This window comes from Dasypus novemcinctus, chromosome 10, assembly GCF_030445035.2.
Source record: "Dasypus novemcinctus isolate mDasNov1 chromosome 10, mDasNov1.1.hap2, whole genome shotgun sequence".
NCBI lineage: Eukaryota > Metazoa > Chordata > Mammalia > Cingulata > Dasypodidae > Dasypus > Dasypus novemcinctus.
The window spans coordinates 107,502,483-107,644,155 of NC_080682.1; the positions used below are offsets into that span (position 1 = coordinate 107,502,483).

Consider the following 141,673-nt stretch of genomic DNA (forward strand, 5'->3'; position numbering starts at 1 on the left):
TTCCCAGGCATGTGGATGGACATCCAAGCATGCATGATCTTGTGTGCTCACATGTGGATACACCTAGGTCTGTTTATGCGTCAAATTGGCCTCTACATTCACAAGCATGTGTACATGTATAGCCTTGTGCGTGCATCTTCAGACACACGTTCAATCCTAAGTGTGCCAGTTACTGCTCTCGCCTGCCAAAGCCTGGGGAAGCAGTGCTGGGGGTAGGAAAGAGGGAGGGAAGGGAGGGAGACAGCTGGGCACCCCCAGCATCAATAGTCCTGGTCTTTGCCTAAGACACAGGCCACCGCAGGGTCTGCCTCTTCTCCTTAAGTGGTATTGATCGGCCAGTCGATCTGTTAAATATAACCTCAGAGAAGGACTCAACTCAACAACCCTGCCCAATTCAAGAGAAAGAGACTGATTCTGATGGGGGGGGGGGTGGGGGTGGCCTCTATCCCAACCAGCTCTGCTGATATCACCAAAAGGCCTGCAGATCAAGGATCAAGTGTCAGCCTCTTCAGCCTAAATAATTCATGCCAAGGCCAAGAGCGCTCCCTTCTGAGGAGCCTGTCTCTTTAAACCAAGTCTGGAGCTTCCCAGTTCTGGAAAGAAAAAAAAAATCCAGAACAAAACAAACCTATAAACACCTCAGCCCCCACCTCAGCCCTGGCCTGGCCTACCTTGCCACCTCCCCCTCCCCATGCTACAAAATCTGCTCCCGTTCTAACCTTTGGAGTCCGAACCCCTCCCTGCCATTCGCCCTTTACATGGGGGTAGCCTGGAGGGGAGGAGGGCCTAGTGGGGTGCCCAGGAGCTGGGGCGGGGAGGGGAAGAGCAAAAAGCTGAATCACTACACCCACCCGTCCCTGTGCCAAGAAGCGGGCTGGGGAGGAGTCTAGCCTGGTGGAGGAACCCCGTCCTGAGCCCTCCCTACAGAGCAGAGGAGACAGCCACGGAGGGGGGCGGGGCGGCGGGGAGGGGACTGCGCAGGCAGGGGTTGGGATGGGGTAGAGACTTGCAGATACACCTGTGCTCAAGGGAACTGGGGTCGCAGAGGAGGGGGCCGAAACTGGGGATTTCCCAGTCTCTTTCCTTGCCATGCCTTCTCCCTGAGTGGAAAAATTAGGAAGAAGCTAAAAAAGAAATAATTTTCTCAGCCCACCCCTCGACCCCGCTTCGGTCGCAGGGGGAAGAGGGTCTAAAGTTATCCCCGCAAATTCTAACTTGCTGGGGTCTCTAAAGGCCTGCCGGCACATTCTCACTTTCTGGGGCCGATCCACCTGCCTGCTCTCCCCAGCCCGGCCTCGCCCACTCCACACGTGCCAGTGAGGGAAGAGCAAGGAGCAGGCTTAAAAGTGGGGGGCGGGAGGGGGGGGGAGGGAGAGAAAAGGAGGAAGAAGTCCGAGCCTCCGAGAGCGCTAAACTTCTCAGCGGCCCCGGGGATGGAGAAGGGGAAGAAAAAGCGCAAAAGCCGAAAGCGCTGCTTCTCGGGAGCTTCCCACCCCGCCTCCCGCCGCGAGGAGGGCGCGGAGGCTCCGCTGGGGGCGGAGGAGGAGGCCGGGAGGCGGGGAGGGGGGGAGGCAAACCCTGCCCACTCGGCTCCGAGCCCGCAACGGCCAAGGAAGTCGGAGGCCGGTGCGCAGGGCTAGGAGGGCACCGGGGGCGGGGGGCTCTGCTCCCCGCCTGCACCCTCTCGCCCTCAGCCGGGGACGTGAAGGTTCCTCGGACTTTAGAGACAGCCGACGGACAGACCGACCGGGACTGCCAGCCGCTCGGGGTCAAGGACTTGCCCCACCCGTCCCCCCCCCCATCAAAGGCGCTCCCAACTCACTGGTGAGCGCGGAGGCCCGGACGCTGGATGCGGGGGCGGCCGCGATGGCCCCGCCAGCGGGACGGCCGGGGTTCCGGGGGCCGCTGCTCCCGCGGCTGCTGCTCGTGGCCGCCGCGCTGAGCCGGCCCGCCGCGCCCTGTCCCTTCCAGTGCTACTGCTTCGGCGGCCCCACGCTGCTGTTGCGCTGCGCGTCGGGCGCCGAGCTCCGGCAGCCGCCGCGGGACGTGCCGCCCGACGCGCGCAACCTCACCATCGTGGGCGCCAACCTGACCGTGCTGCGCGCGGCCGCCTTCGCCGGCGGGGACGCGGACGGGGAGCCGGAGGCGGGCGTGCGCCTGCCGCTCCTGAGCGCGCTGCGCCTCACGCACAACAACATCGAGGTGGTGGAGGACGGCGCCTTCGACGGGCTGCCCAGCCTGGCGGCGCTCGACCTGAGCCACAACCCGCTGCGCGCCCTGGGCGGCGCCGCCTTCCGCGGGCTGCCCGCGCTGCGCTCGCTGCAGCTCAACCACGCGCTGGCCCGCGGCGGCGTCGCGCTGCTGCCCAGGTTGGACGCCGCGCTCGCCCCGCTGGCCGGCCTGCGCCTCCTGGGCCTGATGGGCAACGCGCTGAGCCGCCTGCCGCCCTCGGCGCTGCGCCTGCCGCGCCTGGAGCAGCTGGACGCGCGCCTCAACGCGCTGGCCGGCCTGGGCGCCGACGAGCTGCGGGCGCTCGAGCGCGATGGCGGCGTCCCCGCGCCGCGCCTCCTGCTCGCCGACAACCCCCTGCGCTGCAGCTGCGCGGCGCGCCCCCTGCTGCTCTGGCTGCGCAACGCCACGGAGCGCGTCCCCGACGCGCGGCGCCTGCGCTGCGCGGCCCCGCGGGCGCTGCACGACCAGCCCTTCGTGGACCTGGACGAGGGGCGGCTGCGCTGCGCCGACGGCGACGCCGACGGGCGCGGGGAAGACGTGGGGCTCGCGGGCCCGGAGCTGGAAGCCTCCTACGTCTTCTTCGGGCTAGTGCTGGCGCTCATCGGCCTCATCTTCCTCATGGTGCTCTATCTAAACCGCCGCGGCATCCAGCGCTGGATGCGCAACTTGCGCGAGGCCTGCCGAGACCAGATGGAGGGCTACCACTACCGCTACGAGCAGGACGCCGACCCGCGCCGCGCGCCCGCGCAGGCCGCGCCCGCCGGCTCCCGCGCCGCTTCTCCGGGCTCTGGCCTCTGATCTTCGCCTGTCGGGGATTGGGGGCTGCCCCTGCCGGCTGATGACCTTACTAGGGCTGCCTGGACGGCCTGTGCCTGGCCTGAAGCCGCGGGTAGGAGACACCCGCGCGCAGCCTCAGGGCCTCGGAGACCTGCCCCTGATGGCCTGAGACCCTTTGGATCTTGGCATACCCCAAGCCCCACCCACGGGCTCCAAGCCCGCCTTCCAGCCTCTGAGAGCTCCCACTACCAAAGACCCGGAGACAACCTCTGTTGATTCCAGAGACCCCACCGCCCATCCCAGACTCGAGCACATCCCTCCTGGACCACGGAAAGACCCCTGCCCGGTTCCAGACTCAGCCAGAGACCCTTCCTGCAAGCTGGAAGCCCCGGGACCACTTCCACCAACTTCTGTTTTGAGCCCCGAACCTCTCCAACCAGAAATAGGAAATCCCAGTATCTAGGCTGCCCCAGCACTGACCCCTCTCCTCCCAGGGCTCAGGGACCCTCACATCTGGTTCTGGTCTCTGAAACAGAGATTCTCCATCAGAAGGTTTTCCTGGACTCTGAACCCTTTGCCCCATCCCAGAGCTCCACCCTGCATGGAGACCTACATCCTGGGGCTCTGAGGGGCAGGGCAGGTCAGGGCACCCTCCCTGAATCTGAGGATGTATGTCATACCCCGCCTTTCTCAGCACCCACCTCCCCAGCTCAGGCCCAGGCCCCTCCCTTCCTTAACCCAGGCTTGAGGCTCAACTCCCATCTGTCTCTCCCATCCCAGGGACAGGCACACCCTGTTGTAGCCTTAGTGTGGAGTGGATCCTCAGCCTTCCCCCGCTGTGGCTCTGCTACCCCAATACTTAGTGCTTATCCCCAATCTCAGACTGTCAGCCGTTCTCCCCAAATTGAGTCGCCTTCCCTTGGCCAAGTCTTCCCCTCCCTCCACTCCCATCACTTGTCTGCCACTCAGTGGGTCAAGATCCCAGGAAGAATCCCCTCGTGGGGTGTGCTCACGCCCCTGGCCTCCCAGATTGAGCTCTCCAGTCCTGCAAGACAGCTAGCAAGCACTCCCACCACGTATTAGCAAATCCTCATGGGGAGGGAGAGAGTCCTGGGGACTGTGATGTGGGTGGCTGGACCTCAGATCCAGGCTCACCCACCCATCCCAGGCTCGGGGTGGCGGCGGGGACTCCGAAGGGCTGGGAGCTGCTGCCAACCCATTTCTCCACCCTCTTTCCCACCGTTGTGGCACTTTTCCATGGGCATCCCCTGCCCCTCCTCTCCGACTTCCGGAAGCAGAAGGGGCTCTTGCCTCCTGTCTTAGGCACAAGCCCTCCTGGTTAGGGTCAGAGGCTCAGTGCCCTGCCTTCTGCATGATCCCAAAGCACAATCGGTGAGTGGGGAGGGGCGTGCCTCTCCCTGACTCCCCACCCCCTAGGTCAGGCAGAATGGCTGGTCTGGGCTGCCTCTGCACACAGGAAGTTGCCCCCCCTTCAGCCTACCGGCTTGAGGCCTGCCTTCCCACCCCCACCCAAGCCCCACACCGTCGATCTCCCTCGGGCAGTTTTCTATAAAGTCTGCAATAATCTCTGAAACTCTCCGCTTGAAGGTGGTGCTGTGTCATTCCTGCTGACCTTGGGGCATTGATGGGAGTGGCAGGGGACACTTGGGAGGGCACTCTGGACCTCCCCAGGGAGAGGAAGCAATCCTTGGTGTCTCCTCTCAACCTGTGGGAGAAGTCTGCTCTGACTTAGGTTAGACATGTGGAGGGACTTCCCGTTGGGATGGCATCACTCTCCCAAATCAGCCGACTTTTCGTTCTCTGAGGTGGGGTTATCCACAGCCAGCCGGGATCCTAAGCTTCCTCTACCTCCTCTTCCTCTTCCATCCCTCATCACTGCAAGGGAGGGGGGTTGAGGAGAGAGGCCAGTAGACTAACAAACACTAAACTCAGACAAGTCAGGGAGGAAATCTGGCTCTGGAGAATCCCACGCACTTGATTCCCCCTGCAGCCAGACAGGAAAGGAGAGGGATCATTTGCTGCTTTGGGCTCATCCCCTCTGATGAATTACCTGATACTCCCTTATGTCTAGTGTCACGCCACCCTCTCCTGGCTGGGAGAAGGGAGAGTAGGAAGGCAGAGGAGGGGAGAACGGCATCTGGGCATGTGAGCGACAGAGAAGCAGCAGCCAGGGGCACGGGGGTGTGGCCCAAGTGGCCCCTTGAGCTGGGTGGCGCGGGACGACGGCTGGGTTCTGGGCCTGCAGGGCCAACACAAGGCTTTTCTCCTGCTTGAAGATCCCCAGGGTCACAGAGCCCTCACCAGGTGGTGCAAGTCTAAAGGCTGGCATTTTAGGACCTTGTAAAAGGTGGAGAGGACCTCAGAGGTGACGCGGGAGCCTCAGCTGCTTCAGCACGGAGCACTCTCGCACACTGGACACCTCCCTCCCTCCGCTCCTAGGAACACCCATTTAAATGCCAGGGGGATCTGCCTGGGGCGCCCTGACCAACCCAGCTTTGCCTAGGGGGCTGGGATCCTCCTCATCAGGACAGCCCTTCAGGAGTGGGAGACCTGCCCGACTCCTTATCTTCTCCCAGCAATTCCCTCCCACCCCTCATTCCTCACTTGCAGCGGTAAATCCTCTTGAAGCATTCCCATCTGTCAGTCATCTTCAAAGGGTGTCCTGCCAACCCCGTAGGGTGAAACGGTGATGATCTCTCTAACACGAGGTCACCTCCCCAGTTCCAAAGACATTCCTTCTAGAAACGTAATCTAAGTCTGCACTAAGTCCTGGCAAATAAAACATGCTATCAGCTGTGGGTTTGCCCATCAGCAAAAATCTTTGAGGCTTTTATATGTGAGCTGCTGCTAAGCTCAGTTAACAATGGCCTTTGGCCTTATGGGACCATCAGCATGTCCCCAGGGGCCCTGAGCCTTGCCCCCTTGGCAAATCTAACCATTCATTCAGCTTTTACTGAACACAGCTCTGCTAGTCTTAGAGAAGCTAATGATCCAGGAGAGAAATCATATTTAATCAAGGTCTAGAGAAAAGAAAAAGGGCCTCTGACCCAGGCTAGGGAGACTTCCTAGAGGAAGTCACATTTGAGCTGGATTTGAAGGATGAGTAGGAGTTTGCTGAGCAAAGATCAGAGGGATCGGCTAGTGCCAAGGCCTGGAGGCAGGACGGTCTTGCTAGTCTCGGGACTGGAGAAGCCCAGCCATGGGGGTGGTCTGGGAGGGGAATGAGCGGGTGAGTAGGACATACCTGCGTTCTCCATCCTCTGCCCTGGGAGGCTATTGAGGAACCTCTGCCATCTGCAGGGAGAGGAGTCGTGGACGTGGATGTGGGAGGCAGGAGGGCTGCACTGTGCCTCTCAGCTGCAGAGCCCAGTTGTCCCGTCCTTCTCCCGGCTGCTGGGGACACAGAGGGGCCAGATTGGTGGGGACAAGGGAAGGGGCCACTCGGGAACACATACGGGACCTTAGAGGGAAAGGTAGGGTGAGGCCCAGCTGGCCCCGCCCCGACCCCCTGGTGCCACCCGCCCACTCCAGAGCCGTTCAGCAGTGCCAAGGCCACCGAAGGGCCAGCTTCTCCCTCCGATCATGTGATGGGATGCTGCTGGAAGTCCGGGGTGGGTCAGGGCCCAGAGACGTGGGGCTGCCGTGGCCGAGCGCCAGGGATATAGAGACTACCTGCAGGATGTCCCTTTAAAGAGCAAGGGTGGTAGAGAGTTGGAGAGAAAGCACAAGGCGTGTAACTGTCAGGGACGTGACAGACAGGAAGCCAGCCACAAACTTGGAGAAACATGTCAGGCTTTCCAGGGCTCTGCGACCCTGTAAAAATGTGAAATTTCCTTTCCTTCTGAATTAGAAACCAAAAACAAAAGAAAGCTATGATGGCCAGCTTGGGAAACCTCTTCCATGACCCCCTTGATCCGGGATGGGAGCCGCGAGGGCTGGCAGGGGGCTGGAGAGCTGAATTGCAGTAGACCTCGGCACTGTGCAGCTGGGTTCTGGGTCGGTCACCGTCAGTGGCGGAGCCTCCACTGTGCGTTGGGTGGCGGGGATTCAGCGGTGACCACCGCAGAGCCAGCTCCTGCCCCCTTGGCCCCAGGCCCCGCCTGTGACCTTGGACAGCTGCCTGCCTCTCTCTGGCTCCAGGTTCCTCCTCAGTCCAGGCTGGGGGCTGGACTTGCAAAAGGCACCGCTCGCGCTGACTGAAGTCTCTCTCCTTCTTCGTTAAGTCTCTGCCTGGCAGACTCGAGGCCCTAACTGATGGGCACCACCCTTCCCGGTCTGGGAGCAGCGACGGGAGCTCCTAATATTCCCGTGGTAATGCGCTGGGCTGCCTTCAGAGGCCCCGCACGCCCCCACGGCCCCTGCCCTCTCCCCTCAGCCCTGCCTCGGGGCAGGTAGGCCAGGAGCTGGCCGGCACCTTGGAGACCACCTCAGCTAACGCTTACGTGTGCTGGAAGGAAACTGAGGCCCGGCGAGCCCGGTTCACGCAGGCCGCGGGAGCAGAGCAGACGCTTCACTGAGCACAGCTCTGCTGGTCCTAGAGATGCTTCAGCACAGCGCTGTGCCCAGTAAAGCCTGGCCCGGCGTGCAGGGCAGGGCCGCCCACCTCCTAACTCCACCCCCGTGGTCCCTGCCTCCTGCACCCAGGCGGCAGCCTGCGGAGCCGGGCTGTACCCCGGAGATGAGAAAAAGAAAGTGGACAAAGAGATTCGGGGGTGGGGGTATCGGGGATTCTTCAGCTGCCTCGGCAGCTTCCAGCAGACCCCAGAGATCCCCGCCCGGCCGCTTGCAGGAGGCAGCCCTGCCGGGGCTCGTTCTCGAGGGAAGGGACACCTCTTACCTCTCCCGGAGACGAGAAAGGGGCTCGTTCATGGGGCTCATTCCTTCTGAGCCTCTACCCCCTGCCAAGCCCCGAGCACCAGCTTCTGCTCCGCCCTCCATAAAGACAGGGACCACTATGTCACGGTGATAATGGGAAGCAGGGCACCCAAGGAGGCCCCTGGCTACGCGACCACTTAATTTATCATCTAAGCTGGGAAATGTGGGAGAGTAAAAGGGGCCATGTTAATAATTACATTGGGACAGGAATACTCTGGGAACAGACCGGGCTGGTCAGTGCTGGACTCCACATAGGCTGGCCAGTGGCTTGTAAAAGAATTTATTGGTACATATTAATAAGCATAAATCTATCTGAAGTGCACAATCAGTGGTATTCGGTATAATCACATGTTATGCAACCTTCATTTCAATCATTTTTTAGAGCATTTTCATTGTTCCAATGATAATAATAATAATAATAAATTGAAATAAACCAGCCAAACAAAACTCATCACCTTTCAATCTCTCTGTGCTTCCCCTGCTGTACATAGCTGCTGTTCTGTTTCCTTCTCTCTAGTATATTTGTGTGTATTAATATATTTTGTAAAAATAGTCTCATATATGCAAGCTCACCCATATTCATATTTCACTTGAGGGTTCGCTATGTTATATAGTCCCAAGTTACATTTTTAAGCTTTCCTTCTGGTAATACAAATGTCCTTAGACTTTCCCTTTGAACCACTGTCATACCCATATATTAGCTCTGCTAGTCACAGACACCATGATGTGCTCTCACCATTTCCATTCATTTCCAACAACCTTTTAACCAATTCTACACAGATTGCCCCTCAGCTTTCCATTCTTTACCCTCCTTCTATTTTCTGGTGACCTATATTCTAATTATTAATTTCATGAGTTTACATAATATATTTAGTTCAAAAGAGCACAATCATACAGCATTTGTCCTTTTGTGTCTGGCTTGCTTCACTCAACATAATGTCCTCCAGGTTCATCCATGTTGTCTTATGCTTCACAACTTCATTTCTTCTTACTGCCGCATAATACTCTATCGTATGTATACACCACAGTTGGTTTATTCATTCCTTGGTTGATGGACACCTGGGTTGTTTCCGGCTTTTGGCAATCATGAATAACGCCCTATGAACGTTGGTGTGCAGATGTCTGTTCGCGTCACTGCTCTCAATTCTAGGTATATACCCAGTAGTGGTATAGCTGGGTCCCATGACAAGTCTATATTCAACTTCCTTAGTAACAGTCCTCCACAGTGGCTGTACCATTCTACATTCCCTCCAAGAGTGAATAAGCATTCCTATCTTTCCACATCCCTCCAACATTTACAGTTCTCCGACTTTTTAATAGTTGGCCAGTGACTTTTGACAAGACCTGAAGGGGAGAGAAAGATGCGCTAGACTGCTAGACTAGCTAGTCTGCCGGCACTATGCAAAGATGCACTCCCCGCCCTTGAACCCCGTTCTCCAGCCATGCGAACCTGCTCAGATTTTAGTAACCATGCCCAGCTCCTCCGTGCCCCCCTGCATTGCTCACACAGTACCCTCTGCCTGAGGCTCCTCCTCCAACCTAGGGAGCATCCAAGATAGCTCCAGGCCCCCCTCTTTCCTGGTCTCCCGAGAAAGGAGTGCTCTCGCCCTCTTTCTCCCACTGCTATATCATCCAGACGTTGACAGGTACTGATGGTTTTTTTGCCCACTGTCTGCACCAGACCAGCAACTCTTCCCAGGACAGAGGTTGGACACAGTGCATGTTTGGGTCTCCAGTTCTGGTGCCCAGGAAAGAGTGGCTCAGCCTGTCACAGGCTTTCGTTCCTGGCCCAGCAAGCTGCAGTGACATCTCCTGGCCAATGTGTTGGAGCCAAGCCAGCTTTTCTTTGCATCTATGCGCCATCTGCTGGCAAGGATGGGAAAGTGCCTTCCCACCTTCCTTCAATAGCTATTCCAGTACAGTATTTATTAAGTGCCCACGGTGTGCCAAGCACAATGCTAGACAGAAGCTAGGAATACAGTGTGAAGAAAACCAGTAAGGCCCCTGGCCTTATACAATTATAATAATAGTGGCAAACACTTAAATAGTGCTGACTATGTGCCAGGGATTATGATGGGCGCTTTAATACACTTTGTCCTGATGAGAACTCTATGCAGTAAGTGATATTATTATCCCTACATTAAAGATGAAGAAACTGAGGCACATAGAGATGAGTCATTTGCTCAGTATCACACAGCTAATAAGGGGCCAAGTCGGGCTTAGAACTTGGGCAGTCTGCTCCAAAGCTCATGTTCCAATTCCACAGTAAGCAATAAATAAACAAGATACTTTTTAGGAGGTAAATACATAGGGAAGTAAGAGTGCTGGGGAGGGGCATCCTTTGAAAATAATAATGAAGGTCTCTCTGAGAAGGCGACCTACCCTGAGGAGCGGGAAGGAACAAGCTATGCACTTTTACTGAACCTGTGGGGGCGCTGGAACTGGTGTATGCCCAGGAGACTTGAATCTCCAGACTGCCCATGGGCCACCTGGGGCCTGAGCCTCAGCAGAGCTGTGACTCCTACTCTCCGGTTTATTGGACTTACCCAGGTCAGCTGACAGGGAGGTGAAGATGGTCAACCACCATACCAGGGAAATGAGAATGTCTACAACTGCAAGCAGGAGAATCGTATCCATCAGCCATGTGGGATCTAAGCCCCCTCTTGATATAGAGGTGGAGTGGACATCATTATCCCAGAGTTCACAGAATGGAGGAATATGATGTCGATTAGAATGGACTTATTGGTATTCTACCATAGAACTATTGTGACTCTAATAATGGAAGAAATTTTATCATTGATTTGGAGACAGTGGCCATGGGAGTTGCTGAGGGTAGGCAGAGGGAAGAAGAGGTGTGATAAGGGAGCATTTTGGGGACTTGGAGTTGTCCTAAGTGGTATTGCAGCAACAGCTGCAGGACATTATATATCCTGCCATAACCCCCTGAATGGACTGGGGGAGAGTGTAAAATATAATCCATGTGGTGCAGCAGAGCTCCAAAATGTACTCACCAAATGCAATGAATGTGCCACACGGATAAAAGAAGTTGTCCATGTGGGAGGAGTGGGGGTGGGGTGGTAAGTGGGGTGTATGGGAACCTCATATATGTATATATTTTTTAAGATTTATTTTTATTTATTTCTCTCACCTTCACTCCCCTCTCCTCCTCCGCCATTGTCTGCTCTCTGTGTCCATTCGCTGTGTGTTCTTCTGTGTCCACTTGCACCCTTGGCAGCACCGGGAAACCGCGTCTCTTTTTTGTTGCGTCATCTTGCTGCGTCAGCTCTCAGTGTGTGCAACGCCACTCCCAGGCAGGCTGCATTTTTCTCACGTGGGGCAGCTCTCTTTGCAGGGCACACTCCTTGCACGTGGGGCACCCCCACGCAGGGGCACCCCTGCATGGCACAGCACTCCTTGCACATGACAGCTCTGTGGGCCAGCTCATCTCACGGGTCAGGAGGCCCTGGGTCTCAAATCCTAGACCCTCACATATGGTAGACGGAAGCTCTATCAATTGAACCACATCCACTTCCCTCTTATGTTTTTTAATGTAACATTTTACCTGATCTATGTATCTTTAAAAAAAAAAAAACAATAAAGAATAAAATAAAAATTAAATTAAATTAAATTTTTAAAAAAAGAACCTAGGAAAGATCAATCCAGGCAGTAGAAACAGTGGGTGCAAAGGACCAAGAATCCGGCCACCCTCCCCCTGCATACCTCTCCAATATATCCCTCTTTTCCATGCTCACCTGGTTCCAGCCTCTATGTGTCTCAGCTGAGCCCTGCCCAATCTCCTCCCTGGTCCCCTGCCTCCAGCTTCCCCTTCCAGTCCATCCTCTGCTCCACAGCCAGCATAGTCCTGAAGGAGCATGAATCTGATGCCTCCCACTGCTCTGCTTAAAACCTGTCCCGCTGCCTTCAGGACAGAAGCTGAGCTCTATTATCTGTAGCACTCTACATTTGGCCATGGTCTGCTCCCATCTCCTGCCAGCTCTCCTGGCTCCCTTCACTCCAGCCACATCACGTCCTTTCGGTTCCTGGATTTTTCCAGGTTGTCTCACCCCATGGGACTACCCGTGTGCTGTCCCTTCTACCTGAAATGTCCACAGCTCCAGCACACCAGCCTAATTCCTTCTCATCCCTCAAAAATTGGTTCTAGCATTTCCTCCTCTAGGAAGCCTGCCTAATCCCCCATCCCACCCACCCCACTGGAGCATGGACAGTCCTTCTTAGTGCCCCCACAGCAAGGTGTATGGGTGGAGCCCCCTCTCCCATATCCCTCAGCTACTATTCCAAACCTTTGTCATCACGAATCCATGAGTTCCTTGAAGGAACAGACTGTCTTATTTATCTTTGTGTCTCCCAGGCTCAGCCCAAGCCCCAGCATGTTGTACATGAAGCTTATGAGCAACAGATTGCTTGGGTTTTTCACTTTCTTTTTTTAATTGGGGTATAATTTACGTATAGTAACATTTACTCCTTTTGTTGTGCCATTCCTATGAGTTTTCACCAAGATACGGAACAGTTCCATCATCCCTCCCCAAAACCTTCCTGCTGCCCCTCTGTGGCCAACCCTCCCTCTAGCCCCACTTGCTGGCAAGTATTGATCTGTTGCCTTTCCCAAGATGTCACATAAATAGAATCATACATATTTGTCCTTTGGTGTCTGGCTTCTTTCACGTAGCGTAATATATTTGTGAATCATTCATGTTGTTATAAATATTGATTGCTTCTTTACTCTTTTTTTAGCTGTTCTTTATTTGCTTTTACTTTTAAACTATTTCTCATGAGTGACCACTTCTGGATCAGCTAGATTCATTTTCTTCTGTTACTTTTTTTTTTTGCATTTCATTTTATGGGCTGTACAACAATTTATCCATTCACTAACGTTGAAGGACATTTAGGTTGTTTCCAGTTTTTGACAATCGCAAATAAAAGCCACTATGAACATTCATGTACAGATTTTTGAAGGAGCCTAACTTCTCATTTCTTTTGGGACTGGAACTGCTGAGTCTTATAGCATGTTTAAATTTATAAGAAACTGCCAAACTCTTCGTTTTGTTTTGTTTTGCATTCTTGCCAGCACTGAAGGAGAATTCCAGTTCCTCCAGATCCTCACCAGCACTATCTGTTGAGAGGATAACAACTGAATACTTCCACACCTCTGTCAAAAATCAGTCATATATGTGCAGGTCTGTCCCCCGATTTCCTATTCCGCATCTTTGATGTAGGCATCTATCCCTTCACCACTACCACAGTCTTAATACTGTAGCTTTACATGTCTTAAGAGAAGGTAGTGGGAATCCTCCAACTGTATTATTTTTGAAAATTGTTGGGCCATTTTAATTCCTTTACTTCTCCATATAATTTTAGAATGAGCTTGTCTCTAGCTACGAAAAGAAGGAGGAGGGAGGGAGGGAGGGAGGGAAGAAAGGAAGGAAGGAAGGAAGGAAGGAAGGAAGGAAGGAAGGAAGGAAGGAAGGAAGGAAGGAAGGAAGGAAGGAAGGAAGGAAGGAAGGAAATGAGGGAGGGAGGGAGAGAGGGAGGAAGGGAGGGAGGGGAAAGGGAGGGAGGGGGGAAGGAAGGAAGGAAAAGAAAGAAAGAGAAGAAGAGAGAAAACAAATCCTGCAGAGATCTTGATTTGGGTTGCATTGAATCTATAGTCAGTTTTAGGAGAAATGACATCATAACAATACTGACTCTTCCACTGACCAGTCCTAGTTTGTCAGAGCTGCTATCACAAATACCACACAACTGGCTGGCGTAACCAAGGGGAATTTATTAGCTTATGCTTTCAGAGGCCAGAAGCACAAAATAAGGCCCTGACTGGCAAGATCATGCTTTCTCCCTGAAAACTAGCATTCTGGTGCTGGCTTGCCACAATCCTTGGGGAGCCGTGGCTTTCATCTCTGCTTCGTGTGCTGTCCATTCCTTCTGCTCTTCAGGTTTCTGCTGATTTCTGGCTTTTGGCTTTTCATAAACTCTCCAGGAATCCAGAGTAAGACCCACCCTCATTCAGCTGGGCCACACGCTAACTCAAAATAGCATCTTCAAGGGTCATAGTCGCAGTGGGCTCACACCTACAGGAACGTGGATTCAGATGAAGACCATGTCTAAATTGAGGCACATCATGCAATCTACCACAAACGCAGCGTGTCTCTCAGTTTATTTAGGTCTACTTTCATCTCTTTCATCAGTAGTTTGTACTTTTCAGCATAGAGATCCTGCACATATTTTGTTAGATTTAAACCTAAGTATTTCAATTTTGGGGGTGCTATTTTAAATACTATTGTCTTTCATTTCAATTTCTAGTCATTATTCTATACATATTTATCTCATATCTTGAAACCTGTCTAAACTCACTTATTAGTTCAAATAGCTTTTTTGTAGATTCCTTGGGATTTTCTAAGCTGCCTCTGAATACAGACAGCTTTGCTTCTTCCTTCACAATCTGTGTGCCTTTGGTAGCTTGTTCTTGCCTTATGGCACTGCTGGGACCTTCAGTGTGATGTTAAATGGGAGTGGTGGGAGTGGCCATCCTTGCCTTACTCCTGATCATCCAAGAAAAGCATTCAAGCTTTCACCATTAAGTATGATGTTAAGGGTTTGATGAGCTTCTTGATTCTGTAATTTTACGTATTTTCACCAAATTTGGAGCCACACTTTCCTCAAATATTTTTCCTGCACCAATCTTCACTCCTTCTGGAAGTCCAAAGACATGAGTCTTACATTGTTCCACAGGCCTCTGAGGCTCTGTTCATCTTTTTTCTACATTTTACTTTCTGTTTTTCAGAATGAAACATTTCTCTTGATCTATCTTCAAGTTTATTCTCTCCTCTGTCATCTCCATGCTGCTATCAAGGCCATTTCATGTTTTTTTTAAATTTCAAATACTGTCTTTTTCAGTTCTAAGCTTTCCATATGATTCTTTTTTTCCTCCCCCCTTCCCCACTCTGCTGTTTTGCTGTCTGTGTCCATTTGCTGCGTGATCTTCTGTATCTATTTCTCTTTTTTGTCTTCTCTTCTCATTTTTCTCCTCTAGGATTCACCGTTATTTGATCCCGGGGACCTCTGATATGGAGGGAGGTTCCCTGTGACTTGTGTCATCTCAGTTCCTGGTTTCTGGTGCGCGTTGCCTTGACTGTCCCCTTCGTCTTTTTTTGCGTCATCATCTTGCTGCGTGACGCACTTGCACAGGCGCTGGCTCACTGCACAAGCCCTTGGCTCATCGCACAGACAGCTTGCCACATGGGCACTGGCTTGCCGCATGGGCACTTGCGTGGGCCCTCAGCTCGCCGCGCAGGCACTCACGCAGGCACTCAGCTCACACAAGCACTTGGCTCGCCACGCGAACACTGGCTTGCCGTGCAGGCACGCTTTTTTTTAACCAGGAGGCCCCAGGGATCAAACCCAGATTCTCCCATATGGTAGGTGGAAGCACAATCTCTTAAACCACATCCAGTTCCCTCCATTTGATTCTTTTTAATAGTTTTTATATCTCTGCTGAGAATGACTATCTCTCCATCCATTTCAGTTATAATTCTGCTTCAAAATCTTTTCTAATCCAATAATTCCAACATCTGTGTTATCTCAGAGTTACGATCTGTCTATTGTATTCTTCCTTGGGAACTGGTCATACTTTTTTGGTTCATTGTATGTTGAGTAATTTTGGATTATCCTGGACATTGTGAATATTTTTGTTATGTATATGCTGGGTCCTATATATGCTGTATCCTCTATAAAATGTTGATTTTGTTGTTATTTCAGGAGGCAATCAACACTTTCAGGCTCATACTCTAGGTTCTATCTCACCTTTTCTGGACAGTGGTTCTACTGCTGGGTCAGAGCCATGAGAGAAAAGATGAGGAAAAGGCAAAATTCACCCCATGTAGCTTGCTTCTCCAAGTTTCGACTCCTATGCACCATCTGCTGCTTTTGATTTTCAGAATCACTAGGTAGCTGTTTTCTGTGTTTTTGCCCAGAGATTTTAGGTGTAATCAGTGAGAAAGACAGGCTGCAGTGGACTTACTCCATCTTGGCCAAAATTTGGACCTCTTGCTAAGTTTCTTTTGATTTGCTGGAGTTTAAAAAAGCTGTGAGCAATTGTATTAGTCTGTCAAAGGGGTGCCAGTGCAAAGTACCAGAAATCTGTTAGATTTTATAGAGGGTCTATTTTTTGGGTAAAAACTTACAGTTACAAGGCCCTAAGGAGTCCAATTCAAAGTTGCTTTCTCACCAAAGTCAGGTGCCACGTGTTGGAGCATGATGGTCGCCGATCTCTGCGAGGGTTCAGCCTTCCCCTTTCCTCTCTCTCAGCTGCAGGCTGGCACGGGGCTTGTGTCTCAGGGCTTCCCCTCTCTCCTGGCATAGGGCTCATTTCTTTCTGGGCTTTCTACATCAGTCTTGGCTCTCTTCCCAAGGTCAGCTGCAAGCTATCAGACAAATGGTCCAACTCTCCCTGGGGCTTTAGCTGTTTGAGCCTTCTCCTTTCTGTCATATAGCAGGGTCAAATGACAAAGTTCCTCTCATCTGGCATGTCTTCTTCAGTGAGTATCGATTCATATGGGCCCGCCAAGGGGGCAGGGACTCAACCTGAGTCACATCTTACTGATGTGGTCTAATCAAAACCCTAATCTTAACAGGTAATTTAATCAAGGGCCCCTCAACTGAATCCCATATAATCAAAGGCTATCACACCTGGACTTGTAGGTTAGTTTACAAACATGATCTTTGTCTTTTGGGGATTCATAAAATAATCTCTAACTATCATAGCAATGAAGCTCCAAAACCAATGAAGACAGTGGCTAGGAGGCAAGAGCAAATAGTGCTCCCATATTTAGAACCCTGTCAAGATGTCAGAGCACTCAAACTAGAAAGAAAGACCAACGTGAACATTTCTATTTGCAAGATGAGAAGACTAAGGAAAAGCTGGTCATTTGCCTATTTGGTCTCAGATCCATTCTCTGCCCTTCTCTTGCTCTGTATTGCAGGGCACTGACAACTGCAAACTACATTTCCCAAGATTCTTTGAGAAATAACTTTTAATTAGAATCTACAAAGAGGAGGTACTAGTATGAAGCTGGAGGAAGAGGAGGAAAAGCCAGAGTATTCTCCTGCTCCCTCTGCTTTAGGCAACACCCCCAGAAATGGCTGCATTTCTTCTGTGGTTCTGGCTTCCTCAGATCTCCCCCCACACCCAGCCCCAGTGCTCCTGCTGGACTGCCCTCAGCCCTGGCAACACCACCTCTCCTCTTTGTCCCTCCACCCGAAGGGTGGCAGTGGTTTCCTGTTATACCTACCCTTCAGGCTATTGCACAGCCTGTTTGCCTTTTCATCTCTTTCAACATTTCATAACCAATTACTCAAATTAAATTCCTGCTGTTGAGGTGATGGCACGGGCTCTGTTTCTTTGGACTCTGATACAGTCTAAGTGGGAGAGCAGCAGAACAGAAGCTCCGAGCCACGTCTCCTGCCTTTAATGCTCACATCTTCCCACTGCCTTACCCTAGCTGAAAGGGACCATCGGAGCAATGAGTGTACCTTCCGGCCAACCAGGAGAGTAGCATTTTGATCTAAGTTACATGTATTTTACAGGAATGCAAATTCTTTTCACATATAATGTATTTTCTATGAAAGTCGTCTTACTTTCATAAGTGTCTTCTTTTGTGTGTCAAATACAGCACAGTATTGATTAGAACTTTGAATCTTCTGCACCCGTCTCCCTGTCCCTCCAAAGGGAACAGGCAGCAGGCGAGTCTTAGAAAATCTGAGCAGAAGATGAGAACTGAACAAGAGCCAGAGTGAGGACACCACCTGATGTGGTCATTGATGCCAAAGATTGAAGATGGCATGGCTTCACCCAAAGAGCACACCAAGTCGTGGAATCCAGTGGTATCTTATGCCAGTGAGAGATTTGACAGCTTTCTCAAGGACATACAGTTAGTAAGTGGCAGGGGTGGGGGGAGGACAAAGGTTTGCAGCAGAAGGAGGTACAAGGACCAATTTGGAGTAGGGGCCATAGACAATGGAAGAAACACTTGATCCAGCCGTGCACCCACCCATCGGTCAGGGCAACAGGGACAGCCTTTCCTGATCTGTGTCCTGCCATGGGCTCATGAGACAGAAGTAGAAGCACAACCAACATCTTGTCACAAAACCTTTAATGGTTTCCTCTTTATGGTTCTTTTGTTCATTTGTCCTGTTACAGTTGAATAAACTATAATAACTTATTTAACATCAGGAAGCCACAGGTATAACAGATAAACCTGGCAGGTAGTCCAGAAATGAGAGTGTCACAAAATAATCACTTAAGAGAAGGGCCACAGACCTGGTACAGGTGGACCTTGGCTGGTCCAGAGACCTGTCCCAGCCACCCCTCGTCCCCCATGCCCAGGACACACGCACAATCCCTGCGCGAGCCTGGGCTCTGGCTTCCATGCAGTAGGAAGAGGAAGGTCTCACACAGCATTTGTGACTTAGACCTTATACTGAGCAGAGATGCCCCAGGGACATGGCGCATCTCCACTTGACCCGACTGCTCTGCTGATCTGACATGCAGGCCGTTACCTCACCCTAAATTAGCGAAGCACCGTGGTCTCCTCGTGCCCATCTCTCGTGTGCTCCTTGCAGTAATCCTTGTGAGGTGGGTCAGCCTGACACCAGCCCCATTTCACACATGGGGAGACTGAGGCCAGAGGTGTTCCCAAGGTCACACTCGGACTCCTGTTGGCCCTCTTCCTCCCATGCCATGTGGCTTGCTGTCTGAATGAGACCCTTACTTTTCACCTAGAATGTCCCAGGTGAGGGAGTCAGGCAGATTCTATGCCAAGGGCTGGCCCAGGCCTCGCCGAAGTGCCCACCCCACAGTCAGTCCTGGTGATGGGTCTGGGCAGACAGGGAGAAAACTGGGGGGGTTGTGGGGAACAGGGCACCAGCTTCTCTTCAGTTATCCTCTGTTGCCCGCCCATTTAATTGTCCACAAGTGTGGGAGTAGAGTCCTGTTAGGATTACTTGAAGGAACATGCTTAGGTCTCTGGGGGGATCCTATCCTCAAAGGAGGAGCTTTGATCACAAAGTCCGCTGTCCATGTGTCTTTTAAGGAAACCTGGATTCTCACCCATCTGGCTAGAAGTGGAGGAGAAGAACCTGACTCTAGTTTCTGCTTCTCCCATTGCACTGCTCCTTCTGTTGTCCCACGGGCCGGGAGCAGGGAAGTGGGGTGTCACCTGGGACTGCAGCCACAAGTGTGGGGTGGAGACTGGGCTGGATTCCCTGCTCTATGGTTTTCCCACCTCGCATGGGCCAGTAGCAGGGTCAAGAGCCATCCTCACCTAATGCCAGGCCCTTACCCAAATCAAACCCCCGCCAGAGCTTCAGGGTGTGTTGGCCAGAAAACCATCAAATGTGTGCAAACATGTGGCATGTGTGTGTGCATGTCTGTGTGTGCATGTGCTTGTATGTGTGCATGTGTGTTTGTGTATGCATAGGTACAAGCAAATGCTTGGGCCTGGCTCTATGACCCAAGTTCCAATACAAAGACTCTTCATCCTGGAATGCTGGAGCCATTCCCACATGGAAACCAAGAATAGAACCTGGGGAATGAGGAATGCTGTGCTTGCTGGTCTAAGATCAAACCTCAGAATGTCGGTTTGAAAAAGTCTTTTCTCAAAAGAAAGTTTGAAGGTGAAATCTTAACAGGCAAGACAGATAAAAGCAGAGGTGTTCCGGGGCAAGAGGGAATGGAGGGAGGGCTGGAGCCCTATCCTTTGCCTCCACGCCATCTTCCCACCTTAGCAGCCCCTGACAGAGCTCTGTGGAACCCCAGGGGTGCCACGGCACCTGGTTTGAAATCCACTGTGTCAGTATCTGTAGACCATGGGCCCTGGGGACCTGTGCTTTGACTCCCCTTTTGGGGTGAAGAGTTGGGAGAGTGATGGGGGGAGGGTACCCCCCTTCAGCGGAGCTTCTCCTGGAAGCCACTGTGCAATGACCTGGCAGGTGAGTGGTCGAGGGCAGGGGCTCTGCCCCCCAAGAGGCCATTTCAGTCCTGGAGGGTGGGCCAAAGCGCTGGTGGTGTCTGGGCCAGCACGGCGGCCACCAGGTCCAGTACAGGCTGTATGCACGGTAGGGGGGGAGGGCATCTGTTTTGGTCCTTGTTCAGTTTAAAAAGAAAACAGATCAGGCAGAGGCCTGTGTCCATGAGACCCTGGGAGAGTTCAAGGTTGGGGTCTAGCCCCGTCCTCCTGGATGGGTGGAGAATGTCCAGTCCCCAGCCCCAGGCAGGAGAAGCTGCCTCTCTGGGCTGCTCGACCCACAGGGCCTCAGCTCTCAGGATAGGAGGCCTGGGCTCTCCCGGGGCGCACATCCATCCCAAGTGTTTCTAGGAAGTGCTGGCGACTCCAGCTGATCCTGGATGGCCTCACATTTTGACAGGAAGGAGCAGGCAATTTCTATTTCACCTCTGCCTTAGATTTCTTTGACGGAGTGGTGGTGGGCTCAGCCTTCCCTGGGCCTGGGGCTGGAGGCTCTCTCCAACCTGGGATCAGAGCCAAGGCTGTGGGGATGGAGAGATGGGAGGTGTGGGTGATGCCAGGCCCGAGAGAGCCCAAGATGCCCCCCCCCCCAGCCACTGGCAATCTCCAGGCCTCTTCTCTCATCTGGGTGCTGGGATGTGGGTGGGGAACTTCTCAATGCTGTTGTCTGGATTGCCCCTGAGCTGGGTCACCAGAGCCAGGCTGGCTGACAGTCACCTAAGCGGGAAGGGGGTCAGGAGATGCAGACTGGCAAGAGGAGGGCTCAGCCCACAGCACACTTCCCGCGTGACCTTAGACAACGCCCCTGCCCGGGCGGGCCCTGCCTGTGCAGCCGTTTGCAGCTTTCCGAGCACTGCCCACTGACTTATCTCACCTGCACCTCCCCACAGCTCCTGAGTCAGGCCGGCGAGAGGTTACTGCCCTGTTTTACAATTAGGGACCCTGAGCCCAGGAGGTGGAGTGACTTGCTGAAGGGCACGCAGCTGGTTGGTGACTGAGGAGTTCTGGGCCAGAGTTGTCATCACAGCACCCTGGGGCAACCGGGGTGACTGGCAATGCTTCCAGTTGGACCAACACCCCAGGTGAGTCCACTCTAACCTGCCTGGGCCAGCGGGGTCCAGCCAAATAATTCTTCCCAGGGCCCGAACTCTTCTCTTGGTTGGGATGCCGAGGAAGTCTCTGCCTTGTGGCTCTTCACCCAGGGTCATGCTCTTCCTTCAAGCCCAGACTGGCAGGTGCATGCCACCCACGTGGCCCGCTGGGAAGTCCCAGCGTGGAGCTGCCGGATCAGCAGAGGCCCCAAATGCTTGGCACAGAAACAGCCCGCACCGTGGGCCGACACCTGGGGCCCAGTGAAGCGCCTCCACCCCCAGTTTCCCTCCAGGGCCTCAGCTGGCCAGGCTGACTCCAGAATGTGGGAGGCCCTGCAGGGGAGCATTCAGTCATGCTGGGCCTGGGGCTGGGGGCGACCAGAAGGCTGGAAAGATGGTCTGCGCCTTCCTCTTCAGAAGAGGCCAGAAGAAACCCTTTGGCCTGCCTGTCCCACTGGGCGGCAGCTTGGCTGTGCAGGGTGCTTTCTGCACAAGGGTGCCCGGCTAGGGCGCAAGTGGGGCCTGGATGCCACTCACGACACTGTGCATTCTAGTAGGGGCTGAATCCACCTGAAGGGCACCGTGTTCTAACTCACAGCAAGGCACTAGGAGGACTAGCAGCAGCCAGCGAGGCCGGGTGCGATGATCTTCTGCAACTCTCCCGTGACCATGACCTTCCTGAGGATGGGGGCTGGGGCTGAGCCGTCGCTGTGTCTCCAGGGAAGCAAAGGATAAGCTGAATTCAACTGAGCTTGACCACTGCCCTTACGCAGACTAGAGCTCAAAGGATAGATAGGGCTTCCCTGCGGCTGGAGAAATTACCTAAATGACCCGGGATAAACTCAAAAGGGTGTGTATAATGCCGACGGGGAGGAAGCTCAAGGAAGCAGCCTGGAAAATCTTTTGTGTGCACTTGTTGGGGGGTGGGGAGGTGGTTTGTAGGGGAGTGATCAACCCCAAATCCTAAGGGGTCCTCTTATACCAGCCCCAAAGATTTCAGAGGAAGACACTGGAGAGCACATTCATGCTATGAGTTGTTCTAGCATTTCATCACCTCTACAGGGGCCCAGGTGGGGTGCCAACGGCCCAGAACAGCCTGGGACATTTGCAGCTGGGACCCAAAAACTGGGGTGTCTGACTGTCCCAAATGAACTTGGTTCTGACTGGGGTAGAGTTCCCAGTGAGTCCCCATGAGACTCAGGGGGGAAGGGTTGGGGTGCAGGGTCAGGCATGTGAACTGGGTAATTTCACCCCAGGAGGGCCTGAACCTTGTATTGTGTAATGAAATGTTGTCTCCCTTTTCAGGCAAATATGGGACAGAGGTGGAAAGGAGCAGGGACTGAGAGATTCTCCTTGCCCTGCCAATAAATATGTTCACTTGATATAAGATGAAGCATCAGGGTGTCGACCTCCACAGGGAACTGTGAGGCCCTGGGGGCCCTGTCACAAGCCCCCCGCCCAAGCCCCTGTGAGTCCAAACTCTGCTCCTCCCAGTAATACACAGAGCCTGAGGCAGAGCAGCTTGTGCTAGCCAAGGCCACAGCTCAGGGGCAGAGTGTGACCTCAAGGGACCCTTCAGGCACCCAAGAAGAGCACTTCCCCGGCTCGGGCGTGGGTGTGGGGTGGGCAAGGCGGTCTCTAGGGCCCACTCTGGGTTTCAATGACCCCCCTCTAGAGGCAGACAGACCAAGTTCAGTGGTTCCTGCCCCACCCTCTAGAAGCTCTCACATTCACAACTCCTCTGGAGGCCAGACGCCTTGTAATCATCCGGCCAAGCGCTGTGGTTTTCCAGGAACTGAGGCCCAGACTGGGGAAGCAACTTGCCCAAGGTCACACAGCAAGTTGGCCTCAAAGGCCAGCAGGATTGGACACCTTTTAACACTCTCTACAAATCACCCCAGGCCCCAGTCTCAGGAACCCCAGCCCAAGAATTCTGGGTACCCACGACACCGGGAACTGCTGGGGGTCACCAACTCTCCAGGGAAACAAGCCGCGTCCTTGCTACCCAGAGCCCTGTTCCCCTTGCGAGAGGCTGGGAAGGGCCGCCTTCCTGTGGACACGGGGCCTCGGGAGCCCTCTCCCGACTGCAGAGGGGAGCAGTGACGCTGGTGGCGCCGGCCCCTCTGGACCTCCAGCCTTGCCTTCTGCCTGAGCACTAAGTCCACAAAGGAAGGGATAGGTGAGACGCCCACCCTCTGGCCCCGTGTCCCCATCTCTGTGAGTCTGCTTTCTCGAAACCTCTTCAGGAGCTTCCGCTCCCTCTGCCACCAGGTGGCGCTTTCCCAAGACCGCCTCACTCCCAGGCTCTGTGCGCACACCTACACAGGTGGGTGGGCAGGTAGGTCCGCACGTGGAAGACACAAGGTAGCCAAGATGCTGCCTCCTGACAATGCTGAACTGTACCTGGGCAAGCTCACACAGCTCACCTCGGGGAAGTAACTGCTGGTAAGAAAGTCCGCTTGCTGTTCTCCACTTCCGCGGCCCACCGGCCTTCACCACTGCCACACGCAGAGGGACATGGGGCAGGATTTGGGGGGGACGGGGGAATGCGTCTGTACAGGGTCCAAACTGCAAAAAGGTATTGCGACTCTATCCATGGGTCTGACCCTCCCAAGCCTGGGCCCCTCCAGAGAACCGTCCGGAAGGGCATGGTCTCCAGGGTGGTCCTTCAGCTGCCAGAGCTGCGCTGACCACGCGGGACCGAGCTCCCATCCCCAGCGCCCCCCGAGCCCCCTGCTTTTCCGCTCCCGGTCTCAAACCAAATTCCAAGGCCAGGGCTGCGGTGGCCTTTCTCGGGGATCAGTGTGAAAAGCAGGAGGGACGTCGGGGTGACCGCAGGGGTGGAGGGTTAAGTAGGCGCGCGGTGGCCCTGGTGGCAGGGGGATGGGGGGCCAGCCCTGAGGCCAGGGCTCCATCACCGCGACGTGGAAGAGCGCCGGAGCCCCCTGCTGGAGACCGGAAGAAGGAAGGGGAGGGGGGTTCAGAAGATGAAGAAGAGGAAGAAGCGTCCTAGTGCGTGCGCGCGGACCTGGCGCTGCGGCGCGGCGGCCCCAGCCTATCTGTCGTTGAGCTGCGGCGAGCTGGTGCCGTCCTCTTCTTCCTCCTTGTCGTCCTTCATGCCTTTCAGTCGCTGGCGGGCAAAGTCCTCAAACACAATGTCGTCATCACTGGTGGGAGACAAGGAAAACGGGGTGTGTTCGCAGGGGCAGCGGGGGTAGGCGCAGCCAGAGGGCCCACCCGCCGAGGGAGCGCAGGGCCCCGGGGGACCCCATTCTCTGAGGTCTCTGGCCTGAGACTGGCCCTGGGCAGAAAGGCTTGCCGGGGGGCACATCCGGACGCCCCTGCCGGGGGTGGGACCGTCACGCCTGGACTCCGGGCAGCTCTGGAAATGCCAGGGGGCAAGAGCCCGTCACGGCTCAAGGCCTAGAAAGCTGAGCTGGTTCTTGAGGAGGTGGGGGGGGGGGGCGTCAAACGGGGGCTCCGTGGCTGGGCTGGGGGGTTCAGAGGAAGAAATGATTCCCACTGTGAGTCCAGACCTCCAGTGGTTTCACAGCATGCTCTGAGACCCCCAAGAACAGGTCCAAGCATAGCCGTCTCCCCTCACCCCCCACACACCCCATCCCCACAAAGAACTGCGCCTGCGCGGAAGGGTCCCAGCTTGTGGACAGGACGGAGTGGGCGTGGCTTAGTGGAAGAGGAAAATCTTAATGAGCAAGTTATTCACATTCTACCCCATCTATCCTGGATGGGGGCTGGGGGGTCAGATCCACAGGGGTGGGTGGGGACAGGGGGTACCTGGGTGCAGGTCAGCCTCTATGACTCCTTCTAAGAACAGAGTTCCCTTCCCCCATGAAACGGGTCCACTTAGACCCTCACAGGGGCCCACCCCCGTTCGGCCAGTTGCATGAGGTCTCCTCTTGGGGTAATTTGAGACCCCACACCCCAGACCGCGCTTGTGGGACAAGGGAAGGGTGGCTTTGCAGCTAGAACAAGAAAACCACTGGGCCCGGGAGGCGTCCACGGGTCCACCCCGGCCTCCCCATCTGGCCATGGTCCAGTGAAGCGATGGCCTGCGGCCGCAGGGGAGCCGCCCTGGTCCTCCGTCCCCAGAACCTTCCCCACTCCACGGCCTGATGTGGGGAGTGGGCAGGGCAGGAGAGCCGGAACCCAGGGCCGAGAGCCAGCCCGTGCGTGCCCGGCAGGCGCTGTGGACGGCCGGCCGGACCGACGTGCAAGGACGAGGGAGGAAGACAGACCAAACCAAGGCAGGAGGAGGAGGAACAGGCACGCAGGGTCCTTCAAGTCACATGCAGGCAAGCGGGCTGCTGAAGAGGCGAGCAGACGTGGCTCTCAGCAGACGGGGTTAGCCCAGCTGCTCTTGGGGGCTAATAAGCAGATACACAAGTGACCCCCCCACCCCGCCCGCCCGAGGCCCCCCCAGGCGGCGGCAGGCAGGGTCCGGCTTACTTTGTGTCAAGTTCTATGAGATTGGTATCTACTGGAGCCTCGTTCTCTGGAACTAAACACAGGGTGGGCGGGACGCCCAGGGGTTAGTGAGTGGGTGGGCATGGGTAGGGCGGGCACAGGTCCAGGCACAGTCAGGCTAAGGTTGGGAGGGCACTGAAGAATGGCAGTGGGGAAGGGGGACCCACTCCTGATCTCGGAAACATCCCAGATCATCCTAAAGACAGGTGGGAGCAGCCAGGGAGACCCCGAGGCCTGCTGCTGCGCCAGAGGAAGAGAAAAACCTCTCAGCCTGGCTCCTTTTGACAAGATCTCCAGCATGACTCGGGTTAATTTCTTGCATACATGACTCTCACTAATTCTCCCTCGCTTTCTCTTTTTTTAAAGGAGGTATCAGGGATTGAACCTGGTACCTTGTACGTGGGAGGCAGGTGCTCAACCACTGGGCTACATCGACCCCCCCCCACTCTTTTTTTAACTCCACTTTTCACACTTTAACATCTCTGAACTTGGGACGTGTTTTACAGTCAATGGCATTTCAAAGTTTAATTGTAGGAGCATTTTTCTTTCTCTCTGTTAAATTATTCTCTTTCTATTGAAAAGTGCCTTAGAGTCAGTGAAATATCAGCCACCTGGAATTACTTGGAAAAATAATGAGACGGTGTGCCCAGAGGCCTTCTAATTCATATAGCTCCTTCCCACGACTTCTAAATAGGACCAAGCTCCATGCCTGGCCGCAGAAGAGGGGCTCAAAGCATGGCCAGTGAGCCTCCCTTTCCCATGGGCTGGGGTGGTGGGAGAAGGGAGGGGAGCAGGGAACAGGAGCTCGGCCTCTCTCTCTCCTGGTGGGGTCAGCTAATAGGGGCTATGGGTCTCGGGAGCTTGGGCAAAGGGGTGACACTGGGCTGAAGGCTAACCCAGGGGGAGGTGGGGTGATGGGTAGCATGGCTGCTGGTGGAGAAGCGGGTCTGCTCTCTGGAAACCCCCACCCCGGTGACCCACAGACCCTGCTCACCTTCCCGATGAAGGGGTTCCTCCTGGGGCTTGGGGTGCATCAAGGTGAAGGGCAGTTCCACAGCCACATCGCTGAAACAGAGACCCCGACCCAGTGAGCCTCAAGCTGACTCGCAGGCTGTGAGACCCAGTGCCCTGTTAGTCTGAGGATGGGAGAGGTGTCCTGGGCAGAGGAGGTGGCTCGGGCTGGCCATCAGAAGCTGGCCCCACACCCCAATTCTGCTGCAATCTGAGCTCAGGTCCTCTAGGAGCTGAGCTGGATCACCTGGTCTCCTGGCTCCAAAAGGACATGGAAGCTTCCTCATTCCCAAGAAGGACCCTGAATTCCCACCAGCTGGGAGGAGGTGTAGGGGTGGGGAAAGGATTGCCCAAGGCAGCGTGTCCTGGTCCCCGGCCTGCAATTGCCACCACCACCCCCAGCCTCCTGACTCTGCCCTTTCCAACCTCCTGGTTGGAACTGCTCCCACCTTCACGCCATCCCCTCTCCCAGCATCTCCAGGAGTGCCCATAAAAATGCCCGGGTGACCCTAGCCCCCTGCCATCTGGAAGATCACTAGGTCAGGGTCATCAAGTGCAAGCTGGCGGGGCTCAGGCCCCGGGGTGGTCCACACTGAGCAGGGAGACTTCAAGCCTTGTGGGGGATGGAGGGTGGGGGCAGTTGGGGAGAACGGGAGAGACACTGCCACCGGCCAGGGCTCTGCCCACACCCGCTCTCCACTTGACCCTGACGGACACAACAACAGCAAGAGCCAATACGTACGCGGAGCCTGCTCTGTGTCAGAAATGATCCTAAGCCCCTGCCTTGGAGGAACTAACTTTATCCTCTAACAACCTTATTATTATCCCCAGTGCACAGACTGGGAAACTGAGGCAAAGGGAGATTAAAGCATCTTGCCCAAGGCCCTACAGCTATTATTGCCTAGTGACAGACCGAGGCTCCAGAATTCACCCCCTTAACCACTAGGTGATAAAGCTCAGGATCGAGGAGGTGGTTCCCCCACGCGCCACTCTCCACTGTCCCGGCAGCCCTGACCGCTCCTCCTCTCCGCTTGCAGCGGTACCTGCAGGGGCCCTTCCAGCTGTAAGCACCTCCAGACCTGGGGGGGGGGGCGTGGAATGGAGTCGTCAGGGCACAAGCTGCGCCTCCAGACAGGCCCGTTCCTCTGCCCCCGCTCCCCAGCAGAGCACTTTACATCTCTGAGTCTCACTGAGCTCATCTGGGAAAGGGGGTAGCAATGCTGACCTTCTAGAATCCCTGGAGCTTCTGAGAGACGACGCAGGTAAACGTCCTGGCTAAACCGGGAAGCTCGTGCCTGGCAGTATCATCACTTCCCCTTGATAGGAACATGGGGCTTGTAGGGCTGTTGAAAATGGCTGTTTTGTGCTCTTTTTCTTTCCAAACAGAATCGCATCTCCTGGTTCACGTGAATGTGTGAAATGTCAGAATGAAAGCTGGTGCAAGAGCGGGTTGGCTAACCTTCACTGAAGCCATACTGGACGGGGGTGGAAGAGTCGCGAGCATTCCCTTCCACCAGACCATGAGCCAACAAGGACAGGGGTTGGTCTGACTCCTCTGTGCCCTGAATTATATTACACTGAAAGGAACTGAATTAATTCCACCTTCAGATTGGACTGATTCCTTGGGATGCGCAATATCGCCATCTTGTGGCAGGCGGAGGCCAAGCCCCTGCACCTGGGGCACACGCAGTTTTTCAAGTAAATGGCTCCCGCGGGCTACAAGGGACCCAGTCTGCAAGAGCAGCCTTCCTGGTCAATTCTCACTCCCATGAAGTGTGAAAGCCAGCAAGTCTGTGTTTCTCCAAAACCTCCTATAATGAAGTCACAGTCATTCAGACGACCCCTGGGCAGCCCCTCCCCAGGTCAGTGAAGTGGGGCTTTGCTGTCAGCAAAGGTCCCTGCCACTGGGGTGGGATGGTAGACCGAGGCAAGGGTTTTCTTTAAGGAAAGACAGCACCTTCCTCGTCCCTCTGGAAAGGTTTCTGGTCCTGGCATCTGCCCGAGCCTGGCAATCTACAGTGACCGCTAAGATTCCTCCCAACCCAGCGCCCTGTGGTTCTAGGTCACTCGTGCCAGTCGCCTCTGAGCCCTCCAGGAAGGGGACTGACAAGGTCAAAGAAGGGGAGGGACTTTACCTGCACGCAAGATCTCCCAGCAGGCTGGGTGGGTCAGAGGAGGCAGGAGAAGTCAGGAGAGAGTTTAGAGGGGAAGAAAACAGAAAGCACATTCATTCATCACCTCTGCTGCCCAGCGCGACAGAGAGGACCCCCAGGACATACTCCCACCTCCCCCTGCGAGGCTCAGGAGTGGGGTTAGCCCTGCCTGGAGGTGGCTCTCTGAGCTCCAGAACCCTCTTCTGGACAGGAGTGTAAAATCTAACCCCTGTGCCGCCAGCCCCGCGGGGGGCTGGAAGACAGAGGCAGGAGGAGGCACTTTGGAATTCACTGAAGGCTGTGGGGAAAACTGGGGGTCCTGCAAACGTCTCAGGACATTGGGTTTGGGATATTGAGATGTCCTATACTACGTGGCCAGCATGGCATACTGACTGCCACCTGCATGAGGGGTTATTCCAAGAGTCAAGGGGACTCAATGTCAAGGTTGTTAAGCTTTGCAATCTTTTCATAGAGAGCCATCAACTAAATTAGAAAACAAGCCCTCTGACAAATCGGAAATCGTAAGTCTAGATTTGTAACAGCATACGGGTTCAATCTATGGGAAAATGTTTTTGTTTGTTTCTCCTGAACCTCCTCCAGACTATGCCCTGGGGCTGGGAATTCAGCTGTCCATTTCCCTGTCCCTGGCACCCTGAGATTAGAGGAGGCAATTTCAGAAAACAATGGTGGAACTGTTTGGACCTCGGTTTCCCTATCTGTAAAAGGGGAAAGTCAGACCAGAATAGCCCGATCCACCCCCGGAATTCTGAGCCCCGCTGGCCGCCCCCGCGGCAGGTCCACCGGGGTCGGGGAGGGTGGCGCTGTGTCCAAGAGGGGTGCCCACTGGCATAGCTCTGAGGAGCTCCCCGCCTCCCCCACCCCCAGCCTGGGTAGGGAGGAGGGAGAAAGGCGGCAGTACAGGGGCTGAGGCCGTCTGAAGGAGGGTGCGGCAGGAGAGGAAGAGGAAAAGGCAGGAGTAAGAGAAGGGACGGGGGTCCTCAGGCCCGGTCCAGCCTCTGAAGGGGGGTGCAGCGACAAGCTCCCGCCAGTGGCAGAGCGGGCGCTCGGTGGCCGGGACCCCGGGCGGCGGGAGCGCTCACCCGCCCCGAGACACGACCAGCTTCACTTTCACTTTGTAGGAGACGATGATTCCCAGGATCTCCCGGTTGGCGCCTTCCCGCAGCCTGCAAGGCGACAGCAGGGGCGCTGGTTAGGGGGGCCGCCGGGTGCCAGGGAGGGGGCGCGGCAGGGGAGGGGCCATCCTGCCCTGCCCATGGACGGGGGCACCATGTCCAAGCAGAGCCAGGCGGGGAAGGCGAGCTCTGCACTCAGGGGGCAGGTGCTGGGAGCCCCGGGGTCCCCGAGCCGGCTGTGAAAGGCACTGGTTGTGCCGCCCTGCTCAGCCGCTTCTCCGCTCCGGGCCTGGGTCCCCGCAGTGTGATGAGGGGCAGGGCTCTTCTGATTCTGCTTCTCTAGCAGGAAGTTTTGTGCTCAGTAACCGGCGAGGCACAAAGGGCCCGACTGGGGCTTCAGAGGGGGAGAGACCTGGGGGGTGGTCAGGGAAGACTTCCTGGAGGAGGAGTTTCAACTAGGCCTTGTGGGTGGATAGGATTTGAACCAGGGTGAAGAGAGCAAAAGCTTGGAGGGCGGTGGGTAGCATGAGCAGGGGGCAGTGAGGACACCGTCTGGCTGCAGCGGTGGGCTACAGAGGCAGGTCAAGGCCTGCCAAGGGGCCAGACCTCAGTGGGCAGGACGAGGTAGGTTTCCTGCAGCCCCGGGGTCTCTGCCAGAGCAGGGTGGCCTCAGAAAGTCAGTGAGGACTGTGGGGCCGGAGACAGCAGGCGGCCTCACAGAGGGCGTGGAGGGACGCCCCCACGTCTGGCCTAGCCCCAGTCCCTGCCCCCCAGCCCCTCCTGACCACCCTGTCCTGCCAGAACCCTTCCGGAAGCCCCTCCTGGCCTCGCTCTGCCTGAGGGACAGGTCCACCTGATTGAAGACACGAGCGATCACAAGCTGCCTCTTGCAGGAAGCCTTTCTGGGTTGCCCTCCCCTTGGCGAACCAGCAGAGCCCAGCACGGGCCACTGCCCGAGTCGAGTGGTCCCCGTTGTTCTCTGGGTCACCCCCGCGGAGGCGGGAAGAGGGGACAAGCCCTGGACAAGGTCTCGTCCTGGTGGGACCACGAGGTGTGCGCCCACGGGGAGGGGCGGGTGCCCGGGGCCTGGGAGCAGGCAGGCGGGCACCGGGGTCGGGGGAGGAGGCGGGCGCTCACAGGGTGCTGGACGCCAGGTTCGTGTCCTCGTGCTTGAGCTTCCCGTCCAGCGCGAGGCCCCGCTTCTCTCGGTTGTTGGCCAGGAAAGGGGTAAGCGTGTAGACCTTGCAGAACGTGGAGCTTGGTGCCACTGTGTCGCTGGCAAGAGGGGAGGCGAGGGGTGGAGACGGCCCCTGACACCCCGGCCCTCACCCCGGCCCCAAGACGTCGAGCCCCGCCCCGCTCCCAGGAGGGCGGCAACAGCCCCTCCCAGTCCCCGCCCCCCAGAGCAGGGACCACTCTGGCAGGGAGACCACTGCCACCTAGAAAAGGCACAGCCGCACTCCACACGCCAGCACGAGGGACCGGCCGACCCTGCAGCTTCGCCCGTGAGCTACTAGCTTCCTTCGTGACCCCATAGCCACAGGCGGCTGCGACTTTGAAAAAACGGAACACACTGTTCTGCCCTGAGTGCTGTTTGAATACGGATACTTTTTTAGTGGCGAGAGGCTGGACTTTGTTTTATTCTCTTTCCCTAACATCTTATTATGAAAATTTTTCAAACCCACCGAAAACCTGAAAGAATTGGGCGGTGATCGGCCATATGCCCGCCCATCTAGACGCGACAATTACAGCTTTCCTTGCCTTATCACCTATCTGCCCATCGACCTGTTTTTGCTCTATTCCCTAACCCCACTTTCCAAAGTGAAGTGGCTGGTGTGCAGCAGAAAGCGCACACGCCTTGGAGCTGGACGGCCTGGGCTGGAGCCCCGGCTCTGCCAGGGCCAGCTCTGGGATGCTGTGTCCTCATTTACATCCTGGGGACAGCAGCAGGCCAACCCCCGAGGGCTGCGTGAGAGCCAGACAAGGCTCAGCGAGGACCCCTGCCCAGCACGGGGGCCCAGTGGGCGTGTGCTAGGACCCTGCGGGCTTGGGGATCCTGGGCTACTCTGCTTCTTGGCTCACTTCATTCAGCCCCCACCCCAGACCTCACTGGGAATCACGGTTTTCACTTTTTAAAAATCCAACCGTTGATACGAGAAATATCCAGCAATGGGAGAATGTCTGACCCAATTATAGCAAGTTCATCTAGAGGTCAACTGAAAGTATTTCAAAGACCACGTAGGAACATTTTAAAAATGTTTTAAGTTGCAAATATACTGACTGAAATTGCATGGAAATAAGCACACACATACATGAGAAAGTGGAACAATACAATTGCCCAAAAAACGATTTACAGGGTCAGAAGAAAAAATGTGTATCTCGCTCCTTACGTTATGGGAAGATGTGTCACCTCAGATCTTCCCTCTCACCTTAGCTGCTAAAATACTTGGGACAGGGGAAACGGACTTGGCCCAGTGGTGAGGGCGTCCGTCTACCACATGGGAGGTCCGCGGTTCAAGCCCCGGGCCTCCTTGACCCGTGTGGAGCTGGCCCATGTGCAGTGCTGATGCGCGCAAGGAGCCGCGCAGGGGTGTCCCCCACGTAGGGGAGCCCCACGCACAAGGAGTGCGCCCCGTAAGGAAAGCCGCCCAGCGCGAAAGAAAGTGCAGAAGAAAGTGCAGCCTTGACGACAACAGAAGCCGACAAAAGAAACAAGATGCAGCAAATAGACACAGAAAACAGACAACCAGGGAAGGGGGGGGGAATTAAATAAATAAATAAATCTTTAAAAAAATAAAAAAAATAAAATAGTTGGGAAAAAGTTCCATTCTCAACTGTCGTAGATATCCTTAGGCCTAGTTGCTTTGTTTTTGTTTTTGTCTCCCACACACCACCCCTTTTCTCCAGTGAACTGGATTTTTCCTTTATCAGACATGAAAAGCTGGGTACCTCATGCCTTTCTCCCTTTGTCTTGGCTGCCAGGGACCTCAGAGTAAAATATCTTCCCGCAACCTAGGCTTCTGATACAGTATAATTATTCTTCTCTTGACAAGCCCAACCCTCTTAGATTCCTGGGCTCTTGTTTTTTGTCTGTCTGTTTTTGATGCTTTTTCCCTTGATGCAGCATGCACTTTCTGGTCGTCGAATCCCGGGGATGGTTTCTAAAGGGCTGGCCTCGTCATCTCTGAGCGGCACGGGAGTCTGAGGCCTGGTCCGCAGCTAGCTGGAGAAGAGCTGCCTGGCCCTGCACCCGGGCCCAGCTGACCCCTCCCCCTCCCACCCCACAGGCCTCGGGCAACGCCCACTCCAAGCCAGGGCTGCGCTCACTTACTCTGCCTCTTCCATGGCCACCGGGCACTTGTACTGGGCCGTGTTGAAAAGGCAGATGTCCGCGTACTGGCGCACTGGGTTGAGAGAGAGAAACACGGAGGCCTGAGCCAGGGTGCGGCTCCCTGAGCAATGGCCCGAATCCTTGGGGGGCTTCTGGGGGAGAACCCCCTCATCCTCCAGCTGAAGAGTGGCCCCACGGCACCCACCCTCTTCCACAACCAAAAGTCCTCCCCACGGGCAGGTCTGCCCAGAGCCCAGGGAAGGCAGGAGAAGGGCAGTGAAGGCATGAGGACGTCCCCGGGCCAGCGAGCAGCCTGCTACAGCCTCCAGCGCCGTGCCCTTTGGCCCGGGACTTGGCCGGGGGCCAGCAGCTATTCACGAGGCTGTCGAAGGGGGACCCTTCAGCCGCCCCAACCCTTGGGAGGATTCCCTCGTGCCGGCGCCCCCTGAGCCGACCCTCTCCCCGGGGTACCCGAGATCTTGATCTTCTTCACTGTCTTATTGGTGTTGTTGGTGACGTGAACGTTGACGCTGATGGGCTCTCCATGGTAATAAATCTGGGCGGCATGAGAAGGGAGAAGGGTTAGCTGGGAGGAGGACCCCAACGTTCTAGACGAGGGGCAGTGGGGAAGACCCCACACAAACCACCTGGGCTGCCCAAGCCTTCGCCCCGAGGTCCCTGGCTACTTCCCTGCCGCTAAGGGGACAGTGGCCCTGCCAGGCATGCTAGATTCAGTTCCCTCGTGGGACCCTTGAAAGAGAATTTAATTAAAAGGTAATATTCCCAGGCTCCGTTTCGTAATCAGCCACAGTTATGAGAATATAGATGACGATGATGACGGCAGTGACGTGATCTCGAAGGGATTATCTAGGCCTCAGTTTCCCCATCTGTGCAATGAAGGGGTAGCACCAGGAGATGTCTCAGGTCTCTGGGCTCTGACTGCCTGGGAGTTTAGACACAGGCAGAGCTAGAAGGGGGCAAGGTGGGAAAGGGCCACGGAGCTCACTGAGCGATGCAGCGCTGCGTCTTCCCTGCAGGGCCTCGGCTCACACCCCGCCCCAGGCGCCTGCCTCCAGCTGCCTCCCCGGGGCAGCTTCCTTCCAGCTCGGGGCTGCGGCAGCGAGTCCACAGGCCGCCCTGGGCCAAGCGGGCGGTCCTCTCAGACCGCTGGGCCGGGGGCTGGGGAGGTGGGGGCCGTCCTCTTCGGAAGTCCCTCGCATCCCTCGGGCTCGTGACCCCTCTGCCGCTCCCAAGAAGCTTGCCCCAAGGCCCCCCGAGGAAGGGCTCGGGTTCCCCGTGCCCTGTGGCCCGAGGGCTGTGGGAAGAAGCTCCTGTGGAGGAGGCCACGGGGCGAGCGCTGGGGTCAGCCCCATCCTCCGCCAAGTCTGCGCTCCTACCTCCTTATCCAGGGAGGCCTCCAGGTGCAAGGGCTTGTCCGACATGAGGAACTGCCGGGTGGTCTCAGCTGTGGGCTGGGGGCCAGGCCTCTCTGGGGCATATTGAACCTTCCGGATGACCAGGCGCACGGAATTCCTAAGGCAGACGGGCAGTGTGGAGGATGACCAGAGTCGCCTGCCTCCATCCCTTTCCCTGCCATCCTCAAGTCCCCTCTGCTCAGGAAGCTGCCGTGGCTCCCCATTGCCGTAGGCTCCAGGCCAAACTGCAGAGGTTGGCTTCGGGGTCTTGTACCCACGGGCCCTGCTCCACCCTCCCCCAGCCTGTCCCCGACCTCCCCATCAATGGTTCCTGTCCCCAGCCACCTCCAGTCCCTCCTCACCCTCCGTGGCTCACCTGGCCTCTGCTCTGACACTTTGCTTACACTGGGTCTCCTATCTAGAATACCATCTTCCCACTTCTACCCAAATTTGCCGCCTTCTTCAAGGCCAAAGGAGCACCTCCTCCTCCAGGAAGCCTTCCTGGACCTGCCCGCCCTGATCTTCTCCTGGACTGAACTCCCTCATCAGCAGCATCAGAGGCCGAGCCCTGTGGCAGCCCTCGATGTGGATCCGTGTCTCAGCACCAGTGGGGGGTAAGAGAGGGACCGTGTCCTCACTTCCTGCAGCCCTTCTGTCAGGTGATACTGTAAGCTCCTGAAGGACAGAAATTTGCGTCTACTTTCCTCACTGCTCTACTCTCAGCACTAGGAGAGTGCCTGGCGGGTAAGAGGTGCCTGTTAAACACATATGGAGTAAGTGTATTTGGAGGGGACAGGGGCTTTAGGGATATGGGGGCTCTGAGAGGGAACATGGTTCAGTAAGGGGGTACAGGCCAGCGAGGAGGAGAGAGACTCGGGGGGAGGGGGGATGGAGGGCCAGAGACGAAGTGGGGCGCAATGGCGGCCACACGGGCTCGGGGAGGAAACGAGGACACAGGATGTGGCGGGGGCGGGCGGTGTGCAGTGCCTGTGCATGCTCGGCGCCCGGCACTCCCGTTTCCCACACAAGCCGCCTTCATCCTCTGGAACCAGACAGCTAGGGCTAAAGTCCTAGCTCCCCCCTGACCCTCAGGGTCATGGGACCTTGAGCAGCGAGCCTCTCTGTGCCTCCATTTCCTCATCTGTAAAATGGCCACAATAGCAGGACCTAACTCTTAGCGTTGCTGCGAGGACAAAATTAGCCCTCGAGAAAGGAGAGCTGCCCTATCATCACTGGCCGTAACTCTGGTATGGACTTAAAATGTGCCATTGGAGGAGTGAAGAGTTGGCTCTCAGCGTGGCCCCCTCTTCCTTGCTCAGGCCCCCTCCCACAGCCCACAACCCACTTCTTTGCACTGGTTGCAGCTCTTCAGAGGAGAAAGGGGCAGGGAAGCAGGGGAGAAAGTCTCCCCATCTCCCCACACGCAAAGGCTCTGCCCAGGTGGAGACGGAGATGCCTGCAATACTCGCTAGAGCCACCAGGTGGCAACTCAGGCCCCTCCCCAAAGACGGCGCTGGCCCCAGAACTGTGCCTGCGAGGGCAGAGGGGGGCGAGTGGGGGCTGAAGCGAGCCAAACCAGAGGGGAGGGCAAGGTTCGACCCCAGGAAGCTAAGGCCTGAGAGTAGGCAGGACACCTGCCTCTGGCCACCAACATGGAGCTGGCTGTGGGCCGCCCCTCTCCAGGAGAGCTCAGCGAGCCAGGGGCCGGCCTCCCCCACTCTCTCCCAAGGGCATTCACTGCCTCACTGCCCGGCTTGTTCAGAAGCCTCCACCAACACATCACCACTGCCTGCTGATCGCCGCCCAGAAGAACCCGGACAAGGGGAGCCAGGGTGAGCAGGAAAGAGCCTGCTCATGGTTTAACTTTTCAATAATGTGAATGTAGTCCACCTTCCCCCTAAAAAAACATTGAAAACGTGTTCTGGAGAGGGTGAGATAAAGCAGGGAGATGCGGAGGAAGCCTGTACCATGGTGCAAAGGTGAAGATGCCGTGGCCCGAGCCAAGGCAGCGGAGGGCACCGCCCCCAGGAAGCCCTCCATGACCTGCCAGCCTTCTAGAGAGCCCTGCTCAGAGCAGCCAAGGCTGGAATGTTGGGCACTCCCCTGCACGCTTCCAGGTATTGTTACTTATCTCTTCGGATGTTGCTCATCCTGAGTCCCTCCCTCTCCTCGCCAGCGGCCCTACTCACCGCTTGTGGATCTTCTCCTCCAGATTCTCCGCGCAAAAGGCTTTGACCTCGTAGTCCACCCCGCAGGCCTGTGGGGAGGGGAAGGCCTGACCGCTGGGCGCAGGGAACACGGAGCACCCACAGCCCGAGCTGGAAGAGCCAGGCCCGGCCTCTCCTGTCTGACCCCGAGGCCCCGCGCTCGGGCCACGCTGCCTCTCTCCGCAGCCGCCTCCCCCATCTGACCTTGCGGCTGAGCTGCTCCCCGCTGCCCTCCCCAGGACATCCTGAGCCACCTCCCCGGAGCTCTGCCCTGGGGACTCCTTGCTTCTGTCCCGGTGGCCACCCTCGTCAAGGCGGGGGCTCAGCAGCCCTGTGTTGGGAGCAGCTACCGGCTGCAGACCCTGCGCTGGGTGTGCTGCTTTAGTGCTGCTCAGCCCCCACCTGGCCCGGAGGCACACCCAGTGTCTCACTGTGGATGAGGGCACTGGCGCCTCCCATCCGGGGCCCGAGTCTGATTCGTAGCTCTGCCACTCACCAGTTACCCCGCCTGGGGAATGGCGAGGACCGGCCCTGCGTACCGGGCGGCTGGCGTGAGGGCCTGTCCTGAGGACACTTTGGGTATGCTGCGGCCAACACCGGGGCCAGGGAGCGGGATTCCAGGAGGCACCCCCTACCCATGACCCCACCCCAAACGAGACGCTCCCCTGGACACACGCAGCCTCCGCAGGGAGCCCAGGCCATGCGCTCGGCACCTCCCGGGGAGGAAGGCAGGGGCCTGGGGACACAGGCGTCCTGGACCCAGGCATACCCCTCCTCCGGGCTGACCCACCTTCCCCGTGTCTTCTGGCCCTGGTTGCAGTGTCACAGAGCATGGGAGATTGGTAGGGATCTGTTAAAGAGAGGACAGAAATGAGCCTGGGTCACATCCGCCACGCCCTCCCCTGACACTGTCACACACGTCCATCAGTCCCAGGGCCTGAGCACGGGCCTGCCCGTCAGACCAGGCCACGTCTCTTCCATCAGACTGTGAGTTCCAGAGGACAGCCTGTGTCTCCCCGCTCAGACCCGTGCCCAGCCACACCCTATGTTGGGCCAGAGGCCCGTGGTTTTGGGGTTTCTTTACCGAAGGTCTTAGCCCAGCCCCGTGCTCACAGATCAGGGGCTGGAAAAGGTCTTTCTGTGACATGGTGGGCAACACGTGGCTCCCACAGGTGTCCACAGCCCACTCCCCGAAACCTGTGGCTATGCCACCTTATGTGGCAAAAGGAGCCCTGCAGGTGTGATTAAAGTGAGGACCTTGAGATGGGGAGATGATCCTGGATTATCCTAGAGGGCCCAGTGCAGTGACAAGGGTCCCTAAAAGTGGGAGTGGGAGGCAGGACCACGTCAGAGTGGCGCAGCAGGAGAAGGGCTCAATCACCCGAGCGGTTCGGCCGGAGGGCCCCGAGCCAAGAACGCTGGGCAAGGCAAGGAGCTTCCAGAGGGCGGCGCAGCCTGCCGGCGCCTCGACTTTAGCCCAGGGGGACCCATTTCACACTTCTCGGAACTGTCAGATAATAAACTGGGGTTGTTTTAAGCCACCGATTTCAGGACAAATTGTTAGGGCTGCGATAGGAAATGACTACGCCTCTCACCACACACAAAGCCCAGGCCCTCCCACCGCCTCCTCGCCTCGGCGGGAGGGGGCTTCACTGACCCACAGATCCCAGAGGCTTAGCCGCGTGAGATTTCAACACCCAGAGGCGCAGGGCGGCGGTGCAGGGAAATCAGTCACCGTTTGTGGGCCAGGTTGAAGCGGAGCAAGCTGGTATTCGGGTGTGGGGGGGTGCCCAGGATGGCCCACGGGGGCAGTGGGGCCAGGAAAAGAGGGGCTGCAGATGGGCCTCGTGCCCCCAGGGGGCTGTGCGGTGGCTACTGCGCAGGCCGCGCTGGCCCTGCCCGCCCCACTCCCCAGGGGCCCCCAGCCATCCACTTAATGCGGTTTATGCGGCCGGACTCCAAGCTGAGCAGACCCGCCTCCCTGCTGCTGCCCACACCCTGGGGTGCACTCAGCCCCTGCACTGGCCTCCCCACGGTGCCCCTCTGGACTGCGGACCCAGGGAACTTCCAGAAGCCCTGCCCCTGCTCAAAGCCCCCCTGGGATCACCAACCCTGGCCCCCTCCCAACCATAGGCCCCCATGCTTAGCACAGGCCCCAAGGGCCCCCCGAGTCTGGATCTAGTGGCCCCTCCTGGGCCCCAAGCCTCGCCCCTGCACACCACCCAGTGGCCAAGCCAGCTGAATCCTATCCGTGGGCGCCTTCCTGACCCCATTCGGCTCCTGCAGCTGCCCTGCTGTCGCCAGTCCCTGGAAGCCACCCAAGCCCCGTGCAGGTGCCCCTCCTGCAGGAGAGCACTCCTGATAGCCCCCACCCCCAAAAAAACATGGTCTCCCTCCTGGGCTCCCCTCTGTGCCCGAGCCCTCATGTCGGTGGCTTATGGCGCTGCCCGGTCGTCACATGCTGCAAGCACCAGCAGTGGAGCCAGCCCGGGGCTCTGCCAGGCCCCGCTGAGGACACAGACCACCTGGGCCCAGCCCTGCCGGCAAAGAGCCCGGCCCCAAGGCGGGGACGGGCACGGAAGCAGCAACCACCTGGAGGGATTCAGGGGGCTGGGAGAGCCCAGGGGGCCAGGAAAGCCCAGCGGGGATCCCTCGCCCAGACTGGAAGGTTAGGGAAATAAAGCCGAATGCTGCAGGTCTTGGAGGGAATCGCATTTCAGCAAAGGAAACGGCAAGCGCAAAGGCTCAGAGGCAGAAGGAAGCCCTGGTCATTCAGGGAGATAGAGGTTCCTTGTGCCCAGAGGCAGCCAAGGGGCTGCTGGGCTGGGACTGGCCGGCCCTGGGAACTCAGGAGTCTGCCTTCCAGGCCAGGCGCTGGGGAGGTGTTAGACAGTGCGAGGATTAGATCTTACTTTAAAGCTACCTCTCCCACTATGCTGGAGGCTGCTGCGGGTATTTGGGCAAACGGCACTGAGGTGCTACTTGATAAATGCTGGGTGCGTTGCATTCAGGTGACGGCAAGGGTCGAGATGTTGAAGAGGACAGGAGCGCTGAGCACCCTGGAGAGAGGGGGACCCACTGGCTTTGCCCAGGAGCCCAAGCCTGGTGGAGGAGACAGCCTTGGAGAGCCTGGAGTAAGAAAGCTTCCTCCTTACTCGGCAGCAATTCCCCTGGCACCATGGCCTGCACTCAGGAGGGCCAGAGGGGTCAGGGTGACGTCCCAGGCCGTGGCCGGAGAAGAGACACTTACGTACCAGGACGTGTAAGTGACAGTGGCCCGGGTCCCGGCGCACACCGGGAAACCGGGGGACGCAGAGCTGCTGCCCCGGGCACCCCCCCGGAGGGCTGGCTAGGGACGGGACCGGGAGCGGTGGCCCCTGACCTCAAAGGTGAACGGGTAGGCGTGCTCGCCCAGCTTCTTGATGAGGCGCTCCTGCAGCCGCGTCAGCGGCTTCCTGTCCTCGGCGGCCGGCGGGAAGGACTGCACGTTGGCCACGAACAGGTCCTTGCGAAACGTCAGGCCCAGGACGTCCAGGTCCTCCCGGCCGTAGCGGAAGGCGCAGGTCAGGGTCACGTAGACTGTGGGGAGCAGGGGGCGCTGAGGAGCCCGGCAGAGCCGCGGACCAACCTGGCCCCCGCCCCCCGCCCCCGCCCCGTGCCAGCTGCCGCCCTGAAGACTGGTCCACCCAAAGCTCCTGCGAAGCGGGCTGTGCCACCTGCGCTGCAGCCCCGGGTAGGAGGTGGGCACCGGCCGCCAGGGCGGCTCTGCCCTCCTCCTCCCCGCATCCAGCCCCAGGGACTTGGGGGGGGGGGGCGGGCAGAGGAAACGGTCCGACTGATCCCGGGGGCTGGAGAGAGCTGGAGGGCAGGGGGCGGGCCCTGGGGAAGGAGCCGTGATGGAGAGGCCAGGCAGGGGCCACAGGCTCTGGGTGGGTCCGCAAGGCATGGGGTCCTGCCCCCGCCCAGCCCTGGCTTCCTGCCGACCTGGGACAATCCCTCTCCTCCCTCCTCCGCTGGTGTGAAAGGCTCTCCCGGGGTGGGGAGCGGGTGGGCAGGGAGAGGCCATAAGTCTGGCAGAAGCCCTGCCCGGGATGTGGGGGGGCGCCCTGGACGGGGGCTGGGGGGGAAGGAGGAGGAGACTGGAGGAAGAGGGGGCTAGGGGGGAGGGAGGAGGAGGAGGCTGGAAGGGGAGGGAGGAGGAGGAGGCTGGAAGGGGAGGGAGGAGGAGGAGGCTGGAAGGGGAGGGAGGAGGAGGCTGGAGAGGGAGGGAGGAAGAGGGGGCTAGGGGAGGGGGAGGGAGAGGGGGCTGGGGGGGAGGCTCACCTCTCCTCTCCTTGAGGTACTCAGGATCCACCAGGACCACGCCATCTGGGGGAGGGCACAGAGTGAGCAGGCCCCCAGCCTGACGCTGACATACCCCAAGCCCTGGCCCCGGCACCAACCCAAACCTAAACCTAATCGTCTGTCTGTCCAAAAGCATCACGGAAGGAGGGGGAAGGGCAGCCCCCAGGACAGACCCGTCCCACGTCATCGCCCCGTCACCACCACGCCCCCACCCGGCTGGCTGTGCAGACCACGGCGATGTCACCCCAGACCCCCATCTTAGGAGCGCAGTGGAGTGCCGGGGTTAGGGGCCTGGACCCTGCGCCAGGAGGTCTGGGTTCAAATCCTGCCTCTGCCACCTCCGGCTGACGACTATGGGCAGGTTACTTAACTTCCCTGTTTCTTTTCTCTTGTCTTTTACTGGGGCTGGGGATTGAACCTGGGACCTCGTAAGTGGGAAGCCAGCATTCAACGACTGAGGCACGCTGGCTCCCCTGAGTTGTGTTTTTCATTTTTTGTTTGCTTGCTGTTTGTTTTTGTTTTGTAGGAGGCACCAGGCCCCAACCTGGGACCTCCTATGTGGGAAGCAGGAGCTCAACTGCTTGAGCCACAGCCGCTCCCCTGTTTCCTCATCTATTAATAAGAAGTAGCCTGAAAGCCCTGGACCCAGGTACACTTCGGGAATTAAAGTTCTGAATTGGAGGAAGCTGCTCTGGGGCATCTTCGGTGCATCCTGTGCTCTGCGGGCTCCGTGCAGGGCCCCAGGATCACGCCCCTCAGCTCCCCTGCCCGGACCCCCGCGGGGCAAACCAGGGCACACACAGCCTCGCCTCAGTTCAGGCTGGATGTGCACCAAACCTGGGGACCATTCTGGACGTTGGCGTTTTGGCTCTGGCCTGTGGGTCTGCGTGTGACCTGCAGCGCCCCCTCACGGGGGCCTGGTGACCCCGCGGGAGGCCGTCCGGCAGGGCCCAGCACGGGGAGCACAGCGGAGACATGGGCTGTGTCACGGGGCCCAGGGCCAGTCTTGGGAGAGCCCAGCTGGACAAGAGGCGTTTGCTCTGCCCGGCATCCAAGGGGGCTGGAAGCGCTGGCTCGGGGACCCTCCCTCCCCGCCTTCCCCATCCATCCCTGGCCAGACCTTCCCCAGCCACAGCCCCTGGACACCAGGCGCCAGGCAGGCCCTCGCCCTCTGCCCACACCCACCCACGGCGGCCCCGCCTGCCTCACCGCTGACCTCCTGGGCAATCTCAGCCGCCCGCCTGGGAGCGAGCGCCCCAGCCCCAGGCCCCACCCGTCCCCATGACCTGCGCGCCCCCTTCCTCTGACGGTGGGTGTCTGCTCCGCGCCGTGTCCTGCACGGGGCACCAGCAGCTCCATGGAGAGGGAGGCCGGGGGGCACCCCACCTAACCAGGGCGGCAGGGACAAGTAAGGGGCGGTGGGAACAGCACAGCAAAGGAAGCCCTGTCGCCTCCTCTGGCCTCACTGTGGTTGTTTATGTCCCTCTTTAAAAAGATCATTGAACTTCCCTGGGCCTCACTACCTGTTTATAAACTAGGGGTAGTTCTCCCCTCCCTCCCTCCAGCAGTGATGGGGGAAAAGGCAGGGAGAACAAGGCTCTTGCCACCAGAGCGGCGCAGGGCGTTTTAAACCGTCACAGGCAGGGCGGGGCCGCTCCTGGGAGCCAGTGGGGGAGGCCAGGTGTGTGCTCAACACCCCACAGCGCGCCGGACAGCCCCCCGCCAGGAATTAACTGTCCAGAGGTCAACAGAGTTTGGTGGACTGAGAAACCCTGAACTAGCAGAAGCCCTGGGCTGGTGCTTCCGTCACACCCCAGACGCCAGTGGGTCCTTGGGACTGGAAAGACAACCCCGAGTCCACCAGCCCTAGAAGGCTTTTCCACTTCTCTTTCCTGGGCTTCCCACGCTTTGCCATCAGGAGGCAGCAGAAGCCAGGGCTTCTGCGGAGAGACACTGCCCGGGCTTGAACCCGCGGCTCTGCCTCCCAGCTCCAGCGCACCGGGAGCTCCTCTCCGCCCTCTGGTCCCCGTCGGCGCTCACAGCGGCTGCCCTCAGTGTCGGGGGCTTAATGAGGTGGTGGCTGCTGTCACCGTCGCCGTGATCATCGTCACCACCAGGACCTCTTCCTCATTTCCAACCTCGCTTCTTCCCACCATTTCCTCTCACCTGGACCTCAGCTGAGTGAGAGAGCAGCCGCTCAGTGAGCGACAGACGCGGGAAGCCGTTCCACTTCCTCCTGGCGCCCCGGTGGCTCCCACGCGCCCAGCTCAGGAAGGGGCCGGCCCCCGCTCCCCCTCTCGCCTCCCTCCCAACCCTCCCGGGACTCACCCACGGGGTCCACGAGGTTGATGTGGTCCACAAAGTCCCGCTTTCCCAGGTAGACGGTGAGCTGGGGGAGGAGAGCACGAGCGAGTCAGCCGGGAGCTGGGAAGGCGCGTCCCCGGGATGCCCCTGGCCCTGGAGGGAGCGGGGGGGATGTGCCCCTAAAGCCCCGGACCCCAGTCCTCATGCTTATCTGAACCTAGCCTGCACCTGGACCCCAGCCCCAGCCCTGACGCTGAGCATAACAAACCCTGGTCAAACTGAAACAGCACTGGCTCATCCCAGAACCACAGCATGACCGGCTATTGCTCCCATTCTACAGCTGAGGACACTGAGGCCTGGAGAGATGAAGGACGAGGGGAGCCGCAGCAAAGGGGCTGTGTGGGTGCTGGGAGCGTCTCCCCGAGGCTCCGGGGGTGCCGGGTGTTCTGAGCACGGGGCTCTGCTCGTCTGCCCTGATTTGTTTTCCGAGGCAGTGAGGAATCGGGGAGCCAGTGCCGCCCCCCCCCGCCCCCCAGCAGCCTGAAGTAGACTTCAGGGAAGAACTCCCAAAACAGGTTCCAGTGGCTCCAGGGCAAAGCCGGCGTGTTAGCCTAGAGCCGTCCCACACCCCCAGTTCCTAGTCCCAACGATCCCACCTCCACCCTACTGCTCAAAGCATCCCCTCAGCCACCGCTGCCCGGACCGCAGCCCCAGCCCTCCAGGCCGTTTCCCCCCCCTTAGGAGGCTGGTCAAATTAAACCACAAATCTGACCACGCTGCTCCCCGTCTGAAAACTCTCTAATGGCTCCTCCGCGTCCAGAGGTAAGGATGACAAATGGGTTTCATTCCAAGTGCCAACTCTGATCGATTGGTAGGGGCTGCCCGGGGTCCCAGGCTGAGAAGGAAAGTGAGGCGGCTGATTGGTGATGTCTGCCGTGGGCGCGGACGGAGATGTGGAAGCACAGCTGAGCTATGTGCCCACCCGGCCAGGAGTCCAGGCTCCTCCGCGTTCCCCCTTACCTGCCTCCCGGCCCCAGCTCCCGCCCTCTTCTGCCTCCCTCTCGGTACTATGACTCCAAGCTGCCTGTCACCCCCTCACACCCCCTAGGGTTTTGTCTTCATGCCTGGGATGCCCCTTTTCACCCTGCCTTGCCTGGAAACGCATCCCCCCTATGGGGACCACCTAGACTGGGTCAGGGCCCTTGCTCTGTGCCCCGGAGGCCCTGGGCCTCCTGTGATTTCACACTTGCCACTGTGCACTGAAATCATTGATTTCTGTGTCTGCCCCGCCCCGTCCCACCCCATTGGCCCCACGTGGCACAGGCTGTGCCTTATTCATCTCGGGCACCCACCCACAGCCCCCACTGGGCTCGGCCCAGACCTGGATGGAGTGAGGTCAGGAAGAGCTATTTGTTTCCCTGAGAGGAACGCGGGCTGGAGCCCGGGGCCTGGGAGAAAAGAGGGCCAGGCCTGGGAGCGCCCTGGATGCCTGGTGACCCCTGGGCTCGGGCACGAGAGGCATCATGGGCTTCCCACGCCAGGGGCACCTGCCCCCGCGCCCCCACCCCTCCCGATCCGCTTGTGCCGTGCTGACTCACGTCCAAGTCTCTCTCTAACAGGCCGTCTGTCCCCACCGGAGCGTGGGCTCCCTGAGGCCCAGTGGGGCTGTCCCTCCCCCTCGACAGGGCTCCCTCCCCCTCGGGCTGAGGGCTCCTCAGGGCAGGGCTGTCCCCCTTGCACCGGGAGCGGCGGGACTCGCACGGTCAGTAGCTCGCAAGAGCAGACAACGAGGGCTTGGGGCCAGGAGAGCTGGGTTCGGCTCTTACGGACTCACCTTGCCATTCGGGCTTGCCTTCTTGAACACCCTGCAGGAAGAAGGAGAGGGAAGGCAGGGTCAGCGTGCTGACCTGGAGCCCGAGGGGCTGCCCGGGGGCCCTCCAGGCAGCGGGGTCCCCCCACCAAGCCACCGCCAGTCTCTCTGGGCTCGGGCAGCAGCCCCGGGCAGTCTCTTCTTGGTGCAGCAGGCAGAGGGAGTTTCAAACTGTTCCTCAGGGCAGCCACTCCCTCGCTCCCAGCTGGCTCAGAGGAAAAGCCCTGAGCCCTCTACCTCCTCTCCAGCCTCGGGGTCCCTCACCCCCCAGGGCGGTTCCTCCGACCTTGGCACCAGCAGCGCCCTCCGCAGGGAGGCTCTTCTCCCAGGGCTCTGCCTGCCCGGCTCCGTCCCCACATAGGACACATCGGCCACACCCGGCATTCCCAGTCCCTCCCGCTTGCTCTCCTGCTTTTCCCCCAGCACTCCTCTGATTCTAAACTGCTGCGCAGCTTGCTCACTCCGGGTGGCTCCTGCCTGCCTGCTGTGCAGGCTTGTCAGCCCTCAAGGGCGGTGTCTTTTTCCTTATTCACTGAAGTGCCTCTCCCCAGCACCTAGGACAGCGCTCCTCGAAGGTGTCAATACCTATTTGTTAGTGAACGGCAGGTAGCCAACACTCAGTAAACACCGGTTAAATGGATGAATTAGTGAAGAAACCCACTGCCTCTTTTGACAGAGAAACTGAGGCCCCGGGAAGCCAGGGCTTGGCTCACAGTCCCGCGGCAGAGCACTGGACTCAGAGTCCAGCAGGGGCGAGTCCCGAGGCCGCAGATGGCTGGCCCTCCGGGGCGCTTCCTGCCCTCTCTCCCCTGCTGGGGCTGGGAGCCTGGGATCTCCCTCTCCCCTCCCCGATTCCCTGGCCCCCAAATTTTTCCAAGTAACTGTTACCAGGAGGGAAGAAAAGTTAGCGAGAAAGACAGAGACCTCGAGATGAGAAATATTGGGGAAGAGAGAGGAGGGGCAAGGGGCGTGGCCCTGGGCGTGTGAACCAACTATGGGAGGAAAACACGCAGAGAGAGCGAGAAGCAGGCCGGGAGGGAGGACAGCAGCCCCGGCTGGCAGGCACCACGCCGCCCAAACCCCGCAGGCCCCGGGAAGGCGAGGCAGGGCGAGGCCCACCACCGTCTCGGGCAGGTTGTCCGGTGAGAGCGGGTGCACCTGCCCGAGCTCCACGCTGCGGCCCTGCCCCCCCCCCCCACTTCTGGGGCCCCGGGGGCCACTGATGCGCTGAGCTCTGTTTGCAGAGATGGCCGGACACAGATTTCCCCCACGTCCCCTAGGAGTCTGAGCTTTCCTCCGCCTCATAAATATTGATCAGAGTTTGGAGTGTAAAGATGCCACAGCCGGCTGGGGTGCGATAATTGCTCAAGTGAGAGAAAATCGAGATCACATGGTTTGGACCAGCAGCTCCTGGCCGGGGCTGGGGCTCAGAGGACACCCAGGGGCTGGCTCAGCTCGCGGGGACCAAAATGCTCCCCAAAGCCACGGTCCAGCCTCGGGAGCCCCAGGTCTAGGGAAAAAGAGAAAGCAGCCTTGGCGTACCTGAGTCCATCATGAAGATCGAGTCAGGGAAAGCCGTTCCAGTGGCCCCTGGGAGGGGCAGGGGTCCCCTGGTCACAGCGCGGGGCTGGGGGCCACGCGTGTGAGAAGCAGTACTCAAGGAGCGAGAGAGATGGGGGAAATTGCATTCATTGAGTGCCTAATAATTTCTCACAACAGCACTGAGGTGCATATTATAACTATTTTATGCATAATTCACTTGAGGCTCAGAGAGATGCAGTAATTTTCCCAGGAACACACAGCAAGCAAGGGGCCTGGTCAGGATTCAGATTCGATTTTATCCATCTGCTTCCAGGAGCTTTCATCCAACTCCACTACCTTCCTAAAGGTGTTTTTATCAATAACAGGGAAGAGGGGAAATGAGCATGGGGGCGGGGGGAGGAGAGGTGGATGAAAGGGCAAGAGAAGGTGATAAGAGGTGGACGCATGGCCAGCAGCGGGGACATCCTGGCACTCACTCACTCGGCGTCGGCATTGGGGCCACCTCCTTCAGGGAGCCGGGGACGCTAACAGTGTCCTCAAACAACACTCCTCTGCGCCTGCCGCATGCCCTGGGAGCAGGTCCTGCCTTAGTCACGGCCCTGGGTATTTTCTCCAGAACAATACTGATTCTTGCAGCAAACCCATTTCAGAGATGAGGAAACTGAGGCTGGAGAGGCAAATTGGGGCCTGCCTGTTTCCAGAGCCCATGTCCTTCCCGCTCCGTCACACAGCCCTCCCGAAGCCACTCCGCTGGCTTCCCCGACCCCGACGCTGTCAGAAAAGAGCCCCCAGTGGGGGAGTTTCCAGTTTAGAGGCACATGAGCAGCGCGGCACAGCGGTTCCCAGGGCTTCTGCCCATCCACTTGAAGAGCAAGAGCAAACTGCGGTCAGAGCCGAACTTCCCCGCCTGGGGAGGGCTGGGGCTGCCTCTTCCCCCAGCCCCATCCGTGCCCCACGAGCCCGACCTCAGAGCCACGCCTGGGTGCTGCCAGGAGGGCCAGGCCTGCTCCAGCCGATGGAGGCTCAGGGGCGACCAGGAGCAGAAACCCACCCGGGCCAGTTCAAGAAAGTGGAAGGCGCACTGTACAGAGACAAAAACCTCACGGGAAGGAGACGCAGGCGGGACGCCGCGGGGCTGGCTGCAGGCACGGGGAAGCCATCAGGCTCTCAGGCGGCAGTGCGCTCCCTCCACCTCTCCCCGTGGGGCGGCATGTTCTCCCGGCGGCGCGGCGCTCCGCGCAGCTGCTGCATCCTCTCTCTCTCTCTGCCGACCAGCTCTCTGCTCACTCAGGGCTGTTCTGCTCCTCCCTCCTCCTGGCTTGCATGTGGCTCTCACTTCCACCCCGTTTCTACTCTGCCTCTCACTCAGTTTCACCCTGTTAACTGGCTGAATGGCCCAATTCCAAATTCCCAGGAGAGGAATTTGATTGGCCAGCTTTGGTCAGGTGACCCATCCATGGGCCAATCAGCTAGGAGTAGGGTGTGTCAGGTGGTCCATGAGGGTTGGGCAGAACAGTGTTTTTCAAACCAGGGTCACAACCTATGAGCCGGTAATGGAATCAACCTAAAGGATTGTGACCAGCACTTTTCTTTTGTTTATTAGTGGGAAGAAATGGAACAGAAAATATATGCTTGTTTTGCAGGTAGCAGGAGTACTGCAGCTATGCCTATATTCCAGGATCCAGTTCCCCTCTAAAGCTGGGCATAGGGGAGGAGCACACATATCCAGTCCGATGAAGTTAGGATGCCCGTATCGTTTGCTCTGGCCCATGGAGGATGAGCACAAGTGCCACGTGTCACTTCCAGGCAGAAGCATGTAAGGGCAGGTGCATGAGTCCCTGTCCCTCTCTATCAGTTTTCTATGGCTGCTGGGACAAATTACCAGATGCTTAGTGGCATAAAGCAACGCAGATTTATTATCTTGCAGTTCTGCAGTCCAGAAGTCAAAAATGAGTCTCAGTGGGCTAAAGTCAAGGTGTCACAAGAGCTGTGTTCCTTTCTGGAGGCTTAAGGGGTGCATTAGTTTGAGCTGCCATAAAAAATTACCATGAAGTAGATGGCTTAAAACAACAGAAATTTATTCTCTCCCAGTTTAGGAAGCCAGAAGTCCAAAATCCAGGAGTCAGCAGGGTTGGCTCCTCTGGGGGCTCTGACAGAGAAATGGCCCATGCCTCTCTACTCATTTCTGGTGGCTGCCACCCATCCCTGGCACTCCCTGGCTTGCAGCTACATCACTGCAATCTGTGCCTCCATCTTCATGTCACTTTCTTCTCTGTGTCTCTGCGTGCCCTTTTCTGTCTCTTATAAGGACACTCTCTTTGGATGCAGGACCCAGCCTAATCCAGTGTGATCTCATCTTGATCTTACCTTAGCTACATCTGCAAAGATCCTATTTTCAAATAAGGTCACATTCTGAGGTTCCAGGTGGACTCTTATTCTGGGGAGACACTATTCAATCCACTCTAAGGGACAAAGCTTGCCCCTTCTGGCTTCTAAAGGTCACCCCCATTCCTTGGTCCTTTTTCTCTATCTTCAAAGCCAGCAACAGCGGGTCGAGTTTGTAATCACATTGCATCACTCTGATTTCTTCTGCTTCCCTCTTCCATTTTTAAAGACCTGTGTGATTTCATTGCACCCACCAAGATCTCCTTATTTTAGGTCAGCTAATGAGCACACTTAAATCCATCTGCAACCTTAAGTCCCCTTTCCACGTAAGGCAACATATTCACAGGTTCCAGGGATTGGGATGTGGACATCTTTGTGGGAGGAGGACCTTCTACTGCCTGCCCACTACAGCCCCTTTCCTCTGCAATCAGCAGTGACCTGGACGGTGGGGCCGCCATCAGCCTGGACCCCAGAGCTCTCCTGCTACACGGCTGATATGCAGCACAAGTGAGAAAGAATGCTCTTGAACCACTAAGATTTTAGGGCTGTTTGTTCCTGCAGCAAAACCTGGCTTCTCCTGGCTGATGCAAAAGAGAAATAATATTTAGTGAAACTTTCGTTTCAGGTAAATGTATATGTACTGACTTACAATGCAAAATGAATTCCATGCCATGAATTTTTAAATATTTAAAAGCCACTGCTCTAGAGGAGCAAGCCTGATATATGCATGTTGGCTGCTGTTTTCTGATGCTGGTCCATCAGGTTGGTGCTGCCAGGTAGAAGGTACGTCAGCTCTCCATTAACCAGAATGTTGGCTTCACCGATGAACCCATTCCCCACATGCAACGTGAGGAACCTACTGATCCACTTTGATGCTAATGTTCTTCAGCTCTTCTGTGAGCCATCGGTTCTTCCACTTCGCATTCGTGCCTGGGCCGGACACCCATCTGTCACAGGAGGCCACAGGAAGAGGCCTACACCACGAGGGACCCAGAATAAAGTGCATTCCAAAGACATTACCCAGCAGCCAAGAGTTTTCCATTCTGTATGATATTGCATATGGTATTGCAATGGGATATTTCTGTTTCATGACTGCTGAAGCAAATACCAAGCAATGGATTGGCTTAAACAACAGGAATTAATTGGCTCACAGTTTTGAGGCTAAGAGAAGTCCCACATTAAGGCATCATCAAGGCACTGCTTCCTCCCACCAAGGCTGGCTGCCAGCAATCCTTGCTCTTTGGCTTTCCGGTCATATGGCAATGCACATGGCGGCCTGTCCTGGCTTCTCTCTTCTCCTCCAGGTTCCGTGGACTTTCAGCTCCTTGCTACTCCCTTTCTCTCTGTCTGACTTTCACTCTGCATATAAAGGCCTTCAGTAACCCGGATTCAAGCCCAACGGATTCATTTGGGCCTTTCCTTGACTGAAGTAAGATCTTGAGGAGATTTTATTTACAGCAGGCCCAAAGGAATGGATTAAGTTTAAAAACAACCACCACAGAACGTTATATAGCATTGAAATTATGCTTGCATCTTTCATAAAAGGGAAATACCTATGACAGAATATTAGGTAGAATAAATTAGGAATCAAAATAGTAGAGTTGGCATGAGCTCAACTTTGTTCTCAGTAGATATCCAAAAGAAAGCATGAGAAGATTTACTGTTGTTCAGATGACAACACTCCCAAATTGACCTATGCTGTCAGTGCAACCCCTATCAAAACCCCAGCTGGCTTCTTTGCAGAAATTGGGAAGCTGATCCTAAAATTCATACAGAAATGCGGGGGACCCAGAATATCCAAAACAGTGTTGAAAGAGGACAAAGTTGGAGGCTTCCCACTTGCTGGTTTCAAAACTTGCTATAAAGCTACAGTACTCTAGACTGGTTGGTACTGGCGTAAGGATACACATATAGACCAATGGAATAGAATTGAGAGTCCACAAATCAACCTATACATTTATGATCATTTCATTTCAACAGGGGTTCCAAGACCATTCAATGGGGAAAGAATAGCCTTTTCAATAAATGCTGCTGGGGCAACTGAATATGCACGTGTAAAAGAACAATGTTGATCCCTAACTCACACCATTCACGAAAATTAACTCAAAATGGATCAAAGGCCTAAATGGAGGGAAGCAGCTGTGGCTGAAGCTATTGAGCTTCCATTTACCATATGGAAGACCCAGGTTCGATCCCCGGGACCTCCTGGTTAAAAAAAAAGAAAAGTTGTCTCAGATCTGCACTGCATGGATAGGGAAGCAACACACCAAAAAGATGAAGCAACCAGATTTTTTTTAAAAAGACCTAAATGTAAGAGCTAAAACTGTAAAACTCTTATAAGAAAACAGTAATACACATATTCATGACCTTGTATCAGGGAATGGTTTCTTAGATATGACAACATAAGCACAAGCAACTAAAGAAAAAATAGAACAATTGGATTTCAAAATTAAAAGCTTTTGTGCTTCAGAGGTCCCTATCAAGAAAGTGAAAAGACAACCCAAGAGTGGAGAAAGTCTTTTCAAATCCTTTATCTGATAAATGTCTAGTATTCAGAACGTAAAAAGAACTATTACAACTCAACAACAGAAAGACAAATAACCCAACTGAGAAATGGGCAAAGGATTTGAATAGACATTTCTCCAAAGCTACACGAATGGCGAATAACCACATGAAAAGATGTTCAACATCATTAGTCATTAGAGAAATGCAAATCAAAACAATAACAAGGTACTTCACACCCATTAGGAGGGCTAGAATCAACAAGTGTTGACAGGGACATAGAGGAACTTTTAGATATTATGCTAATTTAAAGAAGCCACACAGAAAAAGACAAATACTGTATGATTCCTTTTATCTGAAATGTCCAGAATAGATAAATCTACAGAGAGAAAACAGATTAGTGGTTGTCCAGTGCTGGCGGCAGGAGGAAATGCGGAATGACTGCAAATGGGTGCGGAGTTTCTTTTGGGGATGATGAAATGTCCTGGAATTAGATAGTTGTAATAGTTGCATAATTTGGGGACTGTATGACAAACCACATGCTCGTACACTGAAAAGATAAACATTATGGTATGTGAATTATGTTCAATTAAAAAAATAAAACTAATCTCTTTTTTGGTTCAAAGTGTGCTACATGCAAAAGTAAAAATTTAAATCCTCTTCTAGGAAGAATAAATCATTAGTGGGGAGCGGATGTAGCTCAATGGTTGAGCATCTGCTTCCCACATGTGAGGTCATGGGTTCAACCCCCAACGCCTTCTAAAAAAAAAAAAGTAAACCATTAGTAAGAAAAAGTACTCCAATATGAAAAAATAAACTAAAAAATAAAATGAAAAATGAATGAATGAATGAATGAATGAATGAAAGGAAAGGAAATTGTGCCTCAATATTAACAGAGGTTAAGGATGACCCGCACACACACATTTCTTGATATCTCTTATTTTTCCATGTTGTACAATGAGCATAAATTACTTTCTAAAGATGCTGGCACTTCTCTAACAAGATATGTCTCAAGTCTTGGTGAAAGGAGAATTTGGGATAAAAATAAACTGTAGGTGAGAAACTCTGGATCCTTTATGTAAGAATTGCCGGTTCTGTGATTTTACAATCCAGAGACCAGATCTCTGTGATTCCTGAATCCCTCTCCAGGCCTGCAGAGTCAGCTTTTGTTAACTGCTGTGCTGCATCTTATGCCCAGCTCTCTCTTCCTCCAGGAAGTCTTCCCTGATATCTCCTCCCCCACGAAGACCTTATACACAATGTGTCCCCCTCACAACTTTTCTCACGCTTTTGCAATGGCCTGTTTACTCTCCCCTGCCTCACTCATACAGCTTAAATGAGGGTAGAGAGGTTATTTTTGTTATTGACACTAGATCCCTGGGGGATAAGCCTCGCACAAGGGACACACAGTAGGTACTCAATACATAAATAAATACAGGTTGAATGCTGTTGAATGAATAATCTAAAAGAGAATTAGTCATGAGTGAAGGCAAAGTTTAAAAAGATGGTGGCAATGATCATTTTTTTCTGGGTGAGTGGGCTCCAGGATTTTATTCTTCTATCTATACTTCTTTTCACTGTCAAAATCAGTAGTTATAGGGATTAGAAAATGCTTCCTAGGGGCAGAGTCCCAGCCACCGTCAGGCTGAGCCAGGAATGCAACCGATACACCCCAAAGAGGTCTGCTCAGCTTTGACCAGTTATCCCATTTATTCACTCACTCGAGCCCCAAACACTGACACGGCCCCTTCTAGTGCCCCACTCTGGGGGCACGAAGGCGAAAAACTCATGGTCCCTGCTGACCAAAAGACCGTGATGCACTCAAGTTAGACAAACCCGCCAAGAACAACGGCCGCTGTGCATTCGGCTCCCTCCAGGAGCCAGCCACCACGCTAAGCACTTCACACAAGCTATTTTATTATTTTCACTTGTATTATACACATTATATATTATATTTCAGAGGAGAAACCTGAGGTGCAGAAGCCCTAAACTGCTTGCCCCCAATCAAACAGCCAGGATCAGCACAATCACGTGGGAGAGAAGCCCCATGAATGGAGTGCCTGTGAGAAATCATCTAGACACAGCACACGCGTGTGTACACCTGACCCTGGAGAGGCTCTCCGTGAATGCGAGTTCACTATCAGGTAACTGAGAGCGCACGGGTAGCCATTCATTCCTTTGTGAGTGGCAGGAAAGTCACGTTAGAGAAGAACGCTATGAATGCAGTGAGTGTGGGAAGACTTTCAGACACTACCCAATGTGCAGTCAACATCAGAAAAATCATCCAGGATAAAACCAAGTTCCATTTACTCCTCTAGGTGTGTCACAGTCACTGACTCAATTCCTCCTCCAAGAACCCTACAAGGAGGTACGACTCTGATCCCCATTTCTCAGAAGTGGAAACTGAGACACAGCAAGGGTAAGTAATTTGCCCAAGGTAACACAGCTAGTCAGGGGCAAGGCTAGCTCTTGGAACCCAGGCCGTCTGGCTCCAGAGACCGTGGGTCACCGGCTCACGATACTGCCTGGGAGAGACGGGACTGCGTGGTTCTCCTGGGGGTTGGGAAAGGTTTCAAAAGGGAAGCAGCAGCGAATGACGGCATTGCAGGAAACCTGGGTAGGGTGCTTGGGAGGTGGCAGCCTGGGGTGCACCCGGGAGCCTGCGAGGAGCCCCAGGACAAGAGGCTGGACCGGAGAGCCGTCCCCTCACCCCTCGGTAGTCAGGGCCTCTCTGGGCGCACCTGGGCTCGGTGCTAGCAGACGCCGTGATGGGCTCCACGCCAGCCGAAGGGACGTGGACTGTAGCCAGGAGGCGGCCACGGGCGATTGCGGGAGGAAATGACTGGCCAGGACCCCAGTCGCGTGCCAGCCCCCACCCCTGCCCTGCAGGCAGTCATGGCTCAGGGCCGGGGTGGGGACCGTGCGGGAGCGGTTCACCGTCAGGTGCAGCCGCCCTACATTCTGACCCACTTTCCTGGGTGTGAGAACAGCTGCGAGGGAGCAGGGAGGCGTGAGGAGCAGGTGGCTGTGGCGGCACAGAGGTATCTAGGGCCCCGATCGCATCCCCCCGGGCAGCTGAGTTATTTGTGTGCAGGCTCTTCTGCGCTGCCAGAATTAGACACCGCTGCCTGGGTCAGAGCCCTGCCCGCCCGGGGGCCGCCACCAGAGCAGCTGGTTCCCAAGGCAGCCCGGGGGGAGGGCAGGGAGGAAGGCGGGAGGTCCACCCCCCACCCCACGGACGGGGGGGGGGAACTGGAGGAGCCTGGGGACCACAGCACCACCTCCTTCCTCCCCCACCTGGAAAAGCAAACCTCAAGTTAGAGAAGAGCCTGGCACGAGGCCAGGAACCTCAGGGTCAGAGCACCCAGCCCTGTGAGCCCAGGGCCGCACGGCCCCGCAGGGCAGGCCCGGCTGAGAACCAGGCTCCGGGCGCTGCCCCCCGTCCCGCTCACGAGCCCGCTGTGGCTCCCCTGGCCCCTGCGCACGGCGTGGTGTGCGGCAGGCCTGCGGGTGGGAGTGGCGGACGGGGGCTGGCGGCTCAGGCGCGGGGTGCCGGGCTTCCCCGAGGCTTGAGGCCCATGGCAATCCCTCACGCTTCCGGCCGCCCTCCCCGCACCCCTTTTCCTCGCCCTGATCCTTATTCATGGGGTTTCAGGGGGTGCGGCGGGAGAAGGAGGGGAGCCTCCAGGCAGCCCCAGGCAGAGGGCAGGTCTCCTCCAGGAGCTCGGCCCCTGGGGTCCCCCGTGGAACTGGAGATCTGAGACTCAAAGGCAAACCAAGGGGCTGCCGCAGCCCCCCACGGCCCCCCGCCCACCTGCCAGCTCTCCTGGTCCCCGAGCAGAGGAGAGACAGGGCAGGGCCCGGGCCTGAGGCCGGGGCGAGCCGGGGCCTTTCCTTTCCTCTCTGAGGAAGCCGAGTGGCATTCACCCTCCAGGCTGGGGATAGCGACACATTTAAAGACGGCCGGGAATCAGGGCCCGGAACCCGGCAGTCCCTATTACAATTGTCGTTACCGCCCTGACCTGCCAGCTCTTTGCTCCACGCCCCCCCACCCCAGGCTCAGGAGTCAGTTCTTGTCCCTCAGGAGGAAGGGCCTGGGGGGTGGGGAGCGACGGTCATGTGTCCCCCGCCAGAGGCAGGGAAGTCTGTCTTCCTCCCTGCCTCAGGTAGAAAGGAACAGTTTATGGTGTCCTCTTCCCAGTTTAGAGCTCCACGCTCCAGAAGCGTCCAGAGACACACCCTGCGATTCCCTTCTGGACGATTCTTCCTTGCAGTTCTCTGATGGCAATCTTTCCCGAAGCCCCCTCCTCCATGAAGCCTTCCCTGACTGCTCCAGCTTGCCGTGCTCTTCCTCTGGCCCCCTGGCTCTTACTCCTCCTCCTCCTCCTCCCTCCCTCCCTTCCTTCCTTTCACACATCCAGCTTTCCTTCTTTGCACCCTTTTGCGCCTTCCTTTTATTGGATTTTCACACGGCGGGGCCTTGCGCTGTTCCGGCACCCAGGAAGTGTGGCCCGCGGGCCCTGTCCTCAGGACACCCCTGCTCTGGACTGGGGAGACAGGCACTCCACAGAGAAAAGGCCTCCCTAAAAAGCGCGGTGCACAGGTGAAGGGAGGGGTCCCGTGCGCATCCTGCCTCGCCGCCCGCCCGGGAACCGAAATGAATGGTGCCCCGGAGAGCAGGAACTGCGCCCCTAGGTCTTCATTTTCCTCGGTACACAGTAGGTGCTTAATAACTATTCTTTCCAAGAAAAATCGTATCATCTCTTTATTAACAAAGCCAAAGGAAAAAGTCACAAAAGACTAGTTTTAAATTCAATTTCTCAGATTTCATGTGCACAAGGAAATTCTTCATAAAGGATGGCCCAAAAAATAAATTTGGTTTCTATGTATCATTTTTGCAATCAAAAGATTGCTTATTCTAGAAACATATGGTAAAGATGTCCAAATGTTCTTTATTATTTGCTTTATTAAATGACAAGTATTTTGGTTCCAGATGGTACAGATAACACAATATCATCCATCAAAAGTTGTGTGATTCCAAGCACATAAAACTCTTTTGCAATAAAGGCTTTCAAGTGCAAGACCTCTGGAGTTCCTTTCTCTGTGTTATTTCTTTTTCTGCTCTTTCTTTCCTCCTTTTTTTCTCTTTCGGTATTAATGGTAAGGTGAGGCGAAGGTGATGCGAGGTCATGCCCGTGATTTGGTTACAGTACATAGACGTCATTCCTGTGGTGATTTTACCATATAAGACTTCATCTTTTCAGGCTGGAGAGAGATTCTCCTGCTGATCTCAAACAGGTTTTGGGAAGATTCCCACAGTTCCTTTCTTGTGCACTTGCAATAAATCACCTTCTCACCTTCCAACTCTTTTTTTAAGATTTATTTTTATTTATTTAATTCCCCTCCCCTCCCCCGGTTGTCTGTTTTCTGTGTCTTTTTGCTGTGTCTTGTTTCTTTGTCCGCTTCTGTTGTTGTCAGCGGCATGGGAAGTGTGGGCGGCGCCATTCCTGGGCAGGCTGCTCCCTCCTTCGCGCTGGGCGGCTCTCCTTATGGGTGCACTCCTTGCGCGTGGGGCTCCCCTACGCGGGGGACACCCCTGTGAAGCACGGCACTCCTTGGCGCATCTCCTTGCACACGGGTCAAGGAGGCCCGGGGCTTGAACCGCCGACCTCCCATGTGGTAGACGGACGCCCTAACCCCTGGGCCAAAGTCCGTTTCCCCTTCCAACTCTTTTCCAAAGTACCGTTTTACCTTGATATTAGTATTGGATGAACAGAAGGTCAGATGTTGCACCACTCACACACACAGCTTCCAGACGAGCAGAGGAAGAGGTCCCGTCGTGGCTGGTCCCCTGAGATCCTCAGGTCACAGTTGGTGCCTGGCAGCTCCCCGGGCACTGGCGTAGGGCCTGCGTCACTCCAGCCTGGGTGTTTGTACAACCCAGGGACAGGGGTGCTACTATTGAAAGTTCTTCCCTGCCGGGCAGTTGGGGCTGCTGGTTCTCAATAACTATTTTTAAGGAACAGACGAGAGCCACTCCCTGGGCTCAAAGCTGGGGAACAACAGGACAGGAGCCGGCCCCGAGGCAGGGGGTTCCCCAGCATTCGCCTGCTAGGCACGGGTGGCCCCGGGCGCAAAGCAGGCCCCTACTTTCCAGTCCAGACTTTATTTAAAGTTGTTTTTTGTTTATGTTTACCGGCGTGAATGTATGAACTTTTAGAGATAAAGAATAGCATATTAAATTAAAATATTAGTTCAGAGACATTACTGTTTTTCTCGTTCTCACGTTTCATAAAATATCAGAACAGACCAGCATGCCGGCGCCGCTGCGAGCTTGGCGCCCGCCGCGCTGTGGACCAAAGCCCGGGTGCCGAGGCAGCCCTCTGGGGGAGGGACCCTGCGCGGGTGAAGGCTGAGGCCTAAGGGGGGGTTCTCTCTCCTGAGAAAGGATTTTGGGGGAAAAAACCATGCCTTATTTTGTGCCAGACACGGTGCCCGAGGATGCTGGAGGTGGCCTGTCCAGGCTCGGGAGAGCCCACGGCACGTCTGCAGAAATGAGCAGGCTGTCTCACACCGAATCGAGCAGGCTGTCACACACTGTTACCAGCGGCGCAAAGTCAGGAGACATGTGTGGTTGTCCAAGCCAGGGGAAGGGGAGCTACAGGCACTAAGGATTTGAGGTCAGGGACGCTGCTGGCAAAGACACAGGACACCCCACAACAGAGTGATCCAGCCCAAAATGTTAACAGTGGTGAGGCGAGAAATCCTGATATAAACTTACAGCTAAAGAAATTATATTAAAAACAAAGGGAGGAAAGCAGATGTGGCTCAAGTATCTGGATGCCCGCTTACCACACAGGAGGTCCCGGGTTCAGTTCCCAGTGCCTCCTAAGGAAGACCAGCAAGATAGCAAGCTGGCACGGACGGGCTGGCGGGGAGAACTGCTGCAACAAGATGATGCAACAAGGAGACCCACAGAGGAAACACAATGAGAGACACAACAAAACAGGGAGTGGAGGTGGCTCAAGAGATTGAGCATCTCTCTCCCACATGGAAGGTCCCAAGTTCGGTTCCCAGTGCTCCCTAAAGAAAATAAAATAAAGCAGACTCAGGGAGTTCACAACGAATGGACAGAGAGAGCAGACAGCAAGCACAAACAAGGAGCGAGGGAAGGGAATGCATACTCAAAACTCACCACTAATTGTCTTACTACATTTCACTCTTAGGCTCTCAAGGTTACTTATGTCACCTATACCTGTGTGGGGAATAATCCTATCAGTGTCCCAACTCCATGTTCAGTGACGTCACGCTGGTAACGTGAAATCAAGGCGGGAGAATTTACACCACAGAGCTGGGCAAGCTCTCCAGCCCTCCCCCACCTTTTTCCTGGAAGACCTGCTGTCACGCATTTACCAGCACACCAGCCGGTGGAATCCAAAGCAGAGGACGGAAATGCAAGAGCCCGGTGGATCCTTCCTGGTTTCCAGCCCCGGCCAGTGGCTCAGCCCTGACCAGCCACACAGAGGAAGGTGTTCACTCTGTGGTGTTCACATGCACTAACCCTACACACACACACACCACATGCACACCAACACAGCAGCTGCACACACACACACACCACCTATAAACACAGAGACACCGAACAAGCCACACAACAGCCACACGCCCACATCCGCAGGCACCACAAGCAGCCTGCACGGCTCACCCAGCACACACATGAGCCACACACTCACACACCACACCAGACCACAGCGCCTCATCCACCTCACACAACACACACATGCCACAAGCACATACACACACCCCCACAGTAACTGTACACACACCTCGTATCACATCTCCTCCACACACATACATACCCACAGACACCACACACACCACACACTCAGATACCAAACCCCACGTCTGCACACTCACACCACAACCACGACACACCACACACATACACACGAGCCACACGTTCACACACCACACACATTCCTCACGCACCACATACACACATGCACACACACCATACACCCACACCCCCACACCACATAAATGCACATAGTTGTCCTCTAGGCAGCACAGGAGTAAACTGAATAATGAGAAAAATAAACCAAAAAAACGTTGACGTGTCTGGCCGCGTTCTTTGACGCCTGAGCACCTCTCCTTCCCCCTCACCCTCTGGGGTCCACCCCCCCACCCCATCTCCACATCCAGGCTACCCAAGCCAAGCTTTCAACTGTCCCCACAGAGCACCAAATCCAGGGGCCCTATTTCTGCGCCCATTCTCCCTGGCCCTGGAGAGCCTGGCCGAGCGCCCCCCGTCCCTGCCCTGTGCCCACTCTCTGCAGGCTCCTCCGCTGAGCCCAGCCCGCTGCGTCCTCCAGGGCCTGGCCCGTGACAAGCAGTTCCCGGGGCCTCCAGCCCCCCGACCACTCCAGCTGCCACCCAGCGCAGCCAAACCCTCTGTGATCCCCACACCCACCAGCGTACGGATGTCTCTACTCAGTGTCCCCCAACTCCCCAGAGGTCAAGCCCCAAATGGACTCCCTCCCCCACTAGGCTCTGTCCCCACCCAGCCCAGGGGCCAGCACACAGGAAGTGCTCGCTGTAAAACCGATGGATGAGTGAATGAATGAACGAGGTAAAGCCCCTAAAAACCAAACCAACGACAACAACAAAAAACTTGCCCCGAGAGGCAGACAGGAAATCTTACCCCATTTTACAGATGAGCCCTGAGTTTCAGCCAAGTCAAGGGATGAGCCCGGGAGCAGCGGCCAAAGCCGGGGAGTGCGTGGGGTGGAGAGAGGCCCCCGGAGGACCCAGGGCTGGGGGCCCCAGGTGGCAGCAGCCGGCAGGCCCTGCGACCAGCCCGCCGCAGGCCGAATGAGGGGGTTAGCGACAAAGAAGAGGAAAAGGCGTTCCTGATGGCGTCCTGTTTCCTCTCCTGCGGCTTCTCTGGCCGTGGCGGGTGGGCGGATGTCTTTGGGCTGGCGGCACTCGGCCTGTGCGAGGCCAGGCGGGTGGCCAGGGTCTCCCGGACCCCTTCCCGCTCCAGCAGCCTGGCCTGCACGGAGGTTGGGGCACACTGAATGGACCCTCAAGCTCCACGACCCCTTCCCAGTCTGCACCCTTTAACCCCCAGCGGATACTGGTCACAGCCAGGCACCTCTTGCACATGACAGTATCCCATAAAGGCACCTCCCCGAAACAAAAAATTTTAAAAATTAAAAACTACATATATGAAAGAAAGGCACCTCCACCGGGAAGCCTTCCATGCCATCTTCACTTGCTACAGGGGTCCCTCTACAGTCCTTTCTTTTCCCTTCCCCAGCCCCACTGCAGCCAAGTCTGTAATTCTTCCCAGCAATCTCTGGCTACTTCTTGTGAACCACAGGGGGCAGGGTCCCATAGTCAAAGGCCATGAGATGGGACTTTTTTTTTTTTTGAGGTATGTGGGGAGCTGGCGCTCAACCACTGAGCCACACCGGCTCCCCTGAGTCGGCTTTTCATTGTTTGCTTGTTGTTTTTGTTTTTAGGAGGCACCGGGGACTGAACCCAGGCCCTCCCATGTGAGAAGCAGGCGCTCAACCATTTGAGCCACATCTGCTCCCGAGACGGGACTTCTTGAGTGAGAGGACAAGCTGAGCCTCCCCCTTCAGGGGGCCTCCCCAGAGCAGAGGGCACGTCTCCTCCATCACACGGGGGTCTTCCTGAGGGAGGTACCCATGACGACTCCCTCCTCAGCAGACAGGAGGCTCCTCCAGGACAAAGGTTGAGCCTCCATCCTCAGCCAAGGAGCGGAGGACAAGAGGGCTGTGTCCCTCCCTTAGACAGGCAGTCCCAGAGAAAAGGATCCATGTGCCTCCCTCCTGCCTCTCGCCTGGAATGCAGGGCCATGCCTCCTCCATCAGACTAGGGCAGCCTCTCCCTGCTGCCCCCACAGTGTCCCCAGGACAGATTACAGCTCGGCCTAAGATACAGAGAAGGGGTCCCTCTGGGGCAGAACTGGGGGAGCGAGCTCACATCCTCCCTGACACAGGGCTCCGTGGACTTCCCATTCGCCCCTCGGTGGAGCCGACGCTGCTGTGCCTCCTTCAGGAAGCAGCCAGGTGTCTGGGCAGAGGCAGCAGCCACCTGTCCCTGCCAGGGCCATGGGCTTCTGGAGAGACAGAGATGGGAGCAGCTGCGGGGTCCCTGACGAGAGGATGCCCATGACCGGATGTGCCCAGATGCATGCCCTGGAGGGGTCTCTGTTCCAGGCTCTGGAACTCCCTGGGCAAATCTCTTTCTCTAGAGCCTCCTCCTGCCATCCCCCCCACCGCCACCCATCTCCAAATTTCCATCAGCGCGCCCCCCTGGCCGAAGGCATCAGGGCGAGGGGACGGCTGGGCCTTTCCTGGGCCCCACTCAAGGGCAGCACTGGCTCCCCTGGGTGCCCAACCCTGAGCCCAGTCCACGCAGCTGCCACAATCATCTTGCCTGCTCGTGCCAGCTCCAGGGAGCTGCTATTAGTTAGCATCGATCCACAAAGTGCTTTGCTGACACTTTTTATGAGCTCAGCCTCACCCGGGCCCGGGAGCTGGGAGCCAGCAGCAGACACCGAGGCCCGGAAGCACAGGCCACTAAGCGGAAGGAGGGAGCAGCTGAGCCAGCTTTGGAAAGCAGGGCCAAGACCAAAGCCGAACAAGTGAACGAATGAATGAAAAGCAATGGACTGGATTTGGGGAAATTGATCTGGGTATAATTTCAAGTTTTTAAATTAAGAAATCATAGTAACAAGGAGCAGATGTGGCTCGAGCAGTTGAGTGCCTGCTTCCCACATGGGAGGTCCCGGGTTCAGTTTCAGATGCCTTCTAAAGACAAAAAACTAAACTAAACAAACAATAAACAAACAAATGAAGGGACCAATTTGGGGGGGGAATGTGGCTCAGTGGCTGAGTGTCAGCTTCCCACATAAGAGGTCCCAGGCTCAACCCCCAGCCCCAGTACCTCAAATAATAATAACAACAACAACAGTACAGCTAACATTTATTAAGTGCTTAATACAAGCCAGGCCCTGTTCTAAACCCTGTATTAACTACTCATTTCACACTTCCACACTGCCATGAAGTAGACACTCTTTTTATTCCCCCATTTTACATAGGAGGAAACTGAGAAACAAATAGGTTAAGGCATTTGCCCAGTCAGAGCAGGAAAGAAGAAATGCGAGCAGCTCAAATCGGCTTGATAAATCAAGAAGCAAAAACATTATAACAAAGCTTCTGAAGTTCAGAAGAATTAAGTACTTTTGAAAGAGACAATTTATCCTAAAGTGTTCCAAACCAAATACATTAATTATTGGATCTACTGTGGTATATTTTAGGATGTAAGGCACTCTACAAAAGAGCAGTATTAAAATGTAAAACACATGTTTATCTGTTGCCTTAACATCATAATTATCCTTCTTTTGAAACTTGGACCAAACAGTTTCATTAAAATTTAAGAAGCAACAAAAAAGAAAAAAGCATAATTATTTTTAGATTTACCATTTATTTATTTATTAAATGCTAACTATTTTACGTATTTATCGTGGTCAATCTTCAGGACAACCCGAGGGAGGGGAAAGGCATTAGTTCCATTTTACAGGAGTGGAAACTGAGGCCCAGAGGGGTGACATGGCAAGGTTACGGTAAGCCAGCTCGTGGGAGGCAATGCTGGTCTGTGTGCCTCCAAAGCCCGTGCTCCTTCCCCGGCACCGCCCTGCTCCCTGTGCTCTGGGAAGGTGGCCTGGGGAGGCCAGAGGCCTGGCAAAGGGTGCTCAGGCAGCCTGCCTGGTGGGCCCAGCCTGCAACGGAAGACAGCGCTGGAGGAGTGAGCTCAGGGTTCCTGGGACCGCCATGAGCCAGGCACCCTGCTCCAGCACCGCCTCCTCAGGAGCCTCCCTGCACCTCCAGGCTGAGGACGCCCACCTCGGACACCTCCCTCGGCGGGCATGATCCGTGTGGGTGTCTGCCCCCCTGGGGCACGGACCATGCTTGGCACGGAGAAGGGGCCTCATAAAGTCTTCAAGGGCTCAGGCCCAACGTTAAGCAGGCCCGTCGCCTCGCCGCCCCGCGCCTCGACTGTCCCGAGGGTCAGCAGAGGCCCCGGCACATCCCTAGGGCTCTGGGAGTGTGGCTATTCCACCAGCGCCAAAGGAACAGGCTCGCTGGGTGGCCCGGGGCAGGGCCCTGTCCACCTTAGCTGCCACTGGCTCGCTGCAAGCCACGTTACCTCCGACGAGCCTGAGCAGCTGTGAGATGACAGGGATTGGGAGTTCCGGGGAGACAGAGTGCGGGGCAGAGACAAAGGCCTGTTACCAGGACAAGGCTGAATTACGGAGGCTTTAAAGAAACACAGGCTTGCAGATGAGGGGCACAGAAGCCAGCCAAGGGCTGCCGTGAGCGGGGGCGGGAAGCTTTCCGGGGCGCCTCCCACCCTTGCCCAAATCACACCCCCAAGCCCACTCCAAGCCCCCCACGGCTCCCTCCTCTGTCCACGGGGGCTTGTGAGAAGCCTGCCAGGAGGAACGGGGCGGCCCTCCCTCTGCCAGCCAACAGCCTGCTGGAGGGGGCCTCCAGACCCAGCTCCTTCTGCCCGCCCTGCATGCTCGTGCCTCCTGCCCAGCCCCCGGGGGAGCCACGCTGGCGGGGGTGGGGGTGGGAAGAGCAGGCGGGCCCCGGGTCTGGGCCTCTGCCCGGGCACTTACTGGCTGTGTGCGTCTGGACACGGCGCCTCGCCTCCCCAGGCCTCCAGGTGCTCCCCAGATGCTGCGTTAACACGACCTACCTCCAGGGCTCTGACGCCTTGGCACATAACAGGCTTGGCAGGTGACAGGGTTCATGCACTGCCAGGCACGGGGACACCACGGTCAAGGCTATCAACGTTCTGGGGAAAGAAGGCTCCAGTAATCACACACAAGGCCGCACGGGCAGCGGTGGCAGGGCCCCGACCACCACGCCGCACGGCCTCCCAGCATTCCTTGGCGCTCTCTATGTATCTAGCGGCCCCGGGCATTGGGACAAGATCTTCAGGGGGAGCACAGAGTACAGTGCACGAGCCTGCGGAATACTCTTCCCTAAAGCCTGCATACTCTCCTCCAAGCCTCTCCCCTTCTCCTGCCTCAGAGTCCACCCCCCTCGGGAAACCACAGGACCAGCACGGCCCCCTTGGTGCCCTGAGGGTCGGAGGGGCCAGGGCAGTGGGTGCGAGCCTTCCCATCATGGTAAGGGAGGGACTCCTGGACACGGATGAAGCCACCAGCTGTCACCCTGCCTCTAGTGACTCTGACTGATGTGGGTTGTCACGGGGGTCCGCTCGGTGCTAGGGGCTGGGGCTGGACTGCCACGCGGTGACCCTGGTCAGGCCGACCCCCACCCCCGGGAGACCAGCTCCCCAAAGCCACTGCCGACCACAGTGCCCCTGGGAAGCAGGCGGGAGCTGGTGGGAATGCTCTGCCCGCAGACACACAACCAGCAGCTGTCCTACGGAAGGCGCCACGAGAGAGGGCTGGACGGGGGGCACGGCAGCTGCGGGGAGGGGTGTCTTGGTCCTTCCCGGGATGGAGAAAGTCAGGGACAAGGGGTGCCATCTGAGCTGGAACTTGAAGGGTGATTAAGACTGTGCCAGATCAACAAGGTGTGCAAGAGAGAACGTCCAAGGGGCGTGCGTAAGCGTGGAATGGCACATCCCCATAGAGCAGGAGGCACAGTTCTACATCGCTTCAAAATCACCGTCCCATTTGGTTTTCTTAAATTCCGTGACGGTGTTTTTAACCTCCCCTAGCAGTTAAGATAAGTGGGGTCCAGTGAAGGCAGATGAGGAGCCCAAGGGCAAAGGGGAACGATTGCTGGCAGAGGGAGGAGGGCGTGTGGACCCGGCCGAGGTGGCCCTTTTCCGCCGAGCCAGGGGCGTAGTTGGTTTCCTGTCCAGCAGAAACCTCCCATTTCCACCCCTGCTGGCCTGTGGCCCCCTGCTCCCCATTCCCAATGCACAGATACAATCCGGAACGCCGGGGCCTCTGAGTGGGGGCAGACCCGGGGAGGGCGGCAGCTGAGGAAGGAGCGGCTGGGCCAGGCGGAGCAGGGCCTGAGGATTCCGAGGCCCACCCTCTCCCTGCTCGTCCTCAGCCCCTCTCCCGCTGTCAATATCCTCTCCTGGCCTCCAGCTCTCCTCTCTCCTCGGCTGCTGCGCAGGCCTCTCCCTCCGCTCCCTACCGCCTCCCTCCCACCCCACCCCCAGGGAGCGGTGAGCTCAGTCTTTCCCATCAGCAGGCCCCGGGAATGATGGGAAATGCACGGCCAGGCCAGGAGCCGGGAGGAGGCCTGTCCCAGAGAGGGAGAGCAAGAAGGGAGGCTTTTCCAGGGCCGCTGGGGTGTCCTGGGGGAAGGTCCAAGTCTAGTGCTTCCCGTGACGCCCCCTCCCCAGGCAGGCCAAGGGCACCGTCTGCCTGTCAACAGCACTCGCTGTCTGACCGCTGCAGCACAGAAGGGAGGGAGCGGCCCTGAGAGGAGGGAAGGAAGGGGCCTCACGGGACTGACCAGGCACTGTCCGAGCCTTTCCCATTTCTTGTCTCATTTGAGCCTCACAACTACCTTACATGGTAGGTGCGGTAGCCAAAAAATGGCCCCCAAAGATGTCGATACCCTAATCCCCAACCCGGTAAGCAGGTTGCATGACACGGCAAAAGGGACTCCTCAGATGGGATTAAGTTAGGATTTTGAGATGAGAAATTATCCTGGGTTACCTGGGTGGGCCCGATGAGATGAGTCCTTATAAAAGGGAGACAGGAGGGTCAGAGAGAGGAAAGGTGACACGCCAGCAGAAGCAGTGAGACTGGAAGGTATGACCCCGCTGGCTTGGAAGACGTGGGATGGGGCCACAAGCCAAGGAATGCGGGCGGCCTCCAGGCCCTGGGGAAGATTCTTCCCTGGAGACTGCAGGAAGAACACAACCTTGCCAAGCCATTTTAGGAGGCTGACCTGCTGAGCTGTACCAGAAAAAAAACGACTGCTGTTTTGGAGCCACTCAGTCTGTGGTGATTCATAGGAGACCCATACAGTAGGTATATCCACTTCCAAATTGCAGGTGAGGGAACGGAGGCTCAGGGAAGGTATGTGACTTGCCCAGGTCTGGCACGCTCCTCTCCATACCACACCGGCTTCCCGGGAAGCCCCACGGGCTCTGAAGGCCTGGAGCCTTTGGTGGGGGCCAAGGGCCATGGAGGGTCTGTGGAGAAGAGTCTGGCCCTGCAGGAAGCAGGGTCTGAGCCTATAGCCTGAGGCTGAAGGCAGGGAAGGAGTCCGGGAAGGGAAAGCTCTGGGCCTGCCGGGGGTTGTTTAAGGGCTGGGCCCCTCCAGAGCCCATGTCTGAGCCCCGCTCTGCCTCAAACCAGGATGCAGGGAGGGGCATGAGCTGCAGGGAGAGCCCCAGGTTTGCAGCTGGGTTCCCCAGGCCCATGTTTGCAGGATTAACTGAGATGAGATGAAATCCACCCACTATCTCTCTTTGATCCTGATACCATCCCGGGAGGAGGGCCCATCATCCTTCTCCCCTCACTAGTGGTGTGGAAAATGAGTCCCCGGTAGCAGCGATGGGCCTAAGTTCTCACAGCCAGGAAGCTGTGGAATCGGAGATGGGCAGTGATTGGCCTAGTGAAACGCGTCCACCCACAGGACCTGCGTACCTAACACTGTCAGAACTGGCAGGCATGGTCTCAGCCATGCTGGGGGCAAGCCCGACCAAGCCCCTGCTCTGCCCGCAGCCCCTTAAAGCAGCCCACAAGTCCCATAGTTCCTTGCAGCCACCAAGCTCCTTCCCACTTTGAGGTGTTCCACAGAGCGCCAGCCCTGCGCCACATGCACGCATGACGGAGAAGCCACAGGTCCTGGCCACCCCCCTCCCTAGTGGTTAAGGAGAAGGATCAGGGGCCTGGGTTCTGCCATGGACAGCAGGAGGCCTGGGAGGGCAGAGCCTGGAGGAAGCTGACCATTTCTTACATAGTAAAGGCACCAGCCGCCTGGATGGGGCAGGGTGTGGGTGGCACAGTCCTTGGCACAGATGCAGGAAATGCATTTCTCCTGGAAAGGCAGGGCCCAGGACGCCGGAGCTGAGGGCCTCGTGGAACCAGGGCATGCATGGGGATACTGAGGCACATGGTAGGGCAGGACTTGCTCCAGGCCCACAGTGTGTCACTTCGGGAGTCAGTTCAGGGCAGGGGTTAAGGCTTTGAGATCTACTACCCACTAGCTGGCTGACCTTGACCAAGGACCACATCTCTCTGATCCTCATTTCTAAATTGGGAATAACAGGGAAGCAGACGTGGCTCAACTGATAGGGCGTCCGCCTACCACATGGGAGGTCCAGAGTTCAAACCCCGGGCCTCCTGACCCGTGTGGTGAGCTGGCCCACGCGCAGTACTGATGCACGCAAGGAATGCCGTGCCACGCAGGGGCGCCCTGCATGGGGGAGCCCCACACGCAAGGAGTGCACCCCACAAGGACAGCCACCCCACGTGAAAAAAGCGCAGCCTGCCCAGGAGTGGCGCCACACACACGGAGAGCTGACACAGCAAGATGACGCAACAAAAAGAGACAGAGATTCCCAGAGCCTCGCAGGGTGCAAGCAGACACAGAAGAACACACAGTGAGTGGACGTAGAGAACAGACAATGGGGCAGGGGGCGAAGGGGAGAGAAATAAATAAATAAATAACCTTTAAAATAAATAAGTAAAATGGGAATAACAGCAGCACCTTCCTGCTTCAGGCGCCTGCAGCAGTGGTGCAGAACCTGGCATGCAGAGAACCCTCGATGAGGAAAATCACCTTACCATTCCAAGCGGAGCCTGGACCTTTGTGCCTGGGTCATAGGCGGTGCCATTTGCACTACCCCACACCGCCTGGGGGGAGCTTACCCCCTCTCTATGACCCGTAGCTGGGTGGGTCTAGTGTAACCAGCCAGCCCCTAGACATCTCTGGGAGCAAGCCTAGAAGGGTGGGCACTCAGCTGTCTCAGGGACCACTGCTTCTGACCTCACAGCCACTGAGTTGTTTAGCTTGTCTGATGAGCTCTAGGAGAGGAATTCTCAACCTCCGTTCCTTACGTGGAAAGAAAGGAGCCCAGGGAAACGTGGGCTGCAGGGACTCCTGATCCAAAACTGGGACGTCACCGCCAAAGCCATCGAGGAAGAAGGAATAACTATTTACCAAGCACTTCCAAGAGGCCGGCCCGGGGCCGGCGCATCGGTGCAATCATTTCACCTAAACCTCGCCGCAGCCCAGCGAGGCAGGACTGCTGTTCCTATTTCATTGAAGAAGAAGCTGAGGTTCCAAGAGGGGTGAAACAGCTGCTGCCCCAGGAGACCTCCAGGTACGGCGCCCATTCCTATAGCAAAGTGTTGCAGACAGAGGGGTGTGTGTGTGTTTCTAGGAGAATCTCAGACCAGGCGAACGGGGCCCCTGAGGCAGCCCCCTGACCAGCCAGCCCCCCTCCCAGGCTCTCTCACCTTACCACAGCCTCCCCAGAGACCTGGGTTTCTTTGTATCTTTGTTTGATTGTTTTGTGTTTTAGGAGGAACCAGGTATTGAACCCAGGACCTCATACACGGGGAGCAGACATTCAACCACTGAGCTACATCCACTCCCCGAGACGTCACTGACAGCCGTGAGAATGACACATCAGGTGCATTCACGCTCCCGGACTGCACCACACACACGCACGCACACGCACACACGCGCGCACACACACAGGCAGGCCTTGCGCCTGCTCCTTTCTCCGGTGCCTGCTCCCCCCGGCACTTCCCCGGAAAGCCCTACTGACCGCCTCCTGGGCCGGCCCCCCTCTCGCCCTCCTGCCTCAACCATGAGCCCCATGAAGCCTGCGCGGTGCCGGCACGCAGCCTCAGGGCAGGCCCTGCGCCCGGGGTGGCGGCCTCCTGTCACCCTCGCCAGTACTCTCTGCGGACAGTGAGGCTCAGAGAGAGAGAGGGACTTGCCCAGGCTCACCCTGCTACCCTGGAACCTGGCTGGGACCAGCACCCGGGACTGGCCACATCACTTGCAGGGCCCCGTGCAGAAGCAAAACGTGGGGCCTGTTGTTCTCATCTCGAGACGGCGACAGGAAGACAGTACAGCACGCGCGAGGCCCTTCTGAGCGTGCGCCCGGGCAGGCTCCCCGCACCAAGATGCCCTTCATTTTGGACAGGCACCGGTCCCAGCGGCAGGGGTTCTCCCACTCGAGACTCCCCTGGAGGACTTGCTAAAATTCAGACTGCTGGGACCCACCCCTGAGCAGCCTATTCTGCAGGAGTGCAGGGGGCCTGGGAATTTGCATTTCTACCTAGTGGCCCGTGCTGCTGCTCCGGGGGCTCTGAGAACCACGCCCTGGGGAATGACTACTCAACAGGGGCCTTCCCAATCCAGGACCCTGTAGGAGGAGAGATTTGGGGGTGGGCTGCCAGGGCTGGATCCTTCAGCTCATACTCAGGCTTCAGTCCAAAGGGCCACCCCTCCTAAGAAGGCAAGGGGGTGGGGGAGGAAGGGGCGAAGCAGCGGAGGAAAAGGGAAAATTTTACACAAGTTACTGTGTTTTATTATCATAGCAATCTTGTGAGGCAGGTTCTCTTATCCTTATTTTGGAGGAAACTGCAGCACAAAGAGGTCAATGATTTACCCAGGGTTGCTCAGCCAGGAAATTAGGGAGACCAGATTTGCCCCTGTTTTTTTCCTACACAGCCTCACAGAGCCTGCTTCAGCCTCGGCTGGCCCTGACAGGTTCTAATCCCACCTCCCCTCAGCCCAGCGCAGCACAGCCAGAAGCCTCCAGAAGAATTTGCACAGCCCCCAGCCCTGGCAAGCTGTGGCATGCACCCCTCCACCGCCTGCTTACCCTCCCAGTGCAGGCACATGGACCTGCGATCTCTTTCCAGCAATCCGGGTGCCCACCCCACATCGGCGGTTCCTCCCTGCTGGGAATTAAATCAGACAGCCCCCCGTTTCTGTGGGTGTGAAGCCATTTGTCAATAGGGTCTTTGAAAATGTCATTAGTTAGGTGGGCCCCCAACCCAATGTGGCTCAAATCCTCAGAAGCAAAGGGAACTGGAGGGAGAAGCCAGGGGGAGTGGCCAGAAGCTGGAAGCCTGGAAGAACGGAAGATGCCCGCCACGTGCACTGCCATATGATGGGAAAGCCGAGGACCAAGGAGCGCCAGCAGCCACCCGGCACAGCACAGTCTTCAGGAAGAAAGTATCACCTTGCTGGTGTCCCGATTTTGGGCTTCTAGCCTCAAAGCCATGAGCCAATAAATTCCCGTTGCTTAAGCCACCCCAGTGTATGGTATTAGTTCTCGCAGCTGGGAAACCAAACACTCCACAACCAGCCCCTTCTCTCCAGCCTCGCCTCTGGCCGCTTCCTCACACATACTGCAGCCACACTCCTGGACCACGGCGTGTGTTCCAGCCTTCGCACAGGCTGCTCCTTCTGCCTGGAATGCCGTTCCCACCCTGCCTACCTGCCCAGCTCCACCTCTTGTCTGAGCCTGCTTCCAGGTCTGCTCCTCCAACCATTCATTCCACAGACGTTCACTGAGCAGCCGCCCTGCTCCAGGCGCCGTGCAGGGTGTTGAGGCTCGAAGTTTCAGACTGAGCTCCCTCAGGCCAGGTTCATCCCTGCGAACCCACTGCCAGGAGGGACAAACAGAGAGGGAAAGGGAGGGTCCCCTGGGGCTGAAGAGACCTCAGCTGGGGCTACAAAGGCGGGAGGGCGCAGAGAAAGGTCTACCTTCCAGGCCCCTGCCGAGGCTGGCGGGAGCCCTTCCTCAGCTTCTCCCAAGCCTGGAGTAAAGAGGTTTGGCCAAACAACACCCAAAAAAAAAAATACCGCCAAGCGACTACAAGGTGCACCATGTGGCTCTGTGCCAAGGGGTCCTGCTGGCCATGAGGGGGAAGATATGAGCCCAGAGACCTACCCAGAAGAGGAGGCAGCCCAGGAGCGGGTCTCGGCCTCCCCTCCCACGGTCTTGGGGTTTAAACAGCAGAGGAAGGGGGGAGGTAATGTGCACCCCACCCCCCACTGGAGGACGTGCCTGAGGACCCGTCCATGGGGGCAGAAGCCTTTAAGGGCACCCGCGCAAAGCCGCAGCCCCAGGCACGGCGGGACCTCCACTGCCTGCCCGAGGCGGGGAGAGGGCTGGAGCGGAGCCCGGCGGGCGAGGAAACATCTTGAGAGCAAGAGGGAGGCAGGGGGGAGGCCTGCGAGAGGAGGAAAGAGCCAGACACGCAAACACCTCCGCCTCCTCTCTCCAACCAAAACAGAATCCCCAGCAGACTGAGCCGGGAGAAAGGAGGGAGGGAAAGATGCGGGGCCTCGGGGGCGGGCGGGCGGCTGCAGCGGCGGTCCCGGGGCTGGAGCCTCTGGGAGCTTCGGGGCTGGGCAGCCCTGCCAGGCGCAGGGAGGGCCCATCTGTCATCACGGACCGAACAGCTTTGCTCCAGATGTGCTGGCGGCTCAGGGAAGACAGGACGTGGGCTCCACCTGGTACCTCCTACTCCTCCTTCAAGACCCTACTCGGGAATCGACACTTCCTGAAGCCCCCAGACCCTACCCCTGGGCTAGGCTGGACCCCGGCACAGCGGTTAGCGTGAGCTCAGAAAATTGCTGTAGAAGGGAGGAGGCAGCTCAGTGGTTGAGTGCCTGCTTCCCACACATGAGGTCCTGGGTTCAATTTCTGGTACCTCCAAATAAATACGTATATACATACATACAAACATGCATACATAAATGTTGGGGGTTATAATTAAAAGTGAAGAGGAGAGGAGGGGAGGGGAGGAAAGGGGAAAGGAAAGTGCTGTAGAACAAAACTGATCTGTTGGGGGGAGTCAAGGCGTGCCTAACCCTTTGGGGGTTTCCTGGCTGATGGGAGAGTCCAGGTGTAGCCCTTGGAGAGCCAAAGTCTGATGGGAAACCCAAGGTCCCCGAAGGGAGCACTGGCCCAGAGGCAGCTCAGGCCTCCCAGACAACCTGGGGACTGGCACGCACTTCAGATCATCCTCAAAGCCTGAGTGGATGCCTCCCCCTCTGTAGGACCGGGTGCTGGGATGAGGAGAGAGGATGGGACACTGAGGAAGAGGGAGGCATCATGGATGTCCCCAGCACACACTCACCCAGCACCAGGGCTGAGGGGCCTCCAGGGACCTGGGTTCTAGTCCTGGCTCGGTGACTTACACAAACCCCTCAACTTCTCTGAGTCTCTCTGTTCCCTCACCTGTAAAATGGTTTTCCTGTCCTCTCCCCGTCTTCCTCTCTAGGGAGGCATGAGGTAAATGTTGGGTCTCCAAGGAGGTGAGACGCTAAGGCCATGACTTCAGCTCATGGAGGAGAATCCCACCCCCCAATCCTACTCCCAGCCCATCCTGACCCGCAGCACCCTCTTGCCTCAGGTCTCCGTTCTGGTGGAGGGTGCCTGGGAGGCAGGCAGCCAGGCCCGGAGCCCCGGGAGGCAGTGGCCCCGAGGCAATTCCGTGTCCTCTCCAGGGGCCTGTCCTCTCCTCTCTCTGCCCCTACTGAAGGAAGGCCACCCTTACCACATCCGTCCTCACCATTTGAGAGGCTGTATTATGACACTTCTTATCTGTACTTTCCCTCACACCCTCATCCCAGTCACTCTAAGCTGCGGGGATTTAGGGCTCCTGCTTTCGTTCACTTATTTTTTTTAATCCTAGCCGACCAGTGTCTATGCCAACACAAAATCACCAGAAATGGGTTGGCTTTTATAAAGGGCATTTATTTGGGGTAAAAGCTTACAGTTCCACAGCAGCGAAATGCTCAAATCGAGGCATCACCAGAGATGTTTTCTCACCAAAGTCAGCTACTGGTGACCCTGGCGTCCTGCCATGTGGTTAAGCAAGATGGCGGCCAGTGTCTGCTGAGGTTCCTGCCTTCCCCTCGCAGCTCGCCGTCTCCCAGAGCCCAGCCGTGGACAATCAGGCATATGGCTTGGCTCTTCCTGGGCCTCCTCTCTCAGCCTAGGCTGCTCAGGCTTTTCCCTGAGCCCAGCTGTGCACAATCAGGCATATGGCTCATCTCTTCAGCCTTTCCATGGGCCCAGCCTCTTGCCGGCTTCGTGCTTCAGCTTTGGCTGCTAGTGATTTTCAAGTACTCTCTCACACACATGGCAGGGTAAAGAGAGCAGTGGCTCTCTTTTTCTCTTTGTGTGTTTCTCTCACTGTCTCCGTTTAAAAAAAAAGGGTGGAGACCAAACCTGAGTCACACCTTACTGACATAGTTCAATCAAAAGCAATCTAATCAAGTGATCTAATCAAGGTCCTTTAACAGAATCTAATGCAACCAAAGGATCTCATACCCTCAGGAATGAATTAATTTGAAAGCATAATCTCTTTTGGGGATTCACCAAATTCAAACTCATAACAAGTCTGGCTGGTTGAAATCTCCACTAACTAAAGGACTACTAACTACCCCACTAACTACTCCTCACTCAGCCTGTTTCCTCCTCTGTAATGTGGGGATGGCAGCAATGCTTACTCCGTAGGGCTGTTTTAAGAATTAAATAAGCATAGTGCCTGGCACCTAGTAATACATGCTAGCTCTCATTATTAATAATAATATTCAACAAATATTTGTTGAGCTCCTATTATGTGTCAGACACCACTGGCCACCTGGGACAGACTGATGAATAGGGCAGATTCATGCAATGGACCCTGCTTACATGAAGCTTATACACTAGTTAGGACAACAGCAGGGTCCCACACTGCACTACTCCAGGGGGTGCCAGGGCACAAGACCACAGTGGGAATTTTCTCCCCTGGAATTAGGCAATGGAGCCACCCTGCAAGACAGATATCAAAACACAAGTATGAGGTGGTTCTTATGAAAAATCCTTGAGTGCTCCAAAAGCACAGAACGGGTGACCTGATCAGGCTGGAGAAGTCAGGGAAGGCTTCCTGGAGGAAAGGACATCTGAGCTAGGAACTGAAGACCAGTAATAACTCTGAGAAGAGGGCAGGATGGAAATGTTGCATTGAGGCAAAACAGAACAAATCCTGCAGAGGGAAGGCTCTGGAAGATGGACCAGATTCAAGGAAGGTGCTGAAGGAGTTGGGTAGGCAAGGCCAGCAGGGCAGGCAGGAGGGGCCTCCTCGCCAGGAGGCCTTGGTGAGGAGTCTGGATTTGTCTCTCTCACTATGGAAAGACACAGCCTACTTACAGTTTAAAATGCTCACTCTGGTTGCCGGGGGCAGAACGGAAAGGGCAGAGAGGCTAGTGTGGAAACAGGAGGCTGGTCAGGGGACAGACTCAGCCTGGGTTCAAATCCTGGATCTGCCACTTCTTAGCTGAGAACCCTCTCAGAGCCTCAGTTCCCTCTTCTACAAAAACAGATAGAAAAACAGAGACCACAATAGCACCAAGCTCCTTGAGTTGTTGTGAGGAATAAACGAGCGACTTCATGAACGTGAAGAACTTGGAACAAGGCCTGGCCACAGAGAGCGCTGTGCAAGTGTTTGGCCGATGTTATTCATCTGGGTGAGGAGTGAAGGTGATCCAGAGGAGGGGCACAGCAATGAGAAAGAGACATGGGCAGGTTCCAGGGATAACATCAACAGCCTGACAACAGGCCGGTTTTGTGTACATGTGTGATGGGGGGGGGGGTGGAGTCAAGGACACCTCCCAGATCCCCAATCCACAGGGTGGACAGGGATGCCTTTCTCCGATATGGAGAACCCTGAGGAGGAGGGCCTGGTTTTTAGGGAGGAAGATCATTAGTCCATGTTATAAATGAGGAAACTGAGCCTCAGAGAAGTTATGTAATTTGCCCAAGGTCACACAGCTGCAGCAGAGCTCAGCACTTGGACTCCATCTGGGGAGCCCAGACCTGGCTGTGTCCACGGGCTCACCAGGGCAATCAGACGCCACTCACTGAGCACGTTCTATATATTGCTTCACTCACAGACCTTCCCCTGGATCATTCAGGGTCGTGCTGGGAGCGGTCATGGCCCCACCTTCGGGGAGCTTGGAGCGGGGCGAGGCCATACAAGGGCACTCATGTACAGCAGCACCGTGACTCCTCATCAGATCCTGGTCCAAAATGGCCATCTGTGAAAGACGCGGGGGACAACTGGGGAAATGTGAATATGGACTGCGCAGTTGATGAAAACAGAAATGATCTTTAATTTTCTTAAATGAGCTAGCGGTACCAGGGTCATATATGATATTTTTTCCTTATTTCTAAGAGATGCCTGCTCTAGTATCTCTTACTAGACACAAGGGGTGAAGTGTCGTAATGTCTGCAGCTAACTTCCAAATGGTTCAGCAAAAATAAAATGCAAGATGTACGGCAAATATGGCAAATTGTTAGTAACTGTTTTCTCTAGATGGCCCGGATACGTGTTCACTGTGCTATTCCTTCAGCTTTTCTCTATGTATGAAATTGTTCACAGTTTTTCAAAAACTATTTTATTTTTCTAGAAGGACTGTAGTCAAAATGAATGAGTTCTGTATGGGGTCCCACTGGGACACAGGAAGGGCAGGTCCGCTCTACAAGGAGTAGCAGAAGGATATTCAAGAGAGTATCCCCAGAGCCTGGTCTAGAGGGGACAGAGATGCGTGCAGGTTGCTTCGACGTCCAGCATCGCACGGAATCACGCAGCACTCCAGGCAGAGGGTCTGAGACAGAGGAAGCTGGCCCCGAGGGGCCGACCCACCCAGGGTGAGCCCGCAGAGCAGGGCTGACGTCTGGTCTAGGTTCAAAGCACAGGCTCTCCCCACCTCACCCTTTAATTCCAGCTGTGACCCACCCCCGCCTTGGGGCCTGATCCACCCAGTGGCGGATTGTATTTTCCAAAGATGGTGGCAACAGCATCGCCCATCCTACCAGCTCTTCTTGTAAGATGGCTCTGATATTCCTCCCATTGACAGGTGGAGTCCATGGCCCCTACCCCCTGAAACCCGGGCTCGAACTTTTGTGACATTTCCAACCAATGGAGCACAGCAGACAGGACACTATGTGACTTCTGAGCTTAGCACAGCAGACAGGACACTATGTGACTCCTGAGCTTAGCACAGCAGACAGGACACTATGTGACTTCTGAGCTTAGCACAGCAGACAGGACACTATGTGACTTCTGAGTTTAGGTCATAAAAGGCCTTGCAGCTCCCACCTTGCTTGCCGGGACATTTGTGCTTGGAGCCCTGGGCCATGCAAGAAGGCCAGCTCCCTTTAGGCTGCCATGATGTGAGGGAGCCCAAGCTAGTGCACGTGAGGAGACCCCATGGAGGGCCCCAAGACGGCACGAAGAGAGTGGCACGCCAGCCAAGATCCAGCTGCCCGGCCCTGCGCCAGCCCTGCCCAGCCGAGCTCTTCCCAAAGTCGTGATCTACAGAAACCATGAGAGAGTAAAAAGACCGTCGTTGTTTTGAGCCACTAAGTTTTGAGGTGATTTGTTATGTGGTAAAGAGAACTGGAATGACCCACACTGAGGTTTACCTGGAGACTTAGGAGCAAGGAGGGCAAGTGGCTGAGTGTGCCAGAAGGAAAGGTGAGCGAATGGAGAAGGGCCAAAAGCGGAGATGGGACCCCTGTAACCTCCGGGGCTCTGCCCTCAGGAAGCGAACAGGGACCTTCAAAGCTAATGATTCCAGCATTATTTTAAAGCAGAAAAAAAAAAAAAAGCTGGAAAGAATGTCAATGGCAAATAAGGGGAGAGTGAAATAAATTATGGTGCACACCCGCGAGAAACTCTTTGTGGTTATCTACAAGTATGAATTCTACGACGAGCTGGCAGCGTGGGAAATGCTGAAGGGGAAAAAAAGGCAGTATTCAAAATTTTATATACAGTTTAATCATAATTGCATTTGAAAACACAGGCACACGTGAGTGCACACACACACAGCAAGAAGGCCCAACACCAAAACTTTCAACTACATTCTTTCTAAGGAATGGGATTGCTGTCTTCTTGTCCAAAGCTTCTAAAATATGATGAGCTTTTTGTTTTGTCGTTTTGTTTTTAATACTTACTAAAAGACAAATGCTAGTTCTTTCGAATTCCCACTCAGAACTCCGGGTGTGTCCCTCCCAAGCTGACCCCCACCCCGTCCCCCCCACGTCCCGCGGACAGCAGAGCGCTCGAATGCGAGCTCCACAGGGGCAGGGGTCCTCGCCTCCTTTGCTCACTGCTGGAGCCACCACGCCGGCCCAGGGCCTGGCACACAGCAGGCGCTCAGCGAGTGCTTGTGGTGTGGATGAATGGCACTTATCAGTGGTGCTGCACTCGTCTGAAGCCACGGTGGCCTCCCTCACCGGCCGTCGGACAGGTTCGAGGTGTGGTTCACCCGGTGTCCCCGGCAGCCAGCACAGGGCTGGCATCCAGGAGACGGGAGGAAAGGCCCGTGGGCTAGCCAAGGGCCGAATGAATGGCCACTACCCAAAGAGGCCCTCCCTGATCTCGAGGACCGGGTCGTGTCCGGGAGACAGACGAGATACGAAAGAGCGCAAGAAGTGAGTATCTGGGGATTTCTGAGAACCCAGAGACCTCTGTCCGCCGGACTCCTCGGCCGCAGCCCCAGGCTCTCCCCTCTCCGTTGCTACTTGGCCTCCACGCTAGACCACAGGGAGGAGTGCTGGAAGGCCTGGTTGCTGCGGTGGGCACGGGGGAGGGACCAGCCTCCGTGCCAAGCAGCCGGGAGGGAAGCCAGCAGCAGGTGGAGACACGGGCGCTCTGGGAGCTCTGGAATGGGGCGGGGGTGCAGGTGTAAGGAAGACCGTGCTGGAAGGGAGGGGGTTAGGGAGAGAACAGCGGGTGGAAGCGCCGAGGAGGGGCCCTGGGGGCCTTGAAAGGGTGAGCGAATAGGGGGCAGCGGGGAGCCGAGGGCAGGGAGGGGCTGGGGTATGTGAGCATGCTGGAGGGGCAGGTGTGGGGTGTGACCCTGTTGGGGTGAGGGGCCGAGTGTGCAGTGGGGAGGTGTAGACATGGAGGGGCTGCCAGAGTGAGGGGCAGTGGCTAGAATCAGGCCACTTTTGTCCAGGAGCCCTGAGGTCAGACTCCGAGCCTGAACGACTGCTGCAGGGGTGGGGGGTGGGGGCCAGCGGGGGGGTGGGGGGGGACGGGAGGGGCTAGCCCCAGAGGCAGATGCCCGGTCCCCACAGGTTGCAGATCAGGTCAAACACCCAGCCCCACCCCTACCTGGCTTCCCAGAACACCAGCCTGGAAACGGCTGCCTACTTTTTATAAATTACCAACAGACCTGCCACTTCAGGCTCATCCCCACAACAGACTAGTGAACTCACGGCCCCTCCTGGCGACAGGAGCTGGAGCGGCCCCAAAGCCTGTCCCCTAGCCAGGCTGGGCCACTCTTCCAGGGCCTTCGCAGGCACATCCCTGCCTCTCCGTGGGCCTTCGCGGACCCCAGCGTCTGTGCAGGTTCAGAGGCGTTGAGAGCCTTCCAGACCTCGGCCCCAGGGGCTCCCCAGTTTCCCCCTGCTGGCACCCATGCGGCTAAGGCCCCAGGCCCCACACAGGCCTTCCGGCGCAGGTGGCTCTGCAAGGAACCTCAGAGCTCAGCCAGCCGGATGGCCTTGCCTGAGGTCCCTGCAAGCCCAGAACGCGGGTCCCCAAGCCCAGGGTACTTTCAGACAGAGCCCTGGCAGGTCCCCGAGGCGGGTCCCCGGGGAGCCCAGGCCTGCTGAGGCAGCTCTGGGGGAGCAGGAGGTGATTTTCATCAACAGCTGAAGCTGCAGGCGTGGTGAGGGGAGGCGTGTGCTCCGGGATGTGACTCCTACCAGGATGTGCGGCAGCTCCTGGGAGCAGGCTCTGAGTCACGCCTCCAGCTGTGTCCCCAGAATGCAGCCCAGGGCCTGGCTCAGCACGGGGGTTCGGTAAATGAACAAATAAATTAAAATGCGAATGAGCGATAATGACATTAGCTAGCACTTACATAGCACTTACTTCGTGCCAAGCGCTATTCTCAGCACTTTACAAATATTAACTCGTTTCATCTTCATGAAAACTTTCAAAAGTAGGATGTGCTACTATTTCCATTTTACAGATGGAGAACCCGAAGCAGAGAGGACTTAGATAAAGTGCCTGAGACCACACCACCTGGAGCCCGGCAGGCTTGTTCCAGAACCCTTGGTCTAACCACTCCACCAAACTGCCTCCCACTCCACCCCTTTCAGCCGCCACGGCCTCTCACCCTGAGACCGTCCCTTCTCCACTAGCCTCGTCTGGCCCCGCGTCTCATCTCCCTTTCTACCAGACGGTGCCTTTTCATCCTCACATAACCTGCGAGTGAGGGCTACTGCTCTGTCCCCATTTCCCAGAAGACGACACTGAGGTTCGTTGGGGGTAGAGACCTGGACCGGAGCCCGGGCGTTCCCGACCCGTGGCCCTCCCTACGACCTCGTCCCCACCAGCCAGGGGCCAGGCTGCGGGTCGGGGGCTGGTGACACGGTGTGGCCGGCTCCATCCAAGCCCCCCGCTTCACTCGGCCGGAAGCTGCAGGGGTCTGGGCGCCGCCGTGCCACCAGCTCCTCTGAGCCCAGCAGGGGTCAGCTCGAGTCTGCACAGCGAGATGGTGGAGTGGAGTGGGGCAGCAGGTGCCGGAGGGGCCCTCCGGAAGCCCAGAGGGCCTCGGCGTGGGGAGGGGGCGTGGAGCCGGGAGCGCTCTTCCGCACTTCAATTATTTCCCCTCACAAATCACGCACGTACTAGGAAAAGCACTTGAGTGGAGTCCCCGCCATCCCTTCCTGTGAGGTCACCTTGAGACAAGCCTTCTCTGAGTGTCACTGCCCCGAGGCAGGGCCTGGACCGGTTCCAGCTCAAGGATCTAGAATTCCAGAGGCTGGGTTGGGAGGAGTGGGAGGATGGAAAAGGCCGTGTCTTTAAGACCACTTCATTCCACCCCTTCCCGCCCCCACGACCTGCCTCCTGCCACACATCAGCCTGGTAACCGGACCATCCCGGGGGAGTCTGGCATTCAGTGCAGGGGCAAACAGACCTGGGCGGGTCCCCGAAGGCCACCACTGCCTGCTCAGACCCCTGCACGCTGGAAGGCTCTTCTTAGAACATGACAGAGCCTGGCAAATACTTGTAGGATGAATGAAGGAACGAAGGAACAAGCAGTCCCTTGCTGGTTTCCCAGTTTCCAGCCTCTCTTCTCTCGCCCATGTATCTACACAGCTGCCACGTAACTTCCAGATACTGCCACTCCCTTGCAAACGGCGTGACCCTGGGCAAATTGCGCAACCCAGTTGAGCCTAGATTTCCTCATCTGCAAACACAGCTCTACTTCTGGGGTAAAGATGATTAAATGAGAAAGCACAAACACAGCAACTCGAGGGAAACAGGGCAAGCTGTTGAAGGCACGGCTCTCCTTGGGGCCCACCCCATCCCACCCCCACTCCCGCATAACCCCCTAATCCGTCTCTGTTCCAAAGGCTGCAGAGAGGGCCCAGCCCCTGAGCTGGCCTCAGACTGTATGTAAATGTTTATGCCAGGCCCAGCCTCCCAGGAACAAGTTATTTGCTTTGCTCATAATTAATTGCAGAACCCGGCTGGGTAATAAACTCTGCTGGGGAAACATAAACAGTTTGCACAGAACTGCAAATCCATTGTGAGGCCAGGAAAGAGGGTCTGTGAGGAATGGAATGTTCTCCTCAGCCCCCTCCCAGCCAGAGGCGGAGAGGTGGCTGAAGGTCAGAACTGGGAGGACCCCTGGAGAGCATCTGAAATCGAGCCGCTGATATGACTGGGCACTCACCTTGTTCCAGGCCCGGCAGAGCGCTTGATTTATTGGGTTCAACTATTTCCCCCATTTCAAAGATGAGGAGCCTGAAGCTGAAGGGGGCAGGGTGACAGGCCCCAGCTGGCAAGTGCCTGGGCTGGGAGTTGCACCAAGCCTGATTCCAGAGAGAGGCAAGAAAAGGACAGGCCTGCCTTCCGCAGGAATGTGAGTGTGTCCCTGTGGGCCGGGCACCCGGAGCTGGGGACATGGCACTGAAATTCCAGTGGCGGGAGGCAGACCTCAAACGCTCACCAAAGAATGATTTGACTTCAGGGAGTGCTGAGTGCTGAAGGAAGCAAACAAAGTCTCTTGTCTAGGGGGTCAGGGCACCCGTGGTCTTGGGCGGCAGCGCAGGGCAGGGCGGGGCAAGCGAGGTTCTGGCCAGCACTCGGGCTCTTCTGCGGGCAGTGCAGCTTCTGCAGTTCAAGGAGACACGCAGGCCCCAGGCCAGGGCTGCGGGGAGGGGGCGGCCTCTGCCCTCAGACGCACACAGGCCAGACCGGAAAAGGGGGAGGGTGCGTGGCAGAGTTTGATGAGGGTCACAGGGCTGGAGAAGGGGCCGATTGACATTTACTGAGCACCTACTATGTGCCAGGCACTGTGCTAAACCTGACATTCAAGCCTTACCACAGGCACATGGAGGAGGAGGGGGTATTACGCTGTTTTAAAGATAAGGGAACCAAGGTTCAGAAAGATGATGTAACAGTCCCAAGGTCTCCGGCTGAAGGAGCAGTCAAGCAGTTGAGCAGACATGGGAAGACGTGAAGCCCATTCTTTGCTCCCAGCCCCCAACCCAGGCTCCTCCTCCCTGCCCTCCCTGAAGGGGCTGGGGACAGACCCAGGCAGGAAACTTGCAGCCACCAAGCCTCCCTTCTCGGGCTGGAGGCAGCGCACCCTGCCAGCGCCGCTTCTCTTCTGAGCAGTCACGATCCCGCTCGGCCTGCCCTGGAAGCTTCTTTCGGGCACAAAACCAAACGGATGACCCCTGGGAGCAGGAAAGGCCAGCCCAGACTTCTACCCTACCCGCCGCCTCAGAAGGCCCCCGTGAAGTCCACAAGAGCCCCTTCCCAGGCGAGCAGCACGCCCAGGTTCACAAACACTGCCACTGTGTTAGCTCGTCTGACCACCCCTACCCCAGCGGCCTGGATCCCCAGCACCCAGCGCAGGGGAGCTGGCTCCACCCCAGTGGAAGGGACGGGTTCTTCCGAGCCATCTCCATTCCGCCTCCACCAGCATTTACTGAGTGCCCACAACAAACCCAGGGCTGGACCAGGCAGCTTCACCTGCGGCATATTACGCAGGCCTTCCCACAGCCTTCCCAGGGAGAGATTATCTCCATTTTGCAGATGAGGACAATTGAGAGCAGAGAGGCCTCACCGGTCGGCCTGGACCAGAACTGGCTCCCCGGGGGGAAAGGGAGGGTGCTAACCGATGACCAGCTCCACACTGCGGGACAGAGGCCGCCCTGAAGACACGCGGCAGGGGTGGCCCCAACACCTGCACAAAGAGCCACCTGGCCAGAGCCAGGGGCAGGTTCCGGCTTCTGGGGCCTGCAGCTTGGGTCGTTTGGGAGCATTCTTTAAGGAAAAAAAAAAAGTGCAAAAAATATCTTCCTCTGCAAATTTCACAGAAACACCTGAGCACGTGGACATACGGCTAGGCCCTGGAATGGGCCCTGGAGCTTGAAGTGCCCGAAGGCAGAGCTTCCTCAGCCTCGTGGAGAATCCGCCTCTGGGCTGGAGGAAGGGCCCAGAGGCGATCCGAGCACAACCCGCCTTCACAAAGGCCCTGCCTCCAGCCCAGCAGACAGGGGAGGCTCACGGGACAGTCCTTCTTCTCGGCACGGCGCCCGCCGCTACTAAACCCCCTCTTGCCGTCGTTTCGGTCTGTCTCTCTCTTCCTTGGTTTCAGAAGCCCCAGAGCCCATCGAGCAAGGACCTGCCCCCGGGTCTGTGTGCCCACGTGGCTAGCGCCCCTGGCTGCTGCCCTCAGCCTGGGGCACACTCCTGCAGGAGCCCTCCACCCCTGAGACAGCAAGGTCAGCTCCCACCCCGGGCCTGGGTCCCCGGGCAGGCAGGAGCAGCCTGAGGAAGAGCCCATCCCCTCCCATTCGCAGGGCACAGCGAGGCTTGTGAAGCGCTTCCCCATCCCGCATCCCTTTAGGCCCACATGACAGCCCTGGGAGGTGTGCAGGGCAGTCTTTGTTACCCCCATTTCTCAGAAGGGGCCATTCCCGGGGCCGCTGCTATCTACTGGGCACTGCCGAGGGGCTTTCTACAAGTGCCCTCTCCCACAGACCTCCTACTGCACACCTGAACAGGTGGGGAAACTGAGGCCTGCTCTCCCACCTCCCGGCACAGACCTCTCTGTCCAGTCTTGGTCTGGAATGGACGCCTTGGAAGGCCATGAACAGACGTGCCAGAACACAATGAGTGAGAAGCTGCCAGCTCCCAAGGCAGAGAATCAGCCAGGGGCTCCTTCCAAGTCTTCCCGGAAAAATCACGGAACTAAACCATTACCTTCTCTCTGGATGCATCGGAGAAAGAGTGCATGGACCCTGGAAGCCTGGCAAAGCACCGTGGCCCTCCTCAACGGTTAGAGCCCTCCCCATTGAGGCAGGACCTGCAAGGCATCTGGGAGCAGTGCTGGCCAGGCTGAGACCCCGCTCCCTCTTGTCGTGTACATAAGAGACTGAAAGACCTCTCTGCCCTTCATTTTCTTCATCTGTAAATCAGAGTTTGTAAGCAACAGCCCTGTTCACTCGGGGCCTTGCGTCTTCCCCAACCCTGCAAAGCAGCCTAAGGCCCCATCCCCACCGTCCACCGTCCACCTGCTGAACCTTCCAGACTCTTCAGCTACTTCCCTTCTTTCAAAACCAGCCACCCAGTGCTTGCTCTGGCTCGTCCAAGTCCCACCCTGTCCTCTGGTGATGAATTCATCCGTCTATCCATTCAACAACACTTTATGGAGTGCTGCGATTGGGTGACCAACCGTCTCAGTTTGCCCAGGACTGAGGAGCTTCCCAAGATGCAGGACTGAAACGGTCCTGGGAAATCGGGATGGTAAGCCACCCTGGTGTGCTGTGTGCCTGATCCTGAGTGGACAGGAGGCCACACTGATGAACTGGACACGGTCACTGCACTCGAGTAGCTTCCATTCAGAGAATGGCTACTCCTCAAGGAGAAACCATTGTCAAATGCATCCTGCTGGGCGCCTCACACCCTCACACACATCACCAACCACTGCCCAACGAGCAGAGTAGTTTCACCTCCACGGTCTACATAAGAAAACCAAGGCTCAGAAAGGTGACCTGGGAAAGCGGATGTGGCCCAACCAACTGGGCTCCCGTCCACCATATAGGAGGTCCGGGGTTCGATGCCCAGGCCCTCCTGGTGAGGGCAAGCTGGCCCTCGCGGCGAGCCAGCCCACGCGGGAATGTGGTCCTGTGCAGGAGTGCCGCCCTGCGTGGGAATGCCGCCTCACGTGGGAAAGCCACCCCGCGCTGAGTGCCAGCCGGCGCAGACAGCTGGCACAGCAAGATGACGCAACAAGAGACAGAGAGGAGAGAAAATACGAAGATGTAGCACAACAGGGAGCTGAGGGGGCACAAGAGAGTAATCGCCTCTCTCCCACTCTGGAAGGTCCCAGGATCAATTCCCAGAGCCACTTAATGAGAATCCAAGTAGACACAGAAGAACACACAGCGAATGGACACAGCGCAGACAACGGGGGGAAGTGGGGACAAGGGAGGGGAATTAAATAAAATAAATCTTTAAAAAAAACAAAGACCTGCCCAGAGTTACAGAACTAGAAGTGATGCTCCGAGATTTGAACTCAGCTCAGACAAGACATAAGGGAAAGGGCAATTTTCAGCATGAACAACATGAAGAAGATAGAAAAATAAAAAGACACATCTGATTTAATGCATTTTTGTAGCCTGGGGTCAGGAAATGTGTGGAGAATGAATAAAGGAAAGTCTATGCCTTATTTAACCATCCGCGGGCTAAGACAGCCCAACCCTCAGTTCAAAGTGTATACACATCCCCTTTTAGAGTCCGTTTCAGCTGTTTTCTATCAGCATGAGTGGTGGGGAGGAAGTGAGAAGAGGGAAAGAGTGCTTCTCCTTTGGGAGCCAGTTCAGGGCTCACTTCCTCCGCAGTCTTCCCTGACTCACTCTCCCACCCAGTTCTGGCCCCCATTTACTCGAGGCACAACAGCCACACGGTGTGCGTGCCCGCGTGTACTCCTGCTCCAATGTGCCGCGCTGTGAGCCCGCCCTCTCCGGAGCGGGGGTCCCGAGGTGTCAGGCACATGGCTGTCCTCCAGCAGAGGAAAGAGGCAGTCAGCAGCTCCAAGGAGGCCTGCAGAGAGCTGGGGGAGCACGGAGCACGGGCATGAGGTCTGCCTGGGCGGGGCGGGGGTCAACGGCTGCTTCACGCAGGCGGCAGGCCTGGGGCCCACGGCGTTGGCCTGGAGCAAGGTATTCAACTGAACTGCATCAAGGGGACTTCAGCCCTAAAATCTAAGGAAGACGTCATCTGTCAGAGGAGGAAGGGCATTCGCGCAAAAGGACCAGCTGAGCAAATATGCAGAGCGGTGGCACGTTTGAGGCCTGCTGAGGAATACCTAAAAAAGTCAGCTTGGCTGTTGTTGGCTGCGTGGTGAGGAGAGTCACAAGTGTGGGACAGCCCGTAGAAGGGCCTCGAATGCCGCCTGAGCAACGGGGACTTCCCTTTAGGAGACGGGGAGAAAGAAGCCGTGGAAGGGCACAGTCAGGTGTGAATTTCAGAAAGACTAGTCAGGGGATAAAAGGACAGAAGGTGGCACAGAGGGTATGCACTGAGCAAAGGCACATCGTCCAGGAGGCTACTGCACGGTCCAAGCCAGCCATGGGGCTGGAACAGAGCCAAGGGGCAGTGGGAACAAGCAGGAAAGGACTTCGCGACCCGTGTACCCATCACCACTCAGGTTGGATGCCCCGAGCTGGAGCCGCCCAAGGAAGGAGCTGGGTTTCTCTTACCCATGAACCCTGGAGCACACACCCCCCACCCTCCCAGCTCTACACTGCTGAGGAAGCTGAGGCTGGGGAAGCGGGGTCAGTTTGCTGCCTGGGTCAGGGCTCAGTCAGGGCTGGATTATGGTCCTCTGTTTGACAGCTCTTCCTTCCACAACATTTATGCTGATCATACTATTTCTGCAAAATGGTGAGCATCAGAGATTGCTGGATTGTTTCAAGAAGGCACATGCTGCCGCCGAAGAGTCAGCACTCTGATTAATGTGAGAAATGAATATGCGCATATTAACACTTGATTATGATGTGTAATCATTTTCGTCATTTTTAGGATATTAAAAACAATCTGTTGCCCAAAAATAAAAGTTCTCTATTGAGTTTTAAAATGCCTCCAGATTTCTTCCACTGCTCTGGGGCTACACAGACCCATAATAAAATCAACCATTTTGTAAGCCCTGCTAATGTGCTGGGCACTTTCATTAGCACAGATACAGCAGAGAAAGGACGGAAACATTATCCCGGAGGCTGAAAACCTCACCCCCGTCACAAAAGCTCCTGGTAGAAAGGAGGTGCAAGCCTGCGGCCCCTCTCCACCCCGCCAAGCCCCGTGGAAGCACAGGTGCCCCTGCTGTGGGCCCACAGCCCCATTGCCTAGAGCTGCTTCTCATGAGACAGCTTCCTGGTGATCTCACGTCCCTCAGCCTCTCCCATGACAGTCACCAGACCTCCCTGGCATCTCCTGGGCTGGAGGGAAGCCTTTGTGCTCTACCCGAGCCCTGCCCCAGAGATGGAAACTCCCTGTCGGCGTCTCCTCATTCACCTGCCCCAGCCCCTCCGTCCAGGCTCAAAACACTCCCTGCGCCGCCCCACACAGAACGTTTGCCTAGAGCTTTTGTCCTAAGGCAGTCTCATTCCCACGATGTCCCAGACAAACAGCACCCCTGGCTCATTCCAAATTCACCTTCCAAAGCCTGCTCCAGTGTGCCCCCTTCTGGGGAGCTTCCCCTGACCTTCAACCACTCCCTCCTGCCCCCAGTCCCCTCTTCTGACAGCCCACTGTGGTCATCTATTCCCTCATCTGCCTCTCCCCAAAACACTATGCGCACCACCCGCCCGCCGTGAGGAGCCTGTCTGCTTCTTTGCGTCACAGGGCCTGGGGTGCGGCAGATACCCAGAGAAACGTGTGTTCACGGGGACCTCCTCCAGAGGGTGGGGGTGACCCCAGAGAAGGGGTGTAAACCCATTCCGAAAACCCCCGGGCCAGAGGGCCCCAGGAGGATTGGCTCTGGGCACGGTGCCCCTTGCCAGCCCAGAACCCAGCAGGTGTTCTGGGAGAGGGCACTGCGTTAGGTGGCGGAGCTGCGCCTTAACTCACATTCCCACCAGAAGGGAGGGCAGGCCACCGAGGCCCGGGCCTGGCGCACGGCAAGCGCAAGAGAAATGTTTGTGCAAGGGAAGGGAGCCGACTGAAACATGCTGGCCGTCCGCTCCTCTGGCTGCAGAGAGGCCAGCTCCCCTCTGGGGGCAGTTTGCAGGCAAATTATCTCAGGGCACGGCCTGTTTCCTCTAACGAGGCTTCCCCCCTCTGCAGCTCCGCTCCCTGCAGCGTGGGGAGGGGGGGCGCTGCCCGCCTGCTCCAGCGGCCCGCGCCGAGCAAGCACGCGCCGCTCTCCCCGGGCTCGGCGTGGGCCGCGCCGACACCCCTGCCCCGGGCGGGGGGGGGGCGGTCACCGGGACCTCCTGGGCTCAGAAGGCAGCGCCTCCTCCGCAGCCCCTCTGGGGGGAACGGAGGCAGGGAGCGGGAGCCGCGCCGCGTTACGTAACCCGCTTCCTTGGAGTCAGAGGCCCTGCAGTGTCCCAGCCCCGCTGGGCGGGAGCCGGGGGAGGGGTGGCGCCCCCGTCCCCGGCCCTGCGCTGCCAGCCCTCGGCAGACCTCGGCGGCAGCCCCCGCCGCCCCAGCACCCGGGCCCCGCGCAGGCGCTTCCCGCTCGGGCTGGGAACCCGGAAGGGCTGTTGTTTTCCGAGTGTGTGAAACAGTGGTCTGCTGGCTTCCCTGGCGCAACCCCAGGCGCAGGGCGCCCGCGGGGCCTAACGAGAGGGCGCAGGGCCCTCGCCACCCCCGCCCCCAGCTTCCTGCCCCCACGTCTCCCCACTTCCTCCTAGGGAATCTGCCGTGGGCGAGGGGGCACGGGGAGGCCCGCGGCTGCCGCGCCTCCCCGACAATCGCACTTCCCTTTCCTGCCATCTTCTGCCGCTCTCCTCTGGCCCCACGTCGTCCCAGCCCCCAGCCCCACCCGCCTCACCACTCCCTGGACAGGCCTCGAGGGAAGGCAAGTGGGGGAGGGGGAGTGCGGGCGAGAGGGGGGAGGGCCCGAGCCCACCGCCAGCCCTAACCAGCAATGACTTCTTACCCAGCCCTTGCCCTTGCCCAGCCCTGGGCCAAGGCTCCTGCGTCTTCACAACCACCCAGGGACGTGGGTAATATAATTATCCCTATTTCACGAATGAGGACACTGAGGCCAGGGAGTCAGTTTGGGGTTTTTTGGGTGGTTGGTTGGTTTTTTTGGGCTGTTTTTTTTGGGGGGGGTTATTTTTTTGAGACATCAGGGCCAGGGATTGAACCCAGAACCTCATATGTGGGAAACTAGGGCTCGGCCAGGGAGCTACACCGGCTACCTCAAGTTGATTTTTTTGTTTTGGTTTTTGGTTTTCAGGAGGTGCTGCTTTTGAACCCAGGACCTCATACATGGGAAGCAGGTGCTCAACCACCTGAGCGACATCCACTCCCCGAGGCCAGGGAATTTAAGACCCATGCCCAGGGTCACAGAGCTAGTGGACAATTCAGCCGGACCCTCACGCCAGGTCTGTCTGACCCCCAAATCCATCCTGCAAATCCTCTGGCTGTACCCTCAGAGGGCCCTGCCCCCACGTACCCTGGGGTGGCTACTTGGGATGTTCCCGACAGGAGGAAAACATACCATTCAGCCCTGCGAGGAACAAGCCTTCCCTGAGGACACTGGCTCTTAGGAACCACAAGACAGCGAGGAGGACAGGTCAGGGGCAGGCCACGAGTGAGGGCCGAGGACAGGCTGTGCTTGGGGAGGGCAGCTGGCCTGTTTACCCCTGCCAGGGGACAGGGCTGCTAGAGGCCAGCTGTCCACCTAGATGTGCCCGCATCCGACTTCCAGCCCTGCTGGTCAGGCCCTCTGCCCTTCCAGCTGCAGGACAGAGGGGGAAAAAGGCCCACGAGACCTTCTAGGCCAGGGCTTCTTAACCGTTTTTATTCCATGGACACCTTTGCCAGGCAAGTGAAAACCACAGACCCCTTCCTAAGTCCACACTGCACTGTGTATTTTTTGATAAATAGAGCACACCCACGCCAACATGTCCCCACAAGAATGTTTTTTTGAATTTCAGTTCAAGCTTACTGACCCTTTGACACATGGAGAACCTGAGACCCAAAGAGGGGAAGCAGCTTGCCCATGGTATTACAGAGACAGGGAAGAACTGGGGTCCCCATCTCCCCGCTTCGATTCTTCTCCCTTGGGTGCTGTCCCCCGATAGCTCCCATTCTGCACCAGTCTGTCCGTCTCCCTGCTCCTCACCCTCTCGCCCCCCTTCCTGTCCCCTTTCCTTGCTCTGTGCAGAAGACTCCGTCTCTGAGCCCTCCCCACTCCCTCTCCCTCTCCATCTCACATCTCCTCCAAGCCTCCCCACCCCACCTCCCTTCCCTGTACTTTTCCGGGCCAAGGAGCAATTCTTGGGTGGTTTAATTAGCTGGGTATGACCGCAGCCTGCTAGATCCAGTGCCCAGAATTCTGTCCCCTGTAATTAGGTGGGCTCTGAGCACTTGCCCAGTAGGAAACCTCCCGGCCAAGGGAGGGCTCTCCAGCTGCACAAAGAGCTCCTGGATCGCTGGTGGGTGATCGGAAGCCATGGTCGCTTCCTCAGGCCAGGTCAGACCACACAGGACACACAGTAGCCAGACCCGGATGTCCCTGCTCAAGAGGGGAATCCCTCCTCGCCCGGGCCACTGCCCAGGCCCGGAAAGGCTGGGTACTGTTTGAAGATGCGGGAGATGGTCAGAGCCCACCCTCTGCTGGCTCCGTGGCTAGGGCATGTACTCAGAAAGCAGGATTTGGACCAACAGAGCAGAGCTAGGATGGCATTCTAGACTGAAGGAGCAGCGGGAGCCAAGGAAGGGAGGAACGATCTGCCAAACCCCTTGCTAGGCAGCTCTGGTGGTCAGCAAATACAGGGCCCAGCGCGGTGAGGTTGGCTGTCCGGTGACCTCCATCCCTTGGGTCTCAAAGAGTGATCCAATTCTTCCAGTTCTGGACCACTTTTAGATGTTTTCAAATCAGCGATGATATCCCATCATCCTTACCAACCACACTGCCCACCCCACCCACCCCCAAAGATATCTTCTCCCAGCGCAACACCTATATTCAGCTTCCTTTGCTTAACAAATATTTATAGAGCTCAGAACCACGCCAGGTTTGCGCAGGTGCTAGGGACAAGGAGACCAAGGCCAGGTGCCCTTGAGGAGTTCCTGGCTTCATACAGAAGCTACCAGAGTGTGTGGACAAACCAGGACCCAGGCAAGGAGAGACAGGCAAATGCCATGAGAGGGAGAGAAGATGGCAAAAAGGTCACAAAGCACTTAGAGATCAGGGAAGACCTCCTGGAGGAAGGGGCCATGTGTGAGCCAAGCCTTGAAGATGGGAAGGGCACTGAGTGGATTTAAGCTGCCAACCATGCACTGAGAGCCAACAATAAGACAGGTTTTGGGGCCTCAAAAATAAATCAAGGGATGCAGATGCAGCTCAAGTGGTTGAGCACCTGCTTCCCATATGGGAAGTCCCGGGTTCGGTCCCCAGGGCCTTCTAAAAACAAACAACAAGCAAACAAATGGGTAGGAAAAAAACCCAACTCAGGGAAGCTGATGTGGCTCAGTGGTTGGGCATCAGCTTCCCACATGCAAGGTCCAGGGTTCAATCCCCAGCCCTGGTACCTAAACATCAATCATTCAATCAACTAGAGTCCCACCCGGGGAGGGGGAAGCTCACAGCCTGGTGGGGGAGGCAGACCCAGTAGGAGATCATCCTAAGAGCTAACACTCACACTTGACCCTGAGCCAGGGACTAGCCTGCAGGCTCTACCATAGTTTAGCTCATTTAATCTTCCCAACCAGTAGGGCACAGGCACTCTTACTGCCCCATTTTACAGATGAGGGAACTGTAGTGGAGAAAGGGTAGCAAGTGACAGAGCTGGGATTTGAGAAAAGAAATTTCGGGTCCTTCTTGGGTCCAACCCCTGGGCTAATCAACCTCTAAATCACTGCTACCAGAGCGCAGAGGGAAGGAAGCACAGGCGGCTGTGGGAGCCCAGAGGAGAGGCCCCATTCAGCCTGGAGACTCAGGGAAGGCTTCCTGGAGGAGGTGACTCCTGAGCTGAGTTGAGAAAGGAAGACGGGAAGGGTGTCCAGGGGGAGGGATACTATATGCTTCGATGTTCTCCAAGGAGCTCGAGGCAGGAGATGAGGCCCCAGGTGGATTCAGCTGAGGCAAGACCTGATCCCACCGGAGAGCACAACTCCTCTAAGCAGGAGAGGACCCCTTCCTGGTGGCCAACGACGCCCGCCCCCGGACTCAGCTCCCCGGCAGTCTCATTCCTACTGGTCTGTGGTTGCGGCCCGAGCTGCACAGCCCCCCACTTGTGGACCCTCAGGAGCTAGGTCACCCCCAACCCACTAGCAGAACACAGGAAAGGGGAGACTCCGGGAGAAGGGCCTCACACATGCCCAGGGAAGTGTGCCCAAGGTCACACAGCGACGAGGAAGCAGTACAGCATACTTCTGGGACCCTCGTGACACGGACATCCCAGCGGCTCTCTCCCCGCCCCCTGCCCCGGTCATCTGCCAAAACTCGTCCATGCCCACTGATTGTGCAGGCTGGGGGTAGGCGGCGAAGCTCCAGAAGGACCAGCAGGCCCGTCCGTAGGGCCAGAGGCCCAGGCCGGGCGAGGGAGGCAGCTCCTCCTCCATCCGGGCTCCCCCTCGGCCCTGAACATCCTCAGTCTCTGATTCTCCAGGTGCACCCTGGAGGCTGCGGGGCGCGGGGACCTTGCAAGCCCCGCCTCCTGCCGGCCTGACCTCGGCCCGCACCCCACCTTGCTCAGAGTCCCCTGGGGGCGAGCTGTGGCCTCACTTGGTGGCTGGCCTGTCCCAGGCAGAGGGAACGCTGCTCAGTTGCTGTGGTGACCTCAGGCACACAGCACACCAGGGACCCGTGCGCCGGCCTCCTAGAGGCCTTGTCTGGCACCAGGTCTCCTGGAAGGAACAAGCAGTTCCTCTGCAGTGGGACAAAGGATGGGGCCTGTCCCAGGAAGGAGGAGATGTGTCTCCCAAGCGATGACGGGCCAGAGAGGAGAGGAGGGGCTGGGACAGCAGCGCCCTTTGTTCCCCTCTGAGCGGCCTCCCTGCCCTGCCCCCACCCTGCCCAACACGCCCTGCTGAGCCTCCAGCCACCCCTGGGGCAGGAGGGAGGGAGCTCGTGCAGGAACCCTTAGAACCAAACCTTTGCTCTCCCAGGGCTGGTCCAGGAGATGCAGCCCCACGTCAGGAGAGCCCCTTCCCTGAGACCCTCTAGTAGGATGTAGGAGCCAGAGCTCCCGCCTGCAGAAGCCCATCTGATGGAGGAGGCATTGGCCTCACCCTCAGGACCGTCCAGTCTGAGGGAGGAGCAATGACCCCCCCTCTTCGACTGGGTCTGGGGGTGGACACACATCGGCACCCAGCAGCTTCCCACTGAGGAGGGAGCCCTCCCCCATCGGAAGCCTCCGGAGCTGGGGGAGACACAGGCCTCGCCCTCGGGAGCACCGTTCTGACGGGGCCAACATCCACCTCCTTCAGGAGCTCCCACTCTGCTGGGGGAGCCCGACCCCCGCCGCGAGGCACCAGTCTAACAGGGGAAGCAGGTCTCGTCCTCAGGATCCCCACCCCCAGTCTTACGGGAAAGACCCAGTTTCAGCACTTGGGGAGCCCCTGGGCTGACAGCAGAGGAAGAAGGAAGGAAAGGGTTCCGTCCAACTCACCAAGCTCCTGCCAGGCATCTCCTACCAAGGAGACTGGGGGTGGATAACGGAGCAACTAACGGCAAACAGCTCCCAACCACGAGGAGCCCACCCATGGGCGGACGAAGGCACCCGGGGTAGCAGGAAACCAGGAAGAAGGTGCCTGCAACCCCCTACCCAGCACCCAAGGCCTGCTCATGGGCTGCCAGATTCTTCTGCAGCTTCACCCCTCAGCCGCCAGCACCTGCACCCAATCTGTGCCCTTGCAACAACTCTCTCTTCTGTCCAGAATACCCTCGTCTCCTCTCCACTTAGCACTCCTCAGGGCCCAGCTCAGAAGGTCACCTCCTCCAGGAAGCCTCCCCCAAGCCCCCCAAGCCTGGACTAGGTGCCCCTCCTTCCAGAAACCAGCACAGGGCGTGCCTTCCGCTGCGACCAGCTCACACTCCACCAATGGCCCCCACCTCTCAGGGCCCAGCGCAGGGACGTGGTCTTCTGCCGCGGCCTACGAAGATGGGATGACCCCTCCGAGATCTCCACCGCCTCCAGCCCCCGGTGCCCCAAGCCGGGGGCTCCCAGCTCCCCCTAAGAGGCTCACCCCTAGCTGGAGGCACGTAACAAACAGGATCCTCCCCGCCTTCTTCTGCCCCCTGGAGCCCAGCGCTGCCCTCCCCTCTCCACCAAAACCCCTCCCACCAAGGCCGCCTTCTGGCTGAGCCCAAGGGGCCCCCTCCAGGCTCCTCTGTTGGTCCCTCCCTGATTCTGTGGCTCCCAGGACGCGCGGGGACGCTCTCCTCTGCTCCCCGACGGGCCCCGTGGCATCTGCTCCCGGCTCAGGCATCCAGACTCCGCCAGGCCCTGGTGCCACCTGACCGGGCTCTCTTCATACCTTCTCCGTCCCGACACCCAGTCCCAAAACCTCACCTCCCACCCTGGCTCAGGAGACGCAGATCCACGGAGGCAGGAGCCGCCCCTCCTCTTCCCTGAAGCTGACCGCCCCGGCCCTTCTGCCCACTGCCCCCAGGGCACGGCGGGCTGGGGGTGTCGGCACCCTGGCACCAGCGCAGGACGGCCCGGCGGAGGCCGGCGGGCGGCGTGGGGCTTGCTGGCTCCCCGCCTGTTCTCCCCTTCCCACTGCCCCCAGGCGTCAGGGGCCCTGACCGGCCCTGGGAGGGAAGTCCCTCGGGCCCCCTGGCCCCACGCCACCAGCAGGCCTTCACCTCGAGCAAGGAGGCCCAGACCTAGAAAAAAGACAGCCTCGGGGAAGTCCCCAGGAGCCTGGAACCGGGGCTCAGAGACGCGGGCTTGACACGGCCGCTCCCAGCATCCCCAAGAGCAGCTCCAGCCAAAGCCACAGGATTTCCCCATATTCCAGCCAAGATGGGTCACACAGGGCTTAACCACTAAGAGAGACAAAAGCCAAGGCCCACACAGGGCTGGTGATTCTGGTGATTATGTGTCCCCATCACACTTTTCCTGTTCTCCCCCAGGAGAAAAAAAAGAGTTCATAAATGCAGGAAAGGAAATTTCACTCCATCCTCTTGCCTCTCAGGAAGTCCCTCCTCTTGTCTAACTCAGGTCCTTTGTGCTGCCGACTAAGTTGGTGGAAACCACGGGGCCCAGAAGCGATGCACAACTTGAGCTGGTGACTGCTGGGGGAGGCCAGCTGCGAGCCAGACAAGCCTCCCTCCTTCCGGGCGAAAGCGAGGAGCCGCAGACCCTGCCTGGCTGGACAAATGACTGAATCTCTCCTCATCTGTTTCCTCATCTGTAAAGTGGGGAGAGCCACCCTTCCTTTAATAGGATCCCTGGGAGACTGAAACGAGATTAGGCAGGGAGCGCTCCCCACACGCCCGCTCCCCCGCCCAGGCCCGGCCACCAGCCAGGCCGTATTAGTGCTTCTCAAGTCCATGCCCAGCCTTAGCTCAGCTCTCGTCGTCTCTCGGGCTCCCAAAAGTCTGCTCCCCACCCTCCCCAGTCTCGCGCTCCACTCCGAATCACTGCTGACCTCAGGAGAAAATCCCTCTCCTCTGCTTGACATTCCAGGCTGCTGCTGACCCGCCGTGTTTACCTCTCCGGGCTCCGTCACCGCCGGCCCAGCCCCCGGCCACACACAGCTTCACGCCTCCACACCACCCAACGTCCTGCACCCCTGGCGGGAATGGCACCCCCCCTTGGCCTCCCCGTCCTTCCAGAGGAAGCTCAGGAGCTCCTCCCGCGCCCTGCCCCCCGCCGGGGACAGGCTGGGGGCCTCCTCCTTAGGCTTTCCACAGCACAGTGGCCCTGCCCTAGAGTCACCTGCTGTGCCCTCAACTCCCCGGGGGGCGGAGTGGCGTCTTCATTCTGAGCCCGGCCCCGGCACTGGGAAGGCACCCAGTCCGCGTTTGTTGACGGCATGCCTGGCAGCTCCAGGGGCACCTGCATACCACCATCATCCCAACACCTGCCTGGTGTCAGTCTCTCCAGGTGTCGGTCTCGCCCCCTCTCCCCTCTGACCCTGGGAGTCCCTAGAGGCCAGTGACAGTTTCCGATTCATTTTCGTTGTCGTTTTCCCATGGGGGAGGGCAAGTCAAGGAGGAGGGCTGGAGCATCGGCTCCTGAGCCTTCAAGAATTGGATCTTTGCAGTTTCCTCTTCAGAGTCGTAAGTAAAGTGGAATCCCACGGTTTACAGAACAAGGCAGCCCATTATTGATTTTGCTCTTCTCTTCCAAATGGCTCAGGAAACCTGTGTCCGGAACGGGGAAGAGGGACCTCCTGGGGCTGCAGGGGCACCTGCAGGGGGAGGACAGGGCTCCCACGGGCAGTTTGTCCAAGGCCTAGGTGCCACACTGCGGGACGTAAGTCCCCCCCTGCCCCGTGAGCTCAGTCAACCCAGGAGGGCCCTGAGATGGAAGTGCTGATGGCTCCAATATACAGACAGGAAAACTAAGGTTCAGAGGGTGAAGGAAATTGCCCATGTTCCACACAGTGAGTTAAAGGCAGAGCAGGGGGGAGCCTTGGGAAAAGCCCTGGCTCCAGAGACAGGTCTTCCAGCAGATGCTTTTGGGGCCTGGCTGTCCATGGTGTGTGGCCCTATCCTGCTGTCCATGACAAGCCAATGACACTTCTCCCCAAAATGCAGAGAGACAGACCAAGAGGGCTGAGTCACCCTGATTGCAAAGCAGGATGGGAGTAGCCGAGGAGAGGGGCAAGGGCTCCTGGCTCCCCACTAGGCCCTGCAGGAAGCAAAGCCAGCGCTCACCAGACCGGCAGGTCTCTGCTCTGGGAGAAAAGCACATGGTGGAGGACAGACTCTGAGGTCAGAGAGCTGGACCACGGGGCTGGCCAGGTTGGCTGCAATGGGGAGCAACCATCACGCCGAAGGCAGATTCGTGATCTGCAGCCTCCTGCACAAGCCGGGGCCCCCGTGCTCAGAGCAGAGAACCCCAGCCTGGCCCCCAAAGCCGGGCCTGCAAGGGACTCAGCTGTGCCCAAAGTGAGCCACAGAGAAATGGAACGAATGGGTCCAGCCTCTGCCCTGTCTCTGACCCCTCTGAACCTTAAGCAAGTCCCGTGACCTCCCTAATGCTGTGGTTCCTCTTCCAGAAAACAGGAAGAGGAAAATTAACCTCACAGAGCTGTCCAGAGACGGCTGAGAAGCAGTTCCCAAACGTCAAGAGGGTAAGTTGTCTCTGAGCCTCAGTTTCTTCTACTGAGAAACAATCTCTGGAGCACCTTTTGCATGCTGTTGAGAGTCTCAGATGGCAGTAGGTGAGAAAGCGCTTTGACGGTGGTCCCAAAACGACAATGACCACAGCTGTGGTTTCTCTCCAGCCTGTCGGCACACGCAGGGAAGGAACATGTCTGCACAGCAGTCATGCCCACCCTACGCCTCGTACATAGTAGGCTCCTCGGTGGGAGAAAGGAGAGAGACAGGGAGTGGAGAAAGGGAAGGAAGGAGAGCGATGGGAGCCGTGGGATGCAAGGATAGGTGAGGATAAAGAAGAAACCAATGAAAAAGAGGCTTGCAGAAGCCACGGGAGGAGATAGGGAGAGGCCTCTGTCACAACTTCAGGGGTGGGAAGAGTTAAGGCAGAGTCAGGGTGACAAAGGCCCAGACCAGGGCTTGTCTTGGTCCCTCATGGCAGCCCCCAGGGGTGGCCCTGCCCCCACGGCTGCCCCCCTTTGCCCCAGTTTACCCTTTTCAGAGGCAGAGCCACTCCCTTTCCACTCATATACTTTCAGGGCAGGCTCCAAAAAGAGAGGAGCCCCTTCTCCCACTCCTAGCTCAAAACAAATCCCGGCCAGCCGCGCCAGGCCTCAGGAGGTCAGAGGGAAAGGAAACAGAGGCCCTGGATCCTGGTTTTCCCAGGCTCCGGGCAAGGCGCCCACGCGCGGGCCTGCGGGTGTGTTTCCATTTCTCAACATGTGGGGACTGGGGTGAGTGTGTCAGCAGCCCTGGGGGCTGTGAGCTTGTGCCCGGGGGGGGGGGCAGTCTGTGTGTGTCTGCAATGGGTCCGTGTTGGTGTGACCTGCTGTTCCACTGTGTGGGTGAGATACGTGCCAGCACAAGCGTGTGTCAGGGAGTGTGTGTGCCAGCAAGAGTGTTTGCTACAATTAGTGCAACAGTCAGTGTATCTATCGGTGTGTGCCAGCATGTGTGTGCCCGCAAGAGGGTGTGTTAGAGTGTGTACCCGTGGATGCCAACATGACTGTCAGCATGGATGTGTTGCCAGTGAGTGTGTACCAGTGCGCACCAGTGATGTGTGCCAGAGCGTCACTGTATGGGATGAGTGTGTGCTCGTGAATGTCAGTATGTGTGCCAGCACGAGGGTGCCCATGAGTGAGTGGGTCAACCTGCCCCCGTGTCTCTGCGTGTGCCGGCCAGTGCTGGGTGTCTGCGAGGGAGTGTGAGTGTGCCTTGGCGTGGAGCCGCCAGTCGGCTGGGGCGCACCAGTCCCCTTCGCCTCGTACCCTGGCCCACGGCCGCTACCAGGGACCGCCCAGAGACCTCTCGCGGAGGAGAGCGGGGAGCCAGACCTCGGCAGTCCCGGGGTGACCGCGAACGCAGAGCCAGGGCGCGCGCTGGAGGCCCCGCCGGTGCTCTCGCCCAGGCCGGCCCCATGCGCGCCGGGCCGTCGCCCGCACTCACCGTGTCCCTTTGTCGCCCATGGTCCGCGGCGGCCGCAGGGAGGTCCGCGGCGTCAGCGCCCAGTCTGGAAAATCCCCGGCCGGCAGGAGGCGCGCGGGCCAGCCCGCTCCGCGCTCCCCGCTCCGCCTCCTCCGCTCGCCCCGCCGCCGCCCCCGCCCCCGGCCCCCGCCCGCCTCCCCGCCGCGTCGCCGCGCCGCGCCAGGGCAGCGGCCAGAGGCGTGGAGCCTTGCGGGTGGCGTGTGCGCGCGCGCGCGTGTGGCTGGCTGGCTGTGGCTGTCTCTCTGCGTGTGCGCGAAGGCGCGAGCGCAGGGTGGTGGGACGCGTCAAGGCTCCGAGGTCGGCATTGGGGGCTGTACCCCCCCAGATGCCCAGCTGTGTGTCTGTGTGGAGTGCGTGTGTGTCTCTGTGTGCGTCTGTGTGTGTGTACGCGAGGAAGCTCGCTGCTTGGGTATACGTGCACCGGTGGGCACGCGAGGGTGTGTGCGGGGCGGGGGCGTGGGCACGGCGGTGCGCGCGGGCCTATTAGTGAATTTGCGTGGAGGGAGGGGTGTGCACGTCTTTGTGCGGTTGTGCGTGTGTGCGCACGGCCGTGGGTGCGAGCGCGCTCTCCCACGCACGCTGTGGGCAGCCTTCGTGTCTGCAGATCCCCGGGCCGAACCCCTGGGGGCGCCCTGATGGTGGTGGCTGGTTTGGGGGTCGGTGAGCCATTCCAGACGCCTGGCGAGGCCCTGGCTCCACTCACCAGCCCCTCCCTCGCTTCTGGAGCGATAATACCCGACAACCCACCAGGGACAGGAAGACGAGGCGGACGGACAGGAGAAGACGGCGGTGGCGCTGGGCTAACTGATGAGTGTGGGAAGGAGACAGGATGCGAGCAGGGGCTGCGGTGATGGGTGGCCGCCCAGGAAGAGGAAGCTGCTAGAGGAGGAGATAAGAAGTGTGGTAGGAAGGCGAGCGGAGCTGGCCCGGAGAGCACCCCGCCCAGCTCCACCGCCTGTGGTGGGTGACCCTGGACATCCGCCCTCCGGTAAGCAATTCCCAAACCTTAAAGTAGGGGTGCTCAAACCAGCCTGCAGAATAGGTCCCAGGTAGAAAGAACTCTCTCGTGTTTGCTGGGCTCTCCCTGAGTGCCTAGCATACAGGAGGCGCCCAGGAAATGTTAGCCCACTCTCTGCAGGCTTCTTGGTGTCCGGTGAAATGCTGGCTGGGACCCTTCTTTGTCTGAGGTCTCTTCCTGCTCCGCAGGTACTGGAAGAGCGTGAGGTCTTTCCACAGGGCCACTGCTGGGATTTGTCTAATTGGCCCTGATGGGTCCCTAATACTGAGTATTAGTAGGAGGAAAGGAAGTGATCATTTACTCTGACGTGAGTGTGGGTCTGAAAACATCTCCTGTAATTATGCTCAGAAGCAGTTACCTGTGCTGGTGATATATATAGTTGGGTAATGATATCCCAGTATCATTCAATGCAATTACTATATTTATGCCCAGACTGGGGGAGGTAAAGAATGGGCAGGCAGGGTGGGCCAGGGTCGGGGTCAGAGTGAAAGCAATGTTAGGAGCAAAGCGAGAGTGGGTTAGGGCCCAGAACCCTCCCCACTCTGGCTTCTGGGCGCCACCCTCACCTCCACAGGAGGGGGAGAGAAAGTTGCTTGCTGTTTCTGCGGGGGTCAGGGAGCTTGAGAGAATGAGACCAGAGGCCTTCTTGATGACAGGAGGCTCCCCTGGGAACCACAGGGGACCCTCGCCAGGATGGAGAGGCCAGGTGCTGCCCCTCTGCATCAGTTTCTCCTCCTATAAAACGTGCATTCACCCAAACCAGAGGATCCCCAGTGCCTCTTGCCATGATGATGCCCAAATGACACATGCAATTTGGTTAAAAAATTCAGGTAAATTCTTCATTCTACTCAGTGTGTGTGTTTATTTTACTACAAAACAAACTAACAATGCTTTAGATTACTTCCAGGTAAAACGATGAGTCCGAGAAGATGCATCAGATATTTCCCGTTATTCGCTGCACAGCTCTTCCCAAGTTGGGAAGCATGGTGCTAACATGTTAGGGACACTGAACAGATCGGTGGGCTGTGGGCACAGCATTCAAGAGTTCAAGTACAGGGAAACGGACTTTGGCCCAGTGGTTAGGGCGTCCGTCTACCATATGGGAGGTCCGCGGTTCAGACCCCGGGCCTCCTTGACCCGTGTGGAGCTGGCCATGCGCAGCGCTGATGCGCGCAAGGAGTGCCGTGCCACGCAGGGGTGTCCCCCGCGTGGGGGAGCCCCACGCGCAAGGAGTGCGCCCGTGAGGAAAGCCGCCCAGCGTGAAAAGAAAGAGCAGCCTGCCCAGGAATGGCGCCGCCCACACTTCCCGTGCGGCTGACGACAACAGAAGCGGACAAAGAAACAAGACGCAGCAAATAGACACCAAGAACAGACAACCAGCGGAGGGGGGGAAATTAAATAAATAAATAAAATCTTAAAAAAAAAAAAAAAAAAAAAAAAGAGTTCAAGTACATCCCACTAGCCTGGAAAATTCATGAGGGAGGGCATGGTGTGCCTGACCCTACTCACAATTCTGAGATAAATGCTCTTTTCCTTGTTTTATAAAAGAGCACACTGAGTACTTTGCCTGAGTCCACAGCCTCCTGGCCCTTCCCAAAGGGGAGCTAGTTCACAGGAGAGCCAGAATTTGACCCTTAATTCAGTCTTCAGTCAATAACTTTTTAAACTTTTTTAAATTTTTAAATTTTAATTTTTAAGACAGATATGGGTTTACCAAAAAATCATTCAGAAAGCACAGAGTTCCCATATACCACCCTCACTCACATGTTTTCCCTATTACTAATATTTTGCATTAGCATGGTACATCTGTTACAATTGATGAGCCAATATTATAGTTACTTTATTAACTGAAGTCCATAGCTTACATTAGGGTTCACTCTTTGTGATGCTCAGTTCTATGGTTTCCTTGGTATGTATTTATTGTGATAATGTATTTACAACATACCATTTCCCATCTTAACCATTTTCCAACATAAATTGAGTGGTACATTCACAATGTTGTGCTACCATCACCACCATCCATTGCCAAAACTTTTCCATCACCCCAAACAGAAACTCTGTACCCATTAAGCATTACCTCCCCATTCCCCACCCTACCCCTGATACCCTGTCATTATTTCACTCAACATGCTGTATGTCTTCAAGGTTCATCCACGTTGTAGCATGTATTAGAACTTTCTTCCTTTTTACAGCCAAATAATATTCCATTGTACATATATACCACATTTTGTTATCCATTCATCCATTAATGGACACTTGTATGTTAGCTTTCTGGCTGCAAAAAACAAATACCATACAAAGGGTAAGTTTAAATAATGGGGACTTATTGGTTCACGGTTTTGAGGCTAGAAGTCCAAAGCCAAGGCATCAGCAAGGCGATACTTTCTCCCTGAAGACCTGGCGTTCTGGGGCTGGCTGCCGGCGATCCTCGGTACTTGGCTTTTCTGTCACATGGCAATGCACATAGCTGTGTCTTCTCCTTTCTCTTCCAGTTTCTGTTGACTTCCAGCTCCTTGCTTTACCCCGTGGCCTTCTCTTTCTGTGGCCTTCTCTATAAGGCTTCCAGTAATGGGACTAAGACCCATCTACCCTAAGTCATTCGGGCCATACCTTACCGAGGTAACCTCATCCAAGGGTCCTAGTTACAATGGGTCACACCCACAGAAAAATGGATTAAGATTAAGAACATGTTTTTCTGGAGTACGTAACTTCAAGCTCCCACACTTGGGGTGCTTCTAGCTATGTTGAATGTCGCTACAAACTTTGGTGTACAAGTATCTTTTTACATCCTTCCTTTCAATTTTTTCTTTTTTTTAAATTTTCACAATTTTTATTTGAAATGGTAACATACAGGAAACAAAAACTAGGTCATTCATTTTATTGCAGAAGAGTGATACCTTCATTCATCTCTGAATTTGGTTATATACAGGGATATGGCCTCTGTGTAACATACAACTGCAAAATATTGCTTTGTATTACCAGCTTTCCAAACCATTCTAAGAAATTTTATCATTTGCAACAGGGATTTTATATAAATACATACCTTCCCCCATTTTCTACATATGGCTCATCAAGGACACCAATAAAAAATATGGAAAACTTCACATATTTTCATGCCATCCTTGCGCAGGGACCATGCTAATCTTCTTTGTATTGTTCCAGTTTTAGTATATGTGCTGCCAAAGTGAGCACCCTGCTTTCATCTTTGGGTCTATACCTAGGAGTAGAATTTCTGGGTAATATGGTAATTCTAAACTTAACTTTCTGAGGAACCACCAAACCATTTTCTACAGCAAGCGTACCATGTTGCTCTCCCACCAACAGTGCACGAGGGTTCCTATTTCTCCACATCCTCACCAGAGCTTGTTATTTTCTGAATTTTTAATAATAGCCATTAGGGTGGTATGAAGTGGTATCTCATGACGATTTTGATTTGCTTTTCTCTAATGGCTAATGATGTTGAGCATCTTTTCACGTGCTTATTAGCCATTTGTGTTTCTTCTCTGAAGGAATGTCTATTCAAGTCTTAGGCCCATTTTTCAATTGGGTTGTTGGTATTTTTGTGTTGAATTGTAGGAATTCTTTATATATTCTTAATATTAAGTCCTATCAGATATATGATTTCTAAATATTTTCTCCCATTCTGTAGGTTGTCTTTTTACTTTCTGATAATGTCCTTTGATGAACAAAAGGTTTTTTTTTTATTTTTATGAAGTCCAATTTAAATCTATTTTCTTCTTTTGTTGCTCATGCTTTTGGTGTGTCATAGCTAAGAATCCATTGCCTAATACAAAGTTCTAAAGATATTGTTTTATGTTTCTTCTAGGAGCTTCATAGTTTTTGTTTCTTATATTTAGGTTTTTGATCCATTTTTAGTTAATTTTTGCATATGGTATGAAGTAGGCATCCACTTTTGTTCTTTTGTACATGGATATCCAGTTTTCCAGCGTCATTTATTGAAGAGATTATTTTTCCCCATTGAGTGGTCTCTCTTGACATCTGGTCAAAAATTAATTGGCCATAGGTGTGAAGGTTTATTGCTGAACCTCAATTTTATTCCATGGGTCTATATGTCTGTCCTGATGTCCATACTACAATGCTTTGAATGCAGTAGCTTTGTAATTGGCTTTTTTTTATTTTTACTTTTTGTGTAATAGGTTTTGAAATCAGGAAGTGTGAGTGCTCCAACTTTGTTCTTCTTTTTCAAAATGGTTTTGGCTATTTCAGTCCCCTTATTCTTCCATATGAATCTGATGATTGGCTTTTCCATTTCTGTGAAGAAGACTGTTAGAATTTTTATCAGGATTGCACCAAATCTGTAAATCATTTAACAATATTTAGTCTTCCAACCCATGAACATGGAATGTTTTGCAATTTATTTAGGTCTTCCCTAATTTCTTTCAATGATGTTTGGTAGTTTTAAAGTGTGCAAGTCTTTCATCTCCTTGTTTAAACTTATTGCTAAGTATTTTATTTTTTAGATGCTATTATAAATGGAGTTATTTCTTAATTTTCTTTTTTAGGGTGTTCATTGCTGGTATATAAAAACACAACAGATTTTTTGCATGTTGATCTTGTATACTGTAATTTTGCTGAATTCATTTATTAACTTCTAGTAGCTTTCTTGTGGATTCTTTGGGATTTTCGATATATAGGATCATGTCATCTGTGAAGAGAGATAGTTTTACTTTTTCCTTTCTATTTTAGATGCTTTTTCATCTCTTTTTCTTGCCTAATTATTCCGGCTAGAACCTCAAGTATGATGTTGAATAGCAGTGGTAAAAGTGGACATCCTTGTCCCTTGTCTTCTTCCTGATCTTAGGGGGGAAGCTTTCAGTATTTCATTATTGAGTCCAATATTAGCTGTGGGTTTTTTCATATTGAGGGACTCTCCTTCTATTCCTAGTTTTCTGGGTGTTTATCACGAAGGGGTGCTGAAACAACTTTTTCTTAAAGACCCACTATGTGCCAAGCATGGTTCAAGGAGCTTGTGAATCAGTGGTCGACAGGATAAATAGAGCTTTCATTGCAGTGAGGAATCTAGGCTGGGGGAAGAGGAGTTAAGAAGGGTATTTTTGCTTTACCTGTCCAGCTCTATTGACAGTGTACTTATGTATTATTTGTACAATCAAAATTAATAGAAGTTAGAAGTGTAAAAATAGTAATGTTGAGAACTCTATAAATATAAACAATCCATTTCAGATAGTAGTGATTATGAAAGAATTAAAACAATAATGAAATAAAAAGTGGCTGAGGTGAGTGTACTTAAGGAAAGGCTCTTCAGTTTGGGCTGAGCCCTGCAGATATGAAACCAGTGATGTGAAGAGTTAGGGGAAGGAGCAGATGTAGCTCAAGTGGTTAAGCGCCTGCTTTGCATGTGGGAGGTCCCAGGTTTGATCCTTGGTACCTTCTAAAAAAAGAGTTGGAGGAGGGGCTTCAGGCAGAAGGAGCAGCAAGTACAGAAGCTTTCATTATTGAGTCCGATATTAACTGGGGACAGAAGCACAGGAGCAAGGACTAAGTACCTGGATTTTGGTGAACAGGGCAGGAGTGAGAGATGAGCCTCCTAAGAGCCAGATCATTCAGAGCATTGTGGTGGGCGAGAAGAGTTGGGGAGCCAGTGGAGAGTTTAGGTATGTAACAGTATCTGTTTTACTTTTTTTTTTTTAAGGAGATACCAAGGATTAAACCCAGGACCTCATGTACGCAAAGCAGGCGCTCAACTGCTGAACTATGCTGGCTCCCTGTGTTACATTTTTAAAGGTCACTCTGGCTGTTGGCTAGAGACAACTTGGGGTGACATAAGAGGAGAGGCGCGAACCCCTCTATTTGCAGCAGCCAAGACAGAGTGGTTGCTAGTTTGGACCAGGGTGGTGGCAGCAGAAACAGAAGAAGTAAAGGGGCTCAGATGTATCTGGAGGCAGAGCCAGTAGCACCTGCTGAGGAACCACCTGGGGGCAGGAAGACTCAGAGGTTGGGGGCAGGATCTGTTTGCTCCATCCTCCATGCAGGAGTGATGGTTAAGAGGACTGAAGAGCTCCTTCCTTCCTGTCTCAACCCATTTCTTTTTTTTTTTTTTTAACCTAGAGTATAGGTTTTTGTTTTTTTTAAAGATTTATTTTTTATTTATTTCTCTCCACTCGCCCCCCGCCCCCCGCCAGTTGTCTGCTCTCTGTGTCCATTTGCTGTGTGTTCTTCTGTGTCCACTTGTATTCTGTGTCTCTTTTGGTTGCGTCATCTTGCTGCGTCAGCTCTCCGCGTATGTGGTGCCGCTCCTGGGCGGGCTACAGTTTTTTTGCACAGGGCAGCTCTCCTTACAGGGCACACTCCTTGCATGTGGGGTTCCCGTATGTGGAGGACACCCCTGCATGGCACGGCACTCCTTGTGCATATCAGCACTGTGCTTGGGCCAGCTCACCACATGGGTCTGGAGGCCCTGGGGAACGGACCCCGGACCTCCCATGTGGTAGGCGGATGCTCTGTCAGTTGAGCCAAATCCACTTCCTAAAAACCCATTTCTAATACATCTTCCACCTAAACACTAGAGTGATTTTTCTAAAAGGCAGATGGATTCTACTACTGAGACTCATAGGAGATGGTCCTCTCCAATTATATCACAACGTGAGCCAGTTATATGCCTCAAATTTGCTACTCATAATAATAATTCCTTACAAAAAAAGGAAACATTAGTCCTGCTTGACAGATGATAAAGGATTTAAGAGGGAATGTACCTAGGCCAAGAGCATAGCAAATAAAAGGTAGAGTTAAGGCTCAAACCCAAAGCATCTGCTTACCTGGTCAAATAGTTGAATATGAGATTGAAATGTGAGTGCTTAGGAGGGTGGTAGGTAGATGAGCCTTCAGCTCCCTGTTCAAAAGAGGACTTGAGGCTGACTTATGTACTCTCTTGAGATGTTAGAGATTAAGAAACTAAGGCACTTCACTATATCTGCCCCAACCAGAAATCTAGGTGTCATCTTTGACTCTTCTCTTATTCACTTCAAACTATATCAACTCAATCCTGGACTTTCACCTCCATAATATCTCCCACTAAAGCTGAAATGGTAGGCAGGAGCCAGACTATGCAGGGCCTGGGGGGTCATGTTAAGGAATTTGGTCTTTATCCAAAGATTATTGGAAAGGCTTTGAAGGATTTTAAGCTGAGCAGTGACATGATCAGACAGGCGTTTTGAGAAAAAAATCACTCTCGCTGTTGTATGAAGAATGCATTGGCCATCAGCCAGAGGGGATGCAGAAGGAGAGACCAATTAGGAGGCCATGTCAGCAGTTTAGAGGAGAAATGATAACTGCATTCCAGGGAGAGGACATGTAACAGCTGCTAAGCCAGGGAGGAAGGAGAGGGCATGACACTTTGGGAAATTCAGTTCAATCTTTGGCCAAAGTGCAAGTGATGAGGAGGAGGGATCTGGAAGGGAAAATGAAGGCCATATCCAAAGGAAACAGACTTAAAGACTGGGCAGCTCCCCAATAAGGCAAGGGTTGTTTTAGGTTTGTCTAACAAGATCCCCAGTCCCCTTTCCTTATCTGAGAGTACTGGTATTAACATCACTGGGTGGACAATTCAAGGTCTTCAGTTATAATCAACAAAAACCAATTCTGGCTGTCTTCAATATAAAAAAGAATTTATTGACAATAAATTTCAGGTAGCTGCTACTGCTGAACAATGGACACCATGACTCATTCCCCACTACTGCCAGCACCAAATCAAGCCCCACTGCTGACCCAGAAATTAAATTGGCTGCTACCACTTCTGCTACCAGAATGGATTCTTTGGTGGCTCTACATCTTTGAACCGAAGTCCCCAGTGCATCTGATTGGCTGTGCCCTTGTCATGTGTTCATGTCCTACAGCATGTGACCCTGTCTTTGGTGTCAGAGATGCTGAGAAATTGTGTGATTGGCATTTGTGATTTCCATACTGGAAGATGAGCTTCGACTCATTCCTATACTCATAGGATGGAGAATTCCCCAAACATAAAATGGGATTTTGGAGGTAGAGCAATTTTTAAAAAAATGCAAATGTCCACTTCACTGGAAAAGTCAGAAAGGGGAAGAAAAAACATTTGAAGAAATATCTCAAAAGCAGACAGAAAAAAAGACATTGCATACAGATTACATTCAGATTATATACAGGGAAACACTAAGGCAAATGATAACTGACATCTCATCGGGAACACAGAGGTCAAAAGACAGTGGGATGACAACTTTAAAGTGCCAAAAGAAAAAATATATTGCCAGTCTAGAATTCTATATCCAGCAAAACTACCCTTCAAAAAATAAAAATGAAATGAAAACATTTTCAGATAAATGAAAACTGAGAATATCCACCAACAGACCTGCAGTACAGGAAATGTTAAGGGAAGTTTTTCAGACTGAAGGAAAATGGCACCAGAGAGACTTTCAGACTTTTAAAAAATAATGGAGATTCTTCCCAGCCTTCAAGCCTGAGTCTGGCCACCATAACTGAAACTGCTGTGCCCAGGAGACTGCTGGAGGTGCTAGGTCACCCTGGATACAGTGAGAGGATGAAACACTGAGCTGACATTTGTATCTCTGTCCATCAAAGAAGCCTGAGGATGTTAATAAGCAGATAGAGAAGCAACTGAAAGTACTGTCAGTCAAATTGTATCTAGCTCCAAGAAATACAGAGGAAAAAGGCAGTGAATATAAGTAAGTTGGAAAAATATTTCCCTGAGTTCAGACATTGTTTCTCCAGGACAAGGCCTAGAGGAATGGAATTCACTTGAAAAGAGTTGGAAACTTAATTTGGACTTCTTTTATCATGAAGGAACTATATAAGAAAGAAACACTGTGACTACAGTAAGTATATTATAGCTCATTCTCTATTGTGGTAACTCACTTTAAGTGAAATCTACATTAAAAAAGGGTCCAGGGAAGTGGATTTGGTGCAACAGATAGAGCATCCACCTACCACATAGGAGGTCCAGGGTTCAAACCCTGGGCCTTCTGACCCGTGTGATGAGCTGGCCCATACGCAGTGCTGATGCGCACAAGGAGTGCCCTGCCACACAGGGGTGTCCCCCGCGAAGGGGAGCCCCACACACAAGGAGTGCACCCCGTAAGAAGAGCTGCCCAGCACCAGAAAAATGCAGCCTGCCCAGGAGTGGCACCACACACATGGAGAGCTGACGCAACAAGATGACACAACAAAAAGACACAGATTCCCAGTGCCACTGACAAGAATACAAGCGGACACAGAAGAACACACAATGAATGGACACAGAGAGCAGACAACTGGGGGTGGGGGGTAAGGGGAGAGAAATAAATAAATAATAAATCTTTAAAAAAAAAAGGGGGTCCAAAAATAAAACCTCATCAAATATCTGAGAATACACATTAGAGAGAAACCTATGAACTTTGCCAAAGTGGTAATGCTTATATTCACATGCTACATATTATTAGACACTAGAGAAATCATGCAGCAGAGGGACCCTGTACATGTAAGGAATATTAGAAAACCTTCAGCAAGTTATTAAAACTAATTGAATATGAGAAAATTCATACTGTGGAGAAACTCAGTGAATGTAACACGTTTGCACAACCATTTAGCCAAAAGCAAAACCTCATAGAACATGAGAAATGTAAGCCTTTTTTCTTTTTTTTTTTTTAAGATTTATTTTTTATTTATTTATTTCCCCTCCCCCCTACCCACCCAGTTGTCTGCTCTCTGTGTCCATTCACTGTGTGTTCTTCTGTGTCTGCTTGCATTCTTGTCAGTGGCACTGGGAATCTGTGTCTCTTTTTTTGTTGCATCTTCTTGCTACGTCAGCTCTCAGTGTGTGTGGCGCCACTCCTGGACAGGCTGTACTTTTTTTGCATAAGACAGCTCTCCATATGGGGCACACTCCTTGCACATGGGGCTCCCCTACATGGGGGACACCCCTGCATGGCAGGGCACTCCTTGCATGCATCAGCACTGTGCATGGGCCAGCTCACTACACAGGTCAGGAGACTCTGGGTTTGAACCCTGGACCTCCCATGTGGTAGGCAGACGCTCTATCAGTTTAGCCAAATCTGCTTCCCTGTAAGCCTTTGAATATGGAAAATCTTCCATTCAGATGTCAAACTTCATAAGTCACCAGAAAATTTCATATTGAAAAAAAGTTTTATCCATATAAGGAATGTGGGAAAACCTTCCGCCAGAAGCAATACCAGATTAAGCATCATATTGTTCACTCTGGAGAAAACCTTTACAAATATAACAAATGTGGAAAAGCCTTTAGTCAGAACACCTTACTGGAACACCTTTCTAGTATGAAAGAAAATTCATAAAAGAGAGAAACCTTTTGGATGCAACAACTGTAAGAGAGCTTTTATTCAGAAATCAAGCGTCATGCAATACCAGAAAATGCTACTAGAAAAAAAAAACCCTACACATGTAAAGAATGTCGGAAAACCTTCAACAGCAAATCAAACCTCACAAAGCATGAGAAAATTCATAATGGAGAGAAACCCTTTAAATATAATGAATATGGAACAGTCCTTGGCCAGAAGCAATATCTCATTAAACATCATAACATTCATAAAGGAGAGAAATCTTTTGAATGTAGTACATGTGGAAAACCTTTCTCTCAAGTGTCATCATTTATTGTACATGTAAGAATTCATACAAGTGATAAACCTTATGAATATAAGGTATGTGGGAAAGCATTCTCTCAAAGCTCATCTCTTACTGTACATATGAAAAGAAGTCATACAGGTGAGAAACTCTATGGGTATAATTAGTGTGGGAAAGCCTCTTCAATTCTCAACCCTTGCTTTTCATGTGAGAACACACAGGTGAGAAGCCTTATTACATAGAAAATGTGGGAAAGCTTTCAGGGAGAAATCACAACACATTAGGCATCAGAAAATGCATACTGATTAAAAATCATATGAATGCCTCAAAAATACAAGACCTTCCTTCCATAAGAATTAACACTTTCTAGCACATGGGAGAGGAACTGAAAGGCTTATAATTAAGACAATGATTGAATAAAATGCATTATATTTATATAATGGAATAGCATACAATTAAAGAACAATATGATATATATATATGCATACATATTAATATATAAACTAATAGGGGAAAATCTCAAAACCATGATGTTAAGTGAAAATAATAATCAAGGGGGGAAGCAGATTTGGCCCAACAGATAGGGCATCCGCCTACCGCATGGGAGGTCCACGGTTCAAACCCCGGGCCTCCTTGACCCGTGTGGAGCTGGCCCACATGCAGTGCTGATGCTCGCAAGGAGTGCTGTGCCACGCAGGGGTGTCCCCTGTGTAGGAGAGCCCCACATGCAAGAAGTGCACTTGTAAGGAGAGTTACCCAGCACAAAATAAGTGCAGCCTGCCCAGGAGTGGTGCCGCACACATGGAGAGCTGATGCAGCAAGATGACGCAACAAAATGAGACACAGATTTCGAGTACCACTGACAAGAATACAAGTGACACAGAAGAACACACAGTGAATGGACACAGAGAGCAGACAACTCGGGGGGGGAGGGGAGAGAAATAAATAAAAAATAAATCTTAAAAAAAATAATCAAGGGGCAGATGATACACATTATGTAATGACTTCTTTAATTTGAATAAAAACATTAGTGTTGTATTTTGGTTATGAATACAGATTTGTATGTAAAGATATAAAAATGGATTTGGTGACAACCAGCAAGATGGTGGCAGAATTAAGAAGTTCCTAAAGCCAGCTCATGCTACAGGGTAGTTAATAATCACCCAGAGCTATCTAAAGCACCTGTTTGGGGGTTCCAGGAGCCCAGGAGAGCATCCTGCCACATCCTGTTAGGAATGGAAGGAGGAGGCTGCCCATCTGCAGAGAAGACTCGTAAGTAGGCTGCTCCATGCCCCGGAGGCCGGTGCCCATCCTCCACTGGTGGCACAGGCTGACTCCAGAGCTGTTCCGCAGCTGGAATTGGAAGCTCCACTTCCCAAAAACGGAGGAGGAAGAGACAGTTGGGGACCAACTTCAGCTACTGATTAGTAAATTCGGTGGGTTAAAGTATAATCCTAAGAACAGCTAAAATTTGAACCAGTCCAAGTCAGAAAGAGGCCAGGAGCCACCACTTTCACTCTGCCACTGGCACAAGGGGAAGTGGGGTGGACTGAAAAATCACAGTGCTCAAAGGGACAGGCTTCTTTCCATCCAATTCAGATTGCAGCTCTAGCCTAAGCCACAGCCCCATCTCCAACAGGGAGGAAGCTGGGGGGACCTGCACCCTTACAGGCCATGCTGTGCAGGCCAGTGATCACACTACTCTGGTGGCGCAAGTTGTCTCAGGAGCTGTTCTGGGGCTGGAATTGGAAGCTCCATTTCCCAAACACAGGGGAGGAAGAGACAGTTGGCCACCAACTTCAGTTACTGATTAGTAAAATCAAGCTGGCTAAAATGTAACCCTAAGAACAGCTAAAATTTGAACCTGTCCAAGTCAAAAAGAGGCCTATAACCACCATTTTTACTTCACCCCCGGCATGAGGGGAAGTGGGGCCACTGAAAATCACAGTGACAGTAGGGACCAGCTTCTTTACCAAGATCAGCCTGCAGCCCTAGCCTAGGCCTCAGCCCCACCTCTAGCAGGAAGGAAGCTGGCGGGCCCTGCACCAGCCTCTCTGGGTAACTGCAGGTGCATTCAGCTGGCACAGACTGAATATTTGGAATTTTACCAGGGCTACTGCAGTCATTTTGGACCTGCATGGCATAGATTGCTGCCCACACCTGCAGCTCCATCTCCACCCCAAGCAAGGGAGAAAAGGGTGTGAAGCTTCATCAGTCTTTCTTGGCAACAACAATCTAGTCCTGCATGACTTGGATTATTACACACAGCTGTGGCTCTGTCCCTACCCCTGGCAAAAGAGAAAATTGGGAGACGCTTCATCGGTCCCTGGGGCAATGAGGGCAGCTTGAACCTCCACAGCTTACAGCACCAACTACATCCTTGGTGCCTATTACACAACCAGCAAGAGAGAAAGGTCAAGAAAGCCCTAAACTAAAGAGAGAAACTGCACCCAGAATAAATACTCTAGTAAGCCAGATGCCAAGACACCAAAAAAATTACAATCCACACCAAGAAATAGGAAAGTATGGCCCAGTTAAAGGAAAACAATAACCCTCCAGATGACATAAAGGAGTTGAGACAACTAAGCATAGATGTTCAAACAAATCTCCTTAATAAATTCAATGAGATGGCTAAAGAGATTAAGGATTATTAAGAAGACATTGGATTAGCACAAAGAAGAATTTGAAAACCTACATAGAAAAATAGCAGATATTATGGAAATGAAAGATCAATAAATGAAATAAAAAATCCATTGGAATCATAATAACAGATTTGATGAGGCAGAAGAAAGAATTGGTGGGCTTGAAGAAATGGCCTCTAAAAGCAAACATACAAAAGAACAGATGAAGAAAATAATGGAAAAATTGAACAAGGTCTCAGGGAACTAAATGACAGCAAGAAACATGCAAACATGTGTATCATGAGTGTCCCAGAAGGAGAAGAGAAAGGAAAAAGGGCAGAAGGAATATTCAAAGAAATAGTGGCAGAAAATTTCCCAACCCTACTGAAGGATATAGATAGGGTTCCAAGAAGCACAATGTACTCCCATCCAAATAAATCTGAATAGGCCAACTCTGAGACACGTACTAATCAGAATGTCAAATGCCAAAGACAAAGAGAGAATTCTGAGAATAGCAAGAGTAGAGCAGTGCATAACATGTAAGGAATACTCAATAAGATTAAGTGCTGTTTTCTCATCAGAAATCCTGGGGGGGCAGTGCTCGCTTTGGCAGCACATATACTAAAATTGGAATGATACAGAGAAGATTAGCATGGCCCCTGCACAGGATGACACGCAAATTCATGAAATGTTCCATATTTTTCCATTGAATAAAAACTTGTCAGCATGGAGGAAAAAAAAAGAAATCCTGGGGGCAAGATGACAGTGGTATGATATATATGAGATACTGCAAGAGAAAAACTTCCAGCCAAGAATCTTATATCTGACAAGACTGTCTTTCAAAAATGAGGGTGAGTTTAGAATATTCACAGATAAAAAGAACCTGAGAGAGTCTGTAACCAAAGACCAGCTTTGCAGGATATACTAAAGGGTGTGCTACAGTCCGAGAAGAAAAGACAGGGAAAGGCTTGGAAGAGAGTCTAAAATTGAAGATTTTACCAGTAAAAATAACTAAAACTGTCAAAAAAGTGGTGAAAATAAAATATGACAGATAAAACCCAAAGGTCAAAATGAATGAAATAACTGTCTTTACAGTAATAATATTGAATGTTAATGGATTAAACTCCCCAATCAAAAGACACAGACTGGCAGAATGGATAAGAAAATATGAGCCACCTATATGGTATCTGCAAAAGACTCACCTTGCATAACGTAGATACCAATAGATTGAAAGTAAAAGGCTGGAAAAAGATATTCCACACATACAGTAACAACAACAACAAAAATAGTAGCTATACTTATATCAGATGAAATAGGCTTTACAAGGCACTAGTAATGTGCAATTTGAGGAGGAAGTCGGGGGGGCGGGAATTCCATTTACAATAGTGACTAAAAGAATCTAATATTTAGGAATAAACTTAGCAAACTATGTAAAGCACTGGTATTCCCAAAACTACAACTCATTGTTAAAAGAAATGTAAAGAAGACCTAAATAACTGGAAGAACATTCATGCTCACAGATTGAAAGACTAAATATCACTAAGATGTCAATTCTACCCAAATTGATATACAGATTCAATGCTATCCTGATAAAAAATTCATCAACATTTAAAAAAAATAAATGGAAAACAGGATTATCAAATTTATTTGGAAGGGTAAGGGGTCCCGAAGAGCCAGAGACATCTTAAAAAGGAAAAGTGAATTTGTAGGAGGCTCACTTCTGGATTTTAAATCATATTACCTAGCTACAGTGAATAAAACAGCATGGTACTGGTATAAAGACAGACATATAGACCAATGGAACCGAACTGATAGTTCAGAAACAGACCCTCACGTCTATGGTTGTGATTTTTGATAAGCCTGTCAAAGCCACCTAGCTGGGGCAGAACAGTCTATTCAACAAATGGTGCTGGGAGAACTGGATTTCCATAGCCAAAAGAAGGAAAGAGGACCCTTATCTCAAATCTTATACAAAAATTGACTCAAAATGGATCAAAAACCTAAATTAAAAAGCAATAACCATAAAACTTCTAGAAGAAAATGTAGGAAAATATTTTCAAGATCTGGTGGTAAGTGGTAGATTCTTAAAGGACATAAGAGGAGGACTGAGATGGACTACTGATGTTTAATGTATGTAAAAGTTTTCATTAACTTTACTGTAAAAGTGAGGAAATGTATAGAATTGATGTTAACACATTATAGTAACAGCTGGTTTATAAATGGGAATGTGGCTGAAAAGGGTAGTCTAGGTATGTAAATGCCAACTGAAAGAAAGGTCGAGAATAATCTAGGGACAGTAAATCCAGAGATGGATGAGAATTGTAGTTGATAGTAGAGATGCAAGAGTGTCCTTTGTGAGCTAGAGCAGATGTACATCATTATTGCAGAGTGGTGGGAATGTGGAAAAGCATGGGAAAAATACAACTGGAGTGACTTATGGACTGTGGTTAACAGTAATGTAATATTCATGCATCTACCAAAGATGTACTGTGTTGATAAAGGGGGAGTAGGGAAAAAGTGTGCCAAATGTATCCTATGGACCTGATAATAGTCTGATGATATTATCTTATAATCTGTAACAAATGTTCTCTGTTGATAGAGGGTTATTATATGGGAATTCTGCAGATGTGCATAACTGTTTTGTAAGTTTACAACTTCTGTCATAAATATATATTTCAAAAATAATAATAGGGTAGGTTGGGGGGGAAATATACCAAATGTAAGATAAGGACTATAGTTAGTAAGATTTTAACAATATTCTTTCATAATTTGTAAAAAATGTCTTACGACAATGCAAAATGTTGGTGGTGGGGTGACGTATGGGACCCTGTATATTATGCATGTTTGTTTTGTAAATTCACAACTTTTACTACACACTTAATGTTTATGTGTGTTTGTGTATGAGTGATATACTTCAATAAATTTTTTAAAAATGGATTTGGACATTTGTATGCCAAGTTGATGACAGTGATTACCTTTCCGGACAAGGGAAGAGGGAGGAAAATGGGATGAAGGTGATTAAAGAAAAATTTGTTTTCACATCTAAATATTCATGTATTATTTTAAAATTATAAGGAAACAAAATATTAGTCGCTTCTCAAAGGTGATTATATACGTTTATCTTATTATTTTTTGTTTGTAAAATTCCTCATAGTTAAAAAGGTGGATTTATGTTACCTATAGAAATAATGTAACAGTAGTTTCCATTCCCATCAGATGCTAAAGTTTTTTTCTAAATAAAAAGTATTTCCGATAAAAAAGGAATGAAGAGTTCCAGAAATGGTAAATATGTGGGAAAATATAAAAGACCGTCTTTGTTTAAGTTCTTTATAAGACATTTAACCAAAAAAAAAAAAAAACAAAATGATAATATTTTATTGTGGGATCTTTAATGCATGTAGAAGTAAAATATATGACAGCATAGTATAAAGGAAGGGAGTAAATGGAATTATATTGCTGCAAAGTTTCTATATTTTATTCTCAGTAGACTGTGATAAGTAATGGACACATATTGTAATCCCTAAAACAATGACTTAGAAATGCAATTGGGTATAGGTAAAAAGCCAATAGATAATTAAATGAGCACTAAAAATATTTGATTAACCCAAAGAAGATGGGAAGTGGGAGAGGAATAAAAAAACAGAAGGTTAAAAAAAAAAACAAATAGCAAAATGGTAAACCTAAATCCTACCATATAAATAATGACATTAAATATAAATGGACTAAGCATTCATTTAAAAGGATAAAAATATAAGCCCCAACTATAGGCCTTCAAGAGATGTGCTTTAAACATAAAGATATGGATAGATAGGAAATAAGGAATAGACAAAGATATACCATGAAGACTCTGAGCACAGGAAAGCTGGTATACTTATATTAGTATCAGAGAAAGTAGAGTTAAAGCAAGAATCGTTAATTGAGATAAAGTAGTACATTTCATGATGACAAAAGTTCAGTTCAATAGGAAGACAGCAGCCATAAATGGGTATGCATCTAATAATAGAGCTTCAAAATACATGAAGAAAAAACCGACAGAATTAAAGGAGGAAATAGAGAAATTCACAATCATATTAGAGATTTTAACCTCCCTCTCTCAGTATGTATAGAACATCTAGACAAACATAAGTAAATAAGTAAAATTATAAAAGATTTGAACAATACTGTCAAACATCTTGACCTAATTGACATTTATATAGCACTACAACCAACAATTGCAGAATACACACTCTTTTCAGGTACACATAGATCATTTACCACAATAAACCATAGGTTGGGGAATAAAAAAAAAAAACCCTCAATACATTTCCAAAGACTGAAATATTACACAGTATTTTTCCAAAAACAACAGAATTAAATTAGAAATCAACAAAATTAAGATATCTGATGTCTCTCAAATATTTGGAAATTAATTATCACACTTCTAAATAGCCCATGGGTCAAAGAAGAGATCACAAGAAAAAAATAGAAATTTTTTCACACTGAATAATAATAAAAATTCAGCATATCAAAATCTGTTGTTAAGTACAAGTTAAAGTAGTGTTTAGTGGGAAATATACAGCTTTAAGTACTTGTATTAGGAAAGAATAAAGGTTTAAGATCCAATGATTAAATTTCTACCTTAAGAATCAAGAAAGCAAAGAGCAAATTAAATCCAAAATAACTGAAGAAAGGAAATAATAAATATGGGAGGATGGGAAGCGGACTTGGCCCAGTGGATAGGGCATCCACCTACCACATAGGAGGTTTGTGGTTCAAACCCTGGGCCTCTTTGACCCATGTGGAGCTGGCCCATGTGCAGTGCTGATGTGCACAAGGAGTGCTGTGCCACGCAGGGGTGTCCCCCGCGTAGGGGAGCCCCATGCACAAGGAGTGTGCCCCATAAGGAGAGCCACCCGGTGCAAAAGAAAGTTCAGCCTGCCCAGGGATGGCACTGCACACACGGAGAGCTGACGCAGCAAGATGGTGCAACAAAAAAGAGACAGATTCCCGAGCTACTGACAACAACAGAAGTGGACAGAGAAGAACACACAGCAAATGGACACAGAGAACAGACAACTGGGGGGAACGGAGAGAAATTTATAAATAAAATAATAATAATAATGAAAAATTTTAAAAAATGAAACAATGAACAAACAGTGGATAAAATCAACAAAGCCATAAATGGATTCTGTGAAAAACAAAATAATAAAATTATTAAATCCCTATAACACTGATTTAAAAAAGAGAAAGAAAACATAAATTACTGATACCAAGAATGAAAGAGGAAATATTGCAGATCCAGAGCTATTAAATAAATAATAAGAGAAGTTATGAACAACTTTATGCCAATAAATCCAACAATGTCGATGAAATAAAGCCATTGAAAGACACAAGACACCAAAACGGACACACACAAAAATAGAAAATCTGAATTCATAATCAAATCAGAATTCATTATCAAAAACCTTCCCACAAAGAAATTCCAGTTCTGGAGGATTTCAGTCACAAATTCTATCAAACATTTAAGAAAGAAATAGTAAAAACTTGTTCAGACACTTAGGAGGAAGGAACACTTCTTAAATTGTTTTATGAAGCCAGGATAATCTGATACCAAAAACTAAAAAATACATTGCAGGAAAAAATATATAGCTAAATATTACTTATGAACCTAGATGCGAAAAAAAAAATCCTGAACAAAATACTAACAAATGGGATCTAGTCATTGATAAAAAATATAATATACCATGACCAAGTGAGATTTATCCCAGAAATGGAAGGTTGACTTAACATTCTAAAATCAATCAATGTAATTTATAACATTAACTGACAAAAGGAAAAAAAATCAACAACATATGATCATCTCAATAGATGCAGAAAAAAAAATTTGACAAAATGTAAGCCCTTTCATGGATAAAAATTCACACTCAGCAAATTAACAACAGGAGGGAACTTCCTCAAACAAGAGGAAAACTGAAAACCTACAGCTGGCATAGGGCGGAGGGTGGGGACTCTCTTTGCTTTCTGTGCAATTTTTCTATAAGCCTAAAACTGTTCTAAAAAAAAAACAAAGTCTAACATGATACTTAAAGCTGAAATATTGAACACTTTTCTCTTAAGATCAGTAATAAATGAGGATAGCAGTCCTCATATTCCTATTTAACATATCAGAGATCCTAGCCATTGCAATAAGGAATAAATAAAAGGCACAAAAATTGGAAATAAAGGTGTAAATCTGTCTTTATTTGCAGATAGGATTGTTTACATAGAAAATACTGAGGAATATACAACAAACTACTAGAATAAATGAAGCCAATATACAGAAATCGATTGCATTTCTGTATACGAGCCAGAAAGAACTGAAGATGAAATTAAAAATCTATTTACAACACCATCAAAAAACAAAACAAGGCTTACTTGTTATTAGGAATCAGCAAGACCTCTACCTTTACACTAAATATTATAAAACACTGCTGAGAGAAATTATAGAAAATCTAAATAAATGGAGAAATATACCATGGTCATGGTTTGGAAGACTCAATAAAGTTGTTACTCTCCCCAAATTGATCTAGAAACTTAACGTCATTGCAATTTAAAAACCCCAACAAGTTTTCTTGTAAATATTTATATGGAAATAGCCAAATCAGTTTTTTAAAGAAAGGAAAAAGTTGAAGTACCCATTTAAACTGATTTTCAGAACTTACTATCAAGGTATAATAATGGGGAAGAAGATGTGTCTCAAGTGGTTGGATCCTATCTACTATATAGGAAGTCCAGGGTTCGATTCCTGGGGCCTCCTGGTGAAGGCAAGCTGGCCTGTGTGGCGAGGTGGCCAGAGTGGAGAGCCGGTCTGCAGGGAAAGCTGGTGCAGAAGATGGTACACCAAAAAGAGACACAGAGGAGAGACAATAAGAGATGCAGCAGACCAGGGAGCTGAGGTGGTGCAAGAGATTGAGCACCTCTCTCCCACTCTGGAAGGTCCCAGGATTGGTTCCCAGTGCCACCTAAGGAGAAGACAAGCAGATACAGAAAAGCACACAGTGAATGGACACAGAAAGTAGACAGCGAGCTCAAAAACGAGGGGTGGGAGGGGAGAATAAATAAATATATCTTTAAAAAGAAAACAAAAAACAAAGCTACTATAATGAAGACAGCATGGTACTGGTGTAAAGATAGACAAATAGATCAATGAAACAGAAATAGCACACACATAAGTGGTCAATTGTCAACATTCCTTTCTGGATTGTAAACCCTATATCTGTATCTGATTCTGTATCTGTTTCTGACTTTCTCTGTATCTGTATCTGCATCTCTATCTGTGTCTGTGTCTGTATCTGTATCTATCGGTGTGATGGTTAGGCTATTGTGTCAACTTGTCCAGGTAATTGTGCCCAGTTGTTTGGTCAAGCAGGCACTGGGCTAACTGTAATACAAGGGCATTATGGACTTTAGTCACCATTGACTTTACTGCAGTGGTAAATCATTGATAGCTGATTATAATTAAAAGAGAGAGGTTGCCATCAGCAATGAGTGACACTTAACCCAATCAGTTGAATGCCTTGAAAGGAGAAGCCCATTCCAGCATTGAGAGAGAATTTCCCAGCTCATCTTTGGACAACCAACATCTCCCAGAACTCGTTAGGAACCTTCATTGGACTTTCATTGCAGCCCCTGGTTGCAGCCTGCCTGCGGAACTTGGACTTGTACATTCCCACGGCTACGAGAGACTCCTATAGAATTGCATACTATTGACAGATATCCCTTGTTGATTCTGCCTAATACAATGTGTATCGGTATCTGTATCTGCATCTGCATCTGCATCTGCATCTGTCTAGTTCCCTGCTGCACCCCCAGCGCCTAGAACAGAGCCTTGCACAGAGTAAAACCAAGTGTAATATAATTTCATAATCAGTACACAGTAAATACTCAATAAATATTGATTGAAAGAATGCACTTTAAGGAATGGATATAATAATCTGATCCCCTCCCATGTCCCCCAGACATGCTACTTCTGGGGGCAGGGAAACCACCCCACCTTATTCTACTCTATCCCACCTCAGCCAGGCCCCTTCCTTGGTCCCCTCTCTTCCCTTCACCTCAGTCAGAGATTAGCATCACCAGCTCCCCGATCTGCCCCCCACTCTCACTCCCATCCCCACTTCTGCAGATCTTCCAAAAAGAAAGAAGAGCGGTGACAGCCACACGCAGTGGGTTTGCTGGCTCCTCCAGCAGGACAAAGCCCCTGGAGGAGACAGAGGCTGGGCTGGAGTTTCACTTCCATGGGGTGGCCAACGGCCCCGGGCTGCCTGGGACCGGGGGTTTCCTGAGACACAGGACTTTCCATTTAACAGCGAGACAGTCTCGGGCACACAGGGTGGCTGCTCAGCGCCCCTCCGGGAGTCCCCTCCCAACACGCTGCGTCCTGACAGGGAGAGCGGGAGAGGAGGTGGGTGAGGCTGGCCGGCTCCTCGTACTGATTGGTTTACGTGTGGCGATGGCAGGGGCTCTGAGGCTCAGAGGGCTCCGTAACCTACTGGAGAACAAGCATGCCGAGCGAGGGGGAAAGGGACCTCTACCCCTACCCGAGGTGAGGCTGTTTTCTGAAGCCACACCCCTTCTCCCTTCCCACGCGTCACCTCACCGAGGAAGCCACATTTCCCACCTCATCTAGCCCTGTCCTTATCCCTTCCCACCCTCATGTTATATCAAGCACCAGCAGGTGTCTGCATTCAACATTTAAATGCACTTCATTTTTATAAAATATTTCTTCTATTAAATTATTCTTATAAAAATGATACCTTTTAAAAAATGTTTCAATACCGAAGGCTACTAAAGGAAAAGCCAAAGTTTTGTTCCTCCCCATCCCACCCTGCCCTATGCCCACTCTCTAAAGGAAACCACTTTTAACCTTTTCTGCTTTTGGTTGTGGTGGCTTTCACCACAAATTTGATTAATATGCATATCCTCATTTCTTCACATATCCACTTAATTAACACTTCCTTTATGGAAAGTGAAGAAGCCTCACATACACTACTGCTCGTCTTCCAACCCCTTCCGAATCGCGTTAGTTATTTTTCTATTGATTACCTCTATAAGCCTCACGATCCGTCTTAGTTTGCCACGGCTGCCATGACAAATACCACCAAATGGGTTGGTCTACCTAACAGGAGGTTCTTACCGCACCCTTTCGAGGCTGAAGTCCAACAGCAGCTCTTGGCAGGGCTCGCTCTCTCCAGAGTCTGTAGGCTTCCCCGCAGTCCTCCGGTACATGGTGTGCTCTCCCTCCCCGTGTCGGCTCCCCTGGCTTTCACTGACTTCCGCTTCCTCCGACTCACCACACTCAACGCCCTCTGCCTTCGAAGGACTCCAGTCGTATGGATTAAGGCCCATTTGATTCAAGGGGCCTCACCTAAAGAGGGTCTTTGAAGATCCCATTCTCAAATGAGTTACACCTTAGCTAATAGAGCATTGTCGAAGGATCCTATGTACAAACGGGTTCACACCTGGGGTGGGGTGGAGTGGGTCTTCTGTGGGGGACATGATTCAACCCCCAACAATTCTTCAAACCTTCATGTCCAATTCCATCCACTGTTGACAGCATCTCTTGATTTCTACTTTGTAAAAAAAAGAAATTAGCCCTTGTACACTCTTTGACCTCTGACTTCTGCAGTTACACTCTGACTTTTACGTTGCCAAGATTTATAATATTCCCATATGTTCTGTAACCGTAATTAAGTCCTCCATGCTTTGCCTGGAGAGTATATCTGATCATTTAAATCCAAGTACCAGCATTTACAATATTATGATTAAGGGGAAAAATCTAATTTGAAATTATATCAGATTCATACAACAAGAAAGGGCTGCTAATAGCACAGCTCAATCAGAAAACATGAAGCAGTCCCAGAAAGTTAAAAATATGATTGCCAAAACAAAATACACAATTACAAAGTCTCGCAGCTAGTACCAGAAAGTGAAGAAGTGCACCAAAAATAGAGGGACAGAGACAAGTCTAAGGGACACAGGAGCTAACCTCATGGTGCCTGCAATTACTAAACCTGAAACGATCTGAGCCACAAAATAAATAACATTATGCACTCACATTTATATATTTATGTAACAGCTATGCATGAGTCCAGACTAATTTAAATACATGAGTGAATAAATAAATACATGGGGGAGAAGGGGCAAATCTTCCTTCCAGAAAAATTCCAAATAATTTATGTAGCTTCTCTGCCCTCCAGAAGAGGCGGCTTAATCACCCCTGCCCCCTTGAATACGGGCTGGACTGGTGACTGGGTCACAAAGAACTGAGTATGGAAAGGGAAAATAGGGTAATTTTCCAGCGGAGAAACCTGACAAACACTACTTCAATCAGGTGGTCAAGGTCTCTATCACTCGTGATGAAAGGGCACTTCACCTCTGTGGTATTCTTCCCCAAAATACCTAACCCCGGTTTAATCATGAGAAAAAAATCAAAGGAGGGACACTCTGACTAGTACTCTTGGAAACCGTCAGGGTGATTAAAAAAAAAAACAAGGGAAGACTGAGAAACTGTCGCAGACTAGCGGAGACTAAACACAAAGAGGGATCCTGGATTGGATCCTGGAACGGAAAAGGACGTAAGTGGAAAAACTGTTGAAACATGAATAAAGCCAAGCGTGTAACAGTAATGCACCAAGGTGAATTTCTTAATTTGGATGTACTGTGTGTAAGGTGTCAACATTAGAGGAAACTGGATGAAGGATGTATGACTCTCTGTACTGTCATTGCAACTTTTCTATAAATCGAGGATTACTCCAAAATAAAAACTTTATTTTTAAAAAATCTAGAAGCAAAAGTCAAGGGATTCTCCAAGAATACAGAGAAGAACAGATTTTTTAAATATGAGGAAAAATTGTCATAAAGAATCAAGCGAAACAGATGTGGCTCAACCAGTTGGGCTCCCATCTACCATATAGGAGGTCCAGGGTTCGATCCCCAGGGCCTCCGTGAAGGCAAGCTGGCCCACGTGGAGTGCCGCCCCATGTGGGAATTCTGCCCCCCGCAGGAGTGCCGGCCAGTGCAGAGAGCTGGTGCAGCAAGCTGATGCAACAAGAGACACAGAGGAGAGAAAATGAGAAGACGTAGCAGAACAGGGAGCTGAGGTGGCGCAAGAGAGTAATCACCTCTCTTCCACTCCGGAAGGTCCCAGGATCAGTTCCCGGAGCCGCCTAATGAGAATACAAGCAGACATAGAAGAACACACAGCAAATGGACAAAGAGAGCAGACAATGGGGGGGGGGGAGAGAAATAAATAAATCTTAAAAAAAGAAAAGTATCAATATGAGGGAATGGATGTGGTTTATGAGGTTGAGTACTTGCTTCCCAAATGGGAGGTCCTGGGTTCAGTACCGTGCCACCTAAAAACAAAACAAAACAAAAAACAAACAACAAGCAAACAAATGAAAAAACCAACTCAGGGGAGCCAATGTGGCTCAGTGGTTGAGCGCCAGCTTCCCACATATGAGGTCGTGGGTTCAATTCCCAGCCTCGGTACCTTAAAAAAAAAGCACCAATGCAAGAGGCCTGATAACTGTCTAATGAGAATTTCAGAGAGAATAGAGAAAATAGAGGCAAGGAAGTAATCTGAGAAATGACAAAAGAAAAACTCCCAGAGCAGCCAAAAAAGCATGAATCTTTAGATTTAAAGTGCTCATTTGAAAGCTAAGCATAGGGAAACAGACTTTGGCCCAGTGGTTAGGGTGTCCGTCTACCATATGGGAGGTCCGCGGTTCAAACCCCGGGCCTCCTTGACCCGTGTGGAGCTGGCCCATGCGCAGCGCTGATGCGCGCAAGGACTGCCCTGCCACGCAAGGGTGTCCCGCGCGGGGGAGCCCCACGCGCAAGGAGTGCGCCCATGAGGAGAGCTGCCCAGCGAGAAAAGAAAGTGCAGCCTGCCCAGGAATGGCGCCGCCCACACTTCAAGTGCCGCTGACGACAACAGAAGTGGACAAAGAAACAAGATGCAGCAAATAGACACCAAGAACAGACAACCAGGAGAAGGGGGGAAATTAAATAAATAAATAAATCTTTTAAAAAAATAAAATAAATAAAATAAAAAAAGAAAGCTAAGCATAATTTTTTTCAAAAATTGCATACTTCTCATGTGGTTTCAAAAAAACCTAACAACTTCTGGAAATTAAAGACAAGCAAACCAACAAATAGGTTATCTATAATTGATCTATAATTGATAAAGATCGAGTTAGGGAAGCAAATTTGGCCCAATGGATAGGGTGTCCACCTACCATATGGGAGGTCCAGGGTTCAAACCCAGGGCCTCCTGACCCATGTGGTAAGCTGGCCCATGTGCAGTGCTGATGTGCGCAAGGAGTGCCGTGCCACACAGGGGTGTCCCCCGCATAGGGGAGCCCCATGCGCAAGGAGTGCGCCCTGTAAGGAGAGCCACCCAGCACGGAAAAAGCGCAGCCTGCCCAGGAATGGTACCGTACACTCAGTGAGCTGATGCAGCAAGATAACGCAACAAAAAGAGATCCAGATTCTGGGTGCCACTGACAAGAATACAAGTGGACACAGAAGAACACACAGCAAATGGACTCACAGAGCAGACAACAGGGGGGAAGGGGAGATAAATAAATAAATAATAAATCTTTAAAAAAAAAAAAAGATCAGGTTAGCACCTGGCTTCTCTGGAACTAGAAGCTATGAAACAATGGCCTGCAAAATTCTGAGAGGACAAGTTTTTAAACAGCTGAACTAGCAAATAAGTATAAGGGCAAAATAAAGATGGTGAAAACTAATAAAACTTATGTCCCTTGTATTCTTGCTGAAAAACAAAATGACTTGAGATGGTACTCCTGAGAAAAACAAAAAGGGAAGATATGATGTAGTGCTTTGGTTCTCAAAGTATAATCCCAAGAGCAGCATCTGAGCCACACCCCTAACCTATAGACTCAGAAACTCTGCTTGGGACCCAGCAAATCTGTATCTTAACAAGCCTTCCCGGCCATTCTTTATTCTTTAGGAGGTACCGGGGATTGAACCCAGGACCTCATATATGGGAAGCAGGTGCTTAACCACTGAGCTACATCTGTTCCCCAATTAGAGTGGTTTTTTTCATTTGTTTGTCCATAGATGGTACCAGGGACAGAACCTGGGACCTCATACATGGGAAGCAGGAGTTCAACCCCTTGAGTTACATTTGCTCCCCGCAGGTGATTCTGGTACACACTCAGGCATCAGAACCCTTGCTGGTGGCCTGTTCAAATCCCTTCACTGGCCTGGTGCGCCCATCACCCAGCTGCGGTGAGTGTTGTCTGTGCACTATGCCCCCGGCCTCAGGGCGGAACAGTCTCCCCAGCTCCCTGTGCGGCCAGGCTGCAGTTGAGCCCCGGCCCGGGATCCCTCCTTGCTTAGCTGTCCTCCCCTCCCCTGCGCCCTCCCTCCCTTCCGAGACCGCCCTCAGTTGACCACTTGGACACAGCATCCCATCTCAGGCCCTGCTGCTAGGAAACCTGACCCAAGACGCATGGAATCCGAGAAACAAGGCAACTAACTGGGACACACACTGAAAAGAAACTCTAGGGTGAGGACTGTTTGCTTAGAAGTATTTGCTTTAAATTAGAGCAGGAAAACAGAAGGCTCCAATAACAATGTCTTAAAATTATAGTCAAGGAGAAAGTGAATTCCTATCAACAGAGAGTAGTACAAGGAATGAGCCAGGCCCTCTTAGCCATATGGGAAAGAAGGCTCATGGTTGTTCTCTCAAGAAGGACCAGGAGGAAGCGACTGAGCTCCCATTTGAGGACTCAGGTTCGACCCCCAGGACCTCCTGGTGAACCTGGTGAAAAAAAAAAAAATAGGAAAGGTGCCAAGAAACTCCAGAAATAACACAGAGCTGCACCAGAAAATTGTCATTCAAATATCAAGCAAACTAAAGTGCGGCTTGATTTTGAGCAATCGATCTGTAAGGAAAGAGGAACATCTGAAACAGTCCTTTTTTTTTTTTTTTTTGGTTTATTTTATTTTTATTATGTTTATGTGTTATTTATATTTATTTTATTCTAGCATACTGAATATAGAAGTAGAAAGAATAGCAAAATGACCTCTATGTATCCATCAGTCAGCTTCAACAACTGTTGAGACCTGGTCAATCTCAAATATCTAGTCCATTTTCCCATTTCCTGAATGTCTCACGCTTTGTGTCTGTTTGCTTTGCAGTTGGCTTGTCCGAGTCAGGTTGATGCACTGCATTTGGTTGATGGGTGTCTCAAGTCTCTCCCAGTCTGCAGTGGAGCCCTCCATTTGGACAGCAGTGGTTTAGGGATTTGGGATTTCATGGCCTTCTCTGCTGGTCCAGTCGCAATTTGTCAACTGTCTACCGGGATTGTTTTGACTCTGCTTGAAGGCCAGTCCCTTGCCTTAATCCCTGCTGTCTCCTGAAACAACCGTTAGATAGCCTTTCAGTTCAGCCTGCCCCTGCCTCTTTCAAACCTTCAGTCTCTTTAGAGTCAGGAGTTTCCAGTGTCCTTTGGTCTTAAAAGGTCTTTTCTTGGTAGTTCAGAGAATCCAGATATTTGGGACTCCCCCCACCCCACCCTGCCCAGTGTAAACACGGAGGCAGGTGCCTAGTGTCTAGAAACCTTGCATGCTGTCCTGTTTAGCGAGGTTTATTAAGAGCTCCCTGGCTTACACAGGCTGCGGGTAGCTGAGTGCCCCTGGGATTAGAGATATCCACACAATGTTCTGAGGCCTATCAGGAACTCTCAGAAAATCCAGCAAGTTCAGATTAGGGGCCAAAAGGTATTTGGAGCCACAGCGACACCAAAGATCCTCAGAACTCCTCTGCAGTCAGCGATTCAGGTGGCGCTCAGGCCCACTGGCCTGTGCAGATGAAGCTGGTGACCGGCCCTGGCCCAGGAGACGGCCACCATGGGATTTCCACAAGTACCTTCCGCCTCTCGTGCAGCCCTGGTCACAGCTCTGGACTTTAAGCTGCCCTTCCCTTTCTCTGAGCAGTTGTTACAGGGGGGTGGAAGGGCAGGTGGGGTTCAAGCACAAGGTGGAGGGAGCTTTAGTCTCACCTGCCCAAGATCTCACAGCTACTTACGTTGTCCTGCCAGGATCTGGAACCGTATCCGAATGCCTTTCTCCTTCCTCCCCTCTCCCGTGGGAGCCGGAGCCGAGGGAGAAGCCCTAGGCTGACCTGGGTGTCCACCGAGGGCCTCAGCGGGGAACCGGGAATCAGAAGGCCCAGCTTCCTGCGGTGAGCGTTGACTCAGACGAAAACACGCCCAGCAACATGAGGCCAAAAGTCAACCAACACCTGGCAAAAGCCGTCCTCTGGACAGGAGATGCAGAAAGAGAATTGTTCACTCCACCTCTTCGCAGCCGTGCTGGGCGCCGGGGAACTCAAACATTAACCAGATGTGTTTTTGGGGGGAAGGACGTGCACCCCGTGGACTCCCACCACTGGCCAGGCCCCCTGACTGCGCTGTGCTACCTGCCGTCCTGAGCAGGCACCTGGTGGGCCTCTCGGCTGATGCCGCCCCTGCACCCAGCACAGTGCCTGGCACCCAGTGAGCATTCAGCAAATAAACTCTCTCAAACGACTGCACGGTCCCGTCCACTGACTCCAGCTTCTATTTTTTTTTTTATCTTTATTTTTTATAATTTAATTATCAAGACACTAGAGGTGCCAGATATATATTTTTTTTAAAGATTTTTTATTTTTATTTATTTAATTCCCCTCCCCTCCCCGGTTGTCTGTTTTCTGTGTCTTTTTGCTGCGTCTTGTTTCTTTGTCCGCTTCTGTTGTCGTCAGCGGCACGGGAAGTGTGGGCGGCGCCATTCCTCAGCAGGCTGCTCCCTCCTTCGCGCTGGGCAGCTCTCCTGATGGGTGCACTCCTTGCGCGTGGGGCTCCCCTACGCGGGGGACACCCCTGTGTGGCACTGCACTCCTTGCGCGCATCAGCACTGCGCATGGGCCAGCTCCACACGGGTCAAGGAGGCCCGGGGCTTGAACCACGGACCTCCCATGTGGTAGACGGACGCCCTAACCACTGGGCCAAAGTCCGTTTCCCTGACTCCAGCTTCTAAATCCACTCTCCTCTCCTGCTGATGCCCGGGCCCGATGGCCCCTCCCCCAGGTCCACAAACATCCCAGCGCCCTGGCTGTCCCGTGTGGGAGAGGCCACGAGTCTGTCCCTGCAGCTCTCCCAGGCTCAGGGGTGGGCATCCTGCAAGAGATTCAGACGCCAGGAGGCCCAGCCCTTCACACCTGTCCTCAGGGGCCTCAGTGTGTAGGGGCAGATGCGTTCCTTTGCATTAAGGTGACTGTCATCTGAGGGGGCATGGGACAGAGTTGAGAGCGGAGTGGGCAAAGGAGCCAGAGCAGAACCAGGGGGTGAGGGGCCCGTTCCTGCCGGACACCTAAGGATGCTTGGTGGCTGGGTGGTCCCCCTCCGCACAGCATCCTATTTTGTTTGTTTCCCACAAGTAGATCGTGAGCCCCTCAGAGCAAGGATGATCTCTGTCTTTGCCTTTGTGCCTGGTACCCTGTGGCAGTGGTTCTTAAAGGCTGGGTCCCTGGGAGGGTCCCTCCCCACCCCATCCCACTCCTCCCCATAGGGTCACCAGATAAAATACAGGGTGCCCAGTTAAATCGGGATTGCAGATAAACAACAAAAAATTGTTTAGCGTAAGTATGTCCCTTATTTAATTAAACAGGTATTCATTGTTTTTCTGAAATTCAAATTTGAACTCAGGTTTTACTGCTCAGCCTGCATTTTTAGGAGCTAAATCGGGTGACTCTACCCCCAGAGGCCACATCCACTTCCCCCCACTAACTTTTTGTTTTAAGATTTATTTTTATTTATTTCTCTCCTCTTTTCCCTCCTCTCCACCCCCCAGTTGTCTGCTCTCTGTGTCCACTCGCTGTGTGTTCTTCTGTGACCGCTTCTATCCTTATCAGCGGCACCGGGAATTTGTGTTTCTTTTTGTTGCGTCATCTTGTGTGTCAGCTCTCTGCGTGTGCGGTGCCATTCCTGGGCAGGCTGCACTTTCTTTGGCACTGGGTGGCTCTCCTTATGGGGCGCACTCCTTGCGCATGGGACTCCCCGATGCAGGGGGCACCCCTGCATGGCAGGGCACTCCTTGCGCACATCAGCACTGCGCGTGGGCCAGCACCACACAGGTCAAGGAGGCCCGGGGTTTGAACCGCGGACCTCCCATGTGGTAGATGGACACCCTAACCACTGGGCCAAGTCCGCTTCCCCCCCACTAACTTTTAATGACACAAGTAATATATGAATACATTTCCCTTGCATTAAAAGAAAATTGCAAAGGACAACAAAAGCCAGTCTCCTTTGACAACCACTGCCAACCTGACCCCCAAGCCAGTCCTCAGCCCCACCCAGGGATAAGTGCTGCTGCAGGGTTGATGCCAAATTACAATAATCCACAAAGGTTAAAAGACCTTCAGGGGAGTGCAGGGTTCCCATTCTGGGAGCTCTGCCACATTCCCCAATGAAACAGCAACAATCTCCCAAGTACAAGGACAAAGACCAGTGAAGAAGGATGGTCCAATGAAAGGCCCATGATACTGATGACTATGCTTATGAGCTTGTGTGCTTGAAGTTTCAACTAGGCCTAGAGCTGCAGGGTGCCTATGAGTTACTTCCTGAGAGCCCCATGTTGCTCAAATGTGGCCACTCTCTAAGACAAACTCTGCATGTAAATACATTACCTTCCCCCCAGTGTGGGACATGACTCCCAGGGATGAGCCTCCTTAGCACCAAGGGATTACTACTGTCACCAGCCAGTGATGCAACTAGAAAAAGCCCTTGAATAAAAGGGGAAAATGGTAAAGACAAATGAGTTTATATGGCTACGAGACTTCAAAATGAGTCAGAAGGTCATCAGAGGGGTCGTGCTTATGCACATCTCAGCAGGATCCCAGAGACAGCCAAAGTAGATTCTACCCCAGGTACTGGTGTTCCTGAGGCTACGGAGACACACAGCTTCTATGGTCATGACACATGGCTCTGGAGTTCTGCCTTGCCAGTAGGCCCTACTTTGGAATTTGTGCTCCTGATTGCAATGGAGTTGGACTCAGATGCGACCTCTCTACACATGCCTCTTCTGTCACTTTTATTGAACCTGTGATTGGCACTAGGGTTTGTTTATGCTCAGGAGACTTGAATCTTTAGACTGTCCATGTGCCAGCTGGGCCCTGAGCCTCAGCAGAGTTGCAACACCTACTCTCCAGTTTGTTGGATGTATCAGGTCAGCTGACAGGGAGGTGAGAATGGTCAACCACCACACCAGGGAACCGAGAGTGTCTACAACTGCAAGCAGGAGAATCACATCCATCAGTCATGTGGATCCAAGCCCCCTCTCAATTTAGAAGTAGAGTGGACATCGCCATCCCAGGGTCCACAAGATGGAGGAATATAATATGGATTGGCGTGGACTTGCTGGTATTCTACTATAGAACTGTTGTGATTCTAGCAATGGAAGAAATTGTGTCACTGATGTGGAGACAGTGGCCATGGAAGTTACTGAGGGCAGTTTCAGGACCTGGAGTTGTCCTGAGTGATACTGCAGGGACAGATGCAAGACATTGTTTATCCTGTCATAACCCACTGGATGGACTGGGGGATAGTGTGAACTACAATGTATACTATGGTCCATGCAGTGTGGCCATGCTCCAGGGTATTTTCACCAAATGCAATGAATGTGCCTCATTGATGAAAGGGGATGTTGATGTGGGAGGCGTGGGGGTGGGGGTGGGGGTGGGGAGTGGGATATATGGGAACCTCTTATGTTTTCTAATGTAACATTTTGTGTGATCTATTTATCATTTTTTAAAATACAATAAAAAAAACAAAACAAAAAACAACCACCAAAAAAAGCCTTCAGTTTTGAATGGCCACTAGGATTGTTCATTAGCTAGTGCATTTCACTAGATGCCCCCAGATTATTGCTGCTTAAGATTAGGCAAATAGTTCTTTCTTTATATATAGACTTTATTTTTTAAAGCAGTTGTAGGTTTACAGAAAAACTACACAGAAAGTACAGAATTCCCATGTTCCCCAACACACAATTTTCCCCATTATTAACACTTTGCATTAGTATGATACATTTTGTTACAATTTATGAGCTAAATTATTATATTTGTTACTAACTAAAGTCCAAAATTTACATTAGGGTCCACTCTTTGTGCTATACAGCTCTATGGATTTTTTTAATTATGTTTTTTTATTGTAACATACATACAACATAAAGTTTCCCACTTTAACCACTTTCAAGTATACAATTCAGTAATGTTATATTCATAATGTTGTGCTACCAGAACCACCACCCATCACCAAAACTTTTCCATCACCCCAAATAAAACCTCTGTACCAATTAAGCATTAACTCCCCATTCCCCACCCTTCCCCCTATCCCCAGTAGTCTGTAATCTTTGTCTCTTTATTCTAGTTATTTCATGTAAGTGAGGTCATACAATATTTGTTCTTTGCATCTGGCTTATTTCACTCAAGGTTATCCATTGATATCTTCAAGGTTTATCCATTGCCAAATTGTTTTTATTTTATTATTTTATTTTTTATTTTTGTCTTTAATTTTTTAATGTTACATTTAAAAAATATGAGGTCCCCATCTAGCCCCTACCCCCCCTCACCCCACTCCTCCCACATCAACAACCTCTTTCATCATTGTGGCACATTCATTGCATTTGGTGAAAACATTTTGGAGCACTGCTGCACCACATGGATAGTGGTTTACATAGTAGTTTACACTCTCCCCCAGTCTACCCAGTGAGCCATGGCAGGACATACAATGTACAGCAACTGTCCCTGCAGTACCACCCAGGACAACTACAAGTCCTGAAAATGCCCTCACATCCTATCTTTTCTTCCCTCTCCCTACTCTCAGCAGCTACCATGGCTACTTTCTCCACATCAATGCTACATTTTCTTCCAGTACTAATCACAATATTTCCATAATAGAATATCAGTAAGTCCACTCTAATCCATACTCTATTCCTCCATCCTGTGGACTCTGGGATGGTTATGTCCACTCCACCTATATATTGAGAGGGGGATTAGATTCCACATGGATGATGGATACAATTCTTCTGCTGGCAGTTGTAGGCACTCTTGGCTCCCTGGTGTGGTGGTTGACCTTCTTCACCTCCTTGTTAGCTGACTGGAGTAAGTCAAATAAGCCAGAGGGTAGGAGTTGCAGGTCTTTTGAGGCTCAGGGTCTGGCTATCACATGGACAGTCCAGAGATTCAGGTCCCCTGAGCTACACCAAACCCCAGTAAAAGTAACAGGAGAGGCTTGTGAACAAAGATCACATCTGAGTTCAACTCCCTCACACTCAGGAACATAAACTCCAAAGTAGAGCCAACTGACATGGCACTGAACTTCATCTGCCATGACCATAGAAACTGTGGGTCTCTGTATCCCTCAGAAGAACCAATACCTGGGCTTGTATCTACTTTGGTTGTCTCTGGGACCCTGCTGAGGTGTGCATAACAGCGAACCCCCTGATGACCTCCTGCCTCTTTTTTGGAGACTCATAACCTTATAAACTCATTTGTCCTTTCCATTTCCCCCCTTTTATTCAAGGTCAAAAAGCATTTTTGGCACCTGATATTTCATGTAGACTGAGATGTTCTGCTGGTCTGAGTTGACCCTTTTATTCAAGGTCGTTTTCTAGCTACATCATCAGCTGGTACTTGTTAGTAATCCCTTGGCACCAGGGAGGCTCATCGCCGGGAGTCATGTCCCACACTGGGGGGAAGGTAATGCATTTACAAGCAGAGTTTGGCTTCGAGACTGGCCACATTTGAGCAATGTGGAGGCTCTCAGCAGGTAATTCTTAGGCAACCTGCAGTTCTAGGCCTAGTTCTCATTTCAGGCACACAGGCTCACAAGCATAATCATTAGTATCAAGGGCTCATTATTAGACTATCCTTCTTTATTGATCTTAGCTATTGCACTTGGGGGATAGTTGCTGTTGCATTGGGGAATGTGATAGAGCTCCCCTGGCTAGGACCAAACTGTTTTTAAATTAGCCTTACCAGCAATGGATGACAGGACCAGAGTGAGCCAACACTTGACACCAGACTTAAAAATGGCAGCCAATCTGATGGGTAAAAAGTGGAATCTTATTGTTTTCATTGGCATTTCCCTTATTACAAGTGAGCTTTAATGTCTTTTTTTTTTTAAGATTTATTTTTTATTTCTCTCCCCTCCCCTCCCCCAACCCCCCTGTTGTCTGCTCTCTGTGTCCATTTGCTGTGTGTTCTTCTGTGACCACTTCCATCCTTATCAGTGGCACTGGGAATCTGTGTTTCTTTTTGTTGTGCATCTTGTTGTGTCAGCTCTCCGTGTGTGCGGCATCATTCTTGGGCAGGCTGCGCTTTCTTTCGCACTGGGTGGCTCTCCTTACAGGGTGCACTCCTTGTGCATGGGACTCCCCTATACGGGGGACATCCTTGCATGGCAGGGCACTGCTTGCACACATCAGCACTGCCCATGGGACAGCTCATCACATGGGTCAAGGAGGCCCGGGGTTTGAACTGTGGACCTCCCATGTAGTAGGCGGACGCCCTATCCATTGGGCCAAGTCCACTTTCCTGAATGTCTTTACAGGTGATCATTTCATTTTTAAATTAATTAAAATTTTAACATATATCTACATGTACATCATACAACATCCAAAAAGGGGAGCCAATGAAGTCATTCCCTTCCCTATCTCTGAATTCCAGGTCTCCCAAAAACTCCAGTCCTATCCAAAGACCACATCTAAAACCAACTGCTGGCATTTCCTTCCAGAGATAGCTGATGCGTGCATAAACATTTACATATCTAGCCTTTCTTTTTAGCTTTTACACAAACCATAACATTTTCCCCAGTGTTCTACATTTTGCACTTTTTAAACTTAATACCATCCCTTGCAATGTGTTTCATATCCCTAAGGCAGAACCGTCTCATTCTTTTTAATGAGTTGAGAGTATCCCATCAGATAGATATATTACAATTTGTTTAAACAGTTCCCTAGTGAGGGTCATTTGGGTGGTTTCCAAAGTTTTGCTGTAATGAATATTCTTGTGCATATGTAATTTCTCACATATGGAAATAAATTTGAAGGACAATTTCCTAGAAGTGGAATTGCTAGGTCAAAAGGCAAGTGTATTTAAAATGCTTAAGGTCATTACCAAATTGTTTTCCATATTGATTTACTGATTATATCATTTTATGATAATAAAGGAGCTATCTTTTTTTAAAAAGAGTCATAGATCATACACATTAAAAAATATAAGAAGTTCCCATATATCCCACTTATCACTCCAACCGCACTCCTCCCACATAGACAACCTCTTTCATCAGTGTGGCACATTCATTGCATTTGATGAGTACATTTTGGAGCACTGCTACACTGCATGGATTATAGTTTACATTGTAGTTTATACTCTCTCCCAGTCCATTCAGTGGGTTATGGCAGGATATATAATGTCCTGCATCTGTTCCTGCAATATCATTTAGGACAACTCCAAGTCCCGGAAATGCCCGCACATCACATCTCTTCTTCCCTCTCCCTGCCCTCAGCAATTCCCGTGGCCACTGTCTCCACATCAGTGATAGTTATTTTCTTTTTAATTCAGAGAAAAATAGAGCACATTGTCCTTGATAATAAGAAAAGACCACGTTCAAAGCACCTGTGATATGTCAAAAATTTTACACATACTGTCAAACTACACAAGACACCTTTGAGGCCTGGGGAAGTCAGCCTTCTGTTCAAGGCACCCGTGAAGGAGATGACGGAGCCAGAAGTCAAACTTCGGTCTGCCGGGTGCCCAGTGTGGGCCAGGCCTGTCCCCATGCAGGAAGCTGACACCCTGGCATGAGGAACCAGGTTCCAGCAGAACACACGGCAATGTCCCGGGCCAGGGCCAGGAAGGAGGCCTGAACCGAGCGCTGTGGGGACGCAGGCCCGGGAGCACGTGACCTGGGGACCCTGCAGGCTGCAGGGCTTCCTTGGGTGAGGCCTGAAGGTTGAAGAAAGAGGATTTGCTGGTGAAAGGTAGAAAACAGGCGTTCAGGGGAGAGAGCAACATTAACAAGGACGTAGAGGCCTGAAGAGCGACTGGGAGGAAAGAGAATGGTGTGCAGAAAGCGGAGGTGCTGGGACTGAGGCTGGGACTGAGGCTGCAAAGGTGACATTGGTTGGTCAAGGACCCGGTGCCTGCGCACGCAGGGGCCTGGAGAGGGGCCTGGGGTGCAGCTCAGACACCGCAGCCGGGCTGTCTGGACTTGACTGTTACCTCAACCACTTCCTGGCTGTGTGGCCTTTCCCTCTGTCTGTAAAATATAGAACCTAATTCATAAGGTTGTTCTGGGGATTGAATAAGTTAAAGCACATTAAAAAAAAAGGCACTTGGCACTTGGTGAACACTCAGTGAACATTAGCCACTTATTAGCAAACAACTAAACTGCTTTAAAATTGATAACCATGTTCTTTACATTGTTTTTAAAAAATTATTTGGCAGGAAGCGGTAATGGTGGGATCCGTTTGGCTGAAAGTGGCAGAAGGTGATGTCATATGACCCAGTTCAGGCCTCAGAGACAAAGCTCTGATGGAAGCAATGCCAGGACCGTCTCACCAACAGTGCAGCAGCTGAGACAGTTCTCAGTAGCTTATATACTGCAACACAGTCATGTAAATATGGGTTTAAAACATCAACATTTCAGGCAGGGATGACTGCCCAACCAGCAGGAAGTAACTACAGAGGAATAAGCACCGCCCCTCAGCACCCCCTTAAGAATAAGGGTGTGACGGGAAGGGGATGTGGCTCAACTGATAGAGCGTCCATCTACCATAGGGGGGTCCAGAGTTCGATCCCCAGGGCCTCCTGATCCGTGTGATGAGCTGGCCCCCCGTGCAGTGCTGATGCATGCAAGGAGTGCTGTGCCATGCAGGGGTGTCCCCGCATAGGGGTGACCCATGTGCAAAGTGTGTGCCCCGCAAGGAGAGCCACCCTGAGTGAAAAAGGTGCAGCCCACCCAGGAGTGGTGTCACACACACAGAGAGCTGACATAGCAAGATGACTGCAACAAAAAGAGACGCAGATTCCCAGTGCTGCCTGATAATGCAAGTGGACACAGAGAGCAGACAATGGGGGGAGGGGAGGAAATAAATAAAATAAGTCTTAAAAAAAGAAAAAAGAATAAGGGGGTAAACTCTCCTAGGGGGGAGCTGAAGCAGGTTGGCACAGGGTAATGGAGAAGACGACCCGCAACATGGCCGGCAGACAGCATGGCTGCAAGGCCTTGCTGGGACCTTGAGTTTAACCTTGAGGTCCCAGTTTCTCTTTCCAGGATCCCCCCTTGGACCCAGATATTCCAAAAAGCCCTCGCCTTTGGTCCCACCATCGATGGGGTAACCAATAACAGCTGGGGCCCATTCCCTTACCATCAGCAAGGGGGAGGAATAATTAACAGTTTAAAAGGTAATCACATAAGGCAGAGTGTGCTCTCCCTGCCTAGAGGGCCCCCAACCAAATCTTGGTGTGTATTTCCGCCTTTCTCTCCCATTTCTCAGCAGTCTCTGGTCTTTCCCCCATTTCCCAAATAAATTGTTTTTACTGGCCTAAAAAAAAAAGTTAACATTTATTCAGCTTTTAATACATGCTAAATATTGTTATAAGTATCTCATGCCCCCGGCATGAGCACTATTACTGTTCCCATCTTACAGATGTGTTAACTGAGGCACAGAGAGAGGTTTAAGCTCCCAGCCACACAGCTGGCACATGTAAGAGCTGGCATCCACACCAGGCTTCCTGAGCCGCAGATCGGCATCTCGTGGTAGGAAACTCCTTGTCCTGCAGGAGTCCCAAATGAGATGTGTTAAGTAAAAATACACATCAGATTTAGTATAAAAAAAAAGAATGTAAAATATCTCAGTTTTATGTATTGATTACATGTTGAAACGATAACATTTTGGATATATTGGGTTAAATAAAATATATTAGATTGTGCTACTATCACCACCATCTATAACCAAAACATATCTGTCATCCCAAATAGTAATGCTGGACATTTTTAAGCCTGAACTCAACAACATTGTGAACATAATTAATAGCACTGAAATATATATATCTGAATGCGGTTAATAGAGGAAATGTTAGTTTGCATATCTGGTACTAGAATAAAAGCTTTTTAAAGCCATGGAACTACACAACACAAACAGTGAACCTTAAGTTAAGACAATAGCTAATAATACAATTATAAAGTGTACTTTCATGAATAGTAATTTTATGAATGTACCTCACCAAAACAAGATGTTAATAATGGGGTGCTATGTGGGAGTCCTGTATTTCATGCGTGACAGCTCTGTAAACTCACAACTTTTCTAATACAAATTTTTTAAAAAATCTATATCTTAATACCATCAATAACCTGTTAGAAAACATAATGAAAAAGTTGCATAGGCATATAATTTTGCATAAATTCATAAATCGTATCACATTATATGTATTTAATGCAGTTTATCGATTTTTCTTTTTCTTTGCCCTATCTTTCCTCTCTATTCCACCACAACAACGTTACTAAACCTTCTTTCTTTATCTTGCTTTTCTTACTCAACCTTGTTAAAAAAAAATCCCTTTAAATCAACTGGCATGACTCTAATTAATTATTTCAATGGATGCAGAATATTATATTCTATAATTTTATTTAACCATTTATTCTGCCACCATCAAATTGATGGGCATTTACTTTGTCTCCAGGTTTTGCCACTAAGAACAATTTCAGTAAATGTGTATATGCCTTTATTTCTACAGGAGAAATTCTCAGGATTGAGAATGATGGACTAGTGTGTACCTATATTTTTAAAATTAAAAAAATATATAAAATTATTAAAATTAACGTCACCTGTTTCTATTTTCTCTTTTAAGCGGCTACTGGAAAACTTGAAATGACGTATGGGGCTCACGCAACCTTCCTCCAGGGCACCTGCTTCCTTTCCGCTTCATGAAAAGCTTGTGGGCTTGGTGGTGAGGGCTTGGCAGCAGATGTGTCCTCCCCCAGGCTCGCCCTTTTGGATTCACTCCTGCGGCAGGACCGCGGCTCGGAATCCCGCGACCCGCCAGGGCCCGCCGTGCTCTGCCGCCCTCTAGCGGCTCCTCGGCGGTCCTACCGCCCTTCAGCGACACCCCAAATTGCTAGGTGGGATTGTACTGGACTTGATACTCTGAAACATTTTGTGGTTACATATAATTTCAGTCACCTTCTATCCTGTTTTGATTTTAGTTCAGTTCAATTCACTTGCCATAAATAATTTTTTAAATTTATTTTTCTATTGTGGTAAAATATTCATAACATAAAAATCATTTTAATCATTTTAATCATTTTAAGTGTAAAAGTCCTGTGACATTATACACATTGACAGTGTTGTATAGTCTTCCCCACTATTGCCAAAACATATCCATCCAAAACAGAAAGACCAGAAAGAATTTAAGAAGACATCTCCTGGTTTCTCTTCATTTTCTTAACATCTTGTCAAAAGGTCTCTCGATATAATTAGAGATGTCAGTTATCTCTTAACTTCTCAAACGAGGACTTCTGAGTGATAGAAAGTTATCAATGACATCTGGGAAGCAGTGTTGCCTGTCCTTGTAAATTCCTGGTTGTTAGATTATTTGTGGGAAGCAGACCTGGCCCAGTGGTTAGGGCATCTGTCTACCACATGGGAGGTCCGCGGTTCAAACCCCCGGGCCTCCTTGACCTGTGTGGAGCTGGCCCATGCACAGTGCTGATGCACGCAAGGAGTGCCCTGCCACGCAGGGGTGTCCCCCACGTAGGGGAGCCCCATGTGCAAGTAGTGCGCCCCATAAGTAGAGCCGCCCAGCGTGACAGAAATCGCAGCCTGCCTAAGAATGGTGCCGCCCACACGGAGAACTGACACAACAAGATGACACAGCAAAAAGAAACACAGATTCCCGTGCCACTGACAACAACAGAAGTGGGCAAAGAAGACGCAGCAAATAGACACAGAGAACAGACAACCAGGGCAGGGTGGGTGGGGTGGAAGGGGAGAGAAATAAATAAATAAACAAATAAATAAATCATTTGCTTTGGGAGGCTGGATTTTCGGTCCTGGGAGACAGTGTCCTTTTACCTGTAAAATGAATTTATAGTATGGTAACGTGAGGGTTACACAGCAATCAAAAATATAGCATAGTGCCTGGTACATTACAAGCCCTCAGTAAATGTAGCTATTACTATATGAAGTTAATGTCTATGGGCAACCATGTTCTGAACGTGGTATGGCTGGATGCACTTACACTCCTGCAAATAGGACTCTGGTTCAGATCAGATTCTTTTTCTCTCTCTCTTAAGATCAGATTCTTGATGGGCAAACAAAGGGAAATGGGAAGGAACTAACGTTCAGTGAATCACAACTGGATTCCGAACATGTCCAGCTGGTTCAGGAGCTTCCTGGAAAATTACCCAACTAGACCAAGCTCAAGTGCAACCTGCCAACCAGGGCAAGGAGTGTGGGTGGAGGAAAGGCCGTGGACCACCTCCACAGCCAGCTCTGCATTTTCCAGGGCACACAAAGACAGTGTGAGGGAAATAGAAGTTCAAGAAGAAAACCCAACAGTATAAAAGGACCAATGCTCCAAGAATTTGTTTGTGCATTTTGAAAGTGGGTAATTGTGGGTATGGAATCACTGTGGCATTTATATTCCTAGGCATGCACTTAAAAGACGGACTAACAGTTTTGTTTTAAAGGTTGACATTACAATAATGCTGGAAATTAGAGCCTTGTCAAGTTTATTCGAACTTACGATGAAAAGTCCTACATATGTTAAAGTTCTACATAACTTAGAAACACACACAGAAAAGCCACATCCTTCAAATTCTTGTAGGGAGAATGTCAGCACAGGCTTCTGAGGACCTGGGCTCGGGGCTGTAGACGGAAGCATGGAGTTGCTGGGTTGCCGGGATGCACAATCAACATCCTTAAGGGTCCCAAACGAGTCAAGGCTGCTGTGCTGATTTACACTCAACCCTGCAGAGGGGGCGCGGTCCATCGCTCCATATCCTCCCCCAGGGCTCAACGACGGTGTGGAAGTGGGCTAGACAGACAGGAGCATGTCCCTCCGCCGAGGCCCAGGGTCCTTGGAGTCAGAACCCCAGGCCTCCTAAGCCTGTGGGATCGGGTCTGGGGAACTAGTTTGGACGGTTCCAGGGGCTTCTCCCTGCGGACGCGCAGTCCGCCCCTCTCACGATCCCGCGCGGGAAGCCTGGCTGCTGCCCTCCCTGGGCCTCCACGCTGACCAGCTGCCTGCGCCCGCGCCCGGCCTGGGGCAGAGGGCCAGCAGCTGGTCACTCTGCTCGTTGCCGTCCTGTTCCTGTCTCTCAGCACGCCAACGGAGAGACCTGGCAAACTCAGCCCCTTAGGTGTGGATTGCTAGTCACACCCTGGGAGGGCAGCCTCCTACCTCGTGTTCCGAGCTCTCCCCGGCCGTGGACCGTCGCACAGTCCCAGCCTCTTGAATGGGGCTGCCCGAGACGCCCGCTGGGCCCGGCACCCCGCCGGGCGGGGGAAGCTTTCCTCCAAGCCGCTGCAGTGGCCGGTTGTGGCCGCCAGAGCGCGCGCTGCGCAAAGCTTTGG

General features: G+C 53.0%; 2 protein-coding genes and 2 non-coding genes across 29 annotated transcripts; 2 read left to right on the plus strand and 2 right to left on the minus strand.

Annotated features, from left to right (window-relative positions):
* The first annotated feature begins 1,594 nt into the window (after positions 1-1,594).
* On the plus strand, positions 1,595-4,597 carry TPBGL (trophoblast glycoprotein like). The gene has a single exon (XM_004453993.5). It carries the CDS (start codon positions 1,867-1,869, stop codon positions 3,028-3,030), a length of 1,164 nt encoding a protein of 387 aa, XP_004454050.2. The 5' UTR covers positions 1,595-1,866; the 3' UTR covers positions 3,031-4,597.
* Positions 4,598-18,051: 13,454 nt separating this feature from the next.
* Positions 18,052-98,879, minus strand: ARRB1 (arrestin beta 1). Of its 26 annotated transcripts, none has more exons than XR_011649979.1 (17): positions 98,726-98,879; positions 45,249-45,279; positions 43,439-43,499; positions 41,090-41,134; positions 40,149-40,345; positions 37,557-37,616; positions 36,749-36,816; positions 34,542-34,677; positions 33,616-33,700; positions 33,145-33,217; positions 30,951-31,088; positions 29,781-29,864; positions 28,663-28,686; positions 26,511-26,581; positions 25,499-25,550; positions 23,458-25,356; positions 18,052-20,461 (listed from the first exon to the last, which is right to left on the minus strand). XR_011649979.1 is itself a non-coding variant. In XM_058305959.1 (17 exons), the coding sequence occupies exons 1-16, from the start codon at positions 98,743-98,745 to the stop codon at positions 24,087-24,089; spliced, it is 1,257 nt and encodes a 418-aa protein (XP_058161942.1). In that variant the 5' UTR covers positions 98,746-98,864; the 3' UTR covers positions 18,052-20,461; positions 24,060-24,086. The 26 variants fall into 26 exon arrangements, 15 of the variants coding, with proteins under 15 accessions (XP_058161942.1, XP_023443308.1, XP_058161941.1 ...); XR_011649978.1 differs by having other exon boundaries at positions 18,052-20,048; positions 20,538-25,356; XR_011649974.1 differs by having other exon boundaries at positions 23,458-24,198; positions 98,726-98,877.
* A 3,988-nt stretch (positions 98,880-102,867) lies between these two features.
* Positions 102,868-102,974, minus strand: LOC111763097 (U6 spliceosomal RNA). Its single transcript, XR_002796037.1, has one exon. It is a non-coding gene; the product is annotated as a U6 spliceosomal RNA (small nuclear RNA).
* Positions 102,975-113,599: 10,625 nt separating this feature from the next.
* On the plus strand, positions 113,600-113,705 carry LOC111763096 (U6 spliceosomal RNA). The gene has a single exon (XR_002796036.1). It is a non-coding gene; the product is annotated as a U6 spliceosomal RNA (small nuclear RNA).
* Positions 113,706-141,673: the final 27,968 nt, after the last annotated feature.

What these genes read in the sequence shown, in the direction of transcription:
- TPBGL (XM_004453993.5), top strand. Translation starts at nt 1,867, where the DNA reads ATGGCCCCGCCAGCGGGACGGCCGGGGTTCCGGGGGCCGCTGCTCCCG.
- ARRB1 (XM_023587540.3), bottom strand. Translation starts at nt 64,535, where the DNA reads ATGTGCCAAGGCGTCAGAGCCCTGGAGGTAGGTCGTGTTAACGCAGCA. An exon ending in GTACCTCAAGGAGAGGAGAG is followed by an intron (nt 40,346 to 41,089) that starts GTGAGCCTCCCC and finishes TGCTCCCCACAG; the next exon opens with TCTACGTGACCCTGACCTGC. An exon ending in GGAACCCCTTCATCGGGAAG is followed by an intron (nt 25,551 to 26,510) that starts GTGAGCAGGGTC and finishes CCCTGTGTTTAG; the next exon opens with TTCCAGAGAACGAGGCTCCA.